At 36.3% G+C, this 138,302-nt stretch overlaps 2 protein-coding genes across 6 annotated transcripts; one reads left to right on the top strand and one right to left on the bottom strand.

Annotated features, from left to right (window-relative positions):
• Nucleotides 1-5,984: 5,984 nt before the first annotated feature.
• g3bp1 (GTPase activating protein (SH3 domain) binding protein 1) lies at nt 5,985-14,417 on the top strand. Of its 2 annotated transcripts, none has more exons than XM_088604571.1 (12): nt 5,985-6,102; nt 8,433-8,549; nt 9,765-9,846; nt 10,083-10,256; nt 10,500-10,590; nt 10,746-10,839; nt 11,200-11,395; nt 11,646-11,747; nt 12,399-12,513; nt 12,812-12,937; nt 13,165-13,274; nt 13,478-14,417. In XM_088604571.1, exons 2-12 carry the CDS (start codon nt 8,455-8,457, stop codon nt 13,709-13,711), a joined length of 1,419 nt encoding a protein of 472 aa, XP_088460697.1. In that variant the 5' UTR covers nt 5,985-6,102; nt 8,433-8,454; the 3' UTR covers nt 13,712-14,417. The 2 variants fall into 2 exon arrangements, with proteins under 2 accessions (XP_088460697.1, XP_088460696.1); XM_088604570.1 differs by having other exon boundaries at nt 6,019-6,175.
• Nucleotides 14,418-17,322: 2,905 nt separating this feature from the next.
• On the bottom strand, nt 17,323-75,642 carry glra1 (glycine receptor, alpha 1). 4 transcript variants are annotated; one of them, XM_088604565.1, is made up of 10 exons: nt 74,615-75,642; nt 68,000-68,124; nt 58,265-58,303; nt 44,359-44,426; nt 40,052-40,275; nt 37,775-37,857; nt 35,485-35,622; nt 31,891-32,105; nt 30,217-30,363; nt 17,323-21,052 (listed from the first exon to the last, which is right to left on the bottom strand). In XM_088604565.1, the coding sequence occupies exons 1-10, from the start codon at nt 74,668-74,670 to the stop codon at nt 20,741-20,743; spliced, it is 1,407 nt and encodes a 468-aa protein (XP_088460691.1). In that variant the 5' UTR covers nt 74,671-75,642; the 3' UTR covers nt 17,323-20,740. The 4 variants fall into 4 exon arrangements, with proteins under 4 accessions (XP_088460691.1, XP_088460692.1, XP_088460694.1 ...); XM_088604566.1 differs by having other exon boundaries at nt 17,323-21,028; nt 74,615-75,634; XM_088604568.1 differs by lacking the exon at nt 58,265-58,303.
• Between the last annotated feature and the right edge of the window lie 62,660 nt (nt 75,643-138,302).

The following is a 138,302-nucleotide window of genomic DNA, read 5'->3' as shown; positions in this document are numbered from 1 at the left end:
AACAGATATCCCCTGTGTAATTCTTGATTATCTTTCTAGAACTAGAATCTATGTTTTCATGATCCAGCTCACCCCAGCTCATATTTAATAAATGTTACTGTTACACCTTCCTAAGGCATCTCTTTCTAGGCTTTTAACGTAATAGTTTTCTACTTCTGTTGCCGAACAAAAACAATCACATTGCAAATAAACAAATGCTTTTTAAAAATTATTATTATAAGGTTCGTGCTTCCATCAACAGCATGTAAAGTAAACATTTCAGTTTTGTGCGTGACTGGGGCTACTTCTGAGTTGTGAGTACTTGAGAAATTCCATCTCCCACTAAAACTGCGTGACAGCTCATAAACACACGATCTTCAAGGGCATCCAGTAGAGAATCCACAGCTTCTGCACACTGACCCTCTGTGACATGTGGTACCTAGTTTTGATACTAAGAGATCTGTGACAAACAAGAGCTGCTCTGAAAGATGGTATTGAAGTGAATCGTAAACAGCAGGTTTGTTTCAGTGATGTTCCCATAGCAGTGCTTCCTGTTATTTTTGCCAAAATGGGTGTCTTTAAAAGTCACTTTTTTATCTAAGTGTGGAAACCATCAAAAAGTGTTCAAAACGAGTAAAGCAGTCTTGTTATTGAGATTAAACTAAATTTCCCAAGTCTTCCACTGATTTCCAGTTCAAATTTATTATTTTTTTTAAAGTTGATTTAAAAAGACTGTAAGAAGTAGATGCATAATTAAAAATAATTTTTGATATACGAGATGTACCAAAATCCAACAATCTTGTGAAATTAAAGAATTTCATTTTAATTTGCATTACTATAATTCTATCATTTATAATTCTTAATAATGCTAAGTAGACTTCATTTACATTTAAAATCGATTTGGTCGTGCTTCATGTGAAATTGAATAAATTAAGGTTTCACAGATATTCCATTAGTCATAAATTACAAATATGAACTGAGATTCTGTCGAACGTTAATAGATTTATTGGTGTTCTCGAAGCTTTTGCCCCTTGAGGAGAATTTTCTTCAGCTAAGGAGACACTGTAGCTGTTTTTCACCCACTCACAGGTGCTCATTATTGAACTCTGTGGATTTCAGCTGCTGTGGCAAACAGGCCCCTCCCGCGTGCTGCCGTTCCCCAGGACCTCCCTGTTACCAGCTGCGCCTTCGCAGCCTGGCGCTCGAGCCAGGAACGCGAAACACCCCGTGCGGTTGCCAGAGCGACGAGCAGCAGCAGCAGCCCCACCCAGAGAAACCAGGCCGCTTCCAGAAATGAACCAGGACGCCAAACCGGACCTGCACCACCCTCCGCACTTTAACAGCAATCGCTAGGAAGGATCAGGCGTATACAAAAAGTAAACAAAATCAGTACAGATTCAATTAGAAATGCGGGTTTTCTGAAGCTAAAGGGGTTAATTTCTCGTTTGGAAACCACTTTTTTTTGGGGGGGGGTATTTTCAATGTTTATATAATCCATCTGCTTTAGCCGCAGATAAGACAAATTCAACCTTCTTGAATCGGTAAGGAAATATTTCTTATTGTAAGTCAGGAAACGCGTTTAAAAAAAAAAACAAAAAAATCAGATATTTGCAGTCCTGCAGCTGTGCACTGACATTTCGTCATGGTCCCGAAAAAAAACCGATTACAGAGAATTCCAACGGCATTCCAGCTGTCTGCGCCGGCTGAAATGATGGGAAACGTTTTGTGTGTTCTGTTGGCAAAACCGAGCTATTCCAGCATTTTTCACATCTTGGGATATTGTTCTCAATGCAAAGACAACTAGCTTTTCCACAGAGAATAATGAATCTGTCCAAGACTTGCTGTGAACTGCCCTGCAAATTTAATTAATAGTTCTCGGGAATAGAATTAAGCAATTGTTTTCCTTCGACTCTTTCAGCATTTCTAGAAGAATGCCAAAATTTATCAAACAAATATACAAATATTAAACTAAGATCATACCTTTTCCACTAACGGGGGGATAGGAAGCCCTTAATATTATGATCTTTTCCACTTGACAACAAACACATCCACAGGAATGTCTGCCATGGACCGCTTCAAAATTTAATTTACATCACATTACCGTGGCACTAATTAACTTCAAGGGGAGAGAATGTTGCCAAGTGGAAGTGAAGAAGCAGAGTTATATGTTTAATTTTTCACAGTCGTATGGCCGGTCTTATACAGAACCAACTACTTTTGAATGAATTTATTGATCATTCTAAATCAGGGATCTGCAGTCCTGGTCCTGAACAGCCTTAGTCAAGCAAATTATACCGTCCTGTTAGCATGTTACCATCTCCCGTGTAAGCAACTGATTAATCCAATTAAGCCTTTCGCAGCTCAGATAGGAAAGAAAACACACTGATTTTCTGTCAACCAGGATATGAGACCCCTATTTCAAACAAACGTTGTTAATGACATTTAAAATACTGTACTAATACAGACATACGGAGGGAGTCATCGCCAGCAGCCATATCACCCTGCAACTCACAACTGGCAACCCACTGAAGCTAAGCAGGTGTGAGCCTGGTCAGTACCTGGATGGGAGACCTCCTGGGAAAAACTAAGGTTGCTGCTGGAAGAGGTGTTAGTGGGACCAGCAGGGGGTGCTCACCCTGTGGTCCATGTGGGTCCTAATTCCCCAGTATAGTGATGGGGACACTGTACTGTAAACAGGCGCTGTTCTTCGGATGAGTTGTAAAACCGAGGTCCTGACTCTCTTTGGTCATTAAAAATCCCAGGGTGCTTCTTGAGAGTAGGGGTGTAACGCCGGCGTCCTGGCCAAATTTCCCATTGGCCCTTCCCAATCCTGGCCTCCTGGCCCTCTATGAATTGTCTTCATTACTCTGCTCTCCTCCCCACTGATGGCTGATGTGTGGTGAGCATTCTGGTGCACTATGGCTGCCGTCGCATCATCCAGGTGGATGCTGCACATTGGTGGTGGTGGAGGGGAGTTTTTGAGTGGAGTGTCCAGAAAAGCGCTATATAAGTGTAAGCAATTATTATTATTTAAATTTATTATTTAAACTAGACCGCCCGGATTCTGAATACTGTACATTGAAGTGACAAAACTTCAATGTAAAAAGGTTTCAAAACTTTCGGATCAAAAAATGGTGTACCCTGCCCTCTGCTGGACAGTCTATGATACAATTACTGTAGTTACACTGATGCTCCTTGGATCTGCCCTGCACTTACATATTACTCTTTTGCTGTTTATTTCTTGCTGTTGATACAAGAGTCATCCTCAAATAAAACAGAATATCCATTTTCTGCCTGCTTCATCCAATTCAGGGTCAGCAGGGAAGCCAGAACATCATATAACCATGTATCATCTAATAATGTCCATGTCAGAAATGCCTCCTATAACATTAGAAGGATTAAATGCCCCCCTTTCAAAACTCAATATTAGAGGTATAACAGCTCTTGGATTCATAATGCATTCCTTCTCAAGGAAATATCCACAACACGCACAGGCTGAGGAAAAACTAAAACCTATATAAAAAGGTATCAGCATCAAAGAGGTGGGAGTGTTACTAGAAGTTAAGATGAAGAGATTTTAATGTCTTGTTGGAATTCCACCAATTGTACGATATTATTAAATGAGAGATATTATTTATAGACTTAACAAGCCTTTGAACGGCTGCTCAAGACATATCTACTGGATGGAAAATTGCTAATATAGCACATTTATCCAAAAAGGGAGAAAAAAACGGACTCAAGTAGTTGTAGGCCAATAGTGTCAGTTACTGTATGTAGACAGTATGTAACTCAAAAATGCCACTTTGACGACACTTTGTAGTCAACTATGCCGCCTTGCAATTTTAAGGGTGCTAGGGGGCCTTTTTCCAGATTCTTTATATCTCTCAGAACTATCAGTGTACCCATAATCCAGGTAGGTGTAATTATCAGACATAATTGCTCCTTTTATTTCTAACGTTCTAGCAGTTACAATACCTATCACTGCCCACCCGACACACAAAACACATGACACAGAGTCTCCACAAGGTACCCTAATACTCACAGAGACACATGAACTCCACAGACCCCAGTTACCCAAACCCAATGTCCCGAAAGAGAAGTCCAGAAACAGCTCTTTCCAGTACACTGGCATGCGGCATTCAGCCACAGAGGAGAAACTCTGTAGTCTTTCAGTGGTTTTAGGCTTCCTCTTCAGTCCAGTTGACCAGACCAATGTGGTGAAGATGATGCCTGAGTCTTCCTCTACTGCTCAACTCTGCAGTGTTTGAATCCTCCAAATTCTTCTCTATTTTCCCCATGAGTCTTCCTGACTGAAGCTTGCATTGTGATGATGTTATGATGTTACCTCAGTGTCCTGGCCTGGCCAAATTTCCCATTGGCCTTTACCAGTCTTGGTCTCCTAATAATCCCCATCTCTGAATTGGCTTCATCACTCTGTTCACTTCCCCACTGAGAGCTGGTGTGTGGTGAATGTACTGGTGCACTCTGGCTGCTGTCACATCATCCAGGTGGGGCTGCACTCTGGTGGAAGGGGAGGGGAGTCCCCATTACCTGTAAAGCACTTTCAGTGGAGTGTCAGAAAAGTGCTATATAAGTGTAAGGAATTATAATAATAATAATAATAATAATAATAATAATAATAATAATTATTATTATTATTATTATTATTATTAACACAGGATCCATTATGATGGAAGGAAGTGTTCTTGTGGGGCGGTGTGTTGGCTGTGTGTCTAAGGATCTGTACCTGTGGCTGGAAGGTTGCCAGTTTGTATCTCGTGGCCGGCAGAGGAATTCCTACTTTATTGGACCCCTGAGCAAGGCCCTTAACCCCAACTACTCCAGGGGCGCCGCAGAAATGGCTGACCCCGCACTCTGACCCCAAGCTTCTCCTTCTATGTGTCTGTGTGTCTCATGGAGAGCAAATTGGGGTATGCGAAAAGACAAATTCCTTTTCATTTTCTTGACAAAGTCAACATGGACTTAGAAAGGGTACAGTGGGTTACCTTTTTTGAGATCTTTGAGGAAGAAACAGCTGTACTGCATATGATTAGAGAATATGATATGGTGTATTTTGGGGACCAGAGAACAGAACTAGCTGTATATTTGGAAAAGAAAACTCAACACTCAAGTTGATCAATGTTGACTCAATGTGTTTAATCAAATGTTTTAAACATAGATGTGAGACAAAATCACAGGAAATGAAGTCAATCAACTAAAACTATTATCATTCTTTCAGTATTACGCATGCCATACTGTACTGTCAAAACGAAATATTCCAAAACTGGATAAGGGTGTGTAAAGACACAATTGTAGTAGTAGAACAAAGACTGTTGCAATTGCACTGAGTAAATGAAAATCACTGTCATTGTTTATAACTTTTATTGATTGTTGTATTGTAAAAGGCCTTCAATTGTATCAATTGGAAAGTATGCAAATGTAATTAAAGGTGAATGCAATTGATGATTAATCGGATTACATTTGAATTTCGATACGTAGACTAAACTGCAACGACCACAAACCCAGGCACACGCATTCTTCCATTTTCTCATTTGGTTTGTCAATCACATCTAGCGTGTTCAAGTTAGTGGTCACCTAAACAAAAAAACTCCCGCCTCTATCGGCACAGGGCTTCCCGGGGCTTTTCACAGGGGCCTCTTGTAATACAGCACTCCTTTTTTAGGCGAAAGCCCCAATCCTTGAACGGTTGGCCAGGAAAGGGACAAACCATTGCCCACAACACCCGCTTATCAAGCGAACAAGCCTACCCCTCTCGCCTGCTTGCTTCCTTACAACGCCAATCTACTGCAGACGTCCTGTACGTATGCGTTTCCGCCGACTCTGATAGGCTGGCGCAGCTGCGGGCGAAGGCGAACCCCCTTCCGCCTTCCGCGGGTCTTGGCCAATGGAGAAAGGCCATCGAACGCGAATTCCGACCGCAATTGGCTAGAAGTGTTCGTCTGTCGGATGTCTTGTCTTCGATTGGCTGCGCGAATCGCAAGGCTAAACTCTGATTGGTATGTAACATACTGGGACGGGAGTCAGGTTAGGGTGTCACCCGAAGGCATTTGAAGAAGCCGGTTGAGCACGCCGTGAGGCCGCCAGAATATTTCTAGCTACAGGGTGAGAGTCGTGGTGAATATATACATTTTCAAATAAACTACGGCTTAGCCTTTGTTATAAGATACCTGTTCAGGTATGTTGGATACATTTTATTCAAATGTAGATGTTTTTTTTTGTTTTAGTGGTGTCGTTTGGTCACCTTTTAAAATTTTGCTGTGGTGCAGGGCTGGTTAGTGCCGGGGAAGACCTTATTTCGATGGAAAAAAGCAGAGGTTGATAGGATATTGGCGGTGCCAGGTTCCATTCTGTTAATATTAGGTGTTTTATGTCGAGTATTAATGAGTCATGAGAAAGGCCGGTCGAGTAATGGCTACGTATCGTGGTGTATTTATAGCCACATGTGTGCTGCGTAACATTGTTAGCTTATATATAAAAACTTGTTGGCTTATTAATGTAATGGCATCAATGACACGATACGTCTTGTAAACGACGTTGTGAATTACAGTCGCCGGGAATGGTGTAATTCGTGTCTGAAATAAGCGGTGTGAAATGGTGTCGGTGTTTCTGGCTGTGAATGATCTCAGGAGCTCTGACGCAATCTGGGCCCTGTAGCATTAGACCGCATTAGTCAGTTTAAAAGTGATCGTTTTGTGTTTTCAGCTGAACATAAAGACTGCCTGCATTCTGTTTTTAGCATATTGCCCTTTGAGTGGGCATGTTTCAGTAAATTAAGACGGTCAGGGGGCAGCGAAAGTACCGTTTTTATGTTGCTGGCTGAGGATGGTGTGATTTAATATCGAAATGGCTTAAACATCGCCGAGATCTTATCATGTGGATTTGGGATGTCGGTGGTTGTTTTAATACAAGTTCGGGGGATTTGGGTGTGGATGTGCAGGTCTCAAATGATCACGGCTTGCCGGAATTGAGAAACCTAGAGTCAACATCATAAAATCGCACACCGGAATACGATCTCAATGCAGTAGTTCGGATTCATTATGAGTTGAGAATATTTTTGGAAGTCGAGGAAATGCTAGAAATGTGCCGATGAGGCGAAACGTTTTTTTTTTTATAGCCATGTGCCAGGTACTGGCCGGCGTTAGCTTCGTTTCCAGGCGCTTTGTTAGCAGCGAATGGCTTCTGAAGTGCGGAAATGTGAGCGACACAGCCTTCTGCGTACATCTGTTCGCTGTCTTATTTCCGATCAGCCTTTTCTTCGACTGTCGTTCGTCTCTCCCATCCTTTTTTTTCTCTCTCAACGCATTGCGAAACGGGCGAAGTCGCGCCCTCAGCTCGCCAGCTCCCCCAGGTTATTCCAGCAGAGCTTTTCGGTTGAGCTCGGCTTCGGTTTCCTCGCCGGCGTGAAACGTGCTCCGCCTGAAATGTCTGTCCGCAGGCTGGGCTTTGTCTGGCTCTGTGGAACTGCGCTGGTGTCTTAACTCCAATGCCGAGGCCTGGTTTGATTGAGGTTGGGCATTTACCTTGTGCGAAGCAGCTAGCTAGGGCTGTGGCGGTGCTAAGTTAGTTTAATGGTTGCTGAGCTAGTCTATATATGGGTGTAACTCTCAGCATTCCAGTAGATGTTGCTGAAAGACTACAGTGAACCTGTCCCCTCTTGGGTGAAGCCTCGAGGTGCCTGCTACAGCCTCATCTGGGGCAATGATCAGACAGGGGATTGATGTTTATTAATGTTGAGGCAGATGGTATGGGCCGACCCCAGCAGGTGGAGTGTGCAGCCAGCCTCCTCCAGTCTGTCTCTCTCTCTCAGGCCCCGGTTTTGTTTTAGACCACTGCTGTCCTCAAAGAGGCACCAGAGACGCAACGAGGTTGTAGGATTTCATGGGAGCCCGTTTGTCAGTAAGCACATGTAAAGTGCGGAGGCAGGCATCTAGTTTTAAAATGGAGTCTGATCTCAAAACACAGCTGAATGTTAGCTGTGGAAATTGGGTGTTCCTTTGCAAATGGGTGCAGTTTTGCATTTGTAGACAATCATTTGTTGTTAACACCTGCTAGAAATGTGATATAAATAAACGCTTTCGTTTATTGCCATCCAAGTGCTGCCTTTTTTATATGTGATTTTAAGTACTTTTCTTAGTCTTAATGTTTCTTAACATTAAGCCTGCAAGTAGTGGGTAAGCAGTTCAAAGAATAATCTTGAGAGATTGAGGCAGATGTAAGAGGTATATACTGCAAGAAATGTTCTTGATGGGAACACAAATTAAAGCCTCCATCAAATGGGTCTTTGACTCTTGGTTTATTCTGTTTCTGAGATTACTATACATTTGTGCAGTGTGAGATGCTCATCTCCCTTAGAAGAATTTGTAATAATTGGTGGTTATACATGTTTTGTTTCCACTCTCCAGAAAGTGTTAAGAGATTTTGTTATGTTGCAGTCTTAACCAGCTGACCAAAGAAATGGTGATGGAGAAGCCAAGTGCCCTGCTGGTCGGGCGTGAGTTTGTCCGACAGTACTACACCCTTCTGAACCAGGCGCCTGATTTCCTGCATAGGTATGTTTTTGCTACCTAACTTTAAGATACCTCATCACTTTCAAACTGAATGGGAAAACACGGTTGCAATGGATTGTTAAACGTAAGAACTGTCAAGCCTTAATGCTAATATAGCTTAAAATTAACATTTAAAGCCCAGTTAAGTTTGAAAGTGTTTTCTGAACCTCCTGTTAGGATTTAAAAAAAAATGTAAGATATTCTACCCGCTTAAGTGCTTTATATTATTGGGTGGGATTAATTGAATCAGTGCTGACTGCTCATTGACTGGAGCAGCCCTCAGCACATCGGTGATGGATCTGTCATTGCTAGTCAGGACAAGATTGCAGCATTTGTACAGCTGCTCACTTGTGATCAGTGGCCACAGGGATGCTCACTTCAGCTGTTTTCAGCGGTTGAGACAGACGCATGAGGAAAGCACATTTTGTATCCTTTCTCGCTGAACATGAAGTGCTGTCCTATTTGTAAGCCGCTTATGTAAAAGTTGAAAATAACACTCTTGAATGTTCGATGGTGAAATACATCAAATGGCAGCCACTGGCAAAATTAGCACACAAATACCTTGTTGCACCTACCACTCTAGTCTCAGACGACTGTCCTGCATCTGGGGACAGTGACAAAGATTGGAAGTTCACAGGTTTTCAATGTACACAAACCTTTTTTCTTACAAAAAAAATACCCGAGGAGTGGTATTTACATATAAATTGTTTGATACAGAGCAGAGCAAAATATTTCTGTAGAAAGCCTTCAGAAGTGCCAAACGGAAGGTTACCATCATAAGTGGTTTTAAGTGAGAGCCGCACTCGCCTTCTCCAATCTGGACTAACGTCTGTAGGCACTGTGGGAACTGCAGTATGTTCAATGCGATTGGGTGCGAAATGTGCACGTTTTAGAAGGAAACGCTGTTGCATGGCCACTTTATTTTAAAAGATCTTATTCTTTGCATGTTTGCCAGTGAACGGTTAAGAGTCGCCTGATTCATATTGGAAGGTTTGAAAAAAATTGATTTCAGATGAAAGCTACTGCCTGTAGTAGGCTTGGGGACACATAAAAATACCTTTTCAAACTGGTGGCATTTCAGAGAACATGTTAACAATGTTTTCCTATGCGTCCTGGTACTTCAAGCAAATGATCAATTGGCCAATTATCAGCAGGAAGCTGAAGACTTTAAAATTTTAAATGTACCGTCTGACATCTTTATATGTCTTTTGCCGGTAGGTTTTATGGAAAGAACTCATCTTATGTTCACGGAGGCTTGGATAGCAATGGAAAGCCTGCTGAGGCCGTCTACGGGCAGTCCGTAAGTAATGTTAATTCACTGTCTTTTTGGATTTTAGGCAAGGCCATGCTGCTTTAATCCCCCTTTTTTTTCTCAGCATCTGGCAAGTGATCTGAGTTCTGCAAAACAAAATGCACGTTTCCTTACGTGCATGTCTGATCCCTAAGTGTGAGGTGGGGACAGTGAGATACTGAAATAGTATTCTGTACATCTCCTTGGGTGGGGGGGGACATATTTTGATAGCTTCTCTCTTTCAGGAAATTCACAAGAAGGTGATGTCACTGAGCTTTCGCGATTGCCATACGAAGATCCGCCATGTGGACGCCCACGCCACTCTGAACGACGGGGTGGTGGTCCAGGTGATGGGGGAGCTTTCCAACAACATGCAGCCCATGAGACGGTTCATGCAGACGTTTGTGCTGGCACCTGAGGTGAGAGCGCCTCGGAATCCTCCCGGTCCTTTGCAACATGGAGGTTTATTTTTTTTACAAATCTGTGACGTGATTGTCTTGCAGTAGAGGTACGAGGAGTAAACAAAGGTCTTACATTTAACAGAAATTAGGTGGAAGTCGTATAAATGCGTTCTATTAGACACTTAGTCGGATTAGTCATGGACCGTTAGTCAGATGGAGGTCTGAACCGTTCTGTAAAGCTTTTACTTGTTTTTCTTTCAGGGCACAGTGGCCAACAAATTCTATGTACACAATGACATATTCCGCTACCAGGATGAAGTTTTTGGCGATTCAGACACTGAGCCCCCTGAGGGTAAGAAACATCCTTGTCAAAAGAAAATGTTCATGATTCTGGCACTTGATTGCGGCTTCAGTGTCTGGGATTGTCAGCTGAATGCTATTCCTGACTGACAGAAGGCAGCAGGTTTCACTTCTAATACTTGACCCTTGTAACCTTCCTTGTTTCAGAGTCTGAGGAGGAGGTGGAGGAGAACGAAGACAGAGCCCATTCTCCGGAGGTAGCCCAGGAGGACACCTCTCCCTATTATGACCAGGCTACAAGGTGTGGAGATTACTGGTGATTACTGTAGTTCAGGCAACAAAGCTTAGTTTTAAAATAAACCTTGATCATGACCTCTTTTTTTTGGACATGATCTGTTTAAGGAGGAAAAAAATCCCTTTTTTAAGCCAACCCAATTTAACTTCCATGATTTGTTGACATTAGATCCCGTTAGATTTGACATTTGGGATTTGGTGTTCCTCCAGCATGTCCTCCAACTAATTTTATACATTCAAATGCAAAACGGGTATCGAATTCTGAGGGTTCAATACGTCTTGAGTAACAAAGTGTTGCGTAACTGAGGAAAGCTTTAGTAAAGCAGGACACCACGCCGTTGCTAATATTAGAAATGTGATCGTACAGCACGGAGTTAGAAGAGCAATTGGAGGAACAGGCTGTAACCCCAGAACCTGAGCCAGAGCCAGAGCCTGAACCAGCTGCGGAAGAACAGAAGCAGGAAGTGGCACCAGAGCCCGAGCCTCACACAGAGGAGCAGGCGGAGAAGTGTCCCTCTCCGGCACCGGCTGACCCGGCACCGGCTGTGCAGGAGGACAACCGGGTACAGTTCTGAGGGGATCTTTTGGGATTGGGGCTGGAGATTGGCCTCGACGATAAAAGTGAAAGCAATGATTTAACACGATGAGCTACTTACAGTGACCTATGAGACAATTTTTTTTTAGGGAGATGAAATTATAGTACAGTGAGCAGGGGATTCATACGTGCTCCACAGTCACTTGATGCTGGATTATGTGGATTTACCGATAGATTGTGGCAGGTGAGATTTTTAATATTTGCTTTCTTCTCTGCAGCCATTCTCCTGGGCCTCTGTCACCAGCAAGAATCTTCCTCCTGGTGGAATTGTCCCAGCATCAGGAATTTCTCCCCATGTTGTAAAAGTTCCAACGGTACAGGTATGGTAAAAGTGCAAGTTAATTCGGTGAAACATTGTTTTCATACAGTAGTAAGATACACCAGTGGAAAGCAGTCGAAGATGTTTGGTGTCCTCATGCAGGACTCTTGACCTCGCCTGGGCTTATCTGACTGGCATGCAATTGTTAGCAAAGGGATATTTTTGTAAAACGGTTTCATGACCTCGAGGCTTAGTGCTTTGTCTAGTAGGCTGTTTATCTGTTGGATTTCTTGGCAATGCAGTTTCCCTCTGATAGATGACAGCCAAGTGCTGTATTTCTGCGAGACCACAAGAATAGCCACAGTTAGCTTGAAATTAATACTCATTTGTCTCTTCTCAGAGGGTATAAAAAGTTATGCTGGACTATTAACGGGCTCTGGTTATACTAGATATCAGTGTAGACATATTTGATACTACAGCTACAGTAATGCTGGCATTGTTCTGTCCTTGCCCACAAGGATAGGAAAACTGAAGTTCCGTATATACTGTGCTCATGTTTTTACATGTCTTAAATATTTTTGTCTTTTTGCTACCTCTCCTAAATGTGCTCAGTAAGTGTTAAAAGTAAACTCGGCATGGCATGAAATGAGCTTTAGGAAGTTTTTAGGTGTGTGTGATCTGTTACGTGTTTTTTACTGAATTAATATTCCAGCCCAGAGTGGAGGTGAAAACTGAAACGCAGACCGCAGTACAGAGACCTCAGAGAGACCAGCGACTGAGGGAGCAGAGGCCTGGACCTCCAGCACACAGGGGCCCGCGGCCAGGAGGTACTCTTCAGCTCTGATTGTTAAAGGGAGGCATTCCTAAACCTTGTCTGTTGGCCCTGTGCCCAATTTGTTTTTTCCTTCCAAGTCGGCTCCTGTTTCGTCAGGTTTTTGTAATTGCGAAATATATTGTGGCTGTAAAATATGGCTTGTATAAAATTGCTTAGTTAATTAAAAATCTGTTTGAGACCTCGTTTTAGATCAACGACGCGTAAATTATCGAATCGGTTGCCGTTTAATTCACTTACTGAGTGTTCGGCATGAAGGCTGTGTTCTGAAGAACAATTCCGCTTTTTCTCAGCTCGCGAGGGGGAGCAGGGCGACTCAGAGGTACGGCGCGTGGTCAGGTATCCAGACAGCCACCAGCTTTTCGTGGGCAATCTGCCTCATGATGTCGACAAAGCCGAGTTAAAGGAGTTCTTTGAACGTAAGTTGAGCTTCACCTCCGTTCTCTGTATCCATGTTCTCCAAGGTTAATTCAAATTATTTTGATCAACTTCAGCTTTTCCGCTAATGCAGAAGAAAATATGGAAAATAAGTACAGATGCATATATAGAGAGCAAATAAAAAGAATGAAATACTTAGCTTTGTCCTGAAAAGACTTGTGGGTAGTGGTTTGTCATTTGCTTAGCATCAGTTTGCTTTGTTTTTCAGAGTTTGGTGTTGTGGTAGAGCTGAGGATCAACAGTGGAGGGAAGCTGCCCAACTTTGGGTTCGTGGTTTTTGACGACTCCGAACCCGTGCAGAAAATACTGAACAACAGGGTAGGTTGTACAGGGGTGGTTTATTTTGCCGCTGAAATGGGGCCGTTTTTCACGGGGATCTGGGAAGTGTGCTGATTGACACGTATTAAATGTGGCCCGAACCACACAGTGGACGGGGGCGGAGCATGCGGTTACAGTTTGTGTGGACGTGCTGGAGCACTTTGTGGGGGATGATGACTCCGATGTCCTTGTGTTCGTTTTAGCCTATCAAGTTCAGGGGGGATGTGCGGCTCAACGTGGAAGAGAAGAAGACGCGCGCGGCCCGGGAAGGAGACCGGCGGGATGTCCGTCCCAGGGGGCCGGGGGGGCCTCGCGACAGGATAGGAGGAGGGCTGAGGGGACCCCCTTCCAGAGGTGCAATGTCCCAGAAGCCTAGTTTTGGCGCCGGACGGGGCACCGGACCCAGCGAAGGGCGCTACGTGGGGCAACGCCAGTGAAAGTCCGAGCTCTAACCACTACTGAGGCCCATTTAACCTAACAGCACAGCTGGCTTCTGGTTCATCCGTTCTTGTAACTTTAATTTTCAGCTTTGGGGCTTTGGAATGTGATCCCAGCTTGATCTGGACTCTTTTTAAAAATGGCTTCTTGTTTTGTTTTTTTCCTGTTTTCTTTTGAGTTTGTAAACTTGTATTCGTAACATTTAAACAAAAGTGCTACTTGAATTGAAAAACCCGGAGATTGGTTTTAGCGTTCTCTCCCTGTTTCTTAAAGGAACGTGTTTTTACTTCTTAGGCAATCCTGTGTATTGCTAAAGGCATTCTTGCAATTTTCTTTTCCTCAGGAGCTACTATTTAAATCCTAGCACTGTTGAATCATGGTCATGTTGGAGTGGTTTTGGAGTCCATTGCAGCTAAGGATCCTTTGGAAAGTTTCATCTGCACTTCACCAGAAAAGTGTTGTACTTTATTCTGAGTTAAAGCTAACTTTTAAACTAAGACATGCTGTTTTTAAGCCACTTTTTTATTTGTTTTATAGTCTGGATTAAAGAAAACGTTTCCTTCAAGATATGGAGTATTGCTGGGGAGATGTTCTCACTTTTGTTTTAAATTCTTATTTTGTATTGTAAAAACAAATTGTTGTGCCTTCTATTTATCTCATTCCAATCTTGGCAAAGTTGTACAAATAAAGTGTAGATTTGCTTTATCACTATTGCTTTATTCTTCTTTGTGAGATTTTTTTAAAGGTATCAACAGATTCAAGCACATCAGAATGCTGCCTTCATAAGTATCTTCCGGAGCTAAGTTTACCTTCAGTCCAGGAGGGCAAAATCATTTCATTTTATAATGGAATCTTCCATTAATGACTAAGACTTTTATAAAGTAGGTCATTTCATGTCTGACCCTAAGTAGGATCACAGAAAGTTGCAAGCTACCAAAGAACTGGAGTTGTCAACTCCTTTCTTATGCTCTAGGGACAGATCCAAATTTAGAGAGGGCTGCAACTGCAGGTTTTTTTTTGTTCTTTCAACCGTTTGCAGCTTAACAGCTCCAGGAGGACCTGTAACATTACTGTCCTTCTTGGACTGGAGCTGGATGAGTCCCACATCAGTAATGTGACCTGTTATGAGCCACATTTTTGTGAATTGATTTCCTTAAATGGAGATGGCATCTTGTCAGCTTTTCCCTCTGGGTTCTGCAAATGCTGCACTGTACCACTCCTATGTCCACGGTACTTTTTAAGAGGTATTTATTCCACATCTTGCAGGGCTGGTGTATCAGCAGATACAGATTGTGTTAATACTGTGTACCTGCAACTGGAGGGGTTGATGAAGTCAAATTGGTCAACTGAAGCCAATGTCTTTGACTAGGTTAAGAGATCTAAGCTAAGAGTGGTTGGAATTAAAACTTCTCTAGGATTAGGACACCCCTTACTTAGGCAGAAATGTCAAGATTATGAGGAGCAAAAACTAGGTTTTAGTTCATGTGGAGAATGACTTTTTGATGGATATTCCCTTTATAGAATGCACCGTAACCATCACTGTAGTTAAAGAATGGATTATGTATGTTGGTTTTGTTAGGAGAACCAGTGCTTTGATATCTCGGTACTTTCATCTCAATTTCCTAATCCAGTTTTCAGACGTAAATCCTCGTTTCCCTAATTGGTTGCTAACTGCAAAGCTCTATGATTATGGTCTTCAAGGACGGGAGGTGCACATTCCACTTGGGTTAATTTTGCTTCTCGCAGAAGTATGGGAAGGCTTGACAAGACCTTCATAGCCGAATGAAGCACATATGGGTAATTGCTGAAATGTTTTATCTGATGTTTTCTTGTGTATATGCATTTTTTCTCCTTCGGGGTTGAGATATTCCATTTCCATTTTACTGGATAGTGTGGCTTTTATAGGAATCTGCCGTGATTTAGTTTTGACTTGGAAGTGTTCTTTATATTAAAACCCAAGGAAATTACTTATTGCCTAATTGTGATGCATTCAAAACAGCAGCATTGTGAAGCATTACCATTTAAGACAAAGGTTGTGAAGATGTATTTCTAGACTTTGCAGAAGTCTGAAACTGTAGAATCCAGGTGCTTTGTAAAATTGCTGCACTTCCTTTCACCACCTAGCTTTCACCTAACTAGGTGGACCAGGCAGTTTTGATGAAGATCCATCTAAAAATGCAGTAAAACCGCACAGCAGCCTCATGAAAAGCAGTGACAGTCCAGCTGGGAACAGCAGTTTCCAGTTAATAAAATCCTATAATGGCTTGAAAACGTGCTATAAATCTCATGCTCTCTCTCCTTGGTATGATTAATTCCAGTATCTTGCTACCATGTTGGCTAAATGTGGGATTTTAATTTTTCAACCTCACCTTTTCATTAAAAACCCTCCAGGCTGGAAATAGCTTGTGATTTCCTACAGTATACACAACTGGGCACATCTCTCCATGCATAAAGAACTGAGAGGAGGAGCTTGCAGGTCTTCTGCTCGAGAGTCAGCTGCACAATCTAGGCCATTTGTCACGCAGGACATCACACAGGTGCGACCAGGACCTTGTTAGCCAGGCTCATCATTTTGATTTATTTCCGTCCACCTGCTTCTTTTTGGCTGGTGATTGAGAATTCTCAGTGGTTTTACCCCCCCCCCCAACCCGACCTTTTATGTTCACGTCGGACAGGTGCGTCGCTAGCGGAGGTTAAAGAAAAAATCAGATTTTCCTACACTGAGGAATGGGTTTCTGTCAAAGCATTCATGTTCCACTGGCTTCAGATGTCAGCTATAAAGCAATTCCCCTCCCAGTGACGTGACTGAGAGGGAATGGGTGGAAGATACCACCTCCACAGCTGAAGAGCCTTGTACAGTATGTTACTGACTTGGTTGGGTCATGGAAAAACGAACCTGATACAGCCCTTTGTGGTTCATAATCCACAAACATAACTGGCAGACTACACTTCTGAGAGCGTGCTGACTGGCAAATGAGACTCCGCTTTGCAGACAGAAAAGGGCCTGCTGCTTTCTGGCTAAGAAACGGGAATTATTTTAACAAGGGAAGAGTTTTCTCGCTCACTGCGCCTAATTCAATTGGTGTGAGCGTCACCACTGTGATCCTCTTAAACTATTAAAACGGGAACTTAAATTTAAACACTAAGGATGATAAGTGCCAGATCCCATTCACTCCAATTGTCACTGTGGATATGGGTGAGGAACCGGTAATTTAAGTGTAATTCACAACATATTCTTTCTTTTAAATTGCCATATTTCTGTATGTGTGTAAAAGACAGGATAAAATTGTCTCATGGCTGTGACATTAATTCATTCTGTGTTGTTTTGGTCCACAGAAATACAAACAAAATACAAGTTCATACAAATGTCATAAGAACCATAAAATTAGTTTAAGCCAGCAGTATTTTCTTAAAATTGTTTCAGCAAAATTATGGATATGCATGTGTATATTACACAGATACAGTAGCCACCAAATCCAACTATCAATACAGTTAATGAACTATAGCCAGAGATAGATTCAGCATGGAAATCCAGACATTTTGTCAATGTTTTGATAAAATGCATACCAAAAACCAAAATCTTGCAGATACTCAAAAACGGGTAAAAGAATTTTTCAGAAAACATTTAATTTTAATTAGAATTGGCATTATGACATATTTCAATAAATATTCAGTTATATACAGTTACAGCAGAAATTTTACATTCCTTTTTTTCTTCAGTTTGCTCACATATTGTACAAGCCAAAAATATCTGCCATTGTTTTAAATATTACATCCATGCAAAATACTCAATGTTTTCCAGGTTTATAATTAAAAAATAAAAAAAAATTGGCTTAACTTTGCCAGCACCCAAGGTAATTTACTTGCTTGGATTATGGCAATTAGCAAATTCTGCACTTTGTGCCAACACACTATATAAGCAAAGAAAAACAAACAAAACAAAACAAAAAAAGATTTAAGGCCATACCAATCTGTGCAAAAATAACATTGAATTAAATTCAAAATGATATTTTTTTGTCCTTCAGGCTTATTTTATTTTACGGTTTTCATGTGTTTTTATCAATGCTTTATTTCTATTATTATAACTGGAACTGGGAAATGATTATAAATTCAAATGTTTACCATTTCCTGGATGTTCCAATTAAAGTGTGCCGTCAAACTGAGTTTGTGAACCAGGAAAAGAAATGAAAAGCAGGGAAAACACACATTAAACCGAACAGTAATGCATGCTTATTTTAACTATTGTGCCTGAAGAACTGTTATCGAATTTTTGTAACATGAATTTCCTTCTGATTTTAAATGAAATTCTAAATCTCATTTATTGCACACATTCTTGTCCAAAGCCTTTATGAATCGCAGTTCGCTGATAGCAACACAAGACTTCCTGTTCTACAAAAAACGCATTTCAATTTCAGCCCTTCCCTTAAGATGGGTTCCAATTTATTGCCAACAGGTTCATTTTAACTGTTTATATGTCCTCAACACATATACAATTTATCTAAATATAAGGTCCTTTCTGTATATTTACTTTTTGAAAAACAGCTTTATTATTAGATTTGTAATACTTCCGGTAACACTGCATAGCATTTGGAAGAATCCTTTTTCCTGCAGTGAGAAACTGCAGTTTAGTGACTCTCTACCTAGATGTTCATAGAACTATGATAAAAATTGCAACCAAAGCCTTTTAGAAAATTAATTTTCAAGCATACTTGGTACACGGAAAACAAACTTTCAATTTGCTACGTATGAGGTGTATTATGGCATTTCCGACTCAGTGAATATTTAACAAAAATTGAGGCACATCATGAATTTTTCTCTGAAAATGAGGGAGATGAATAATGCATGCTTTTGTTAAAAGTGTAATGGAGTATTCCATGACATTGCATATCTTTAATTTTTGGGTGCATTTTGGTTTGGGTAATGCGAGAACTACCCAGCCTTCTTCTTTTATGACAGGGTTACTTTCCAATGTGGCAAAAAAACATTTAAGAAATGTTTTGATTGTGCAACCTTACAAACTTTTATGACAGCATTACCAATAATTAGACTTTAATTTTTTTCCGTCTTTAATTTAAAAATACCATGCTATGCAGGAATTCAATACACATAGAGACGTCTCTCAATTAGTACAAAACCAGTACATACTCAGGTAAAGTTAATTGTCAAATGTATGAAATTAATACTCGGTTAATTTAATTTATCAGAACAGGCTATGATCATGATTATTCATTTTATAAGCTAAAAAGATTAACATATACTAGGATAATGCATGTTTACTTTTTATAAGGGAGGACAATTCTGTACTTTCTTCCAAAGTAGAAAAACAACAAAATTCTAAACATGATCTTTTAAAACAAAAAGGTATAGATTCTCTTTTCATCTTTTTGCCATTTTTCACCTACAGTACATTTTCCCACCAGAGGAAGACAATGAGGGTAGCTAAACAAGATCTTTGGTTTGAAAAAAAACAAAGAAAATTAATAATTTGGCAATAGAAATTGCTTTACAGTCTAAGCTAATATTTAAGTGCTATAAACTTAGGCATTGCTCAGTTTTATTGTCCTAAATTAGACATCTATCTATAAAAAGAGATGAGTAAGATGTGATAATGCCTCCTATGTGAGTGACAGGTTTAAGTAAATCTTAAATCACTTAAGGACACTAAGAGTATGAATGAGGCATTCAGAAAAGTTTTGTTTGAGCCAGGATTTCAGCTTAATACCTGGCTTTTGATGAAAATGAAATATATACATAACATTTCAACAACATATTGCATATGATCCCATGCATAGCTAAAACATTAGTGCTTTTTTTAAAGTGACAATGTTAGAAAAGGAACACATTAAAAAGATGCAAATTTCAATTATTCACTTTTTTTTCAGTCCATTAATCAGAATCTTAACTTCTAACCTTTGAAAAGATATGTCTGATACAATAGAGAGATATCACTTTACAGTTGTGATTCAGAATCTTTCAAGGGATAAAATATATAGCAGATGTATACATGAGACATATGTGTTGTGTCAATCATGTACAAACACAAATATGTGAATACCTCTAATTTGAAATCATTGCTGCAGATGTGTTAGCTGGGTTTATTTTGTTAAGAAAACTATACAAATATAATTTCTGTATTATGTGAACTTAGATCTGTACAGCGTAATGCTTATGAAATAAGTATTAACTACAAGTAAATTGGTTTGTCCTGTATACAATTTATCCGATCCGGGATGTTTATACATCCTTTACTCTAAATTTGGTTTCGTCCTGGCATATTTCATCATGGCAAAGAACTGGCATAGGATTTAATGTAAAAAGAAAATGAAACAACAGTGAGAATGGAAAAAGAAGCAGCCAGTATCTCACAAATATGCCATATCTTTGATCCACCTTTGTCAAGCCTCCATTACTCTCCTTGGTGTTCATTAGAAGCCTCAGGCATTCTTCCTGGCTCCTACCCAGCAATTGAGGGACGCATTTATAAGTACCAATAATTTGAAACAACAAAGCAAATTTCCATATACTGTATGGGGTAACCAGTCTTTCATACTTTGTATCTTTTCATTGCTGGAAGCACCAAACCGCTCTTTAAAATGCCTAAATCCAGTAGCCTAGCGTCGAAGAAATAATAGTTTGGATTTTTCTGAATAGATATATAATATATTACAGAGCTGTAGTTTTTGCCCTTTAATTCTGGGTTTGCAGGTTTTTTTTCCTTGCGGTCGCAAGTGTCTTGGAAGAGCCTTCCCTTTGCAACATTTTGCTTCCTCCATATTGAAGTCCTCTGATTTGTCAGTTAGAAGTCTTATATTTGCAAGGTCTTTTTTTCATTTTTTCTTTTTTTTCTGTAAATATATTGCCACATTCATATTTCATGCATTTTACTGCATTGCTATTGCACAGGTCCGGATGTATCCAGGAGAAACAAACAAACAAAAAAAAAAGTTAAATTGATAAATATTTTGAACTTCCTCGCCAGCGCCGCCGCCGCCAAAAGCATTCTCTCCGTTGACCGCGGGAAGAGGTTTCTACTGCTTGTGGACGTCCTCGCTGCGAATGATCTTGTAGATGATCCAGTAGAAAATGTTAAAAATGAGGAATACCAGGGGGAAGGCTACGCGGGAAACCGTGTCAATTCGCTTGGCGCGACTGATGAAAAGCTTGCGCATTTCCTCGATCGTCTTCTCGGGGGGGTTGGCCGAAGCAGGGGCGTTGTTGTTGTTGCCTTTGATGGAGATGCCGTCCTTCGCTTGCAGGCACGCTGGGCCCATACCATAGGCAGCGAAACTGAAGCGGCCTTCCCCAGCTTCATCCTCCTGCAACACAGCCGAATATTCAATCTGTTAGGGATCAAAAATTCATTATCCGTTTTTAACCTCTGCGCACATCGGAAATTCACACAGCACACATTTTCCTAAACGACGGCGCCCCAAAGCATTTAAAAAAAGATTTTGTAAAAAATATACCTGATTCTTTTCTACTGAGCACGTATGACACATTTGGGAAATTTCAGTATAACCTGATTGAAACGGACGTGGGCGTCACCGAAAAAAAAAAAATGATACGCATTGTGGAATGCTGAAAACAAAATGCTTATTTCTACAGATAGATGTTTTTGGACATGCACTTAATCAGGTACTTATTGTGCCAAGATTCCAGTGTCCACTTTTGCATTTAATGTGAGATAATGATCAGAAGGTACTCAATTGTGCCAAAGAAAAATGGTCCCATTGAGACATCGCAATATGGAAGCTTGGCCAACCTTAGATCACCAGGACTACGCACAGCTGCTCATAAGGGCTTGGGGTAAATTAACATATTCAACCTATGTGCCAACTGCAAACTCCAAAGCCAAAATCTGATGTCAGCTATCCTTTGAGAAGATGTCGGAATCCTGAGGCAAATGAAAAAGGCTTCGTGAACTGACATGTTAGGAATGTTTAATTGGCAGGTGGATATCAGTTTTGTTTTAACTTGTACCTAGTTTAAGAAGGGTGAAATAGTTTGATTTCATCAATGGATGCTTATTAGTCAAGCTGGGCCTTTGATGCTTTAAAAAAGGCAAAAGAAAAGATTGGTTTTTCTTATTGGTCTCAACTGAATTACGGTTCTAGTCGTAATTGGAAAATGCATAAAACCTACAACACTCATAAAATGCCTTATTTGTAGCATTTCATAATTCATATTTAAATGAAAGGTATAATACTAAAGTGTTTCCCTCTGTAGTGACATATTTTGGTATTAAATTCCTATTCTTTTTTGCTTTTAATTTAAATTTTAGATTAAAAAACTTGAATGTTTGCTCAATCCAAAGCTAAGGATGTGAATGGCATTCCTAAATGCCATTTTATGTGTTTAAAATTCAGATCACACATGTGGTAATAGGTATGCAAAAAAAACCCAACACTATCTTTTTTACTAAATTAAGGATCTTCTCTTTCTGCAAGTCAGATCCATTTTTAGATACATTGTCCTCTCTGTCCTTGTCTTTATGCCTTCCCATTTATAACTGTTAAAGTACCAGCGACGATGCCTGCACACATACAAACAGAGAGGGCTTTACTTGTGTGCTGCTAGTGTTTGTGTGAGGAAATGGAAAGTTGGGAGTTTTGTCCCTTTTCTGTCCTTTATTCACACAAGCTCTCCATTTATAACTATTAAGGATGCTCTACTTTCTGCGCGCACACCGTGATGGGAAGTCATAAAGAGGAGTAAAACCTCCAGCTTTATGTTCTTGCTTTCATCATCTAAACTTGATACTTTGCTCCCCCCTCCACTAATTAAAAACCAGAATTAATGCTCTGTCAGTTTCAGATCCCAGCCTTTCAAAGGTGCAGAAACAAAACACCGCCTTTCACATTGCAGTGGAAAGTAATTCACATTTCGGCATTGCAGTATGGCTCCCTTTCCCCTTTGCAAGGAAGAGAGACAGAGTGAGGGAGCAGCTTGTGAAACACTCTCTCTCTCTGCTGCTTCATCCATCAGGGTTTTAAGTCACGACTAATGTGCTGGTATCTCTGACTGTGCGAGTTGATTAATGGCAAAGGTTAGAAGGAGTTTTAATGAGAATTATTTTATTTTTGCTTGGAAGCTATTGAAGCATGTTATCATTTAAGCAGTTAAATGCACACGACAGAGGGAACTGAACTTATTTCCTGGTTCACGCCTTGTTCTTTTTGATTCTCCTTCTGGTGTGCAATACTTTTACTATAAAAAATAATGTCAGAGTCTGATTTTCTGCAAAAGTTTGTACGAAACACGGTACAAAAGAAGTACATTTTTTATTCCTGTCAAAGCACTGCTCGAATGTATTCATATACATAGTTATTGTAATAACGTAATAATTTCCCTACATACATTCTCTTGCATCTTCTCTGTATTCATGTTTTAATAAATGGAGGGTTAAGTAGTAATTGGCATCATCAGTTACTGGCAATAAAACATGGGTGTTGCTGCATGTGAATATTGGTGTGTCTCCTTTTGGTCTCTTTGGATAATCACTGTAAGTTGTTGCAAAAAGTTGTAAAATCCTGTCAACGATTTTGTCAGAATGTCTACATCATGGAGCAACAGATGTGTGTTTTTTTCTTAGCATTTAAGTTATTGAACTTAGTGTGTATTTCTTTTTGACAAAGTAAGGTAACCCTATGTACGTTAGAAACTGAAGGCCGTCAAATATGAAACATTGAATACAAGCGATAGAAGGCATAGATATTGAGGATTTATGTGAGCTAAAACAACGGCTGATCTTGGATATAAACCGATGAAGGAATTTGGCTTGTGCTTCTGATTGTTTCAGGTATCTGATTTAAACTGATCTTAAGTAGTCATTACAATTCCGTTTGTTTCTATATTTGGTTCTATATCCTCTGTTTTGCAGGGTGTTACAAAACCTGCTCAGTTAATCTTTTTGGGTCCTTTTTGATGGTATTTCATAAAATGTCTCCAAAGATCATAATTATGAACTTAATTCATTTGTCTTCAGTTCAGTGGTAAAATATTTCAAACCGAATTTATTATATACATTTAAAGAAATGTGTCAATATGAAACCAAAATCATTAGTGATACTCATCACAGGATACAGCACGATATGATGAAACTGAAGCATTTTCAGTCTTAATCGGGGTGTTTGTAGCTAATGAAAACCAAAACAAAGAGGCCGGTAATGAAAATGGAAAGCTAAAAAACGAAACTCAAACAAAATAATAATCAAAAGTAAAACTGAAATGATAATAACATTAAAAAAGTAATTGCTTCACCAATTGAGTTAACAGGGAAATGAAGGTAAGCCAAATTAGGCAAACCCAAAGTACAATTAAGCCAGGGCACCAGGGTGTGCACCCATGTTCTTACTCAGAGAATGGGATTCAGACTATGGTAAACATGTGGGAATATCCCTGGGAGGGTTGTGTCATGGAGAGAATCCCAGAGCCCACAACTGAAATGTGAAGGAGACTCAACACCACAAGAATTCTTAATAGACTTCTGGTGTAGGGAGGAGTGGTCTTCTTTTGTGCACGATACATGTAGGTTAATTTTATTTTTTTTAATTAGGCATAATGTTTTTTTTACAACACTAGAAATCTTTGCTTTCTCAGCACTGTTGACCAAAGATATAATACTTTCTTACCTTCCACACTTTTTTAAGTGTCTGCGCTACAGCGATATGAGCTAAATATTAAAGATGACCATTTTAGTTTTCATTTACTCCTATTTAAATCTGTATTCTTTTTCCTCGTCTCGTCAGCATCCAAGGAGAGACACATTGGAAGACCGTATCAAAAAAAAAATATTTTGCAAGGTTCTATTTGCCCCTGAAGTAACATTCATCTCTAATGAGCTTATTATCCTATATCAATCAAGGGCTTTTCCCTAATGAGCTCTTGTCATTGCGTAGCAGGGTAACGGACAATGAAGTCAAAAGGTTTTAGTATTAAAATACCTCTGTGCTGTCACACTAAAATGCCTGGTTTGTTTTGAAGAAAAAGTAACATCTGATCTCCAAAGTCTTTTCAACATATAAGACTGTTGTGCTCATCCTTCCTTTGCATAGCACTGTCCTCTCTCTCTAATTAATTTGAATGCAAAATGTCTGTCTGTGTGATAGACTGTATACTGCATTTAATGCAATGCTTTCTTTTTAAGAAACTGATTTATTTTTATTTTTGGTGATAAAAGGTTAAGGAAAATACCCAACTAAAATTAGTTTTTGAAAACAATAACTGATTAGAAAGCAGGATAATATATGCATACATAAATACATTTATACATTATATTTAAACAAGAAAGTCTCTAAATCATGGATTTCCCTTTTTTGATTCATTGCAGCCCACACCACGCAGCTCCTCACTTTTACGATAAAATCTGTTTCAAATTCAGCCAGCTTCTTCTATCATTAAGTAGACTTAATTGCTGAGTTGAACTTCAAATGGTATATAAAATCAATATGCATTTCCAATTATAGAAATTTGTCTTAATAGTAAAAGAATGATCACTCTTCTTTGCATTAATAGACATTTGTCTTAGTACTCAGAGGATGATTCGTCTCCTTAGGAGAAATTTTGACAGGCACTTTTCTAAATGAGTGAGTAATAATTCACATATTGATGCATTTGTAATGGTATTGAAGTTCCAAAGGAGTAGGGTAAAACCTTATAGTTTAGTGCTTTTTAATGAATAGATTTATTGTGCTAAATTGTCTTCTTCAATGGAGAGTACTACACAGAATTTCCACCTGAGTGTGTCATTCTGCTGCTCTGCAATCCTTGATTATCTAGAGTAATGAACTAACATTTGGTATTTTTATTTCCATTTAAACTAGTGGTTGAGATTCCATCAACGAAAAGAGGATTTTTGCCTATTGTTGTTAGGGTGCAATGTGCACTGCACTCCAGCTGGGGGGGATATATTCACTACTTTGCAGCTAAAATCTTTTCCCCTCCAAACAAACCCAGCCAGTAAAATCCACATGATCTGTTTAAGAAATAACAGAATTATAGTTTTATTATTAAGGCAAAGATCGGACAGGAGCTGGGATTGTTGATTGACTGATATCTTACAAAACCTCTTATCAAGAGTTGCTCCCTAGTGAAGCCAAGGCTATCAATAAAGACCAAAGAGGTTAATTTAAAGATGGATTGTGCTGCTTCTACAAAGTTGGCTGTGGGAGGCGTTTTCTCTCTGTTCCATACATTCAATATCAGCTGTGGCTAAAGACTTTTTTTGTATTCCAGGATTAAGAATCCATGGGAATTGGTGAAGAATCCAATAGCGGATGTATGTGTAATGCAATACCACGCCTTAGAGACGCTTGATTAGATTTGTTCAAACAGTTAAATGGATTCCTCAAGAAGACATGAATAGCCAATATTTGCTGTGGATCTGGGTAATACCCCTATTTGGCAGTCCAAATTGAAACCATTTTTCTTATGAACACATTCATATTTTGGTACAAGGCCCTAAGCAAATAAGACCAAAAAACGTAGACTGCTCAATTCTAATGTCTATTTAAATATTTTCTGGTAATACAGTATATTTTATTTTCCTTAATTACTATTGCATAAAGAAACACAAAGTATCACTGCTCAATAAGAAAGATGCATCAATTATTGTTAAAACATATGAAACAATACCTTGTAAAAGTCTAATTAAAATCAAAAGGGATCAGGAGTCTGTATTAACAGCAATAACTAAGCTTGTGTTTCAAAGATTCCATTTGTTTGAACAAATGTCAGTGTTCATGGATTGTCCTGGAGTCCCCCAGGAACAGAAGACTAATCTGCCTTCACCTGTAACAAGCAACACTGGAGGATTTGGGATCTCTAAAATTGGATTGAGGATTCATTCCAAGCTTTTTACTATTTTAATCACCATAAAAAAGGAACGTGTGACTTTCGAATGCTCACAAAATAGGGATACAGAGCTCAGAAAATGCCAGCCCTTTTGTTGTCAGTACTACCAATCTTTTGAAATGAAGGCAAATTTGGACAACTGAATAGAAGCCATTTGAAGTAAGCAATGTCTACATTTAAATTCATATTCTGGGTCAACAAAGTCAAGAAACTGACCTGCAAATAATGGTGTGGACTTTGATTTTGATGTGTATCAGTGTTTAAGAGTCCTAAACCACTGTGACAGCCTCTCTGAGAAAAAGAACATTAGGGCCATTCAATACCATAATAATATGTCATAACAGTTATTTGTATGATTTTTCTGTATACACAAACCTGGGAGCTACTGTATGCAATGCCAGATTTCTTTATAAAGCAATATATTGCAATTTAGGCTAAACCATTTTTAAAGAAGACACAAACGTTAAATTGAACTTTGTAATAAAATAAAATTAATAAAACATCTGATATCCACATGTTTAGCCATATTTGGGGAATTAACAAACATTTTGAAAACAGTGTTAAGGAAAATTAGTCATTGGCTGGATAATGGATACTAGTTTGTTAAGATACACAGTTCAGGACGTTTATTTTCAGTCAGCTGACTCAACACTATAATAATGCTTTATGGGGCCCTGCTTTAATGTTGATTAGTTTTGTATAATGCTGATTGCTTATTTTGCTCCAAAATGGCACACTGTCAGGGAACACTTTGAAGGCATTTTGCAGCTCCATTCTATTTTTGATCTCCAGGAATATAGTTATTTAAGAAACCAAACGTTTGTGTAGGTGAAGAACAATTATTTTATTTTTTGAGCACCTATATTTTCAATCCCTTTATTGTCATCATATTTCTGAAAACTGGAAACAGAGTCTGCCCTGGTTAAAATTTGCAACAATCCCTGTATGTGTTCAGTGTTGAAGTTGAGCTTGATTCCTGTTTTAATGTGGAGTTCAAATAAACTGATAAAGGAAATGCAATGCAAGACTTTTTGTGCTGACAATATGTTAAAATGCAGCACCAAGAATCAATTATGCTTTTCCATGCTCCTATGTTGATCTGCATGATGGGAGAAAATCTCGACATTTTGCTCAATCTCAAGAAAAAATGTATACCTTCAATATTATACATAATCGTGGATCATAATTTCATATTGATTATACTAAACAGGGACTGACAGTAATCCATAATACATAAATGCTAAGAAAACTGTCCTGAGATAAAATCTGTTTTCTAAAAGTATGTAATGATAAGGAATTAAATACATCTGCAAAAAAATTAACATAATAATATTACAATTGTTGGATGGGAAGAATAGTAGATTAATTTTGAAATATGGATTCTCATTTCTCAAGTCACAAAGTAAAATCATAAATGTGCATTCTCCCAGCGCAAATTAATAAACTGTTTAGTTGTATGCAAGTGAAATATTTAATTGCATACCTTGCAGGCTCATTTATTCATTTAATTAAATTGGGAAACAACAGAAATGAGCACCGAAATTTTTATCAAGAACAATTCTATGATCTCTGCTTTTATGTACCTCATGTGGAGCATTGCACAGTCCTATTATAATAGAAAAATATGTTCATTTTGCCTAAGTCCATTTTTAAAAGTGCACTGATATTAAACATGTTCAGTTCCTGTCAAAGGATTTAAGGGAGGAAAAAAAGCTTGTGCAAGAAAGATAATGATCCTCAGCATTTAATATTTAGTTATATTATGTTTTTTAAAAAAAACACAATATGATGATGTAGAAATGGTCCCCCATTAAATTAAAAAGGACTGTAAATGTGATTTAACACAAACTTAAATTATTAATAAAGAATGAGTTGTGTGTGCTGTGAGTGCAGCAAACTGATTAAGGTTATAAATCAAGTATGTGAGAGGAATTTAGCAGTTCATGCATTAACAAACATCGACTATGGGTCTTTATTTCAGTGATCTATAACCTCTTTCAACTTACAAAGTCCCAGTGTTTCTTTATGTTTATTTCTCCTCATTGAACTCACACAAGATTGAGCTTGATTCTTTTTGCTTGTTGAAATCAAAGCCATTAGCAGAGCTGACTTTGACAATGTTAGAGGAGATGGGTTGCTGAAAAAATTCAAGTGTAAAAATCATTCAGGACACGTTTGTCTTTCGAGTGGGTGTTGTCTGAGCTGTGACAGATTTGTACCTCTGTTCTAAAATGTTATTTGCTGTACTGTTTAAAAAGTATTGACACTGAAATAGATGCAGGTTCATTGTGCGTGAGGGTTGCTGGATGCATTGATTTATTACCCCGCTGCTTCTGGTAATTGCAGTGCAGAAGACACAGAAATGATTAGCCCTTGAATTAATTCAGCAGTTTTAAAAACACTCAACAGTAGTTTAATTTCTGTTTTTTAACTTTCAACATTTTTTCACCCTGAAGAGAAAACACTTTAGGTATTAATATTTCAAAGTAAATAAGTCTGACATGTCTTTTTTGACTTGATTGGTTCCTCCTTTGTACTGCAGTAAGAAAACCACGAAAATATTATTTTTTTCCTTCAAATAAGCTGTAGGTGATTGCATTGCATTTTTTTGTTAGTGAGGGTGTTTCTCTAAATGACAAAATCTTAAACTAATTGTGTCTGATGCCTTTTTATAAAATGTTGTTTTTGTTTATTTATACAAGGCAAGTTTTCATGTAATGATAAGGAATTAAAAACACTGAAAAGCACTTTTTTTGGGTGCTTAGAAGCTAATTGATCTTAGGATCTCATCCAGCCCTATCTTGAAAGAAATCAGGGTATCAGCTCCAAGAACTCCCACACAACCCTTTGTATAAAAAGCGCCTCCTGTTTTCAATTTTAAATGCACAGTTCTGTGCTCTTGTTCATGTTTTGCTGTTGAGGCCTTTATTAATGCCTTTGAAGATTCTGAATGCCTTAATCAGGAACCTTCATAGTCTTCACTGTTCAGGACTTTCAGTTCTAATCGGCTGTCTGAGCAGGACATCCCTTTAAGACTGGATATGTGTCTGGTCACACTTCTTTAGTGTGAAAAATGATTTTCTTTTGTCTTACAAAACCATACATAGAAAACCAGTATTTTAAATGAATGACGAAGCCTACTTTGAATCTCTAAGAATTCTAAATAAAATGCATACCTGCCTGCGTAAAACATATGCCGTTTTATAGTCGGAACTCACTCAGGCATCTCAAATACTGTAAATCTGCCTGTTTCTCCTCTCCAGTGAGCATTACAACTGCACAGTGTCTGCACTGGTGCAGGACTAGTATTACTGCATGCTGGAAATCACAGTTCTGCCAGCTTCTGCGGCTGTCAAAAGCACCAGGTGGAATCCAGAGCAGCCATTCTTTTTCTGAAGATCTGCCCAATCGGATCGTGGAGGCCCCAAAAAAGAGGACATCTCAGAAAAAAAAAACAGATGTACAGTATATGGCTTACAAGGACACTCTATTGGCACTCAGTACTTCCTCATTTCTTCAGACTTCCCATTAATCTGTGGCAAATAACAATCAGAGCAACAATGACGGAAAACCAGATGCAGACAGTGTCACGGATAGGAGGCCTGTTTAAGCTCTCCGAGTGTGAAGGATGACTGAGTGAAGACAGAGTTACCTTGTGGTGCCTTCTCCTCCTTCGGAAACGCAGCAGCTCCTTGTGTTGCCGTGCAATAAAATTCACAGCAGCGTATTCCAGCAGGGCAGAGAACACAAAAAGCAGGCACACTGCCATCCAGATGTCGATGGCTTTCACATAAGACACCTAGGCCAGAAACACAGAAATTATTGAAAAGCAACCAACACTGGCCCAATGTAGGCCTCCTGCTACACTGGTTCAATGACATTAACCATCACAGGAGACCTCTGGAGTGGGATGGAGTCAGGATGTGACAAACTGGTATCTTCTTTGTTAGCATCATTCATTCCTCTCATGATCTACACGTAATGTGCGATTCAGCTGTGCCTTTTTGTGTGCTTTTGTCTATGTCAGTGACCTCACTAAATACTAAATGGAATCACACAAAGTACAACTCTCAAAATAATGCTCAACCTACAAGAAGAACGGTTGGACTGAATAGCCTTTTCATGATTTCCAAACTTTTAATTCTAACCCTAAATCTGAGCTGCTGCTATGGCATGTAAAATGGGATTTTGGAAACAGAATACATGCTGATTGAAGCCAGTAAATTGTGCAACATTAACTGCAGCTGTGGTACTGTATGTAAATTTTGCAAAAATAAATTTTGCATATCACGTTTGTTCGTCAGATAAGTAAGCCCACGAATAACTTTCAGCTGAAATCTTTAAAGCACGACTGGCCGCTTTTGAATTGTAATCTGTAAAATGGTATATGTCCATTGAAGTCGCAGCACTAAATATTTCATATGTGAGTTTAGCTCTCTCTCAGACCCCACTGCACAGTCATTCTGCTACAAAGAGCAGTGCATGCATCCGAGTTCAGCTGTGGAGCATAATCATTATTGTGACAGCTCAACTGCAGATGTACCATGGGTCACTTGCTCAATTTTCAGAGCACAAGAATCACTCAACACCGACAGAAATAAATGGAGGGAAACATCAGATCTCTCATAATCCCAGAAACGCAATACTTATATTCACTCTCTCTAGTATAGGTAGTGTCACTCCTCTTCAAATCTAGTCTGATCACCAATATTGACAATAAGGAAGAAAAGATCCTGTTTGATGCAGGTATGATGCACTCATCAGTTGTGGATAGACTCAAAGAATATTCAAAAAGTTGCTCACCAGTATTTGAATACCTTTTACTATTATGTGTATGATAAAAAACAACACTAACATTAAAGGAATCTAAAAATATTTTCTAAGATAGGGAAAATTTGTTTAGAATGTATTGTAGATATTATTTACAACTCATCCCCTTGGATTAGCTGAGGTGTGCAAATACTCTGTTCCCACGCTGTTCCCATAAAGGTGTACAGCATAACAGAGAAGCTGTACCAGCAAAACACACAAAAGGAAGACTGGCAATGATACTAAGATCTACATTAAAAATCTTGGAACTGGAGCTTTGATGATTAAGAAATAAAGAAGGCTTATCTTAGAGGATTTCCTAATCATCTTACCGAGACATGTGTCTGAATTTTCTACCAAAGTTTATCGCATTGCAACTTTTCTGTTATATTCTGTTAGAGGTAGCCTGCACTTCTTGTATTAATTTGGGCAAGCCCATCCTATCTACTCTGATCAAACCAAATCAGGTTCCATTTTGACATGGTAACACATATTATGCCAAGTAGTGTAGGCACACCTTAGGCAGAGAAGCCCTGGAGCCGGAGCTCTGAGTGGTCATAGTGAGGACAGTGGTGATACCAAGGCCGACGCGAGCTGGAGCAGCATCCATATTAATCCAGAAGGATACCCAGGACAGGATGACAATCAGGAGACTGGGGATGTACATCTGAATCAGGTAGTAGCCCATTTGCCTCTCTAGATGGAAACGCGCCTCAATGCAAGTGAACTTCCCTGTAAAAACAAAGATATGCTGTAATTGCAACATGAACCACCATCCACCCATTTTCTACCATCCACCTAACACCGGGTTGAAGTGGAGTCCCAGCCTATTGTGGCAAACAGGCGCCAGGCAGCGTACACATTGAATGGGACGCCAGTTCATTGGAGGGCACACACAGACACAAACATGCACGCCAATTTTACCATGCCCAATTTTACGGAAGCTCATTAACCTACCAGCATGTCTGTGGACTGTGAATGGAAACCAGATCTAAATACGAACCTTATCCAAGGAAATCCTTGGTCACCTACTGAGGGCCTCTTACTTAAAAGTGAAAAGAGAGGACTTTTCTCAAAAGTGTAACACTTTTTTTTTAGTTGTACTCTTCTTGTAAAAAATTCAGTTTCAAAACATATTAAAATAAAAGGAAAATATAGTGAGTCCTGCTGATGTATTGTAACCAAATATTTTTTATTATAATTCAGCTTTTACTGTAGTTTCCTCAATAAACACTCATACCCTAAATCAAAGGTAAATTCCTATTCCTATTCCAATTCATTTTCAATTTGGCAGCTTCGTGCTGGGCAGTTTCCCAGAATTTTCTACTTGCAGTGAAATAACAAAACATAAACCTTTTCCAAGTCTAACCCTTTTGCAAGAGAAGCAATCCTCACATCTAGACAGATCTTTAAACAAGCCATTCTCCTTCTGAAATGAGATTAAAAAAGGTCTTACTGAAAGCCCATTTTTAAACTTGCTTTCAACAATGGTTTCCATCAAAATATGTAATGAGGTCAGATAATTCACTTTTCCCTTTGTCCGTAGGATACACGTGAAAACACATAGTCTGGCATAAAGCTAGGATAATGTTATACATGTATCTAATTTTGTTTAATAAATGTGTAGCCCGTGTTAATTTAAGCATTAGTAGGTTAAATACATTCAGCTATTTTCTATACAGATATAAGCCAATGCTAGGATTATTTTCCATACCTTCATCAGAATTATTATTTTAATTATAATAATTATTTCATTATGTTTTAATATCTTTGTAACACAGATTTAGTTACAAGATCAATAAGAGTATATTATACTCAGTGTAGGAATAATGTAAAGTACACATTTTTGTGCGACACGATTGAGAGAAAGACGTCAGCATGTGTTTACACTTATTTTTCTTAGTCTCCGTTTCCTGCCGTTTTATGCCAAATGTTTGTCAACAACATTTTATACACAGTGAAGTAAAATAAAGGTACAAAAAAATCTGTTGCTTCATAAATTTAACATACTTTGTAATTGATGCTGTATTGATATATATAGCTTCTATTTTTTTAAGACACATTTAAGTCACTACTTTATTCTAGTCACTATCAACAAAAAAGGGTGGCAGAGAGAAACTAGTTTTCCAGATAATCAGATTTGTCTCTGGAAAACAAATTACTGTGCTAATCTACAGCACAGCCACAATACACCAGCATAGTAATTAATATTCCAACATCATATAATTACTCCAAGGGGGGGAAAACACAAAGCAATTTCCTGTACAAGAGGGAATGGTGACTCCATTTTGTGGCAACACAGCTGTAGGAAACATACCCAAGGAATTTTCACTTCATACCGCAAATAATTAAACTTAATAAAATTGCGAACAATGACATTTTAATGCTCTTCTGGTGCACAGTAGAGATTCAGCAGAGCATGTTACACAGAGAAGGAACTAATGGAATGGCGGCTGCTTCAGACCAAGGTGTAGGGAAAACACAATTCAATGAAATGGGGCTCCTTACCGCTGAGTACCAGCTAGAAAAAAATCAAATAACATGTCAACAAGCTGGGACAGCCAATTGTGCAGCTCACAGCTCATTCTTCAGGGTTCACCTTTGTGTTCCTGAGCAAGATGTTTCCCTTCAAGACAAGCAATGACAAGTTCTGTCATTTGCAACTACAGGTAACGTACTTCTGTAAAAGTACAGTAAGTATTTTGTGTGTCGAGGTCATTGCTTGTAATAGCTCCTTTGCGGTATTTACCTGCATTTTTACAGTTTTGGAATTACACGAATATGAAGGCATTTGCAATGCTTCCTGTCATTTCTTATGTTTGCTATTTATGCAATGTGCTGGAAATAATATTTCTGTGGGAAATCCAATTTTCAAGGACCTGATATTGTTTCAAAATGATTGCACTACATATTTCATATTTCTTATGGAAACAAAAATGTAAACTGAAGCAAGAGTGGCCCTAGGATGTTCTGAATTAGAAATGTATGCCTGCTAAGTAATGTTCATTGGTAACACAATAGAATGAGAATAACTTTTTTCATTAAAAAAATTGAGCCTTCAGTTATTAATGACAAACACACTGAGGAAAATCTTTAATTGTATATTTTGGGCTTTGATTTGCCTCTGGATTTGTTCTAAAGCTTTTTTCCAAGAAAAAAAAGAACCAATCTGTTTTTTTTCTGAATGCCTATTTTAGATATAAAATAAACTGGCCTTCAGCACTTTTAAGTTTTATTTGGAGTGTAACAATCCCAGATTGGTACAGTAGTTGGATGAACAGATGGTTTTCAGTTCAGTTGATCAGATGATGGAAGAACACAATATGGCCTGTGTCTTTCTCCCCCAAATTATTTAGTGACAATGTAGCAATCATTTGAGTGTTGATTTCTTTAAGACTCCATGTTGATTTTATTCTTTAGGAATTGATTCGCAAGTTACTCTTCAAAGTGTTGGGGGGTGGGGTGGGTTGTGTGACAAAGGATGGGAAATTTAAAAGTAGGCTTTACTTTCTCTTTTTTTAAATAGATATATCTGTACAATCTGTGTAACTTAATTTATTACTGATTGGAGTTATCGTTGTTCAACAGAATTAGTTATTTAAAGCTTATTTTAAAATCTAGCTGTTTTATTTGTCTGTATCACATTATTTATCCATCCATTTATTTTCTGATGTCTTCTTCCTATTCCGGGTCATGGGAGAGCCAAAGCCGATCCCAGCAAGCAATGGGCGCATGGCAGGGTACACTCTGGATGGGACACCAGTCCTCCGCAAGGCAGACAGACACAAACAGAGACACGGACACACTCACACCAGGGCCAGTTTTCACAGAAGCCAATTACCTTACCAGCATGTTTTTGGACTGTGGGAGGAAACCAGAGCTCCCGGAGGAAACCCACACAGACACGGGGCGAGCATGCAAACTCCACACACACAGCAACCAAGGTCTGAAATTTACCTAAGGGCCCGAGTGGTGCGAGGCAGAAATGCTAACCACTGTGTCACCGTACCACCCTCACACTACACATGATAGAACAGTAACTGACATTTTTAATTCATAATGTTAAGCCTCATTCCTAAAACGCACATTGAACGAAAGCAAAGAAGCAAACCTGTGTTGTAGTGCTTGGTGCAGTCTCGCAAGTCTTTTTCTTCTTTCAAAATAAACTGAGGTAAAGTCAGCCCGTCTGCAACCTGCACAGCTCCCTTCTCATCCCATTCAAAGATGAGATCATTCATAGTGTATCCAACTAGCACAGGGAGACAGACAAAGACACAATGTATAAAACAGCTGTGTGAAACAATCTTCACTCTTCTTCCCAGCTTTTGACATGAATAAAACTGAATATTAAGAATATTAAGTTTAACATTTCATTTTTAAACGTAATGGAATGTTAAACAAGTTGTTAAACTACTTACTACTTACTACGGTGTAACATTTACATATTTATTCATGTTTTACTGTGGAACATGTAGAACACATTCAGTGTACGATGTTGTCTGTGTCTTTCAAACAGAGAAGGACCAGACAGGGGAGACAAATATCATTTACAGTATGTGAACTACTGTGTTCTCTGTAAATGTATGAAAGTACGTTAATGTACTGTAGTTAAATTGTCTGAACGTCTTATTATGAGAAATAATAGGAATGTTTTAGTGCTTTGTTGACAATACTTTATTTTGAAAATATCTTAAATAGATATTAAGCAATTTTAAAATATTTTAAAAAGTAAGCATGATTGTTGCAGGGTACAAAATGCAAAAAATGGCATATGAGAATATTTTTATTAGTGTCTTTAATTTTTTATATTGCTTGACCTCTGCATGTACTTTTAAAATGAATTATGTCCATTTTATTGACACATTATCTGGTTACTTCATGTGTTGCATGGCTGAAATGATGCAGAGAATAAGGAAAATTTAGCCATTACTATATCTCAGGTTTTATATGTATATAGGAGGAATTATTATGAAAAAGGTATCATTAAGTTTTCAGAATGAGCTGCAAACTACAATACATGAAAACTTCAAGTTTAATTCTTGAATATTTTGTTACCCTATTAGGTAATAATGATTTTCTCCTTTTATATGAGTTGCTAAGTAAGTGTAAGTCATTTTCTTAGATATAAGATAGTTCGATAATTTTAGAAATAAAAATACCAATAAAACTAAGTTAAAAATATATTAAAGAAGGCATATATGTATAAATGAAAATTAAGCCATATTTATAGGTTCAACAGCCTAAAAGACACATGCTCATATTCTCTTTGAGATAAGGGGCAGAGCTGTTAGAAAATATTAGAAAACATTGCACACCAAAACAAGTAATGCCCCATGTCTATCCATGTACACTGTCTTGCTGGTTCTGGTTTCTGTATTTATAATGTCTGAAACTCTGTTTTTTCCTACAGAGCTGGCAGCCTAGAATGTTTTGAGGAATAAATCAACTCTCAGATCCCTAAAATACTAACAACTGTTTTCAGTCCTACTGCATGACTTTACATTGTTAGTTTGTTCCTTTCATTTTTTGAAAACGATTAAGATAATAAAAGAGGAAAGCAAATAATGTTAACAATGCTAAACGCTTTCCAGCAATATCAGCCTCGGAGTACAAATTACATATTTCAGATGTGAAAGCAATTTTCATTCACTGCATTATAGGCACAAAACAACTGAGAATATCAGCCTGATTTTCAAAAGACGCAAAACAAGACCAAGAATTCTTATTACTTTTATTAAGCCAGATTGAAGTAAATCATTTTATGTTGATACTTTAAACAGAATGAAGATGAATAAACAATGTTTGCATAAAAAGATTTGAAAATAAAATGAAATATGTGGTAACGAAAATTAGGCTTTTCAAATCATTTTCAGACTTGTTTTTTTTTCCTCAAGAAAATCAGGCTAGTGGCGAATCTCTTGACGGTCTAAAAATGAAAACCTGTGTTTGTGAGCTCTCATGAATAGAAGCTTAAATTTTTTCTACCTATGGAGTCGTTTAACAGTAAGAGATTATTTTCTTTCCAATAATTATATTTCTAGCAGATTCATATAAAAGTAAAAAACTGTTAGTCTAAAGGAAGATTTTTCTTTTTTCTAACAGATCTTTCATGTTCAGGAAATTGCCCTCAGAGCCACTGCTTTAACAATAAAACATGCTAAACAGTTTCAAGGAATTGGGATTAGAAGATCTTATAAAAACAAAGGCCTGAAAACAAGATGACAAAAGCTAAAAAAAAGCAAAGCTTTCTAAAGCAAATCTCAGTCTGATGGTGCATCTGTTTGAAACTGCTCTAACTTCATTGCACTCTACATCATCCTGTCTTTCAGATAAACTGCACATACATCTCATATAAAGAAATAAAGAACCCGCCCGTGCTTTAGGGATAATGGAATACTCACAGCTCTCCAGCTGCATGATACAGGTCTGCACATCCATGGGGAAATTCTTCAGGTCCATGGGGCAGGCAAGGATCAGTGTTATTCTGACAACAACAGGTTTTTCAGTCAGGTATCAAGAACTGACTAGGACCTTATCAAAATTCAGAGATCTTATCACTATACCAGAGATATTCAAAACCCAGCCACTACAGAATACAACTAAACACATTGTCTTTTTATTTACCAAGCACATTTAGGTATTCACACACTCACCCGCAGAGTTACGATATTTACTTTATAGATATTACTTTCAGAAATGAATGCGTGAATTGGGTTCTCATTATATGCTTGCACAGTTAATAATGAGCATAAAACAAACAACACAGATAATGTAAAAACAGACAACATTTTGAAACCTTTACCTGCTGTCATTTGATGGGTTTAAAAAATCCATTCTAAAAAATATATTTCAAATAAAGACAAAAGATACTGCTATACAAACTGGCATTTGTTATAACAGCACACTTAGAAAGGCAATGTCATTTTTACCTCTGACCTATGGTAATCTAAAAAATAATTTTAAAAAGTTATTTAGCTGTTTGTTTTTCACATTTCACTTCAGAGTAACGAAAATGGTGTCATTAAGCAAAATGATTATTGTCCTTAACTCCAGTTGTGATGAATAAAGAGCCAGTAATGAGGGTGAGGCATCTGTGTCAAAGACATTTCACAGCTGTCAGCAGCAAATTCACTCTCACACACTGCAGATTCAAATAATAGCCTTCACTCCATTGAGAGAGAGACACGTTTATTAGCAATTTCAGTTTTTACAAACAAATGATCCATGCCCATTACACTAGACCTGAAACAGACTTGTATAGTAAGTCAGTGGTGTTCATATTTAAAATTCTTGACAGAGATTCATCTCGATTTGGAGGCCGTGGCTGTAATGAGACAGCACCAATACTCCGTCTTTGTTAAGCTTCCTCATAATGACTGCTGTGAAATATATTTGCAATACCTCCGACCTAAAGGGTTTGAATTGTATAATATGAGCCTGTGCTTAACACACTATAATGGTAATGAAGGTTAATGATCATAATATGTACAGTATAGTATTTAGTGACACGTTATCTTTATTATTATTAATAGCAGAATGAGTAGCAGGATACAGGTTATTATTTTTTATAATATAAAATTAACTATATATATATTTAAAGGGAGTAAACATTAGGAAAAGCTCTAATTATGACAGGAACAAGAGAAGACATATTGCTCCTTTAGAGTGCATTAATGTCAAAATTACTATTGAATACACAAGCAACAATAATTGAAAAAGAGTACAAGGACTATCATTGGGTTTCTTACCATAAACTCCTACAGCGTAAATGTAATTATAAAATGACTGCATGCATTAATATTAAAGATTACATTCAGCTGCTGGTTAACACATCCTCTGTCTGGATTCTGAAACAAAGGAAAAGCTTTCTGGACTTGAACATTTTCACATACAGTACACACTCTGCACTGATAGCATCACTCTGCCAGGGCCAGATAAAGCTGTGATTTATGAGCATTTTTCGATCAAACTGTATACTGCAGCCAGCTCGATTTTAATGGCAGTCCATGGAAAAGAGAGAACTGATCTATGGGATCTGTGTGATAATATCAAGCAAAAGGGAATGAAAGTCTCATTTTTTCCTTATCGGTTACACTAGGTTGTCCAGAAGGAAATATTAAATACACCACAGCTGGTTTGAGTGTATTTATATCTTGGTAGAAGTGGGATATATTGTCAGCAGAATGTAAAAGTAAACATACCCTTGTAAACAGATTCCTTTCCCTTTCGTATTGTGTGTATTAGTGATGGTAACACTATGAAGGAATGGTTTCATGCTGTGAAATAAGCTAAACAAGGGCTTCATTCAACTGAAGTCAAATCACAGTTTGGTTAAATCTGGTTAAAGCTCAGCGGAAAAAGACCAAAAATATTTTAACCTTATATTTTATAATATAACCTTATAAAATTTTTTCCTTTTAAATTTACAGTATGTTCATGACCAAGGTAAATAGATAAATTAACATGCTTATTTTGTAAAACGAAGAATGATTTAAATTATAAGATGATTTGCATACCTTTTTTAATAAAAAGATATGCATTTTACAATTCACATCTAGAATCTCTTGAGGCCAATATAATTTCCCAGTTGTAAAGTTTCCATTTGTAAGAGCTCCTGTTTTACAGAATAATCCTAACAGACAGTGTTTTCTCCAAAGTGCAGAAAGACAGTGGCTTACCTGATACTATAAAGCACGTTTCCATTTTTTGAAATTCGGAGTAGCTTGTTGTCTGTTGTAACTTCATGGAAATTGGCTCCCTTTTCATTGGCGAAAAACAAATCTGGTTTCCAAATGGAATCCAACATAGACGGGTCCAGATCCAAGGAATCATCGGGATATTCGCTGTAAGCCAACCGGGGATCATTCCACTGCTGTCTCAGGAAAATATTGACTCTGTAATCCTGACATTGTGAACCAAAGCAATGGGAGAGTTACTACCAAAAACAGGTCCTGTAAGTAATAACTTTTGTTAACACAATTTCTTTTCTCGGGACAACAGATTCAAGGAATCAATCTTTTTGCTTTCCACGTTTTTGCTGCCCTTCTTCAACTTTTTTGACTTTGTTACCACTCCCCAGTAAATAGAGCAGCTTCATTTGAAGTGGTGCTTCAAGTCCTTAGAGGCTTTGGGACAATATATACCTTAGTGTTCCAGAAGCAATATTAACACCCACACCACGACAGTCAATAGCAAGGTCTCTACTGGAATGCTTGTCATTTAGAGAACATACCTTGAGGTTTCTAATATCACATCCTGAGAGTCTGGTCTTCTGCCCTGACTGCTTCTATGATCAGCAGCATTGGTTTTCCGTAGTCTTCTCAACCCAAGATGACACATGGATTCAGGCACCAATTTGTCACATGCAGTAGCCATCACTGGCTAAAACCTTGATTTCTGTTAAATATACCTCATTACGTGATAGATCCTTCTCACTAGCCATGGTTTTTATCACAAATTTATCACACAATAATCATAACACCATTTGCACTTTTAGAGTCCATGCCAGTGTGGCACTTTATGATTAATAGCAACCCTTCACTGTCCTATGGTGCACTTAAGTTTTACACAAGATTTGATTTTTATTACATACTAACATTTTATTTTATAGCAATTATTTTTCTCTCTTTCATCAATTCTTTCCAAAACTGGAGGCAAAAGGATATATAAATAGAGCCTTTTCTTCCATAGACTACATGTGATCATTAAAGTAAATCAGAGAATACATGCTGTATAATTCCCATAAAAGGGAAAAGCCATTCATAAAACTGGACTCCAATATGACATGCATGGTATGATTGTCCAGCAGCACTGAATAATGAATTCCTGTCAGACCGATGATTAATACTGTTCTCAGAAGCGTGCATATAAAACTATTTCATCATTTGATAAAGATCACATAGCCTTCTGGAAAATAATGTGTTACATAGTTTAAAAGATCTCCTTTTCAAGAAAATTGCAGAATTAAATGAAAACCTGAAACTGAAAGGCCAATCAGGGACATTATCATCTAAGCCTATTCAAGACAAGCTGTACTATGTTTATCTGATTCATCTCAAAATGTTAAAAGTCCCATGACATAAACAGAATCTGGATGACACATTAAGTAATTACCCATGTATAACTCATCAAGATCACAATTAATTCTATCAGGCACCCATTGGTAGACATCCATGTACTATAGTATTACATGATCGCTCTTCCTTTTTGCCAGTCTGATTTAAAACCACAATCATTTTCTTCAGGAAATGTGAGATTTCACTTTTTTGTTGAACATCGTTAGCAGCTAAGGCACTAATACAGTAACTCTCAGTAGTATTCTGATACATTTCCTAATAAATGTTGACAAAAGAAGACCCTGAGTTGACCACCATTTTAGTTTTTTTTTGACACATGTGGTTAAAGTGTGATTAGTCAAGACTTTGGTCGGCTATATACTGTACATTTTAGGCATTATACATTTTGTGAGCACAAAGATGCAACATTTCATTAAGTATACTGTATTATCGTGGAGTTACATCTACAATGGAATCCTCTACAGACAAGGAGGCTACTAATATATTTTTGCACTAAAAGAGTATTGGAACCAACCTCGCTCTATAAAATACATTTCTATACCTTAATAGTGTTCTGCAAGGTTGCAGTAGAAATATTTACCAAACAAACCATTCATTTACTTGCCAGGCTCTGTTGGAAATTATGGAAGAGTCAATATTTCATATTTATCAACATAAACATATATATTCATATTTTCCACCCAGTTTAATAGATGAAGAGACAGATGTGTGACAATGGCTCATAATGTGATTCAAGCCGAAGGCCAAAGCTGCTCCTGACTGCGATAGATTTAAAAAGTTTGCAGCTCTTGTGACTGGAGAGACTAACTCTGGTGACAAATGACAGGGCTGCTAATGTTCTCCCTCAGAGCTTGGGATTTATGCCTTAGCTCTCACCTGTCCTCGGGGAAATGAAAGACCAGCAAGCTAATTAAATAGCTGGTTTTGTCTCTCCTGGGCCTCATATCTTTAAAACAGAGTAAACAATTAGGACAGCAGGAGGCCAGGAGGATACTGTACCTCGGTCCTGGCAGGGCAGTGAGCCTGATAAACCTTTGGTTGCTGAAACACCATCCTCAGCAGTGCTCCTCAACAGCCCGATAAGTGCTAAAGATTTATTGAACTATTCCTCCCCTGCACAATCACTGCTGCCGTTTTGTTCCAGATTGAATGAAAGCGCTGGCAACTTGGATCAATTCCACCAGTTGTAGCGAGGAAAAAGGGTGGAAAATGTGGCATTTGTTCTGCATGAAGTAATTCTGCAGGCGGCAGCAGTTTTGAGACAGCTCTGCCGATGCGTAGCATGAATGCTGGGTTTGACTGGTGTCCCCCTTTCATCTTAATTTGTGTAGTTCTTCTAAACATGCTCTTGAGTCAGTCATTAGGATTATCAGATGGTTCCTGGTTCAGTTGAACAGTTCTGGGCCGTTCAGGATATTAACTTTTATTGTCGGGATCATGTCTGTTCGTGTTTGTGTGATTCTGCCAGTTTTTAGAGAAACATTGTGGATGTGAGCATGAAATGTTTACAGTAACGTTAAGCTGAATCCGATTAACTGCTAAATAAAATGATTACTGTGGTTTATGGTCAGTACGGTCGTGCACTACACTAACATCTTTTTCAACAGCAAACCTTGTTACTGAGATCTAAGATCTGTTTTGTTCATCAATCCATTAAATAAAGATATCAAGTACAGAGAATTAAAAATAACTAGGTTTTGAATATAGGCACTAAATTTGTTCTAGTCTAATACTAATATTTCACTACATTTATTTTTTTATTTGTTTAATGAGAACCAGGTCATAAGGAGAGATACAGTATGACTATCTAACATGTATCAGCTCAGGTGAATTGAGCAATCGCAGTCTAGAATATATATCCAAAAAAAGAATTGTGAAAATGAATTAAACATTTTACTCTTCATAAGATTATGTAATGCACTTTTTAAGTGGATTACTTTCTTTAGAAAAGCCTTAACTGCACTGGCTTCATTCCCTCCTGTTAAATTTTAATCACGTGCATGTTTACTGAAACTGTCCACTACCATTTCTTTCAGTAGCATTTATCCTTTGAGTGCCTACATTAAAGGCATGAGGAAAAAAAACCTTTCTGCCTTAGCCTAGTTAATTTTATCCAGTACTTCATGTAAAAAGGATAATGAAAATAAAACAAACTACGACTTTTCATGTTATCTATATTTCCCTTCCAGTCCTTTAATAGACACAGTGAATGTACCTTCAGTGATCCACATTATCTACGTTTTTTCATGTGAATTCCTTTTAAACTTTAGTTTGTGTTATCAAAACTCTCAAACTCTTCAAATAAGGATGCAAGGTGCTTCTCACTGAATGTTACAGGTGCTAAATGTTTTCCTTTATCAATATCTCAAGCAGTTTATAGGAGACACTGGTCACTAGAGCAGAGTTAGATGTCTGACAGAATACTGACATAAATGTACTGTATATTGTTGTGCATTTATTTTTGCTAGATGCTGACCGTACCTAACAGAACAGAGATGAACTAGAAGGACTGTACAATAATCACACCTATACCATTTTTAAAACTTTGGATAATATTGAAATAATCCTATTTTCAGAGGACAAAGAAGATGTTTTCAAGTTGGGATCCAGAGAACATTCAGCGACTGCTAATTGAATTTTAAAGGGAGTTTTGACAATGCAAAATAAAGACCAAAAATACAGAACAGGATGTATTCAAAGGACGGAGTCAAATACTGAAAAATTATGAAGGAATCAGAATTTTTAAAGTGACAATGCCACCTACTAACTAAAATGGGACAACAACAACTGAAGTGGGAATTGAAAAGTGTTAGGGTTCAAGTCTCCAACCCCACAGGCTAGCAACCCCTCTGAGAACTGGCTCTTCCACTACAAGATAAAAAAAACCTTTGGGATTAGAATGCACTCACCATGGTCGTTTCAGCGATGGAACCAAAACTGTTGATAAAGATGTTGCATGTAACATTTACAGGGGGACCTGTGAAAACACACAAAGTCACAAAACATTATAGATGTCTGAACATTCTACAGCACAAATGTATTGCTTGTATGGTTATATAATGTATACGGTATATAACCTTATATGTGATCTATTAGGACAGAGGTTGGCCACCTTTTTGTACTGCTTGCTACTTTTTCTGCCGTTCTGACGCATGCCACGTACTGTTATCAGCTGGTAATATCACAAACCAGCAGATCACAAACACACCTTTAATTAAGAACCAATATTAATTTTTTAACTACCTATCTACAGCACATCGCCAACAAAGTCACATACAGTATACGGCGCTGAACACGTCTATCTGAGAGAGGTACATCTCTAATTTAAGTCAAAATCATTTAAGCCATACTGTACATATCACACTTACAGATGAGTTTTTTTTTTAATAGCCCAGAGGCTATTAGTTTACGTCACAGCAAAGATGCTACCAGCCTAGCTTTTGACCATCTGGCTTACGTGTAGCGCACCAAGCAACCATGATGTAATTCTCATCTCTCAGTTCGCCGTCACGTCATACAGTAGGTACATTACCGCTTCCTCTTTTCCCAGGGTTATGTAGTGCAGTTCAGTATCGAGTATGCTGCAGATCAGCATCCACAAAAAAAAAATCCAAAGTTTCTGGTTGTATTACGCGTGCCATAGACAAATGTCACAGGTTAACCCCTGTACTAGCACATTCAGGAGCAACCACCCATATTTGTTTTGGATATATTGAACAAATAGTAAGGGCTCCATAATGGAGACACTTCTGTAGTAATGTTGTAATGTTACAGCTGTAAATAGGAGTAACTGTATACAAGGAAAAAATTAAAACTAAGTCTGAATCTATAGAGCTATGGTTCCACCCTAAGACTTTGCTCTTGATAAAAGGGGTAGGCCATACCAGCTGATGTCATACATGTCATTCTTGAGTGAAATGGAGTGGCTAGAATCTCAGTGCGAGTAGTGAGCAATCCACTCTAATGAAACTGATCTCAAAACATAATTAAGTACCAGAATCAAAAAAGCAGATTCTAGCTAATCATAATCAAAATATCCCAGATAATAATACGGGGGAACCTACAGTATGGGTGTTCAATTGCAGGAGCATTTAAAGATACGCATGACCGCCCAATACTGATATGTTGATCTCTTAATTACTTGATAATATAAATGCAAAAAAAAATTAAACAATAATAATAAAAAACAACCACACCCAAACCTTATTTTTTTTAATTCTTGAGATAGAAAGTTAGCTGATTCTGTTGAAAAAAATCTAAGCATAGTATGCAGCTTTACTTTATGTGTCAGGAGGATGCAAAGACGTGTTTAAATCATTAGGGTTTCCTATCTATCAAAGCTGGCGTAGGAGGGGAAATGAGCTGGAAGCTTGTGGGCCAGGTCCAGTGAACATTAGTTTCTAATATCTCAAAATCACCACATTATTCCTGAAGCTTACACACCTTAAAAGCTTGATTGCAGATGAGCTACCAGAGATTAATGAGCATGAAGAACAAACTACCTCCCGAATCCCAAAATGGCCAGTTTCTCAAAAGCAGCAGAAATGCATTTAGCTTGTGCTGTGGGTGGAAGGCTTGTATAGCCTCCACAGTTCCTCATTTGCTCAATAGATACACAGAGGAGTTCACTTTCTGGGGCTGCACCTTGCACCACCATTAAAAATACCTTAATCCTATTGGGTATTCTTGATTAAGTGCTGTACATACCATTTCGTTGTAACAGCAGAATGAAATTGTGTGAAGGTGCTGAATAGGTAAAACAGGACCCTTTACAGGAGTATAGAGCAGACAGCTCCTGGTTAGAGTCTCAGAAAACAAGGAGCTGTGGTGCTGGTTTCACTGAGATGGCATTAAAAAAAAACAAAATTCAGCCACATATACGCCAGCAAAGCATTCTAAAAAATAATGGCTTGAACTGTATATTTCAAGATGCAACATAAAGGAAAACGTCTGCTCCTTAACCTGTGCTTAAATAAAATAATAGATGTTTTTCTTTCATTTCTGTGACACCTTGCTTTAATATCCAAGCAATAATAATAGTTGATACTACTGTAGATATATATAGTTTTTAATGCAATTTTACTTTTCATATCTTAAAATTATGTAAAAAAAGTATCAGTATCCAAGTAGAGAAAAAGCACTAAATATGATCAGCTTTCCCTGAAAGGTTTCTTTTTAAAGCTGCCCATGAATAAAGACCATTTGCTTTTGCTGGGATTTCTACCAAAATTACCATTCCTCTTTTTAAAAGAGCAGACAGATTGCAAATGGGATTGAGATGATTAATTTGTTCAGGCAACCTACTCTGGTGAACGGATATCTATATGAAAAGGAATCATTGAATAATAGTTAAATAAAAGATTGCTCAGATACTGGTAGCGTACACTAGCAAAAGACATTTCTGCCAAGTGAAGCCAATTCTTAATGTAGAATTTATTTCTATGAACAGATGGGACATCCCACTATGCTTCTTTTGTTCTGTTTTTCTTGAGGACATTTTTTACAGAGGACGCAGGGTAAATTAATATAATAATTTATCTTTTCCTGACATCCATTTGTGTGTGACGTAAAACAAGGGAAATTGAATGTCCTCTCGCCCACTGTAACTCTCTTCACATTTTTGCAGTAAGGAGGAAAGAAAAAGAGCTCATTAGCCGCAGTCGCAGGGTGACTCATCACACCAAATCACTTCGCTTTTGCTTGTTATGCCACACAATATAGTGCCAGGAAGTAAAGCAGTCACAAGGGATGTAACGAGTTTCACAAGGAAGATTCTTCTATTATAGATATATAATTCTGTCTTTTCGAGCAATGTCTAAATTGTTTTGCTGTGTCACTTCCCTGACACTATATTGATCTATTATGTGTGGGTCACTGCTTGAACCATTCCAAACACATTCATCAGGTCAGCAGGTGCACAAGCACCAGTGCACTCTTATAAAACTTTACCAGAGTATATCATTGTAAAACAGAGTTAGACGTAGAAATGTGCAGATGTACTGTACAGTGGCAAACTGGTGGTGAAAGATACCACTGTAAAATATAATGTTTACAGTGTTCCTGAAATGACATGGGATTTGATTACTTAAAGTAACAATGATGTAAACAACAGGCCCACACTGCGTTTCAGCCATTAACTTTCAGAAGCTACAGAGACTTTCAGGCATTTGCTTCAAATTTTGACCCACCCAAAAATTTCAAATAATAAACCCTCCATAGACCAGAGGATGCTTCCTTCAGCTCAGCTGAAACCTGTTGTTGAATGTTTTAATTGGAAGGCTAAACATTCTGAAACCTTAAGCTTTAATGGAAACGCTTCAGAAAGATCAAAATTCCAGTGCTGAACCTATAAAGCTCTGAATTCCTCAGAACTATGACAGCATTGCTGTTATTTGCAGTAGACATGAACAACAAACGGTAATTGCATCAGGAATTTCAACCAAAGACCTGGGCTGCAGTTTAAAACAGCTATAGAAGTTATACCTTAGATGTAAGTTCAACACATGGACAAAGAGCAGAATAACAAGAGCCTCCAGCCCCTGAAAATCCTTTTCTTTATAGTTTTCATTCTGTTTGTTTACGATTTAATATGAAACTCCTTCAACTGCTGCATTTTAATGACTCCCCTTTTTAATGTGAAGTGGAAAGTGATTTATTGAAGCAGAGGGTCTTCGATAGGCCCCGAAGTAAGGGGGTGGGAGAAGAATTTCATGAAATAAATCAAAAAATTAAATTATATTGAATACATTTACAGTACAGCTGCCTTCAGCACAACTACAATGACTTTCAGGCATTAAATATTTATGCCATTCTGTCGGTATCTATAAGGCGATGCCAAAGTCGTTTCTCCTTTTATTGCACTGATATATATTCCACACATGCACAGGAAAGTGAAATTAATTTTGAACCTACAAGCATGGGGGCAAAGGCATGGCAGATGTTAACCCTTGGAATGCCTGCTCTACAATATTTAATCTTGAAAGTGGCACTGCTGTTCAGGTTTATCAGCAAAACCTGTTTCTTTAACCTTCCAATTTTCTGTGTGATGAGTTAAAAACTTGATAATTAAAAACTTGGGAATGGCAATGAATGGGCAGAATTAAACACTCTATATTTAACTGCTATATTTACTGAGTACACAGCAGAGTTCTGCAGCACTAATATACCTAAGCATAGCCACGATTGCTAAAAATCAGGAAAGTAATCTGAACACACACAAATTAAAAACACACTGAGGCTCAAAGATGTTTCTTTTTCAATGGTCAACTTTTTTTCATTTTCATTATGCAAAAGAACCACTGTTCTCAGTGTCAAAATGTTTAAAATGTCTTGCTACCCCTCAGCAAAAGATTTATTTTAAACTTCTTAGTACTTTTATATAAATAATAATAAAAAATCAAAGTCTGTCGATAGACTACGACTGAAAGAACTATAAATGCTCACTGCTTTCTGAGCTCAGCTGTTCAATAATTCCATCTGGTCTTGCAATCTTAGGAATATTATCCAGTTCCTTGTCGGGGATGCTTTTTCCAGATGGACATTGCTGTGAACACAGTGAAATACCTATGCAATGTTCTATTTTGTGTTAATTCCATTTTTAATGTAGACCTTGCCATAAGAAAAAAGTCAGATGCTCTACAGGGGTCAGTAATCATTATCATTCCTTTAGGGACTACCAGAAGTGGAAGAACAGCATGTTAAGACTTTCAAATTTTGCACTGTCCTACTGCAATGCTCATGTCAGCATGCAATGATGTAACAAATACTAACCTTCCAGTTCATTACCAAAGACGTAATGCTGTTGGGAACTATTGCCATCACTCAGAGCTCTCAATAATGAAAGAATGTGGCCTTCAGTAATGCACAGATCTATAAAATACACAAATCTAATACACAATATGAAGAATAAACAGGTACTTTATCTTCTGTGCTTGATTTTGGTCAAGAAACACAATTTTATCAACACAGCTAAGGGCATTCAGTGATAATATGACAACTAAAGATGGTATTTTTATCTCAAAACAAGTAATAAAAGCAATAATAATTGTTTCCATTTGAATAGCCCAATATCCCAAACCTGCTTCACATACAGAATGGACTTTGTCTGTTATTGAAAGTGGCTGCAAAAATGTATTAATAATGAAAACATATTTATACATTTATTTTAACCCACTTGGTCTGAGAGGCAACCTTGTGGACAAATATGTCTGGATCCACATTTTTGATGAACCAAGAGGTTGGTGTTTTGGCAGTGCCAGCGCTTTGGGGAAGATGTAGAACTGTCAGTGTGACAAATGCCTGGACATGGTAATTCAATATTTACACCCTAGGACCAGATAATGGGAAGGAATAGGGGTTTCTCAAACATTTCAACTTTCATTTAAAATGCCATTTAATAGAGGCAGTACCAAACAGGAGGGTGAGCAAACAAACCAAATTTAAGACTGGGCGAACACCTTGCAAGTGAAAGATAATTTGGACACAAAATCTTCAAAGGCACTAAAAAAATCAATCTAGTGTACTTCTTCACAGTCAGGAAAGAAACACAGACCAAAAGACACAAGTGGCATTTAATACTTTAAACAATTTAAAACACAGATAGTTGTGGGAGTATGGAAAAAAAACATTTTGTTGTAGCTGATATCTTGGTATCTGTCAAGTAATAGCTGGATGAAATCCTTGGATCTGAAAAGGTATATGAGGTAGTTGTGACAAATGGTTGCCTTTCATCTGTAAACCTATTTTCTAACTTTCTTTGGAGAACAAGACACAGATTTTGTGTCAATCGTTGAATTTGTAAACTCAGCCCTGAGGCTGACAAACAAAATGTGTGTATGCTGGAATATATCAAGATTTCAATACTGTGAAAATACATAAAACATTGTTTTATGCATTTTGAGAGTCCCGTTATTTCCACAGACAGAATAAAGCCAGAGTATTAAACATGCTCTTCCTTTGTATTTGTCAACTTGCTAGTCATTCTTAGAGATTGAACTATTTAAAGAACATTTACAACGGTGATTCTGCAACTTACCATGCTTAGAAGTTTCATCTGCTTTGCTCACAACACTGTGCTTTTCCATACTAGTAATGTGTCCAACTATAAGGCGAAATTGATTAAAATTCAAAGGGAGTAGGGAAGTGGATGCATGAGTACTGACAGTCTGAGACTCCAGGATGCAGTGTCACATGTCTGTATGTAGTGGCAGTCACCTAAATTACCCAGTTCTCTTCCTGTCCCTCAGGCTACAAGTGAGTGACAGGGGAACGCGTCAACCTTGGAAGACTATGACTTGAAAAAGACGTTGATCAATACAGGGGCCAGAGCAAATAAAAGATAACTGAAAAAAAGAAACATGAGCTTGGTCACAGGGAATTTAAGGAAACAAAAATCCAATATTTAATGAGTTACCTATATTACTATATAAAATGGTGGAGTATATAGTGTATATACCATAACTCACTGGACTCAATACTGTGAATTAAATTGTACTGTATTAAGTTAGTTCAGGTGGGTAGCTGAATCAAACACAACGTTTCGGCCATGGAGCCTTCTTCAGGTGTGAGCTTTTTTTCAGCATGGAATAAACCTATTCCTTGTTCCTGTATTAAGTTAATACATTAAACGATTTTAAAATTAAATTTGCCAAAGGTTCTTCTTCAAAGGAAGTTAAGTCACTCCAAATAGAACAAAATTGCAAATTTTAATTTATTTAAAAAATGAAAATCGTACTTTAGATAATTGGGAGAAACCAAGCTATGATTTTATCTTACAAGATTACTTTGGTAGATGGGTTAAAACAAACATAATTAATATTGCTTTCATGTATCTGAGGCTAAGGGGTGGCTGCACAGCTATGGGATAGTCCCGGCATGTCCTGGTTGTATCCAAATATTTAGGAATAATTTATCGAAGCAGAATCTCTCTGCCAATCCACCCAGGCACATTAACACAGGGTTTAAGCTCTGCTTTATAGTGCTCTTTTTTTGTGCACCTTTAAGTGCTTGGGGCTGCTTTCGCATTTGTAGAGGGAAGATATATTAAACCATGACAAAAAATACAAAGTAGCACAAAAGCTAGAAATTTGAAACTACTTCTGGCAATTCTCATGTTTTTTTTAAAAAAATAAACTTCCAAAAATATTTATACAATCCTGACTGTAACCTTAATTTAATTAAGAAAGCAATCATTCCAGAACTTGTTAGGGATTCTATTATGAAGGCAAGATCTGGAATGCATTAAAACTACTGAGACTATGCTGTTTCTATTTATCATTTCAGTACCAAACTGTAATAATATGTAGGAATTGTTGAGAATAGGAGTAGCTGTTAAGTGGGGAGAATTATTATGTGAAACTCCAGAGAACTATTTGTTAGTGTATTTGGGCTAAAGACCTTTGTTTGTACATTATATAAGCTTGTTGTCTAACGAAAATTCAGTGCCCCTTATAAAGTTGCATAACAAAGTAAGAAGGTAACTAACAAAACCACAAATTGAACTAATAACTGGATGACGCCTTTTTCGTGTTTCCACTTCCTAAATGCTGTATCATAACAAAAACTCAGAGTAGTCTAGGGTAGTACTAGACTAGTCGGGGACTGCTCTAACGTTGTCTTGGGCAATCTTCATGAGGACATGAAAATGGCACACAGTTGTTTTGATCCTGATATTAAGATCAGCTGCATTGTGACAGTCATTAGCATTGGGAAATGTCTACATAGGATCATAGGTACAAATATGTCCTGAATCTCACTTTCTCAGTGACCTTGCTTTATTTTATTATGTTATCCATGATTACTATGCTGTCGGAAGTACTAATTTCCATTTCATAAAGTATGATTTAGAGACAATGGGGATAGATTCAGCTCTTTCCAGTGGATACGTTGTTGTCCTTGGCTTGACAGCAAAGCAAGTGTAAGTGTATCGAGAATATACCGCAGTAGCGTCCCACAAGGACAGGGAGTCTCTGGAGGTCCACTGAAAGGAGGTCAATGGAAGCCAAACATATAAAAAACAAACTACAGTAGGTGTACCCCTAAGCATATAACACATTGAGCACATAACGTTTCTTCAAGCCTGTGATGTGTAACATGTGGAACATCCTGAAAGACCCCCTACCGCTACCTTGTAATGGGAAATGGAGCTGCAGGACCTGAGGGAACACTGTGACATGATAGAAATGGCAGACATCACATTCTTGGAGGGAGGGTCTGGGCTGAGAATTCCAGAGGGGTGCATCAGTATGTCTTGACACTACCCCTGAAAAGCCGACAACTCCCAGAACACCCCCATCACAGAATGAACACTAAAGTTCAGACACCAGTTACACTCCACTCAGTGACAGCGGCACCAAAAGCACAAGAAAAGGCAAAGTGGCTGTTGCCAGTGATTCTGTCCTCAGGATCTCCACAACTGACATGTTCAGCAGGGATCCAGAGGCTATAACTGCATGCTATCTCCTGGGAGCCATGGTGGCTAATACTATCAAAAGAGTAGACAAACTCCTAGCAAGGGCAGGTAAAACCCGCTGGGTATTGCTCATAGTGGGATAAATGGCACTGGAATAGGTAGCACACTTTCCCTGTGAAATGAATTCAAAGACCTTGAAAACAAGCTGAAGATTAAATCTGTGTTTTTATAGTATAAGGGATTTCGTCTGAACCATGCAAAGGTAAATGACTGCAAGCAGTAATCCGTTACTACAGCCCATGGTTGAGGGCATAGTGTGCTGAACAAATCTTAGCTTTTCTCACTCTTTTATAAACCTTGGCTAGAAAGGACTACCTGCACAGACATGATGAATTACATCTTAACAGGAAGGGTACCATCTGGCTTGGGGCAAAGGTCTACAGAGAAATTAAAAAACATTTAATGCATAAAAGGACTAAGGTTATACAAATAAAGCAGATTAAATTTCAGAAGATTAGATATTTAACTGTTTCTACCTAATTGCTGGAAGTGTCAGGTACAAAATTAAAGAATGCAAGCTACTGCTTTAGCATATCACTATGATGTAGCTGGATTCACAGAAATATGTCTGAAAGAAAATAACTGTGATGCATACATGTACAACATAAGTGGGTAACCAGTGTTTGAGTGAGATAGGAAAGATGGAAGATTTTTAACACTATGCATAGAAAGAACGTTTGAGTACAAGACCCAGAATAAACAAGGATCTCTTTATTGGTAAGGATGACTAATAAGTGGCCATTCAAAAGGCATAGTTTTAGGAGTAGGATACAGACAACAAATTCAGATATCCATTAGAATGCACTTCTGTAGTGAAATCAGGGATGTATGCATAAGGATGTATTTAATATCTCCTATACAGTTTGTAAAATAACAATCATATATGTCTGAAGCTGAAATTGAACTGTTAGACATACTGTAGCTGTCAATTTTTATTTTAGCAGAGGAGCCGACAGAGTAAATGTCTGTATTGAAAAGAGTGGTGAGAGAACCATTAAAAATGCCAGTATAATATATGCATATGTGGTGAAGTACACTTTGAAACTGTACAGATAATTCAGTTAGTACAGTAAATACAGACCAAAGGTCTCATGTCTTTTACATGTGAAGTTATGGATGAAATAATCAGTACAAAATCTGCAGAAGTCAATATGGTCTAGAAAATGGAGGGCTTGCTTAACTAAGATGTTAGATTTATTAGGATAAAAAAACAGTAAAGGATAGTATATTGTACAGTATATGTACATTTTCAGAAGGCTTCTGATAAATTTCCTCATTAAGATAATTCTCAAATTCCAATTATACACATTTGAGGTAATGTAATGTATATACTTGGGTTATAAATTGTTTATTAGACAAGGGTAAAAGGGTTCATGTAAGGGGTAAATGTTTAAATTGTGATGATGTAATTAGTGGAGTGCTTTATGAATCTGTATTAGGATAACTGTTCTTCCTAATTTATGTCACCAATCTAGATTCTGGTATATTTAGTAAAGTCCTGAAGTTTGCAAATGATAATAAACTAGGGGGATAGATAGCAAGCACTGAAAATCTTGCAAAAAATTCAGGACTAAGCACAAATCTGGCAGATGCCTAACGTAGACAAATACAGGTGTTGAAACAAAAATATAAAGCAGATATATAAAATGGGAAACCCCAAACTTGAAGAGGCTATTTATGAGAAAGTTTTAGGTGTGCGCTGACGCAACATTTTCATTTTCTACACACTGTCAGTAAGCAATAAAAAGGCAAACAGCATGTTAGGATATATAGTTAAATGTGTAAAATTCATATAATGGGATATGTTACAATTTTACAATGCGTAAGACCTCATTTTGATTACTGGAACAGTTGTGGTCAACAAGATACACCATAGCTATTGCTGCTCTGGAATACGTCCAGTGATAAGCAGGCTAAAAGAACTGAACCTCTGTATGTCTTGAACAGGGTAAAGTATGTGTGAACCTGATTTGAATATCCAAAACCCTCATAGCCATTGACTAAGTCAATCCTATAGTTTTCTTCCGAATCGACTAGAGAACACATGTAAACCTACTGGTAAGTGCCTTTAAAACGGAAATCAGGAGGCACGCTTTTACAAATGCTGCTGAGTCTATGGACTGAGCTACAGAGCCATGCTATCTCAGCTAATTGCCTGGCGTATTTCAAGACAAAGCTGAATGAATTGATCCCTGGATCAATTAGCTGCTAGAAACCAAACAACAAGATGAGCCAAATGGCCTCCTCTAGTATGTAATGATTCTAATGCTTGCTCACTCTGTGGGAAGGTTGTGTTCTTTTTGCAGGGTATATGGTAGTAAATGTCATGCAACTAAAAGCCACAGAGCTTCTTGATTAATTTTCTCTATGAGCAATTGTTTTTTTTTAACGTGAGAGCTAAGATATATCAAAAGATAACAAAAAAACACAACTCAGAGTCCCAAGGATTCATATTTGAGAGTACTAACCAGGCAGTAACTGACAGTTCTTATTTGAGCCTCGGACCCATTAACCTCTACTCATGGTCTGGAGGGCATCTAGCACATGTTCCTTAATGAAATGAAATACAGTAATACTGCACTAATCAAACTCTGTCAACAAGTGCTGAAACAAGCAACAGACCTTCTAAATCATGATGTTGAATCTGTAGGTTTTGCTGAAGGGCAGTTTTTTTTTCGAATTGTCCATTCAGCTTGCTACTGGCCAAAAGATAGACTTGCCGGTAATGATTTTGTGAGTAAACCTGCAGTGGAGATGGATCTTTCATCTAGATCAGGAAGGGTGGTAGGGCTGGTTCTGTCAATTCAGGAATTTTTTGCAAAACAATATTAAACTTCTATTTCCAGAAATTGGAAGACAAAATGCACTGTATTTTTAGTCTTATTTAAATAATGTTTTAAGGAATTCTTCTTGTCCAAAGCTTGCTCTAGGACAAGAACTTAAACATGACAAATTTCAAAACCATAACTACAGTTTCAAATTTTGCCCCTCAAAAATTAAATGGCATACTCTGTCATTACACCATTACAGAAAATTATGCCTGCTCATAGCCAATTAGCTTACTTCAACAATGAGACAAAAGCATTCTTATTTAAGAAGTACCTCTCCTAAGTCTGAAGATAAAGGATCTCCACATAAGAATGACCTCCAAAGCTATCTGTTTTGTCCGCTTGTACACAAATTCCATGTGATCATACATGGTCTGAATTAAGGTAACTCCTACCAGTTCTTCTGAAGACCTTCTGCAAGATTTAACAATTTCTGCTCCCTCAAGGCCACAAATTCTGGCTAGTCAAACAAAATCAAAATGAAAACTATATTTTACTGAAAGCTACACAAAGATGAATATTGTGTCTTGCCATCTGTTGGAGTTCAAGGGATAGAAATGCCTTGGAGGTAGAAAATAAATCATCTGTTCCATTCAGTGGCACACAGTCCCTCTCAGGTGAGAGTCACAGATGTACAATGAGAAGTAATGCTTTTAACATACACAATGTCACACTACTCATTGCAGAAAGAGCATTCTGTCAAGCAAAAAAACAACTTATAGCTAGTAAGGACTGGGAATCTAAAATTGTATTTATCCATGAAATTGTAAGACCAGCTGCTATGTGAGTACATTTTGAAGTGCAATTTACTCATGATAACATACAAATTGAACTGTATGAGCTTACATTCCCTAGATATATTACTCTAATCAATCCAAAATATGCAAAATCATCCCCATATTTTTTAAATGAAAGTTGCAATCCCTAGATATATCACTCTAATCTTAAATACAAAATGTGCTACATAATCCACATTTTAAAAAAAATAAAGTTTTTTTTTAATTAAATTATTTATCCTTGGTTTATTAAAGGTTTGAACTTCTTTATTCAGATATTCTAACACTGATATCTGAAAGGTGAAGCAATGCTTGGTAAAAAGAGACCAAATTATTAAATAAGAACTAAAACCATTTTATAGATTCATTTGGACCTAGAGAGCTACTGTAACTATCAGCCTCAGACTGCATACTAAAATGCTTTTCTGAAAGAAAACAAGGAAAACAAAACTGAGCTTTGCTGCACTTCGGAAAAAGAGATTAGTTTATGCATAATAACAATAAATATAACTTAATTTTTACTTCATACTGGTACCATGACAATATATATTCTAACAGATTGTTACATTTCACAGTTGGGAACTAATTTGTTTGAAATACTTTTCACCGTCCTACATCACCACAGAGGACAGAGTGATATAAAAATTAAAACAACTGATTAAAATACGCATTATATTAATAAAGCAACCACATCGTATTCTGCTATTAGAGGCTTTGACTTAGGATTCTTATCACTGGGAATCACCGATAGAAATATTAAAAATGGTAATGGAATTATTAATGACAAAAAAGTCCTGTCAGTCACTTTAATAGTGAAGGCCATTATTGTCCTTCAGGCAGGTTACAATTTTAAGTGTGCATTTTTTGACAGTTACAAATGTGGTAATAATAAACCAATTACTTTGAGTTATAAAATTGCTTTTTTAATGGGGGGAACCTTTTAATTTTTAAAACTCTATAATGAAATTTAGCCACTGAGATATAAGAAAAGCAGGAAACGATTCAAATTAAAAATCTTTTTCATTCACTCGAGCGATTCTTGAAACGCGTCCATTAGCTCATTCGGCACTTAAAGCGCCAGGCCACCAAGAGAGATCTAGAAGCAGGTGTCGAGACTAGATCATTACTGAATTACATTTAATTTTTGAGAGACGTTTTACGGGAAAATGCAGGAGTGCATTTCCATTCAACAGCATGAAAGGGAAGCATTACTGACTTCGACTCAAATCATACTGTGGCATATAACGAATTCATATTTTACATGAATATCCCGAGAGTATATATTTATATAGAGAGAGCTTTTTGCAGGTTATGTAATAAATATTTCTCCCTCTTTCCTCCGTGGTTCAGTAGAACAGGAATCCTAAAAAAAAAATACTGTCCTCAACAGCATGAACGAATATTCTTTTTGTTCTCTTTTAATTGATTTTGCCTGGAGAAAGCACACATCGCATACACCCAGACACATGTCTATGGGTTTGATGCCAAATCTGAATACTCAGTAATACACTGTACAAACATATAGACAATTTCTCTCTCACACTCATTACAGCTGTGCCCCTCCCTGGTTACTGCATGAGTGAAAAAAATAAAAACATAACTGAATCTCTCCTACGTGCTTACTAACCGCTAAAAGTTATCTTCCAAAGTGTTTATCTCTTGCTGTTATTTTTAATCAGGCTGTGCTCTCTGCTGCAACCAAATTACTATCACATTCCATTATAAATGAAAAAGAAAGTACCTTTCTTGTGAGAAGCTTCCGATTTGGAACTCTGTGGGTCTAATAAAGAAAAGATTAGGATTAAACACATCATATTCTAACAGCAAGAATTCATCTTGCGCGAATACATTCTTAAAGCGGAAACACAGCATCTAAAAAAAGCGCAGGGCTACGATTATCGTAATTTTGCATTACGCCTGCCAACACTTCGATACTTTTAAGTGTGTGACAGGGTCGATCCAGGCCTGTAACAGACGAAAGGCAATAGCGGGCGAGGGGGCAAGGGAGGGATTGCGTTTGAGGGATTTTTTTCCCCTCTTTTTTTTCAGTTACGCCAGAGCGGGCAGGAAAGGAGGCAATGCAAATTGGTCAAGGAAAAAAAAAAGAAGTGGGAGGGAGGAGGATTGGGTTTGCGATGCATACTTGTTCACAGGAGAGCAGAAAATGGGTAGAGGTGGGTGAGCCAAGTGCAGTAAGTAATGCAGTACTTCAATTCAGAATGCCAAGACTACATGTCAAACTGCCTTCACTTCAGCGCGACATCATTTCAACAATGCAGCAAGGATGCATGGAAAGGGGAAAAAAGTGTGATCTTTCACTGACGTTTTGACAGCTGGCAAAGGTCTGTGACATGCCCCTGAATTTGAAATTGCACGGGAACAACGAGAACTACACAATAATAATGGTCTACTGTACTTCTCCTATGCCGCATGAAATTTAAAGTACTGTAACGCAGTACTGTTTTTAACCATTTAGGTTGGAGAGCCGGAAAAGCTATGTTGATCAATGTACATGTATAGGAAATAAGTGCTCGAAGCCCCCTAAAGTCGCAGAGCCCAACGTGAAATAATTACACAGATACAGCCCGTGACTTCCAATATTATCTGCTTTTCAAAGGTAACTTCCGGGGAGTTTACTGTATGTGGAAATACATTGTGTAAATTAATCATTAGACTACTCACTTTTATTTTACATAGTTTAAAACAGAGCCAGATTTCAATTTATTGCAAATGCAAATCCTTTACATATACAGTGCAAACATCATTTGGATTGACCTCAAATTTGAATAATAAAGGATTTTTTATGTTTATCTTAAAGAAAATCCAGTTATTGTGTATTTTATGAATTTTTATTTTGCTGATCATGGTTTCTTTACCTGAATGGCTTTTTAATAGCAGTTGTCTATTGGATTTTACTTTGATTAAATACTATCTTTCATATTGTTAGAAACTGAAAATAAAATCTAATTCGTCTGAATTATGAGAATGTAAATGACATTTGTGAAAACACCACAAATATGAGGCATTAAATAATCTTCCTAGCATTCTAAAATCCCTCATTTTAGATTCAGGAATTAGTTAGGGATTTACACGGTTGCTAAATTAATTAAAAATTCCCTAATTGCTAATGCATTCTACTAATTGGAAGTTCTTAAGTGACACCAAACCACCTTTGTCCCAGCTAGTCTACATCATAATTATTCCGGACGTCTTTTCTCAAAGGTATGCTGCATAAGTATCATTCATTTCATGCTTCCTTCCTCCACCTCATCTCCACCTTTGGAGGTCCCAGCCTCCACACATCAGCTGTCAGTTGGTAGGAGAACAGAGTGATAAAGCCAGTTTATAGAGGGGGATTATTAGGAGGCCATGATTGGTAAAGGCCAATGGGAAATTTGGCCAGGATGCCGGGGTTACACCCCTACTCTTTTCGAGAGACGCTCTGGGATTTTTAATGACCACAGAGAGTCAGGACCTCAGATTTACATCTCATCCGAAGGACGGCGCCTTTTTGCAGACTATAGCTAAATGCTCCATAAATGTCCTGAAATGCACCCAGTTCTTGGGTGTAGTTATTCCTTGTGAACTGATGTACAGTAGAATGCTGGAACCACACGATGGCTGGTGTTTGGCGTTGCCGCCTCACAGCTCCAGGTCTGATTCCTCCCTAGTCCAAGTCAAGGGGGTTTTCCACTGGATGTTTGGAGCTCCCAGAAACATGCTAGCCAGGATTAAGCGGCTGTTCTAAATGATCCCTTTTACTCCAGTGTCCTGCAACAGACTAGCTACCCCACTCGTGTGCTCTCAGTCCCATCCTGTGCCTTAGGTTTCCAGGCTGTGGCTCGGGCTTGTCTAGGCTCTCCCTTGGACAAGCAGTTTACCGATGATGGATTTAAAATACCTTACTAAGGAAATTGCAACTAAACTGTCAGACATCTGCTTCATAATTTTCAATCTTAAACTTTAAATGGAACCATATTTCAAAAGGTCGCGTGCTACTGTAAACAAAGATATATGCCATGTAAGCACACAAGAAAGAAACAATTATCACAAAATGTCAAGGATATTTATCTCAGCAATGCGCTAATCTTTCAGGTACAGAGTCTAAATTGAAGGGTGATATGGAAGAATGTGGATCCAAAGAATTGCTTTCTCCTCATATTTGTCTCATGTTTTTATCATAACAGGGTTTATTAAAGTGAAACAAGCATGGAAATGAAGTAATTTTATGCATAGCACTTAAGTAAATAAATCGAAGAATGGTCCTTGAATAAGCCAGGCATTTTCTCAAGAGCCTTCTTGTCTTTTAAAACTTGTTGACTTTGTGACTCTGGATCTGTCAGAGAGATCTTAATATAACCTTAGATGCCCTGTATTGTTCAAAGATCATGTTCAGCAAACACAGAGCAATGCAATCTTCTGATTTCATGCATTTTAAAGTAGCAGATATACAAATATTCTATTACATAATAATATATATATTATCATTTAAACATATAACTTCAATTTATCTAAATACATTGTTTTAAAGTTTGTGTATGTGTTTATCATTATGACAGTAAGGCAATTATTAAAAAAGAAACATTCAATGTTATATATATATACAGTATATAAGAAAAAAAGACACTCGGCAAAAACAGATATGAAAAAAGTAGAAGAAGAATTACATGAAGCTTGCAGTTCACCTACCATCCATTTCTCATTTTATACTAGTACACAAATACAGAAATATAGACTTTAAAAGCTGCAGATCCAGCAATAAGTAAGTACTGTGCACAGACAAAAATACAGTTTCCCTCTATTGAAATACTTAACCTTCATTAAGCATTAATCTAGATATTAACCAGACACTGTCAGTATCTGCAACACACTCAAATCACCTGAGACACCCAGCATCACAACCCATTTACAATACAGTACATAACATTAACACTTAAGCAACTCTAGAAGGATAATATACAGTGTATAGAGTATATCTATAATGTGACTATACAGTAAGTCTACAGAATGTACTGCTCTGACATTCATTTACAGTACTTTATTTGCAAATGTGAACTCTCCAAGACAGGTGACTTCAACAAATAAGCCACATGAATCAAATTTTACTCCATTTTTATATTGTGGAATAAAATATATCCTTCACACAAACTAAGGTTTAGGTTTAATGAAACTAATATACTGTATAGAAAATCTTCTATCATAGTAAGATTCAGTCTCATTATTAACATGCATTTCTCCATTTTTTTCTGAGTCATTGTCTTGAGATTTCTAATTAAAGTGGTTAAAATCAATCCCATTACATCCAAGGAAGAGTAATGAAATTATCTCAATGGCCTACCTGGTTTCAGAACAGTAAAGTAAGGCATACAATTATATTTAAGCCATCAACAGCTTTTCAGTTTTTGAAGAATAGCTGCTGTGTGTCATTGCAAGGCTCAGAAGAAATACTATCAAGCACTCATATCACAAGGAACAACACAATTATGGTCTAAGTTTTATGTTTCTCTGGTATTAAAATGTAATTTACTGCCCACTTTGTGTCTTTTTGAGGAGACCTGATAAGGTTCAAAACTTCATCCATTTTGATGAGTACAGAAGCGTATCAGTAAGCCAGTTTAATGCAACTATTCTGATGAAAGATTACATTAAAGAGGAAAATGTGTTTAGGTGTATTTCGAATGGAAGGACCATGGTTATAGTTCCAAAGAATCAAAAGCACGAGGCTTCTTTTTGAAAACTTTCCCTATCTGTATGTAAGCTAAGTTGATATTTTCTCCAAAAAGAAGGAATGGATAATTAGAACAGTACTGGTTGGAGGCAGGGTCATTTTTTCATCCAAAGAAGGGGGGATATAATCATCTCTGTTCTTTTGAAAAGTCTGAAGAAGTCTCATATACAAACACATATACTGTATATATAAAGGTGTGAAAGGAAGTTTTATTGTTTCACATTTCTTTTGTGGGTTTTTCCCACTGGGATGTTGAGGCACTCTCAGATACAGCACGATCACTTTAGATAATGGAGTTTGTTTAGATATGGAACACAAAATTCACTAGAACGGTGTGCTTGAGGAGAGTGCCTCTTCATTTTAATTAGGTAAAATTTTGGTCTTTGTAGCATAAATGGGAAACAGCTCGCTCTTAATGTGCTCCGTGTTATTTTTACAGGGTGAGGAACGCCAAGCATGGGAAAGTACTCATACACTGATGAATGTGTCACATACACCGTTGACCAGAAAAGTAATTCTTTTTTTCAGACTTTTGTTCATAGACCTCATAATGAACCCAATTGTTTTTTTAGTGAAACATCTTCTGATATAACTGGTTTCTTGAACAAACAGAACCTCTTATTTACAATGTGAATATTCTGTAAAGATAAGAGGAGCCTTATCATTGTTTATCTCATCTAAAGTACTGGTCAGCATTCCCTCCTCAATCTTCTTTGCTCTTCAGAGCTGCTCTATGCTATATATATATATGTGACTGTTTTGATAGCCTTATAAATGTGTTTAATTGTCAGTAAAGGCCAGAATGATAATAAAATACAAAATTTTTAATTATATACAAAGTAGTACAGAAAGTAAATGTTGAACATTTTTAAAGGCAATTTTTATTTACCCAGTCGAGAGGTATCCAGGTGGAACGTAATCAACATGTACTCTATTTTCAAATACTTTATACTTCTTTCAAATGAGGACAATGAATGCTTTTCTGTTTTGATCAATTTTGCATTGAAGTCTGTTATCTGTTACAAAATTTGAAGTCGCCTAAACTGCTGGAATACTTTAAAGGGTGGAAAGAATATATAAAGTTGAACGACCTACTCTGCTATTTCATTAAAGTCATAACGTTTTTTAATGTTAGAGGTACAGTAGCAAGGATTTGTTTAGAGCTGCAACAGACCTCTAACTCAAAGCTTTAGTCATAAATGTCCTTCGGTGTAAATTATATGACAACGGCAGCTTTTGTTAAGTTACCTGGAGGGAATCATTTTTCGCATACTGATTCTCAAGAATAGTAGGACTACAGCCAGCATACTCCACAGCAGACTTGCTTAGAAGAGAGGCTAACAGGCTCTCATTGCACAGTGTATAACTGAATGGGTAAACAATTCTGATGGGGATAACTTATATAGGTTCTAGGTGTTTCACTGCCCTAAAACTCCACATCCAAATCACAAACAGTGTCCAGCTCATCTAATGCCCAGGAAGCTGATTTTTGTAGCTCAGACAAGCTCTTGATCTTGGTTTGGTTCCTTAGATTTGCTGCATTGTCTGGGGAATATCCCCAGGCTCAAGTACAGATTCATTTTTCACCCTGTGACTCAGCAAGTAGGTTGGCTAATGTCCCTCGTTTTAACTTCACTGGCTCCACAAAATCAGCATTTTGCACTTTTAGTGCAACATCTAAAAAGAGAACCTTGCTTGGAAAAGATGAATGCAAGTGCCTAGCTCTTTGAAATGTGTCCAATATTCATGGGTTTTCTAAGATAAAATAAGATTAAGTCTGTAGAAATGTCCATATTGTGTATACTCTCTTAGGTAAGGACGTTAATAATATTCAATACATAATTTGATTCTTACAGTATATACAAAAAGGAGGGGTGGCAAATTTCTTGGAAATTACAAGATATGCTTTGGCAGCCTTTTGCAATCCAAAACAGCAGTAACATTTTAATTCATAAGACATCAATTTAAAAATAAAATTGTATTTGATTGGTTAAATACTAACAACTGTATATCTGCATAAATTATTTGAGCTTTGGAATTCCTGTGGTATTTAGTTACATACACAGACTAAATTACAGAAATTTCCAAATGTACTGCATGTCAAAGCGACCTGAATCAAACCTACTGTATACACATCGAACTGAACATGGTCCATAAATTGCTTATGTTGTTCAGTTCATGAAGCCAAATTTCTTTCTCTCCTTGCAGCTCATTTCACTGATTCCTCATACTTACAACCAAGAAACACAATGTTCTTCCCAAGTATTAACAGCATTCACTGTGTAAAAATCTATACTTTGGGGCTGATAAAAACCAAATGATAAAAACAATATGAGGACAATTAAAAAAAATCTTTACCGTTTTTATCGTACTTGGGTATCCTGGTAACCGTATCTAAAAATATGCTAAGTGCTACAATACAACAATTACAAATACAACTTGGACTTTTTTATTTTTTCCAGAGCATTATTATTATTTTAATTAGAAAAAAGAGGAAAATTAGTGTAATCAAATTGTAAATACAAAAGACCTTTTAATTACATTGTGATGGTTTCATTTCTTTTTATTTTCATTTTCTATATTAATGTATTTTTCTCCTTTGAGAAGCAGTAGGTATAATTAACACTTTGAAATAGAACGTTGTTACTTTTTTCAGAATTTTAAAGTGCTACTGTATCTCTAATCATTTATTTTATTACTTTTAGTTTGCGTTTAAAAGAATAATCTGAACGTTGAGTACTTTCGGAATAATAAAATAAACATCTAAGTCTGCTTCAGAAACAAAATTTTGAGCAGTGTTTTTTGGGAGATTTTTACAAGTATCCAAAATTTAAGTTCTCAAACAAAAAGACATCCTACAGGTGTTCTATGGGTTTGTTCCATTATAATTTGTGTTGTAGACACCACACTGGGTGCACTGCAGTTTAATCACATGGTGGTAACAGTAAATTAACATTAAGTCGCATCAGCATATTATCTTCCAGTAGGTTAACACATGAATGAAGAAGAAAAGCAGAGGAATAGACATATACATAACATCCAAAAGCAATCAGTAAATATACTGCAGCACACTGTATATTTACAAATGAACTTGTCTTAAAATCCATTCAGAGCCAAGGTGACAAAATCATTCTTGTTTAAAGCCTTTCACTGATCATCACTGTAATGCACTGTGGCAGTTTTAACACAGCTCTGGGATGGCAACAAAAGAAGACTCCACTCCACTAATTTATTACTTTAGAACCCAGTTAAAAGGCACCTAGTGAACTTACACCCCCTATGCTTAACTTTGATGATCAAAAATCGAAAAAAACAATTCTTAAAAAAACGGAATCGCCTTGAATCATTGGTCAGAATGTCCCTATAGGCAAAACAAGGCATACATGTAAAAAAATACATTTCTAATAGTAATAGTAATAGTAATAGTAATAGTAAATCAATTTAGATATTTTTAAAAAGGCAGTCTTGTCTATGCAGACTCTAAAAAAATAATTCTATAGATATATAAGATACATACATTTACATATAGAGTTTTAGTGTGGCTGTGTTCACAGTTACCATGGGTAAAATAAACACACAAATAACAAATAGATACATAAATAATTGTTGCTCTTAAATTGAAATTGTTACCTGAGTAAACCTGATTGTAATGTTCATCTGGGTTAACTCAGTTATAACAAATCACTGCATGGGATTGTCTAGGTTATGCCAATCTAGGATTTACAGTATATAATATGAAATAGAGAAAAATACATTTATGACAGTTTCCCACATCTTGCTTCAGTGATGATCAGTGTAATTTCTTTCCATGCTGGCACATTCTTAGCTTCAGGCATTTTTTTATTTCTTTGGCTGTTGCTCCACTACCAAATTAGCAGAACTGGTGCTAATTTGACAAGGTGTGCTCCTTCACTGTAGGAGTTGTGAGAATCCTCAAGTCATATTAAATGGTGTTTATTAACAGCAACCCTCCGTAATTTCAAAGCTCAGACTGAGGCCATTGAAAGTGTGCTGGCTTACTTGAGTGCTGACAGGGTGTCTGTGTCCCACTGGAAAGTGCAAAAGCTTTGTCTGCCTGGATTTTTTAAATAGGATTCTTGTTTGTTTCTTACTTGAAAAACGTTTCTGTGAAACATGTTCGAAAATAACTCGGCACTGAAGTGTCAGCCTGCAGAGGCATTCTTACCCTGACAAGAATAAATAACCTTTGCAGTTCTGACTGTTCTGTCTGTGTGTAGGAAATTTCCAGCTAGTAAACACTCATTATGTAAGAGAACTAGCAGACATTCATTCCATGCTGCAAAGTATAAAATAAAAACTACCCAAAATATCATAAGGCAGCAATGGAACAGGAAGTGTACCGATTGAATTTGTAGCATTACTAAGTTGTAGTTAAACAACTTTACTAAAGTGTGGGTAAATACCACTTCATTTAATATTAAATATACATTTGTATATTATATTGTTTGGCTAAAAATAATTCAAATGCTTCAGTTTTGTTTTAGTTTGCAATTCAGAAAAAAATGTTTTTGAACTGTTTTACCTGGTGTCTATCATGTACAGTATTATGTCCTGTATTTGAGATACTTCATGAACACCGAAGGGAATCTTAAATTAAATATCCTGGTTAGTGTCAAACACTTGTTCAGCCATGAGTCAAAAGACACATATTATAAAAGTCCAGTGGATTTTCTTTAACTTTGTAAAACAATGGTTTCCTGTTTATATCTTTCTGTCTCTCTGCATATTGGAGGGTTGCCACTCTTAAAAGACACTGCTTGTATTACAAACTCATACAAACCTCTGAGACATCAAGGTAAATGAACTTACATTAAGATTTTGTTTCAACAATTGTTCCTTTTAATGATGGCCTTTTTCTTGTAAACATGGAAATTGTGCCCAACACTTGCAGTGACCTCAAAAAAGTCAACACTTACAGTTAACTCAAAGAACTGAAAATGTCATCTTAATTACCCACAAGACATACATTTAGGATATTGAGATCTTGCTTAGGTTGATTACAGGAATGTAGCCATCATACAGACACTGTGAAACTATTGTAAATGGCAGTAAAACCCTCTAAAGCCAAACAGTTAATATGTCTAGGATTTTTGAGGGACGAGGTAAATTTGCAACTACAAGTTCAGTAATCCCGATTCAACAGAAAAATACAAGATCTATATTTTTCATCTATCCCTGGATTTTAAAGAACTCAGCTGAATTTTGTTGCAGCTTTAAGGGACTCAATGGGAAATTTCTGAGTTACAGTATATAACACTTGCTTGAAAGTAGTTTTAGAATAATCACAGGGAGAATCTTTGATGTAATTCAGAAGTAATGCCTAGGCTCATGTGAATTTAGCAGTGGCTTATGTCAAAATTCATCTTATCAATTCTTTGAAGCTTCAGTTAAAAATATTCCTTACTGCAAACTCACAACTATGGATAACAATTGGTGTTCAGATTCAATGTATAAATACTTTTTATTCAACACCAAATTCAGGAAACTTACAGTATATTTTGTTTGCTGTCCGTTTTTTATTTTAAATGTATTTTAAATATTTTATTAGCTTTCCTTCAGTTAGAGGTTATGGCTTTAGCTACTGATAAAATCCACAATGTGCATCTTTAAAAGTGAGAGAAAGACAATAATTTTTTTTCCAACTATGAAACATCCCCTGCTGTATTTAGGCGAGGTTTGGCTACATTCCTGTTTGGTATCCAATGGTGTCTTTGTGGTCTGTCCTACCTTTAAAATTGGGCCTGATTCTTGCATCGTACCCTGACACTTTCCCCATGAGTTTATCCAAGAATTCAGAAGGAGGCATTGGTGTGGAAGCTTTTCTTGCAGCAGCTTCTTTGGAGGCTGCTAAACTGAAAAAGAAAGGAATAACACATATTTACTTACATGAGCCTTAACACTAACAAGTAGGAGTAAATAGAATCCATTCGTAATAAATGATTTACAGATTTTTCACACATCTAATAACAGCACTTGTGCAGTAACATGTGGGGATACCATCGTGAATGGTTTCAGCTACTGTACTTAAGACAATGAGGCTTTGTTTTAAGAGCAGGAAGGTTAAATCCCTTTTAACAACATTAACAGTGATTTAAGTGAAGAGCTGGACTTTGTACCATGTGATGTGCATCTGAAGTGGTTTGTAGCAGTGTTCCACTATGAGGGAAATCCCTTTGTTGGTATTTGAAGCACATTGTCAAAAGCGACCTTTTATTTGAAGGATTTTTTTATAGAGTCTCATTAGTCAATTGACTGGAAAATCTCACTTTCTCTACAAGATAAAAAAAAACATTCTATAATGGGAATTAATACTTTCAAGCTCTCATCTTTTCACAGTGCTGAAATGCCGAGCTGTCTAAAGAGACTTCTAACACTGCTTTGCAGTGACTCTGCAGTCACAGGCAGTTGTTTTGTCCTTATGGCTCTTCAGTGTGACTTATCTTAGACCAACAAAATGGGCATACAGTATATCTGTGCCTCACAAGAACACCTTTCAGGGTGATGGTGTGTTTTAAGAGCTTTTTAGATGGTTCTGTTTTTCAGTATTGTGAAAAGGTGAGAGCTAATTTATATCCTATCCCATATTTTATAGCAACTGCCTCCTCTTAAAGTACACCTTAACACTACAAGGTGTTGTAGTGTTATGGTTATGTCCTTGTTCAATTATGTGGATGGGTACTTTCTAGCATTAATATGAAGTTAGCAGTTTGGTGGCACAATTGTGAAAGTTATTGAATGGTATTTATTTTTTTATTTTGTAAAACTGAGCTCTAAAAATGTGGATTGTGAAATCAGGTTACATAACTGTTCAACACAATTGAAAAATAAAGGTTATTTTAACATCTAAGCCTATCTATGCTTTTCTATCGACTAAAATATGAGAACCATGAAGTACAGTGGACCTCTGAAACTTCATCTTAACCACGTAAAATAAGTTTGACAATTTTATAATGTTCTTTACTCAAGTCTTGACAGCCAATGAACTGTAACAGTGGGAACATACAGTATCACCTGTATAACTGCTGTAGTAATGCTTATAGGATTATTGTAGGATGTGTTGTACTGTAGGATGTTTTATATTGAAGCTGCAATATAATCTTTTGGTGTGCTATTACAATTCCGAGTCAGTTCTATAGCCACTACTGAGCTGATTGAGGACTGTGTAAAAGGAATACAACTCAAAACATCTGTAATGATGTTGAACATAGATTGGGTCAGTATGCTGACAGAAGATGTTCTGTAAATGTTTAACCTTTATGGGGATTAAAAATTGAAACACTTCCTTATTTGTGATAATATTTTTCAAATATAATCTAAAGAGTTGTCACTGTAAAAGGTCATTATTTTTCATGACCTCATGCATGTGGTCACAATTTCTCCTGGGTCACAGTCCCTGAAGGTTCCTACTCTGGTCTGAGGGGCTGCACATGTGAACAAACCCCCAGAGGCTCATGGACCTGGATTTTGCGTCTGTCTCTGATGTAGAGAACCATGGGACAGGTGGGTTGCAGGGTGTACTGTAGATATTCTTAAGTTGTTGTGCATGACATACTGTATGCGACTGGTATTTGTTTGTGTACAGTATGTTGATTCATGAACAACGTCTTTAACTGACTGTGTCCACTGTGGTTGAGTTAGTTCTCTCAGGTCACTGTAAAAAATAATCACCCTCTCTGTCACTATAAGGTGTTTACAGTAAGTAGGATATTTATCAACGTTCAACTTTAGGAATCACTTTGCTAGTTTCTGCTGATGGATTTAAATTTTGTTTCATTTTTAATCTGGGTTAAAGATTATCTTAATAATGAATAATTATTAATAATAGTAATAATAATAAAAAATTTTGATAGGTGAAATCGCATTGTTGAAATGATAGTGAGACAAAATGCTCAGATGATTAATTTCATTGAATTGGTACATTACAGGTGTGTTTCCTTTGAGATGTGGCTAGTTTTATTATGTACAATGACCACATTCTCTAATTTGTAAATCTTGAACAAATTATTTCTGAGTTTTATTATAAATTATCACATAGAAATGCTTATAAATTGGGAATAACTTCTAACTTCCTCATGTATACACTTGAGGAATTGAACTTTACCATTTTTTGTCCCAGTGAAACTCACTTTCTAAGGAGCTTAAAATGTCAGTGATAGGAAAGGCGGTATGTAAATTAAAAATGTAGTGACCTACAAATGGTGCTGAACCAGCCTTAAAACCACCATAAAAACAGTTATTTATCATTTTATTCCAGATGTTAAAGCAAACTGCTTTTTGTTGTAATTGCTGGACTGTTTTCCAAAGTCAAATCTTTAAAAACATCCTCAGTCTTTTCCCACTTACATCAGAAAGGATTGTGGTTTTTACTCCCCTGCACAAAATGAAATACAACAATAATGACAATGGCAAAAACAACAACCTTGCTGACAACATAAAAGCAGAGTACTGTAAATCTATCACACGTTTACTGTATTCTGGCTTTTGTAAAATTTACAACTACTTTGGAAACAATGCTTACATTTACAAACTCTGCTCACATCAAAGCTACATGCATTTACTGTATAATCACTGAACAATCATGTTTAGTAAATGAAGCCCCAATGTCACTGGTAATGAAATGTGAAATATATAGATGAGTAACCAGCCAGTAAACAATCAAACGACCTACATGTGTTAGGCTAAAAGTTACAGATATTATAATTACTTTTATGCTATATCAAATCTCTAATGAATAAAGCTGTCATTTTTATGATCAACAGTTTTATGGTAACGTGATATACATGTTTTATTTCTTGTGAAACTCTGAATAAAATTGTCATTTAATCCTACACACTTTGAATAAGCCCATAAGATGCCTACCATGTATTATTGATGATAATAGCCACATTTCAATCTAAAAAAAAATAGTAAATCAAATTGTGATTCAACTACATCATAGTGTGAAGGAGAATGAAAGATAGCACTAGTAATAAACTGATTTATTTGTTCCTTAATCCATCTTGTTCTACCCTGATCAATAATGTATTATCATTCATCAGCTCTTGGAAATGAACCTGCCAGCAAGTGATCAGAGCAGGGGAGATATACAGTACAGTAAGACTCTTCTTCTATTTTCATTTATTTTTTAAAAGTCTTGTTCTGGTATGGTAAAAAAAAAAGTGTTAGTATTCCTATTCTATTCCTAACCTATTATGCTCTAATTAACTTTTTAAACACATTTTAGTGAAATAAGGAAGGTCTATTAAGTTTCTGAAATCTTGGCCTGGAATGCATAATCTGTCTTCAATAAGAAGTCATGAGATTAACATTTTTCAGTCAAGATGACAATTTGAATATGATTCGTTTGAGAATAAAGATGGATGGGCCTATTTTTTTTCTGGAACAATAGTTGAAGGATTTATAACACTTGAGGTCAACAGCATCTTCAAGGAATGGACTATTAGGACTGGTCACAAAAATGGTCACACTTTTACCAATTAATCACCACTTAGTCAAAAGCAGAGAGACTCAAACCTGAATAGGATACACCTGATCAAGGATGGATTTAAAGGCCTCATTCCTCTTCTTAGTTAAAGAAAAACATTAATTTGCTTTGGACACAGAAAGAAAGAAACAAAACAAAACAAAAAGAAATACACATTTGAGCGCAGAACAAAATGCCCTTAGCATTTTAAGGAACACTTGGCTATAGATGAATTAGATCCTCTAACATAGGAGGACTGCTTGATGTAGCACATTTACAGCAGTGCTGGACATGCATCTCAACGACCGGACAGAGACACCATCATGAAAGCAGTGAAATGGCCTCTGTTTGGCAGTATCTCCCACCGTCTTTTAGTATGGGCAATCTCTTCGCAGCTAGCACTTTTCCTACAGCTTATAATAATTATACAGCAGATATTAAGCATACAAATAATTATTTTAAATGTTTAAAACAGACATTGAAGCAATTGTGTTTATCCTGAGTGCCACCTAGGTTTTAATTACAAAATAAATATTTAAATAAAAGGGCAGAAAATATAAACAGCTTAGCCATAAATATTATCATAAAAAGCATTGATGAGCAATGTAAATTATCAGGATAGGTTAATTCCACATGTCATTTTCCCCTTAAAAAACAGAGAGGGAAAAAGTGAGAAAAACAGATGCAGTTCTCATATTATTGTTACCTTATCTAGGGAATGGCAGCATATCTTAAATCTTTAAATATGAAACAGAACTACCCTGAAAGAAATTCTGGAAATTTCCAGTAATACATAGTATTTTGTTTATTGTAGGCTGCTATTCTTTACTGCCTCAGAAGCGGCTAAGGAAATGTCGGACACTATTGGGATACTCCTTCATGCGTGAAGAAATAATAAAAGAACAATATGTTGAACATTAGTTGTACGTCAGAGCTGTCCACCTATGATCCTGTAGGACCAGTGTTTCTGTAGGCTTTCTAGGTCACATCAAAGCACCAGCTGAGGAGATAGAAAAACTTGCTAAATTGGTATAATGAAGTCAAAAATGAGCTGATTTATGTTGTAAAGAGTTACAGTATGGTGAAAAGAAAACCTGCAGGCACACCAGCCCTCCAGTGTCAGGACTGGATGCCTCTGTCCTATGTTGTATCATTAATGGCGCCTTTAAGAATTACAGTATATTGCTCATCCTGAAATTTAATATTTGTCAAATATAAAAAATAACCATCCACATCTCCAAAAAGAAAAATGAAAAACAGAAGGATAACTGCAAAGACAAGAAAGGTTAAATGGGTGTAGTCTGTTTATTTGCATTGTTACAAAATTTCATGGTGATTAAACCTGTAAAAAGATCTCGGCCTGTTATTTTCTTAAGTTCGGTTTTGGCTTAACAACATATTCGAGACACAACAGATGTTTGTATACAATCTGTATTCACCAGCCGCATTCACTTTGACAAAGTGATCAATGGCTTGTTATAAATCTGCATTTAAAATGAGGTCCAGGTCTGGAAAGAGATTGGAGGAGAGATATCAATTAAGGCAAATTGTGCAGAGTTCAGCACTGAGTACCGAGACGATGCAATGTGCAATATTCTGATCCATGTTCATTACTAAGCGACGCGCTCAGAATGCGAAATAATTACTATTTAGATTTTTTAAAATAATCACATCATTTTTAACGTCCTTCTTATTTCACCACTTTTTAAAATATGATTGTTTTATAAAACAGCTTTATTTAATTACGTCAACTTTCACTTGCTTCTTCAATCGAATTTGTAAAGTAGAAAACTCCTAGAGCTAAAAAACAGTCCTCTTCTCAATCTCCGACTTGATGACGTTTGAGTTTATCTCATTTTCCTAGTCACTGATTTAATTATCACTACAAAAGAGTGTAGGCACTAGAAACGGAATAATTTAAAAACAACAAATGATGCCGATAATTCCACACGAATGAAGCACTTCTTATCCCAGGCATATAGTCATATAATAAAGTAATAGCACTATTCCATTTAGCATGTTCATTTTATTTTCCCACTCCAAGTATATACTGTAGTGTTTACAATTTATATAGAAAGTTGCTAAGCACATTTGAAATGCAAATGCAATCCACTTTATTCAATAGTAAGCTCTTTTTAAGTATGCATTTCCACGGAAACTTAGAAAAAAACATAAATCGGTTTCACATATCACACAAAATAGCATAAAACGAAATAATAACTTGACTTTTCTAACAGCACTGAATATTAGCTCGAAAAACTGAGTTGTCATTTAAGTACTGTAATGAATCCATTGTACCTAGGTTTTAGCGTAGCAATGCTGTTTGCGGTGAAAACCTTTTACTGATTTTTTTCACACGAAATTCCTAATGTTGGCTACTTTGCAGAAGTCTGTATGTTAAACTATATAATGTATTAACTGGGAAGGAGATTCTGATTTTTAAAGCGTAGTACTGCTACAAAGTAAAAAAAAAATAGAGATTTTTTCATCAGACAAGGCCTGTTGATTTGAGTGCCTTTTTTCTGCAGCTAAGGTGATCTTATCCCACAATAACCACTAGTCCTCGCTGTTTGCTTAGTCTCAATAAGGCTTCTGAATTCAGCAATGCAGTTGGTGACTTAATGTAACTAATTACATTCCATGTGCAAAAAACATTAATGACCACAATTCATTATTACAAATGAGATGCTAGCTAACAATTCATCATCACCGAAAGGTGTGTAACAATTATACGGCTGCACAAATATTTTATTTAAATTATTGTTAAAAATAGATGCACATTTCTTTACTGCTGAAGACAATTCGGATATATTCACGGCATTTAGAAGCGAATAATACTCTTAGCATTTCACAACATTTACTATAACATAGAAGCTTACCTGAAAAATACTATAGTTTCCCACAGATAGATCCCAAGTGCGTTTAGTCGGTACATTTTTGCCGGTTTGGGAAGAATAAAAGGAGTTACTGTCGCACTGTCTGGAGAATTTCCGTGTAGACTCCGTACTTCTAATATTTTGTGTTATATATTTTTTGCAGATTCCCAAAGGTTATCCCAGGTTTTCAGAATCAAAACTGAGTAGATTACAAAGTCCCGGGACCACCTACTCAGAACTCTGTACATTGATTTGAATAACCTTATTCAAAAGAGCTCCTTTCAGAACCATGGATAGAGACAATAGTCGTTTTAATGTACCCTCTTCGTGCTGTAATGGCTTCAATACTTTCGGCAAAGCACACGTTAAAACCTCTTATTTTCCGAGTTTTATTCTGTGCATTCCGCTGTTCTGATTCTTCAGGATTACTTGCGAAGGGGTGCTGTGAATTCTCCTTCATTGATTTTTTTTTTACTGCCAACTATGCTGCGTTGCAATGTCAATGTTAACGGCTGCGCTGCATATGCTTAACATTACCCGAATCCTTGATGTACAGAACTTGCTCGTTTGAGCGCTCGTACATAAATTCTTCGATGTTGTCTTTCATTTAAATCCCAAAGAAAGTGCTATTGCTGTCAAGCCACACATAGTTATAGGGACCAAGCTGCAGCTGGCTGGTGTTGTACTGCAGGTAATTGTATTTTCTAGGTGGTTATTTCCCCAGAGAAGATTGTTATTGCTGGAGGAAGAAAGTCCCATTGTATGGGAGAGTTTGGGAATCGCAGCTCGTTTCAGATTTCATGGCTTTTGGATCCTCATGATGAAGCCGGGTTTTTTTGTCGGGGTGTCGACGCTTCGAGCTTCTTCCATAGCTCATGTAACCCCAGCGAAAAGGAGACAGTCCCTGTGTATTTTCCCACTGCAGTCATTTACTAAACTCAAAAAGCACTTCACCTTTCGACGCACGCCCACCTATCGCTTTCATTGGCCTATACGCTCCATAGACAGGTTATGTACAGTCCGATTGGATAACGCTATTGTCAGTCATTAAAGCCTTGTTGTGGAATGCACATAGGTGTCAAAAATGCAGTATTTTAATCGTTTTCTGAAGTACTGGATTAAAGCAGGTATTCTCTTGTTGTCTTAAGATGAAAAGAATGTTAATACCGTTGTTTCTTATCTACCAAACAAACGCAGGTTATGCTGCAAGATTAGTTTTTTTTTTCAATAGCGCCAATCTTTCGAATTGCTTGGTTAAAACAGAAGTTTGACCTCTAGTTGTGATGCATTTAAGAGAATGTATTGCAACGCAGAGCGATGTGTTGGAAATAAAACGGTTATCCCAGTTCACATTAGCATCCCGTATGAGAAGAAATAACTGCTAAAGCGGTTTAGAGAGCATGTCTTCACTGCACGCTAAATTTCTTTTCTACTGTAGATAGCAATGATTAATGTGGTTCACAGGCAGTGTGGTCCTGCAAAGATGATCTCGCTGCACTGCAGTTTCATTAGGACTGTTGTCCAAATTGTCCATTGGAACGTGCTGTTGTTAAGAACATTTTGCCTTAAGCGGTATGTAGAACTGGATAAAGGCTGGAAAAGGCCGTTTATTGTGATGTTAGATGTTAGAAGATCCTGCATATACTGTATAACGTGTGAACATTTGTAAAAGAAAAAAAAAAGCTTACGGTTATACTTGCTAATTTGAACATATGTACAAATATTCCTTACAAACAAAATATTTTAAATTGTATGTAATTGAATTATATACATAGAAGATGAGAGATTTATTTATTATTGCAGTTCTGCACTAAGGGACCTCGTGTATCACGTGTACTTAAATTAGACACAGTAAACCCCGTTTGGCTTTAGTTTATCCAGTTTCGATGTCTGCTACTCAACATAGGCTTTACAAAAAAAAGGCTTTATATTGGCTGCATTTGATTATGATGATAATGAGTTTGTATACAGAAAATGAATGGGGGTCAGAATGATACATCCTTCACATACTGTAGTTCCTCATCACAACAACAAACACCTTACATCAACTTCTGTGGGTGAGTTTTAAAAATTAATCTGATGAAGAAGATGAAAGAAAAATGTAAAACCCGACTTTACTCTGCCCCAAACCTGCATCTCCATGTTTCTTGCATTATTTCTCACCTATAGTAAGTATCTATCATTTTCTTTAAAGAAATGCAAAACCAATATGCTGGAGGAAATCTTCAAAATAATTAACTTTCAAAATAAATTGAAAGCTACCCAGAGAGAACCTTCGATTACATCTTTGAAAAAGAAAATATTGCCCCAATAAATGCCCCATTACATGAATTTAAAAAGTCTGTTTGGTCTAATACTCTCTTATTATTTAAAAAAAACAGATATGGACTGCACTGTGATCTGAGACTTGCCTTGACTCATATTTACTTACTGGATTGCAAATTAAAAGAGACATATTAGACTTTAGAGTCTGTAAGTTTATTTTAGCAAGAGCATACTAGAGCCATCATTCATTAAAATGCTTCCCACCACACTATAAATATAAAGCTCTTGTAACTGCCTTACATAGCTTCTTAAAATGGTAATTGTACTACTAAGGATGATGCATGTATTTCAGTTGGTCAAATGATATCTAGTGTGCAGATATACTTTACTGGAATATGGAAATGGAAGACATAGTGGGTATATGATGCAATTGTTACTAAATGTAATAATGAATAAACACAATTCATTATTACAGTAAATATGAAAAGACAAGTGAATACATTGTTCAGAACATTCATGTTTGGTATGTGAGTCCTTCTTATTGTACAGACCTTCAGCTCCTATTCTTGTTCTCATTCATTTTATCAAAGAAATGCAATGTTTTTCCCAGTTTGTTCCTATGATGTTCTGGGCAGAAGTGTGGACCAGTGGTCAGGGTTCTGGACATCCATCTGAAAGGCTGGAGGTTTTAATGCTAGTTGAGACATTGCTGCTCTGACCTTGAGCAAGGTACAGTAATTCCCCTGAATTGTTCCAGTTGGAAACCCAGCTGTACAATTGGATGCAAATGTAAGTTTGAATGAAAAAAAATAAAACATCATCCAACCAAACAAATATGTATACCACCAAACATTTCAGAACTGGCCTTACCTGTGAAGAATACTCTTTACAGGTTTGATGTTCTTTCATTTCTGTTATCTATTTTATTTTATTTTTCTGTTTCCTTTTCTCAGAAAAAGATTACCAACCAGTTACAGGCCAAACACCCCTTGAACTAATATGTATCTTACTGTTTTTGAAGAAATATTAACATCTAAATTTACAGCAAGCTCATTCTCTACTGGATTGTTGCCAATGAACTAAAACTTGATATCACGTTTGGATAGATTGGGCTTTCTCCTCTTGACCAATTCTGTTGTCAATGGTAACTGTTTCACAGGCTTTTGAGGGTCTTACAAATGGCACAGGGTGGAATTTGAGGCCAGGCTGGGAGGTGTTATAGGAGTAGTATTCTTTAGCTTAATCTTTAATTGCTGTATACAGTTACTTGGCATGTGTGATTACCTTCCTAGTAGCTATTGCATTCACTATAATGAATATACTGTATAACGCCCTATAAGTTTCAAACTCTAAAACCATATTACTGCCTAAGTACGCAAGTTGTCAGGTAACAATCACATTGTACCATGTCAACACAGTACTTTATTAGGCAACATTTCATTTTTACACAGTATATATCATTATATCACATACAATATGCATTGCATTCTATATACTCACTTTGTTTTTCATTTCCAAAATGTCCAACATTTTACATCACATTAATTATACAGTATATTGAGTTATGCTTCTCTGAGCACAAGGACATTTTCATGTCTTCTCATATGGATCACAGTGTCTCCTCTCTGTAGAATGCACAGAACTTTAGAATACTGTTGATCTGAGGAGACAAACTGGTTTGGTCCAAGTCTGAACATGTTAAATGTCTCCATGTGTGTATTATTTAGTAAAAACTGTAACATACAGTATATGATCAGAAAACATTACTTTCACAAGATAATTTATCTCTCTTAAAACTTAATGGTATCATTAATTGACTATTAATTAATTAATTAATTAATTAATTAATTAAGATCAACTTGGATGTCAGATGCTCCTGCAGAATCTACTGTTGTATGGTTTTATCATTATACAATTGAAAAAATCTTTATTTTCATTTCTTTTTTTTTTAAATACAGTACAGCTCTCAGACCTGTGCACATTGTATAGTAATATGAAAATACTACTAATAATAACAACAATAATAATATACTATGTAGTATGAAACATTTCTCAGTTACAAGAATTTGGAGGCAACATTTATCCAAATAAGATTATGTGTAAGAATAGACAGATACAAAGTGTCATTATTTTACATTCCACTGTGTTCATATACTACACACATTTGTTTCACAGTGTTTGCTTGCAGCTTTCCCAAATATTGAGGAAGCATCAGAGGCACCTTGCCCAGAAATGTGTGTACATTTCTCCATGTAGATACCCCTGCCTCTCTGTTTTGTCAAAGTTTTGAACTATGGAAAGGCATGTAATAGGGATGTGTGGGTATCCCTGTTATTTGGATAACAAGCCATCCAAGTGGCCATGCAAATAAATGATAGAAACTCAAGAGTAAAAGTATGTAGTATACTCTACATAATATTTATAACCTAAAATAAATCTAATATCGAATAATCATATCTATAATCTAAAATTATAATCTATACAATAAACTCTTTCGAATAAAACAATAACAATTTAATAAAAAATACTGTTAATAAAAACACTGATATTTTCAGTAAAGAATTAAATGATAAAGGGAAAGATTATTTAAATAAGCTGAGTCACTGTGTTTCTTGATGTAACCATGTCAAAGAACGCTTATGTTCCCCCCAAAAATGTATACCAGATTTACACCATGCTGTACATTAATCTGGTCCATATTTCTTAAATCAATCTATATTTTTAGTTCTGGAATTATGAGAGGGAAAGGATTACAAGGCTTTCTAAGGAACTTAGCCCACCTGCACATAGAAATCGTTAGGCATTCAAAGAGCAATCCTCAGCTTTACTTCTGCTTATAGGTTGCCATCCATCTGCTTTAGCATTAATCCGGGACTCTGTATGATCCTAAAAACGCGAAAGACATCACACTGTCATCAGTTTAGGCCAGGGGAGTAGCTGAGCATGATGATTCAGGCTGAATATAGACACCTGTGACAGAGTCTATATCCATTTACAATGCAAAAAAACACTTGAGGCATCTAGTCCAAGAAGAACACATGTTCACATGGAACAGAAGGTAATGAAGATAACAGCCCCATGCAGTGAAATGTTTATTCATGGAATCCCTTGACAGTAAGGTTTGACTTCTGTAAAGGTCAGCTAAACACATAGTATTTTTTTAACCTACAGTAATATGAGGATGCTCTACCTTAGAGATTACATACTCCATGGTAAATGAACAGAGAAACCAACCAAAAATGCTCAATTCTGTCTGTGCACAAAAAAAGGTTTGTCGTTCTTTCAAAGGCGGCTTCAAAGCTTTAAAAACATTGAAATTGCAGGAAGCAGTTTTAAGTGAAAATGATAAATTTAGTCATACTTTAAGAATATTGGCTTTCTGTGTTTGTTATTTTTGTGATGCTCTGATTAGAGTGTACTCAGTTTAGCACAGATTTCTGTTTCTTCAAGTTCTCTTAAAATAGAGCAACAAAACACCCTGCTGTCTCAATGGTATACTTGCCATTGCAGTAAACAATCCAAAATATGATGTTCAGAATAATTACAATTGTTTTGATATTTTAATTGAAATGCCCTGGGCCACAAATCAGCTCAAGAACTATGAGAAAAATCAAAATTACCAGTAATTTCCACAGAGACCTAGGAACTATAATTACAATCCAGAGGGTTATTTTGTATTTTTGAATGGTGCATTAGAAATATACACTCAAGCTATTTCAAAATGCTTATTGCAGGTTGTCAGTTCCATTCAGTTCCCAATATGTTACATCAAGGACACCATCAGAAGATGTTTTTATAAAATAGATTACAAAGGTGAAGCATAATTCCCAGGTGTGTGACCATTCTTAAGCCTCAGAAAGGATACAAATCTTAAGGGAAATCTTGTGGAAAAGAAATATTAAACATGAAATATTAAACTATAACAAACTGATGTTCAGATCATATTGGGTCATTGTATAGTAACTGCTTAATTAAAAGCATCTCTATAGTGCCACTGTACCATCTTGAAAATCAATGTTTTCAGTGTTGCCATTCACACAATCTTAAACTAGATCACACATACAGTACTAATAGAAAACCTATTTGGCTGCTGTGGTGAATTGCCTCCTACTTCCTGTAGGGGACAAAAATTGTGCTCACACAATAAACAAACAGAAGATATCCTAGATGATACGGAATTACTATTTAATAGTGCCCATATATATTGCTTTCAAACAAATCCAGACTTAAAATTAGGATACAATACAATTAGGATACTTAATACTAAATTTGTATTTATTCTGATGCTTACAGATCAGATCAGATTATCCTAAATCACAAAAGGTGTTCGCAAGAGTAAACAGCTGGGCTGTTTAAGGACATTATATATTATATAAACACATACACAATTGGTTAATGCACACAATAGTCTATTCAGCATCTTATCTGCATCTTTAAATACACAGTGATTGATGATTCGGACATTGAGGATGAACTATGTTTCCATAAATCACAGTGGTACATAAAACAAAACTGCAATAAAACATCTACACATCTGAATACTAATCATAGTATATATTGGCTAGTTCACAATATTCTTGCTTTATTTGCAATCATTTACTGTACAGCTAATACAAAAAAAACAATGAATGATGCATAGGAACAACCTCAGATTTCCATCTTTATTCTCACTGCTTTCAGATAAAGCAAACAAAAAAGTATTTTTCATCATTGTTATTTGTTGGTAAGTGTGGTGATTTTATGCACATTTTTTACTTTCAATTTCTGTTGACAGCAGTATCATTACATGCAATTTATTACTGAAAGGTTGTCCAGAGTAATTTTTGCTACAATTAGTTCTACTAATTAAAATAAATCTAAATTTGACTAAGTCTAAACTGCAAATTTAAAGCATTCTGGGCCTCATTCTTCCCCACTAAGTTGTCAGCTAATAAAACACATATATGGTACCGTATCTGTGTTTTGTTACCAGACATGTTCTGATAAACTATTACATATGATAAATGCATTTTGTGATTGTATACGATACAGAGGAAATTTTATTCAATTTATCATCTATGTCCAATGAGCACAATTAATGCCACAACAGGATTTAACCATAAATCTTTTTAAAAAGAAGATCAGAAGTACATAAATATTTTGTCTAGTTATAGATTCTATAGATTCTTTCCTACAGGGAGTCAGAAGCTATTAACCACTACAGACAGGCTTGTACGAAAACCAGTGATATATTCTGTTTTCTGATCCATGTCAAAATATAGTACCTTCACTTGTTGTGCCATCACTGTTGTATGGAGTGTCCGTGTAGAGTCAGCACAAACAGACAAACATCTTTACATGGTTGCACCGAGAAGACTAATTATTGAGATATTATACAGTTACCCAATACCTTCTGTAGTTTATGTTTGATTTTTGTTTTGCTTTGGATTTCCTTTAATGACATGCATTCAAAATGAGCTTAATGTGTATCATTTCCTATATCTCCGTTCCCTTATTTGTTTTCAGATGCTGTAATGCCTGTGCATTTTTTAACATTCTGGAGCTAAGTTTTGAATCATTTATGAATATGAAAATATGTCTGTCTCATGTCACGTCTGACTTTGCATGAACACACATAGATAATTTGATCCCAGAGCAATACACAGAATTTAATAAATCAAGTACTCAGCAGTTCCTGGAGAGAACCGAAGATTCATTTTACTGATTTCTCTCAGAACTTAAGGGTTTTAAAAATGCATGGTGTTGTATTTCTATTTAATGATAATATTGTAATGATTGTTAAGTGAATCTTTTAAACAAAAATGAATACTTCAATTTTTAATGTGTGATTTATGATAAATAATGCATTTTCCAACTTCGTTTTGTCTGCCATGAAAGGAAAAAACATCAGAAATGCTAATTCCATTTTAAATAAGATACTAAAATAGTCTAATTATTACACTTTAAATAACATGGTGATTATTACTATATATTAACTGCATAATTAATAACTATTTATCTGCAGTATATAAGATAAAACAAAAAAACATATTTGTACAATATTTAGATTTGCCAAAATAACAAGTCAGAACTGTTTGATCGATAAAAAGTGAATAATATTCTTCAAAATTCCTTTAAACAACATTTAAGATGCATTTGTAGAAAACAGCCCCTAACGCATGGCGAATGAAAACTTGAATCCAGAAATGTATGGCAAATTCTGGACTGTCTCAGAGGGTAGACTGAGAAACACCAGCAGATTTCTCAAAAAGAAATCCTAACGGGGTTGTGTAAAAAGTACTCAGCACTCACTAATTACAGCTAAGCATTTGATTGAACCAGGCAGTGGGAGAGGGGGACACCGACATGCTGAAAAATACGCTGCAGAGTAATAATTAGAGGAATGCAAACGGTGTCAGAGGGGAAATGATTCAATTTGTCAGTGCTCCCATATTCAGGCAGTACGTTAAATGTGTAAATCAAACCGTCTGTGAAGGACAGATTTAACAGCTGAAAAAAAACACAGGAAAGCCCTGCATGTGTGTTTAGAAAAGTGGTGGATGGGTTTCTACGAGCCAAAGAGAGTTGCAGGGATTGAAAAGCCACTTGTCTTTTACGTTTAGACTCTACAGTAGGTAAAGTTAAAAAAAACCTTGTCTCTCTAGTTCACAGCTAAAGGCAAAACTTAGCCGTTAAATCTCTTAAATCGTGTGATGAATTATTGATTATCACTGGGACTGAAAACAATGTTGTGCCTGCATCCCAGAGAGCGTGGCACTCATTTCTAACATTTCTCTGGAGGTATAGGAGCAAGAGGAGCTTAGCAAGGTTACTGATGCTTGAAACAGTCAAAGGGAGGGAAAGGAAGAAAAACAGAGGTAGGGAAGGGCTTTAAATTATTGGGGAAAACAACAGGCTGCATGACATTCTTGGAGGAACTGAAATTATCCCATGGAGCCTGAGGCAGTGCAGATTGTTTTAAGATTTCCTCAGAAGATGAGCATTCTAAAGGCTTTAATCAGAAAACAAACAGAGAATTGTACAGGATGTCTGTAAGCATTCATAACAAAGTAATTTATCTGTAATGTATTTAGAAAATTTCCTATTTGGGATCATCAGAGCTGAACTTATTCAAAAATCAAGGCCCTCAGAATAATTATTTCTTGCTGCATTTTAGACATTTCTTAATCGAAAATAAAATATTTTCATTTTTCACAGTCGATAAACCTTAAGGACAAACTCTCTTTTGCCGAAACTAAAATAAACATGAATTTTCTTGTGAATGGAAATCTGCCTTTAAACAAGTGTAATGTGATATATAATTGCCAATATATAGAAAATGACACATACAAGAAGTTTGTTCTGTTTAATGTCAGAATTTATTGATATTGTGTACCATTGTATCAGGATTATCCATCAGTAGCCAAAATAGATTTAAATAAATGTATTGCTGCAAAACAAATGAACTGAAAGCTTTCTTTAGTTATGCATTGATTTCATAATTGTTGTGCTTGATGAGTTTTCATCTGCCTTTGTGTCTTCAAGAGTTTTTAGCAGGCATCCTGTGCTAAATTGAGACAATGACAATTGAACTGGAGAGTAGCACTCCTACTGCAGGAGTACTGCAAACAATGCCAAACAGTTTAAGAGTAAGGAAATGCTGAGGAAAGCATTTGATTGACTTTGGATTAAGTCTAAGAATCTGTCTTTTAGGCTAAAATAGAAAAAAATAAATCAAGTATAATAAGGATCTTCTTCAGGTGTGAACCTGAAGAAGGCTCTATGGCCGAAACGTTGTGCTTTCTTTCTTCTCTTTTTAGCATGGAATAAACCTATTACTTGTTCCATTGCAGCCTTCGCATGCTGACGCAGCTACCCACCTGAACTAATAAGGATCTTGTTGACTTCTTGTTCTGCAAAAAACATAAGAGCACCCTGCCTCTTTTGCTGTAATTACCAGGAAATAAGTTCTAAAACACAGCTATCCATGTTCTCTGGCAGGACAGCATGTGTGTTCATAGCATCTGAGAGAAGGGCACTCCATCTTTTGCTACATGACTGGTTGTCTGTGAGCTCTAATAGAATATTCCAAGGAAATGCTACCCAACACGAATGTCAGTTATCACTTTCCTCCATGCCCTGCTTTAATCTTATATATGTATCTTGGCCTGCTCAGTTTCCGTTTTGTTCTTACCTATGGTAATAGTACATTTTGCTAGAAGTCTATTGCGTTTTGTACCACAACTGATTGATAGGAAAATTTACCCATGCTTATGTTTCTAAAAATACTGTTTTCAAATTGGAAACTAACTGCAGAACATGGTTACAAAATAGGTATATTTGTACTCCCACGGGCTGTGAAATGAAGGAAGAAACTGGAAGTGAGATACTCTAAACTATATCAGTGCTACCGAAGGCCAAATCTTATTATTGGATTTTCCACTCTGAGCCACGTTAAAAAAAATGTTCCTCGTCACTCTGGAGGGCAGTTGCCATATGTGGGAGCCTCTCAAAGTGGTTTCCTTTTGGATCAATACACCTAATGGCATAATCTTACGATCCCTGACCCAGTAGAGGGCTAACTCAGTTGCTCAGTGCTTGCTACAGTGATAAGTGGGGGTATGTGAAAAGAACATTAGTTTTCGACGGATTCCACAGAATGCCATGTCATCCACTTTTGACATTATATACTGTATTGGTTTAGGGTATCTCTTCAACTGTTTCAGTTTGACCTCATATTGTTCTATGTGATTTCTATCCACAGAGGGATAATGAGCACACAGTTGACCTACAGTGCAAGTAAACTGAAAAATGCAATTTCCTTTTCTCCACAGTAATTCATGTGTTGTGTAAGATAAGGATAATTATAGTCTATAGTAATGAAGACCTGTCCACCTATGTGCTGCAATACTACTTTATTGTTGGCTGAGCCAGAGCAGCAGGCCTTCAGTCTCCGTGGAATGAGTTCGCACGAAGGAGCTAAACACCTCCCAGGGCCATGTGGATTTGTCCCAGCCACCTGTCCCAACTTAACAGGTAATTGTTCCATATAGCCCAGGATATTTAAACCCTGATCTGCCTATGGTCTGCTGCTCTGTCATTGAGCTTCTTTCTGCCTAGGGAAGTGTCCACATGTCCACTTCAGAGAAGGATAACCTGTCTGAACTCAGATACTCAGGCCGAGTATCTGTTTGGTTCCCAAACCACACTGCAAGCCAATTCCCCGTCTGTCATCCACCGTCTCTTCAGCTCATTTTAGCACCGGACCACTGGCTTGTAAACAGGTGAAGCTTCCCTGCCCTGCTCTGCACTGTTACTTAGGTGCCTAGTCTCCAGTCTGCTTCATCCAGTCTGCTTAGTGCCTGTCCTGCTTGGCAATCTACATCTGCCCTCATGGTGCAAATCTCCGCCAGCTTCACTGGGATCATGCAGTTGGATTCCTCAAGCTTTCCAGCAGACGCAGCTTTTTCTATCTACCTGCTGTATCATAACATTTACAGTTTGAATACAACAAACTAATAAATGATTGATTGAAGAAATCTTTGCAACTGGAGTTCCCCTTTTTGGTAGTCATGTTTCATTTTTGAACTTTTGAAGATGTTCATGAATTTCTAAAGTGATGTGTATTGGTATTCATCTTTTATTAGCTTATACTAAATACAGAGAATCTAAACATACTGTAAGTACTGACTTTGCCTTGAAAAGAAGTTTAAATAACATTATTTTACAGACAGTCCTTTTTAATTTTTAAATTCAGGAATGACAAAAACAGACAGATATGAATAGCTTTAAATCAGAAATATTTCTAACTTAAGACTTCTGGCTGAAAGTTCTCCATAATTCTGTGTATCATTATTACAACATAAACTGCTATAGTTACTATAATTACTACTAATTTTGGTCAAAGTCTAATAATAATACATTGACAAATATAAAAAAATAGTGTATTTAATAATGTTAGCTTGCTTGGTTGAAGAAATGACTGTGGTGGTTGAAGGTCATTGCTGTCGCAACCCCCTGAACTTTCAAGGAATGAATCAGGGAGCCAGCTGCAAAGGTATAGTTGGAGTGGAGGGAGGCTAGAAATGGTGCTCGCAAAGTTAGGGACAACTAGAAAGTATTTAAACTATATGAAGGAGAGTTGTATACATACTGTATATTCACTTTTTTATCTAGGTGAGAGAAGGATTATAGTTTTATATGATTTTAAAATAGTTTTAATTTTGAAAAAAATACCCATTTCAAAATGGGTACCCAATTCTTACAAAATGACTTTTTACATTGTTGCAAAACACACCTCACAACATTTTTTCTGTCACGTCTGTATTACAATTGTATTGTATTGCTCGATTTTGTAACAAGGTATTTTTTTTATTTGCAGATAATAAAACGTACTGTATCACCTACATTTTATTGTAGCACTCAACATCCGGACATCGGACAATCTTCCTGAAAAAGGATTATCAAGCTATCTTTATTGTTGCTTTCAGTAGTGGATCTGAGAGCATCACATTGTGCTTTATCTGAATATAGAATCTCATGTAAAGGCCAGCAGCAGATGATGTACTGTATGTGCATGTAACCTACTTCTTCTGAATTCCCCTCACGGACACAGCTGAGACTACATAATGAGCTTATTCAGTTGTAATTACATTAGTTACATGTTTGTTACAACTCACATTTCTGAGGGTTTGTAGACAATTTTGGTTACATTATTTGGTTTTCAAATGTTACAGTTGACGCGGTCTGGTGAAAATGATGTAATTTAAATCACAAAATATATATATTATAAATATATATTATATATAATAAAAATATTATAAATATATATTTATTTATTATATTATAGAAAAACAATACGTATAATTTGTATAATTCTAACAGTATCTATCACTTCCATAACAACATGCCAATAACTTTCAGGCATGTAAAATCTTATGTTTGTCCATGAAGGGTAGAAATAATTTTTTAAGGCACAGGCAATTTAACAATTGCGTATACTCTCATTAAAACATAACAGGGAATTAGCAAAGGTAGGATGAGGATTCTTCTTTAAAGGAGGTAAAAGCTCAGCTGCTGGTGGCTGGAGTCTTGTCATCAGGCTCTTTCAGACAGCACAGACTATACCACCATATACCACTCTTCCAAGTGTGGTCAATAAATAAAGGTGCCTTAGAGCCAGATCAAAAAGTACACAGGGAGGATTTCTATGATGACCATCGCAACTGTTTTACCTTTGTTACTGTATGCTCAAGATTTCTATCTTCCTTAAGTTCTGTGTTTAAAGATGTGGAGATTACTGGGCAGCCTTAGTTTCCTTAAATCTTCTTCAGAATATACTGAAACTCCTAGTTACCTTACAATAATTATGAAAGGTCAAATGATATCCCAGAGAATTAGGTCTCTTAGGGTTTGTTAAATACTTCTGAATGTTGGCCTCAGCACTGTGTTAGACAATTGCTTTGCTATAGGGAAATACTAAAAACAGACACTGTATATCCACCCCTCCTCTATGAGGTGCCGTTTAGGCCATTATTCAAGCTTTACCCCTCATACACACACAAATTTCTCTCACATACGCACAAAAAGTTTCACATTCACTAGTTTTACCTCTTACATACACACAAAAAGCTTTCACACTCACTAGTTTTACCTCTCACATACACACTAAACGTTCTCACATTTACTTGTTCGTCGCACATATACATAAAACACTCCTTCACAATGTGAACGTGAGAGGCAAAACTAGCGAATGTTAACGCATTTTATGTGAATGTGAGAGGTCAAACTAATGAATGTGAGAGCGTTTTGTGTGCGTATGTGAGAGGTAAAATGGAGAGCGTGAGAGCATTTTATGTGTATGTGAGAGGGGAATTATAGCCCAATGTAGGTGGTCCGTCTAAATGGCACAATGTGATTGGCTGAGAAAATCTGTCAACAAGCTTTCTCATTTTCTGCTGCCTTCCAAGATGGAGGAAAGGAATCAACCTCAACCGCAACAAGCACTAAGCCAAGCCATAGCTTTAATTAATAACATCTTAGCCACGCCAGAAGCAATGGCTTCAATATCATCGGCTATGACGCCTGCGATGAGTGTTCTTTGTGTGTATGCGAGGGGTAAAACGGAGAGTGTGAGAGCATTTTGTGTGTATGTGAGAGCAATTTGTGTGTGTATGAGAGGTAAAGTTTGAATAATGGCCTAAACGTCACCTCATACTCCTCTACTCTCAGTTTGTCAGTCAAGTACTGCGATCACTGCTGTTAATAGATTTATTATTCATAATTATATACTCTTTTTCGGTGATGTTTTCCTATAATGGTAAGCTGATCTACCTTGCAAGGTCCTTATTTTTTATAGACACATAAATGTGTGTAGTCTGGGATGTTCTTACTCCATTTTCATTCACAGCCTGCTACTGTGCTCTACAAAGATTTCAAATGATTATAGCACAGCTGAAAATAGAAGATAATTCTTAAACCTTGGTGAGTAAGGGTAGACATCAGAAAAAGGCCAGATTTGAAAGCTTAGGTTCCCTGCTCCAGCCTGTGTGGTACTCTCAATCTTCCTTTCCACAGAGGCAATTTAATTACTTTGCCTTCAGCTCCACAATGTTTTAACATGAATTAACCTCTAACACCTGTAACATCAAAACCTCAGGCCATTACAGTGGTCAAAACTATTGTTTGGTAAACAGTATTCTTGTACGACACTTATATAACCTGATAATGGAAACAAAGCTGAATATATTTTTGCATACAAGATACAGGTACACTTTTTAATTTAATTCAGGTTTGAATTTTTAATTTTGTTACCTGATAAAACAGTTCAGAAAAGGCTGTAGGCAAGGCAGGCACAGTACTTGTATGTAAATATGTTAGTTTGTACAATTGTATGCTTAATGCCAGCAGTCATTACTTACATTAAAATTAATACATTTTGCACCTTCTGTTCACTGTTGGCTAGTTCTGAACATTAAAATACGTTGAGAGATATGTGTAAATGATTGTTAAAAATTTATTTTTAACGTGAAATGTGTAAAATGTGTAGTGTCTTAGCGTACAATAGCACAGGGAAGGGATTAAGGGTTCACTGCAAAAAGAAAAAAAATGTTATCCATACATACTGTAGATATTTCACCCTTATAGAGGCTCGAGAATAGATATATATTAAAGGGTTAAGATGGGGATTGGAATAGCAAGCAAAGGAATAAATAAAGATCAATTCCATGCTGAAAAGCAAAAAGAACCTTCTTTAGATGTGACATTTGTATTTTATCTTTCATCTCCAAAGCTTTGCTGTTAGATGTGTCATTTTTCACTATATATATATTTTTGGGGGAGTGGGAAATGGAAAGACACATCGAATTCAGTGAAAATTGACATACCAGTGTAATAGATAAAAATTGGAGCTGGAATTTAAAATGAGCTGAAGGTTTCACCCTAAGAAAGGGAATTTCCTTATTCCCAGGAGTCCTGCTAATACCTGTTAGTTGTCACTCAGACATATTATATGACCCCTAATCTGAACTTTGATATGGAGAAAAACGTTGAATTATACATGCAGGGAGCCAGGCTGAATTATTGATTTAAAATGACACAATTAAACTTGCTTTTAGCAGCAGAAAAAAACATGAAGGAATTTCACATTCCGGCTCAATTGAAAGTTTTACTAAGGAAAATGTTACTAGTAAAGTTATGTTTGTGGAATTAATTATTTTAAACACATTTTTTCCAAGAATTCCTAGCCACTAATGACCTCCTCAAAACAATTGTGTGTTTTGGTGGTATAAATGGAAACAAATTAAATGCAAAAACTATGGTAGGAACAACAACAGAAAGATAATATTCTTTATTCTAAAAGTTTTGGACCTTGTACTTGCAAAACAATATTTCTGGATTGCTTATTGTACAATGAATACACTGCTATTTTGGGAATAAAGTAAAAAAAGTTTACTGAGTCATTATTTTCTGATTAAAGTTATAAAACAAACATGTTTTTTTTCCCCTTTGGTTTGGCCAACAAAACATTTTGTTGTTTTCTTGTTTATTGCCTCCAGGAGATATACAGAAATAAATTATTTCTTGAAAAGTGATTGTGCCTCTAGTGAGGCTCAGATTTTGTGTAAGAATAGATCTTTTAATGGACAGCAGCATCGTATAATGTATGCAAGAACTGTATTTACATTTCCAATGTTGTTTCTGTTTATTACATTTTCAATTTTGTCCTAGTAACAATTAGAGATGTAGTGTTGCACACATTATTACTAGTTCCAGCTACATGAAAGCTATAGCTTCATATAGCTATAGCCAGGATTAATAAAATAGTTTAAATAATTATTTACTTTTCCAGAGGCATGTTCCTGAAATGGTGCACTGAATTAATCATTAGTTTTCACACTGAACACATATTAGAATGACTTTTCCTGTATACATGATTATAATATACAGTACCTTGTTTAAAAATGTATGTGAAATGCAATCACTTCCCATTCATAAGCAATTAAACAGCTCCATTTAATTCTAGATTTTAAATCACAGACTATGGTGCACCTACACTATGTAAAACATCAGGGAACATAGTCTAAAAACATACTTTGGAGAAGAAGAATGTTGCAATAAGACAGGGAAAACTAAATTGAGTATTGCCGTATTTTGATAGCCTTGTTTTCTTTTTAAATCCTCATGGGTGAACAGTTTTATTTTTAAGGCAGATACAGTATACTGTATATTGTGTCCATTCTAAGATACTGTAGATAAATACTGTAACGCTACGGAGTTCATGCGGGCGCTCTCGCCGCTGCCGCCTCAGGTCACCCCCCCAACCGTCGGGGACTCAAACCCGGGCCTCCGGCGTCACTCAACGGAGACCCAGCCTCTTGAGCTAAAGAGAGATCTCCCTTCAGCCCAGCGGCTGCGGGCCCTGCTATTCACAGGGAAGGGCGGTGATGTCACCGCTCTGGTAAGCCAGCTCTCGCAAGGAATGGAGGCATTACAATATGTTTATGCCATTAGTGAAATTATCAACATCAAACTGATTCACTAATAACAGCACAGTTGTTGACATTTTGAACAATGTTAACAAAAGAACGAAAAGTCACAAAACCATTCCACCTGCTACACTGCTGTGATTGGATGAAGAGCTAATTCATATTTCTATCCATAATTCTTTTAGATAGATAGCTGAGCATATGAACAGACATGCACCATCATTAGAGGTAATAACCAAATATCTGAAATATTGGTAGAGAACAAAATAAATGCAGTACGATCTGCCATGACTCTAACCAGTAAGGATAATCTTTCTGGTAATGGAGAGATTGGACTATTGCGAAATTCTGGGCCAAATAAGTTGGTTGGGATGTGAATTCCCTTGGCTCCTCATATACTGTACCTTTCTTTGATCTAAATGTCTTTATCACAAGGTTAGATGAAATCAGAGAGCTGCTTGTGGTTTATATATTTCTTTGAAATTGTACTGACTTATCTGGGAATCATTACTGAAACACAAAGCATTTTATTTTATTGTCCAGACCACAGTAGTGTTTTTTGTTATGTCGTTCCTTGCTTGAGGATAAGAAGTGTCTGATTGAATTAGCTTGTACCTTCAGTTTTCTTTACGTTCAATGAGGCAATGTTTATTTCAGAATGGATAAAATGAACAACTCAGTAATGTATGAAAGTTGCTGGGATTTTGGGGAGTTGGATCTTAATGATCTTTTTTATTGTTTGTCCTGAAATATTTACCATTTCTTTATCCAAAGAAACAATACAACAACAACGCCTGAGTAAATGGGTTACTTTCGGCAAACGTCCAGCAGGAAATATCAGCAATAACCGCGCTTATAATACATTTTTAAGATTCACTTTTTTATTATTTTTAGGGAATGACATTGTGATAAAAAATGTAACAATTAATGGAATTAATAATAGTAAAGGAAAAAAAAGTATTTCAGTGTGTTCATACTGAGTTCTGTTATAAGTCAGAATATTGGCTTTAGAGGCTAATAAATAGCAGGACAGTTGTGTGAATAATGTAAATATCATATTGTACATACTGTAGGTGGTATGTTAGTGATTTCTGAGACTTGAATGGAAAATATGTGAACAGGTACTTCAAAAGTGGGAAAGTGCTTATTCTTCCAGAAATATTTGGTGTATGGCATGTGATGCATACAGTATATGTAGAAGCCAATATTTATTCCTGAGCAGTGCACCATAATATTGTTAAGTAAGATTTTGTTTGGTTGGTGTGTCCACACAAGTTAGAGCACAGGCCAAGTCTTGTAGTTCTTGACATTTATGTGCTTGGGGAGTTCAAGGATCTTTTCACACTTTTTAGATTGGTACAAAAGAGGAAATCAATAAATTCTTACTGAAAGGCTCAGCGTGATCATCACTATTCCTTTAAAGTTACAATCAGTGGTCAATTCTTTGTACTGAATGCAAATTGAATGCCACTAATTTTGTCTATATTTATTAGTGCTGACCAGCTTAGGCCTCTTGAATAATTAAGTCCATGAAAATTGCTGTATAAACTCAAAAGCTATAATTACTTGGCCATTATTTCATTTTAGTCATTTCTGCTTTGTTTTTCTTAAGTTTTACTTATAAAATGTCTTATAGAAAGGTGCTTTCTCTCCTAACCAGTAAAGAAAATATTAAGTTTGTCTTGAAGTGTACTATTTCATGGGACTTGATTCTGATGAATAAAGGGATGTCTGAAACGAAATTCAGTTTGTAACCCTTTGTGTAAAAAATGTCTCCTGTTCTCGGTTTCAATTAAAGTTCTCCATACATTAATGTGAAATGGTTAACCATCAAACCTTGAATGTTTTTAAAGGTGACCGTTTTACATCAAAAGTCATTAAATGCAGACATGAACCAAACCTCTTGTTCACTTGGGAATAAAAGAGAAACTGGATTCTAATCATTTCCTGATCTGACAATTACAGATTATTTGAACATAACATTTGTCCAAAGTATTTAATTGGTAAACCAAGGGAAACCTCAGCAGCCTGCTGGAATGTTAATTCAAGCTACTGTACACACAAATAATCAAAGTATGGTATTACTAATTGACAAAACACAATATTTCACAAGAAGTAAAAGAAATATGCTTTTTCGTCACTCAATGAGTGTTGACTTTTTTGTATCTGATATCAATGGAGTGATATCTTATACACAATGTGTTGCATTTGAGCTGTCAGTCACATTAATTTGAAAACAATTTTATAAGATAAAAGGGGGAAAAAAGAACAGGACAATCAATGAGTCACATCTTGTTGGCTTTTTCAGCTTTCAGTTTTTCCATTTAGCATGAAAAAGATGGATATGTTCATTTGTAACTGAAAAAAGGAAAACAGGAATATACTGTACAGTAGCTATCAGGTTTTCCTGTCTAAGTGGATAGTGATCCTGTCATTACCTCTCTGTCAGGTTGATAATTGCAAAGGTCAGCTTTAGCTGACATCTGCTTGTCCTTCTAAACGCTATCAAACAGATCTGAAGGGCCCCAGAGAATCATGTGTGATGAAAGGAGGCAGCCAAATTGCATGGTGGTAATGGGTGCTAAATCAATCACAGGGAACCAAACTTTTCTTCTAGGGATAACACTCCACTTCTTGACAAAGAGTGCAAAATGTAATGAAACAAGTGGACTCATTTAATTTGTTTGTTACCTGTGTGTTTAAATCCACAGGTGTGCAGAATAGGGTAATGAAAATATTTAAGCTAAAAGGTAACTGTATATAATAGAATAATGTATTTCAAGAAATAAGCCTCTTTTTGGGGTTGGTTTGTTCAAGTTCATGTTTATTTGTCATTCCAGCCTTACACAAGTATACTGTGGAACGGAATATCGTTCCTCCTGGTCCACAGTGCAAATACAGACAGGACAGACAGGACACTGACATAGACATTGTAGACAGGATACACATAGTGCAAAGTGCAGATAGTGCAAATTACAAGTCAATACATAGTACAATATATGCAACACACCGGGGGATTTAAATTGGCTTTAATCGTTACATACTGTACGGGATCACAATATTGTTATCATTGTATGACATGACAGACATGATAGTCATTTCTTTCAAAGAAAATAAGAGCTGTTTTTTACAGTATGTTTGTTGTTCGTCAATACTATTTGTGAAAGAAAGCTGTGTTACAGAAACCTCCACAGGGTACAACATTTGAAAACAAAGACTAAACGTTTATTGCTAAGTACTCCACAGGAAATGCTGCAATGTACAGAATTACTTTGACATCAGTAATAGCATCTAGGCACAGATAAGGATACTGACTGGACTTAGTGAACAGTGACTTTGCCATTGCTATTGCCATCTCATATAAGTGTTAAACAAATGTGCGAAAGTGTCATTCTTGTTGTTCTGCGCAGAGCAAAGTGAGAAACTATCACACCTATTTAGATTTTTTTGAGTGTAAATAAATGCATGGTTAATTCTAAAACAAATCAGAAGACAAAGCACTGCCACAAGGATTTACAGAGGGCATCTAAGGAAACTTGTCTGCTGTGGTTATTAAACTGATATATTTTTTTGTTCTTTATATAAATTTTCAAGTATTTACTGTTGTCTGTTGATTAAAACTTACAGCAGTCCAGAATAATTCAAACTCAATCTCAGTTTCCATTAATCTTGTAATCCTTCATTATAAACCTGTTCACAGGAATAGATTAGCGGGCATCCCCAGGGTACAGTTTTCAGTGCCATGTCCTTTGTGTAGCCTTCGTGCGGATGTTTAAATCTAGAAGGAGAACTGATTTTAACGTTTATTACCATACAAAGTTTCTCTCTCTGAACTTGGCAATGCAATTTTAAAATTATTTTCTCTTTTCCCTGTGACGAATATAGTCATCCACTGACTATTCCTTTAGCTAATTGCTGAAACTACAGAATTATCCAGCAATGTGTATATATATATAAATATATATATATAATTAATATGAATGTGTTTATACTATATATACACATAAATTGTGATTTTAAAAATCGAACTTGTAATATCCGATAGTACAGCATAATAGTACATAATAGTACAGCATTAATATTAAGATAATATTAAATTGGTTAATTAAAATAATTAAAGAGAAGAGTGTTAGAATCATAGAAATTAAGAAGTTAAATATGAGATATTTCACTTCAAATTAGATGCAGGGATATACCCCGACTAATAAAGGAACAATACATCCAACCCTGGGGAACATTATACAGTACTATACTGTTTTTTTCTCTTTTAGATATATATATTTACTAGAAAGTACACAAACAGTACAATATTTGCCAGCACCATCTTCTTCGTCCAACTTGTTTGTATGACTACTCTCTTAGCTTCGCTGCTCTGGCTTCCCTGTTACATATAGAACTGATTTTAAGATTTAATTAAGGACATACAAGAGACTGACTGAAAAAGTCCCTATTTGTTGTGCTTAAATGAATTTTGATTCGTTCCCCTCACTCCTCTATACCTTCTGTTGATTCTCACTGACTGTGCGAGGAGACCCAGAATATTATTTGTTGATAGACCTGTGTGTGTTACCTTTTTCCCTTGATCCTGACCCTGACAGTTTTTAAAAATGCTTTTCCTGAACTTACTAACTTTACTGAACTTTCCTTTTTTTCTCTCCAGCACTGCATGACATTCTGAAACGCTTCTGACACTTATTTCTTCTTTTCAGTTTCATCAGAACGCTCTGATAAAAATCTAAAACCGAGACACACCTATAGCACTGACAGGGAGCAGCTATGGGACCAGATCAATCCAGATCTTCTTTATCTTCTGCTTTTGTCTTTTTTTTCTTTAGAAATTAAGTATAGTATAAGGATAAGTGTGTATGTGATTTTGCATGACTTTGTTGGCATTTTTAGAAAATGAATAAAATCCTCAGAGTATCACAGATGTTCAATGGTAATTATAGTGAGTGCTTTGTTCTACATCCCTCCTTTTACTCTATAAGATGATAGTGGCTCAGTGCTCCTGACGTTCACATCAATAGCAGTTTGAGGATGATGGATTCCTCTGCACTCTCCATACAAACCACCTTGTGATTATTAATTATACGCTTCTTGTGGTGCCAGTGGTGCTTGAGAAAGGTCAAAGATATTCCCTGGAAATGAAAACTAAATCCAAATCTGAAGTTCAGAGAAAAAATCCCCACTATATCTTCTAACAGATTAAAACACCCAAAAATATAATCATAAATATTATTTGGAATTGGGAACTGTAGTTGTTAAGAAACATATTAGCCTAGTTAGTTTCATTTGTGATAAAAAACAAATCACAAAAAAACCTTAATTAACAGCTTTGGCCAATGTTCGTGTGACACTATAACTGAAAAGTGTTTAACATAATGTCAACCCCAAAGTCCATATTTTTTAATCTCGGTAGGATAACTCCTCTATAGTGTACCTGTGTGAAGCCTATCACTCTTTTATTCTCAATGTTTTGGACATTTGCACAAGCCATTGCTATTGGCAAGAGAAGCCTTGGTTCTTTTTGTAATTTAGGGGTTATTTAAACAAAAAACAGTTCTGTACTCCAGGCTCATTGGGTTTATAAATGATATAGTAAATTTGCAATTTACAGTATTTACTACCGCTGCCTACTATAATACTGCTATTTGCTCAGTTTGACAGATGAACCAGAAGATCAGTATTATTATTCTCATTGTTCAGCAACCACAAACCAATATATCGTTTTACAAATGTGTAGAATAGAATTTATTCTGTTTATACTATATTGTTTTGAAATGTCCTGAAGGTTGTGGAGTTATATGGCCAATTTATTCATTAACCTGTAAACACACTCTCTCAATAGACCTTTGTACATGTACCAGTGTGAAATGGACAAGTGTTAACTAAGGAGACTTGATTGATGTGTGACTACAATATGTGTTGTAGACAACCTTCTTTGTCAATTATGAAGTTTGGATATGTCTTTAGCAGTCACTGTATGTGTCCTTCCCAAGATTATATAATTCAACTGGTGGTCTGGTGTTTTCATGAAAATAGGAGTAGGTGAATTAGGGATTGAGCTGTTCAATATTTGACCCAGTACCTCAACATTACTTTCTGTTCTGCAGTGCTAGCCTGTTATTTGATTTTACTTTTTACTTTATAGACAAAAGATTAAATTTTAAGTTTTAAATGATATCTATTCATGTCACCTGGCATATTTTGCAGAAAATGAACCTGGCCTAAAACTGTTTTAAGACCTGTCAAAATGTGTTATGGAGAACTAAGAAAAAAGCCATTTTGGGCACTAAAAATGTTTTGAAAATCATTTTAAAATAAAAAATAACAGAAAGTCAGACGTCAGTGAGGAAGTTAAATAAATAATAAATAATATTCAGTTATTACAATATGCATAGATTGGCCCATTTCTCAGTTTTAGCATGTGCCCAATGTTGAATTTTCAATTGAGTGATTACAACCAAACTTATACTTCTTATGAACTTTTTTAATTATCATGGATTCTGGACAGTGTACTGTACATTCTTGATAATATGTTCTGGAATTTTTCCACTCCTTATCTCTCAAAGGCATTGGGTACTTTATCTTTGGTTCTTGTAAAATCTTTATGCTGATATCTGAATTCCCGTGTATGATGATACCAATGTACTGTACATACTGTAGAAAGTAGTGTCATCTTCACTTAATATGTAAAATTGCATTTTCATTAAAATGACAGAGAGGGAAGGGAAGGTATACAGATAAGCAGGAATATTATTTCAGTTACTGTTGTAACCTTTAAATTGTATTTACATTTTTTTATTTTGACCCTTATGTTTCCTCGAATCACCTCTGAGTTCAGGACGTGTGTTTGTTCCAGAAAATGATAAAATGTTGTTGACGAAGCACTATGTTATTGCCCTTCTTACATGGCCTATGTGGCCTAACTTTGCGCATTTTAATTGTTTATTTGTTGTACTGTAAACATTTAGATAGCTATGTTCTGTGTTAAATGTTACCTGTTATGGATCCATAGTCTTTTCTGTTCTGCCATCCTGGGTCAGGTTACAGAGCCTTTACTAAATACGGTTAATCTGTTTTTGTTTGTTGTATAATTAGTGTTGACCTTGTTTAACTTTGTTATGTTATGTTTAAAAATGCAGGAGTCTCACATTTTTCTAGAATCTGACTGGTCACCCTTATTGGTGACCAAGTCACAAATGTGAAAACTTGACTTCTGATGAAAGTGATTATTCTCTTGTTCTGAATTTGGACTCACTACAAAAAGTTATCCTGTCTCACATCATGATCCATAGTGGTATATAGCACCTAAGATTAATTCAATTTACTGAAACGCTTTGCTGAGACCCTCTTATTGGTATCTAGGGCCCTGCACATCACTACATTATCCCTTAATCATCTCAGGCATCTATACCATTATTTTTTGCAGCTGCAAGTGGTGGAGAATTGCACAAGCAACTGTCCATATGAAAACTGAAAAAAGCCAATAGTTGCTGACTCCAGGGAAACACTGCAAAGATTAGATCCTGTATCTGGTGGAATAAAATTGAATTTAGTCGTACTAAACCAAATAAACGGGTCCTGAAATAAAGAATAGCTTATATTAATATTGCAGTGATGTTTTATTACTTGAAATCTAAATATGTCTTGAGTACAGGTATTTGCTTTCTGCTTATTTAAAGGTATGAGAAAATTTTAAATCCTTGATGGGTATAAAGCCATACAGAAAAACCATACTTAGTTCTTTTGACTCCACTTGAAGGATACACGGTACATTCAAAGATGAATTTTTCACTTCAAAAACCTTAAATTTCTTCCCCTGCGAGGGAGTGAAACTCCCTTTTTTCAGGAAGTGAAAAAACAGTCAGCTAAGGTTTTGGAAGCTTCAGACTACAAAGGTTGGTAATACAGTTGTGGCCGTACTTGTAATTGGCTTTATTGGTCACGTTAAAATGTGGGCTTGCTATTCTAAAGACAAAAAGAAGGAAGAGCTGTACAGTATGTTGAGTCCCGAGGTACTTATACTCGATTACGTTGTCCTGCAGAAGCATCTGAAATGAATTTCTTATATGACCTTCCAGGGGTTTTTCCCATTTTTATTTTTTCTGTTTTCAAGGTCAAAGGAAACATTTTGGATTTTTTTATTGCCACGGGCAACCCCAGTAGTTTCTTACGAACAATATATATTAGAGAGAAGCTTTAATAAAAAAAATAGCCACATACTATGAACTGCTAGCATTCATATATAAAATGTAAAATATGTGAAGTATGCTGAAGAACATTGATAAAAATAACATGTTAATATGATTAATCATCATGACCCATGTATTTACTGATAAGTCTTTATTACAGATATTTCACATTTGAACCTACAACTAGGATTTTTTGGCATTTTAATAAATTATATCTAGTAGGAACATTTTATCTTCTTTTACACAGGCAAAAGTTTACCACCTGCCTTATTTTGGGTTTTAAAATGAAGCAGTGTGTATACAATACATTAGAGCATATTGTTCTGAAAGATTTTAAAACACTGGATAGAGACACCAACCGAATCTCCACAAAAATGAATCCTCACAGAAAACAAATTTTATATCTGATATTTCCTTCTGACAAATCCTTTTTCCATGCAAACTAACCATACTAGACCTTCAGCAAATCTCTTGAGTTTAAATTACAGCCTTCTCATTTTTCTCTGACTCAGGCAATATTAGACAGTTCAGAAATTAGATTTTTTAAAAAACATTTCTTTTTGCTCTGCACAGATTGCAGGCTAAAGAGTTTTTTTTGTACTGGTATCAGAAAAAGATATGAAGTACAAAATGATGTTATCGCTTTCCTTATTGAATGCAGTAGGGTAAGATTTCCTACAAAAAGCCAGCCCCAAACTTCTTTTTTTACCATTCTAGTAGGAAATGGTGGATAAAGTTATGGTACATGCTGTGCACTAAGAAATAACTGAGGAGATTAGTTGCCATAAATCCCATTAAAAAGAATATACTTTCAACATTGACCACTATATTGTGTATTGAACGCAGAGGTTACACAAACCTGACACTTCTTGAGCTGAAAAATGAAAGTGTTTCTGCAATGAAACAGTGTCAAGGAGAGGTGAAAAAACCAGGGAGGATACCTTTGAGAACAGGGTGGTTCTAATCCTGGGTATCCCGGGTTGTTCATGCAACACTGACTCCAGTGGTTTGCCCATTGACTGTGAGCTTGGAGTGCTACCAATCAGAGCAGCACTAGCCTACCCTTGTGATGTTAACTCGGCCATAGGGCTTGCATAGTTGCAAAATATATAGAAACAAGGACTCTTGGTACATACTGTTTCTGCTAAAAGCAATTAAGATCCATATTCATTAGTGCCATCATTTTTATGATATGCACTTATACACTTTTTTCTAAAGAAGCAGGTGTGGAGAGAGATGCCACAGGGGCAGAAGAAAAACAAAGTAATTTTCAGATTTGATTACATGACTGAAATAATAAATGCAGTACGCAACTGCTACACAGATAATTGTTTCCAGAAACAGACAATCAGGATTAATAGTCTGCTACTAATTTACAGACTTCAGGTATGGATGCCCTTTTCATTATGTTGTCTCAATGAAGTTATGAAGCAACAGTGTTTTGCATTGCATATACAAAATGAAAATGCTGTGAAACACCATGCAGTAATTGATGTGACTAGGCACTGAAATCAGACCATTAAATCAAATGAGTGATGTTTATGTTCAACAAAATCATATAAGAAAATAATAAAAAAGGCTGGAGGTTTGAGAATTAAATAAAAATGATACAACACAATTTGTTTAGAGTTTTGTAGTGGGTTTATTAATTTTGTCAGCTTATTTGGTAACTCATATTATTACCAAAGTAAAATACTAAAGGGAACAGGAGTTGAAATGATAAAGATAGTGGGTGGCAAAATCATTCTTTCATCTCTTTTCTCTAATAACAAAACAAAAACGCCCTGCAGATGTTATTAATGTGGTGTGTTGCACTGTACGTAGTAGTGGTAGGAAGAGTGTTCAACTTGTGGGTTGTCCATATTCTTTGAAAACCACACATTCCTTTTTGTCTACCTTATGTTTAAGATTGTCCTCTGCTGAAGATGAGGCAGGAGCCCAGAGAAATGTAGAGGTCATGTCCTCGTGTGCAGGCTCTGACAAAGCGCCTGCAGTGAGAGGCTAATTCAGTCACTCTGCTTCTAGCTCATGAGTCTTCAAGGCAGTGATGGCAAATTCTGTTTAATTGTACAATGTGTAAACAGCCACAAAAGACTGAGCTAAGACCAGAAATACAGAAAGTGCAGTACGATGGTGTCTCCGTTTTATGTACGCCCTCTGTGTCATTATTAGAGTGCAAGTCTAGGTTGGACAGCAAAAAACGGATATGCATGAGCAATTCTTTTCACAGCATATTGGAATCTTACATTATTTAGTTTCAATCTCAATAAAGAATGAGGTTTGCAGAATTTTGGTTTTCTCTTATAAAAAAAGAGAAAAGTGTGCTTACACCCTCTGTTGAGAATCTCAAGAGAAGTCAGGAATGATCCGTGAGCTTATGCATTTCTGGCTACTAAATGAAGAAAAGTGGGCATTGGCATCCTTAGAAAAACATTATGCAAACAATGATAATTGTGATCTAATGCCAATAATGACAAATTATCGAAGATAAACGTCACTGCCTTTGTCAAGTGAACCTACAGTAAGCAAAGCTCTGACAACATGTTATTAAGTGCTATGATAATGATAAACCAAACACAACATCAGTTGCAGTTACAGATAGAACAGTTGCAATTTTGTACATCAGGAAGATTGCTTTTTTCAGGCTTGTTAGCAGGTATTAATGGCTTGTAAATCAAAGAGGATCCCGAGAGCCTGTGTGGACAAGCAGAAATGCCAAGCCCAAGAGGATCATCTAGTGTTCTGAAGTTTGACCTCTTAAAATGGGTTATGGAACCTTCCCCCCTCCAAATAATGACCAGAAAACTAACACTAGCACCACCAGTGGCAAATTAGGGTTAATTTTGTAAAGTGTAAAATTTAACTACCTTTTATTTTAATTATTACTTTATTTTTTTTGTGGCAATTTTGTATTCAGAGGTCAAGGTTTCAAATTTTTGTGTTTATTTACTGTATATATTAAATGACTTCACATCCTCCCTTCTACAAATTAAACATTCAGTTTGCTGACTTTAGTTTTGATCTCAGATATAGTGGTAAACAAGAGTTTCTTCCTTTTGATTGAACATATAATATAGGTATAATTTTTAATGTATCACTATGGTGACATAATATTCTACAACATATAACTCTCTCACTGAGTTGAGGCTGTAGGGATACAGAGGTAGTTATTTTAAGTACTCATGGTAAATACATAAGGATTTAGGGTTTTAAATTATCCATTACATCAGTGGAGTACTCTGATGACTCTTTTGTCCCCTGATCTGGAAGATAGTCTAATTTGTTAGACTTTTTTGGTTAGAATATAACACAGGTGACACTGATTCAAAGCAACATGAAATGTCCAGAGAGGAGATTCTTAAGGAGATTTTTGAGGTTAATATTCAAGCCTTCTACCAGATATTCATCTTAAAACTTTAGAATGAAATGCATGTATTTTAGTTTTGATTGTTTTTGACAGGGAAATTGTAGATTTTTTTCCCCCATGAGAATGTGGAATTTACTCTCATAAATTCAAATATTCTCCTAGCAACATCTCAATGTTTCTCCTAGCAACATCCCAAGGCAAGGCAAAAGATAATTAACAGAACTTCTAGTCAGCTCTTAAGATAATTTTGCAATGCTAAGCATGAACCTAGAAAAACAAATGTGTGTGCAGCTGGATCCCAAAGTCCTTCTTCTCATTAAGGCTCAGCCTACCTAATCTTTGGGGACTACTTTTATCACAACATCCAAAATATTAGTCAAAGCTACGGTCAGTGGAACTCTTTCATTCTGATGCTCATTTTGTAATTTAAAAACAACAGCTCTGTAAATGTGACCAGTTTTTACATGTGCTGACAAGCAGAGCTGAAAACAAAACATTTCAGACAGTTCATCTGAACAAGTAATTTTTCTGTGGTATCACCTGAGACTAGTTAAGGGATTCAGGATAAGGTATAATGTTTTTATCCATCACCAACTTTCTTACTTGTTAAAAAGTATTGCAGTTAACTATCAGAAAAATCAGAGGTATATACTCTCCTTGGTGACTCTTCCATTAGTCTGTGAAAAGTGAAAACTAGACACTGAAAGGTAGATTTATAGTGATAGCAATGATGCACTCAATAGCACTGGGAATCTCATGGAATCTCCTTGTTTTAAGCCAAAGCAAGCAATTATCAACTTTGAGAACAGTGTAACAGTTTACTTTGAGTGTAGCATTAAAAATTGATTAAATATACAGTATACTGATTTCAGAACAAAGGAAACAATACATTTTTCATCACAATACTGAGAGAACGGAAGTTGTATTCATGATTACTTAAGTCATTATTGCATACAGTATATCTCTATTTCTAACTAATAATGAGAAAACACATTCTAATTAAGAATTACCCCTTAATGTGTGCTCACCATTGCTTTTCCCCACAGTTACTCATTATTGGTTTAGCAGCTCATTAACTGATTGTTCCTTTGGCTAAACCCTAAGTTTTCTTCATTTAGTCATTGAAAAGTAGTTTATTCAAACATTTTTGCCATTTGTGCTGTATGATGGATCTTAATATTTGCATTTTATATCACAAATGAAAAACACCTTTGGTCACTTAGGAAAAGATGAAGCATGAAGAAACATTTTCATCTTCTGAAGACGCAACACATTACTGAATTTTAGTACATATAGTTTAAAGTGTTTTTTAAAGTGCGCTAAAATTGTAGAATGCAGTAAAGCAGAATATTGCAGAAAATTTTAGTCACCACATTACAAATATATTGCTGCTCTAAAATAATAATAAGAGAAGAGAACGCAGGTGCAATAAGAGCTGAATCATTTTAGACTTGAACAGATACTGTATAATAACACCTGATTTAAATATTTAAAACCCTAAATGATATTGACAAAGTCAACCCATTGGACTTCTTTTTCATTAACTGATAAATAGAAACCAAAGAACACAAGTAAAAACTTTAGAGCGGTGCATTTAAAACTGTGGTCAGGATCCTCTTTTGTACACAAACGTTTGTGGAAATCTGGAACACGATACTAACCCTTCAACCCTTGAACTCATGTTATTGAAGCTGCTATCCTGGCTTCTCTGAACGAGAATTTTGGATCACTTAGTGTAATATTCATGAGTTGTTCAATAATGCAACATATTATAATGAGCAGTGAACTTCTGATAGTCATTTAGTGACATGTGCTCACCAATAATTCTCTATCATAATAGTATCATAAAACAATCTGGGATACTGCACTATATTTACATCTGCAATGGTATTTAACTTGCATTGTTGTAAATCATTTTGCAAACTAGCAAAATAAGCTATATAACTAATACACGCATGAAGAAAGCTGAAACATTTGCTTCTTATAAGAAACAGATGAGAGTCTTGTATCTATTGGTTAATAAAAACCAAACACGCTGAATGGACTTTTTGAGTTATCAAATTCTTACAGGAAATGGATATGAAACTGTCTTTACCATAATTCACTGATTTACATTTGTCCACCTTTTTCAATCAGAAGGAATGTATTTGCCTTCCAAAGCTGTAGAGTCTATAAGAGCTCTTGGTAGTATTAGACATCAGTGTTCTCTCTATTGCTCAGGTGCATGAGCAGGAGAGATTAATTTTACTGCTACAGTCCAACTTCCTTTTACAGCCACTATCAGTGGAAGGTCACAACCAGATTAGATATGTCATATTAGTATTGGGTCCCAGTAAATTCATTTTATGTAGTACTAATAAACACCCAGCATAGGATGTGGCTACTATATGCTAGTAGAAGTGTACTTTCTGAAAGTATTAGTTAAAGGTCAAACAACTTTAATTTTATATTACTCATTACTTTTGTGTCAGTCTTATATTAAATCAACAGTTACTAGCAGCACTGTTTTATAATGGGTATGGTGATATGGTTAATATAGTCTGTTTTAGTTTCCTCATTTCATAGAGTAGTGTGTGCATTTTTAAAAGAGTAATAAATGAGAAATTATATAAATGTTATGCAAATTAATCTCACTCCAGATGTCCACATTCACAACCCTGTCAATCCCTATTGATTAATGTAATGATTAAAGAGAAAAACAATGTTTTCTCTTGTACAAGGATTGAATACATTCATTGTTTTTGTAGGGGTCCATGAAGCAGAAAAAGAAGAAAATGAGTCTTGATCCTGGAATTTATACCTAAATTACAGCATTTTTCATGTCTTTACCAGCCATCTGTGTTTTTCAATCCTAAAGTTTTAGGCATTTCAAATGTAAATAAAAGTCATTGTGAGAAAGTCTCCAAAATATCACATTTTATGTGATTTGGAAAGATTGATGATACTGTGTGGAATGCATAGGAAAATATAATTTTTTCAGATTTTGGAGCAAGCTAAAAGGCAAACTTAATGAAGTTTGGTGTATGTGGAACCGATGGAATGTTGAAAATTAAGCCATGTCATTACAAGCAAAAAGGAATGACATTGAATGACATTGACTCTGAAAAAACAGCAACATTTAAGGGAACAAATCAAAGGTTAAATCTGAAGATGTGAATAATCCTTAAATCTGATTTTTGGAGGTGGGTGACTGTATGTGTGTCTGAAGATATACAGTTTGATTGGAATGTTTGAGAATGTCATCTTCCATTTCTCTTCAAAACTTAACTGTTTAAGTTAAATATTCCCATAATTGATCAGAGGACCTTTTTAGAATGTGATAGATGCTTGTGAAATGTGGAATAATACCCTGAGGACTGTAGGTACTCATCCTCGGCCCAGATTCTTGTCCTCAGGTAGTTCTGAGACTATGTCAATAGTGGTTGTTGCTTTTGTTTTTCTAGAGACTTACTGTGTGTGAATCCACAAAAGTTTTGACTATGGCCAAAAATCCTCAATGGAGTCAGCAAAGGCTTATGCATAGCGTATTGATTAAAGCTGTTCCATGAGGATGGGGCAGGAGATTTAATAGAGAGAAGGTGAGTGTCCCGTTGGGAGTTTTCAGAAATCATTACTCTGTGTCTTTGTGTGTCTGTCTGAGCTGCTATGTTGTGAATAAACTCTGAGGATTACAGCCAGGCATTTTGTGTTTTGTGTTCCTGTAGCACTCTGAATGAAAAGTTTGATAGCTAAGGCCACAGATTATTGTTAAATACGTTGTGTTGTACTGTGATCCTCTCTGTGGGTTAGTGTTTACTTGCAATAGCAACAATGCAGTAAATAAAGCTTTACAAAACCCCCTTTGTTGTCAGGACATCCATTATGATCACTTTCATGTAAGGTAATGTACGATGCAGTTTCTAAGTTACTGTTCATTTTAACCCAGATTTATATATCCCTAGTACTTACTAAAAATAATTACATAACTGGGGCAAAGAGAGCTATATTGTGACAAAATGCAAAACTACCTATAAGTGCCTTCACTGAAAATGAGTGTACAGTATGCCATTTCCATGAGAGAGTCCTAAACATTAAAACCTAATTAAATCATATTGTTACATATTGTGATCTCCCCAAAACATTTTAATCAAAAGAAAATCTTTAGAGCTCATGAATAAATCTGCACACATAAACACTAAATGCACAGTGTTTGGCATATTTACCTGCCTGTAATTTATGTTTACTTCAAAACTACCTAGAAGAAATGGAGATCCCTTAGGACAGACCAAGACTGTTGGTAAATCCCCTTCAGTGCTGGAATTAAAAGTAAAAAGCTTATTAATAAAGAAAAGTTATAAAAAAGGATTTTGTATACTTATTTTTACTGTAGGATAAACCAAAAGCAAAACAGCATTTGAAAATAATATGAGTCCTTTTTTTTGTGGAATAACTAAGTATTTATAATAATAAACTAATTGTTTTGATAAGAAGAACAAAATGTTTCAAGTCCTCAAAATATACACCATCCATGTTGTGGATAACTAGAAGGAGAACTAGATATTTTAATAAATTATTCCTGAAGAACATTAAGAGCGTAATTTTTCAGTTCCTTGGACGACATCATCGTGGATCCTGATTGCATCTTGCTATATACAGTAGCTTTGACAATAACAGGTTAATTCTACTTACATATAATCTGTATTGGTCCTAAAAAAGGAGCTTTTGTGGAACCTGCAAAAACCTGCTTTCCTATAACGAATACAATTTATTCAGGAGTAGATTAACAACAATAATTTATTCCTTATTGTATGACTAAATGTGGCATAGCAGCTAGTTTGGTCGATACACAAGTGACACAACTATTTAATTCACAAATAAGTTATATTTCTAAGATATTATAAAATGAATGATTAATTTAAGCCTTTTCCCTGACTGTAATGCTTTTTTTATTCACTTTAACAAATTCCAGTACATTTTAGATGCTATGACACACACCAGGCCCCTAGAGAAATTGAATTTTATCTCTTAAGAAAGAGCTGGCTTTTAGTTTCACATTTTCACATTTTGCTGCCCAAATTAATTAATCGGATTGTTAGAAATAAAGCAAACTGGACCAATAGACTAGCAGTACACAGTGGAAACGAGATAAGAGTTTGTCAATGTAAACTGGAGGACTGATTAAATGTGACCTTATTATCACAAAGCTGTCCTTGTTCATTCTGATACAGTTAGAGACATCACACTCAGAAATATAATATACAGTCAAATTGTTCGTACTGAATATTTTGTCTTTCCAATGCAGTGTTCTAAGCATTGCATTTAAAACTAACTCCATTGGACAGTGAATCTGCATTTTCTGTTAAATGCTTATTCACTTTGAACAGTATTCTACTGGACTATGTACAGCTGCTCACAGTCCACCTGTGTGCTACTTGACAGTTATAGCCTATTCTTTTCAGCTGAGGAGAAGGTCAATTGCCTTTTAAGGTGGTACTCACGAGGGGAGAAAAACCCTCATCATTTTATTACCATTAATTTATGAATCGCCTCCCTCATTGGTCACTTACTGTGTTCATCAAAATAGATGGAGGGCCATACAGTGTACTGTATGTGGATCATTGTGAAATATTGGATTGTACAGCAGTAAATGACTATAGTATACTGTATATGGGCTTGTAAAATTTTAATTGGTACATCCTTATAAAAGGGCAATGGTGACCACACAGCATAGTGCAGTCACTGCTAAACCCAACATACAGCACAGAACAAGAAAAAAATACTTTATATTTCACGGCAGCTTTAATAATCCTCACACTGTGTGTTGCCTATGTATGCTGAGAATAGTAATATTGATCCATTTTACAGGAAATAAAACTATATTATTACTAGTATTATTATGTACTAGGAACAAGTAATAGGTTTATTCCAGAAAACACGTTTCGGCTGTGGAGCCTTCTTTGGGTGAGCCCACGCATGCTGACACAGCTACCCATACCTGAACTATTTATTATGTACTAGCTAGATAGAGGTATTCATGTACAACAAGATTTATCACATTAATATTTTAAGAAAATGACTCTTTATGTATTCATAGACTCTGGGGGATTTTATTTCAGTTTTAATACTGATACATATTCTTTAAATGCATTACGTCCACAGCAACACAGTGTCGCCAAATTTTCATGTGTAAAAGGTGTACTCTAGTGGTCTGACTTCTGAATACTGAGAAAGATCCATTCTGTGACTTTTTTAACAATATCTGCTTTGATACAATAATCTAGTTATGGTCCTTTCATCAACCGACACAATAAAGGGCTTGTCTGTCTTACTACACTACTGTAAATCTTTGATGTGGTGGACAACCGCATTGGAGAAGACCTGTTTTACAGCCCAAAGAAACCAAATAAATCACAACTGGAGTGCTCTGGAAGGAAAGTAGAGCAAGTAGACTGGGAAGAATAAAACCACAAAATAAAATACATCACAAACAATGCAACAATGACACTAGTTTTAAAGAAAACAAAACCTTGGTCAGAATGTATTAATATTATTGGTTTAATTCTCTAGTTTTCAGGTGCTCTGTTGTTGAAAGAAAAATCCTTGAGCTTTACCAGTGATACCTGTAACTTTCCTGTTGGAATTGTGCACTGCTCAGTTCAATTAATAAAGAAACTGGAGTAAAGATAAGATTGATAACAATAAAACGTTCCAAGTGTTTTTAAAGCTCTATTGTACAGCTTCTGTTGAAAATCCAGGAGATCGGCCTTAAGCAGTCACAGCATGAGAGAGACTGTTATCAATGGTTTGCTCTTTTTCAATAGGAACCCATCTGGTAGTATCAGTGCATGTTTAATGGCCCCATTATGGAAGGGGGCAGCTTGTATTCTACCTGCTGTGATGGGAGAGAAACATCACTGCCCATAAAACGAGCCGCAGGGTTTCCTCCCATATTTCAGACAGATTTGCGATGGTAATGACAGAGGGCAGGTTTATTGCGAGAGGCAATCTTCCAATAGTCCTCCAAACCAGTTTAGCCATCTTGAATTGAGCAAAACACACAATTTGATATTGGAATTACTGCAATATTTCCCTTTCCTTCCATGAGCCTGACTTTGAAATGCCACGGACCACTCTGATGGAAGTAAAATGGCCTGGTGAATGGACCTATGAGATTTTAATGTAATTTAGAAAACAAAATCACGTCATCCTGGAAGTTTTGTTTAACAAATCGAAATAATCAAGAACAAGTTACACTTTTTAATTCCTAATTTGTTCATTTTTAATATTTTCATAGTATGATACATGGTTTGCACACATACTGTATACTCACACATATGCACAATGAAAACACAACAATTTTATATTTATAGCATCTTGGCCACATCTTTGAGAGACGTTGTGTGAAGAATGATAATGTTCCGATTCAACAATCAGCAGAATGTTCTAGTGAGCCCAGTCAATTGGAGTAAAGCAGATTTGGGAGGAACAGCCAGATCCTGGAAGGCAGGAGCCAAGAACCATCGTGTCCATCTGAACCATCAGTGTCATTTCTTTAAAACTGCAGTAGCTACAGCAATTGCAGCTCCAGGAAGACATAGAGTAATCACTGCTTCGTCAGAATTCAACTGCAGCTCACTGGGAAGAACCTGTATGCTAGGGGGCTGTTCAGGGGGGACAACTAAGAGATGGCTTTGTCGACTGCTGTGAGCCAGGCCACGGCTGAGATGGTGTCAGACGGCGCGATGGAGCTTTTTATTCACTGATCAATGCTGTTTTGTCCTTGACCAATTTGATGGAAGGTAACCTGTGTGGAGATGTCTTGACAAGCATTAAGCTGACAGCTTAATGTGGACATTAATTTTAACACAGGAATGCCTTTGTTGCACACTGAGATTACTGTTCATTGGGATGCTCATAAAAAATGTTGAGCTAGCATATTCTCCTTTCCTGCAAACCAATCCAGAAGTGTTGATTTTACAGCAGTACAATGCATGGCAATCCAGTTCCAGCATTACAATGGCATAATTTTAAGATAGCAATGCTGAGGTCATCACAAGGCTAGCTTTTCTTCTGACCTGGGTCCTATGGGACATCAGTGGGACCAGCTTGGTATTGCCGTCAACAGGAGAACACTGCCATAAAATAATTTCAGTATCTGGCTGCAGTGGCAGAAAGAGAGTCTATTTAGAAGGTAATTGGGCTTCTATATCACCTCTTCCAGGACTGTGTGGAAGTTGAAGGATGTTATTAATACATTTATATTTGTGTCAAAAGTAAAATATAAAAATAAAACATTGTGTGTACAGTATATCTATAAAGGAAATGTGTGAATATTGAGAACACATAAATCAATCATTTTCACTTCACTTTCACATGAGTCTCTTTTCAGTTCATTGTCTCTTTTCAGAAATGTACCATTGGTGACCTTTTTCTGAAGGTTCTGAATTCCTTGATGTGTGTTCATTAAAATTGGCTGTATATTAACATAGCAAGTACATAATCTGTAATACAATGTTTAATACAAATTGGGATAGATTTAATCACTTTTATTTCCATCAACTTCTAAAATGACTAATGAAGAAAAAGATCTTGTCCTTGCTATGCCTTTAAAAATTATATTTTAAATCATCAAGCTTTGTGAAACAATTCTTTAAAAATTGAGTATGAAAAGTGGTGCGTTGCATTTCATCCGTCTTGAGGGCTCTAATTATTATTTGTGTTGATGGACAGCTGTGAACTGAAGACTATCAGACATATCTCACATGCGAGTGACAGATGTTTGTCCAAATAACTACACGTAAGCTAAGAATGTTGACATTGTACGTCATTTTAATAACCTCATATGGAAGTATGGCAGAATGGTCCTTAGATTCAAAGACTAACTGGCAATGTATATGCAATGACCATGCATAAGGTCTTTTGGAACTGCAGTAAAGCTTTGCTTCTTTACAATATGGAGTTATGTAACACTGCACATTCAATTAGGTAGGCCACTGAATGACTCAATGTTTAGTATTACACTGCCACTAGACTCGACTGTATATTTTTATTTGATACAACATGATCAGATGTGTCAACGATTTTAGATTTGAGATCAAATTAAAAACATTTAACACTTAGGAATATATTTACCTTGCTAAAAGATTATATACATACAGTACATATGTCTACATTACTGGAACATGTATTTATTAATTCCCATAAATAGGTTATTTTTACAAAGCATGGTCAATGTGATATTTATTGCTGCATGTTTTTGCAACTGCATTTAGCTTATTTTTGGAACACCTGCCCTCTTCCTCTTTAGATGTCTTGTCTGCTGTGTGCAGTGAATACCTACAGTATTTTCATAGCTCCAAGGACTTCAATTTATTTTTAGTGCCAAAATAATTACAGGGGGAGCTGTCAGATTTTTTTCATCTATGGTTTTTCAAACTTTACATTTTTCTCCAATGACTTGTTATATTCATTTTTTGTTACTTAATGCAATCAACACACACGTATAGTGAGTCAAGCTGGCCAAGAACTGACCAGAGCAGAAACAAAAGAGGAATAAGCTAAGAAATTTGAATTAAATGAACTGTGAACAAATAATCGGTCAAGGTTAGGCTAACGTGAATCACTCTTTCACGCTCATAAAGTCTATTTCTGTTGTGGAACTCTGCTCATTAACTGGCCACTAACTTTAATGATGTCTAATAGCATTATTATTTGTATGTGTAGTAGCATGTCCAAGGTCTATGGTGACTGAGCTTCAGCAAAGGAAGAGGAGTAACGAGAGGTCTAGAATGAACTATGAAGAGAGAAACGATAAAGGCTAACTGACAGGGACCTGGAAAATAATTGAACTAATGCATGCCACCTCCCTCTCCATGACTGCTTAACACCTGCAGCCATCTTTTCTCCATCACAGGGAGAGACCAGCAGCAGGGGATGTTCCATAGCTGTGCTAGTGTAAAAAAGTGCACTTACTATGGCATCATTCAAGAAAGAATTATAAGAATTCTTTGAGTTATTTTATTTTTTTGATTTTACTTCTTAATTGAAGGTTGTCTTATTTTACTCAGTCAGATCACCAACAACATGCTGCCTGTAATAGGTAACATGCGGGCATATACAAAGTAGAAATAAATGTGATGGAAAACATCAAATTGCTTGAAAGTGTATTTATCACACCTGCATCTGTGCCTAGTGTACAGCCATGGCGTAACAGTATTCTAACGTTTTTTGGGACTAGGTTTTGGGTTATCTGGAGAAAAAAATCTTTATGAATTAGAATGCAAACTGTGGAGTTTATTTCACTTCGCAATAAAGATTTAAAGAAGAAATCTTCCTTTATATTTAGGCATTTTGAAGAAGAAAGAAAGCAAACAAATAGATAGTACTTCTGTTTATTTACTGGTGTTAAATTCTTTATGATCCTTCCCTCTCCCCTTATAACATCACCACCCACCTTATCTCAAGCTCTAGCTGTGTAGTGCTAAGAACTGACCAATTCTGGAACCATTTTAAGCATTTGTTTTGAAGATTTAACATGCTTTATTACTTGCTAATTGCAACCACAGGGTCCATGATAAGCATGTTTTTGTTTGATTCATTAAGCATTTCTTATATTATATGCTGTTTTTAATTAGTTAAAGTGAATTAGTCACCTGAGCCAGCAATGAATACTTGATATTTAATAATTTACGTTTTTCACTGAAGGAAGTGATATTCACCAGACTTGCAAATTCTTACACATAGTTAGAGAAATTAGGGAGATGAATACATAGCATATGTCTGTTTCATTGATACACCTTTTCATGCTTTGAATTCCACTGCTCTGCATATAATCACAATGGCCCGGGATTGTATAAGTGCTTGATCCATAAATTCTTATCTCTAGTTTTCTTCCAATTAACCTGTGTTGTTTTTCAGTGCTGAAGAAGTCTAAACTGGCTTACATGGCAATTACAAATACTAAATGTTTTGCTTGAAGGGCAGCTTTCGTTGTTAGTTGCTTTCTGAATTTACCAAAAGAAAAATGATTTCCATATGCTGGATTTGCAATCTATTACTGGTGGGGAGATTTCAACTATGATTTAAAGTGGGAACTTCCATTCAGTTGACCACTCCCACAGGTAGAAAATCCCACTATCATTGTCTCATCTACTCTCCATGACCTTGTCAAAAGTAAAGAAAAATGTGAAAATGACTACGGATATCATTTTAGTTGGCAACACCATTTTTACATACCGTATATTTACTGTTCATTCTTCTACAAAAAATATTCATCCTTTGTTTAATCATACAAGTCAGTTGAGAACAAATCGACTTCAATAAGAACCAAGATTAACAGGAACACTTCCAAAGGTGTGTACAGTATGTCTGTCAGTGCTGCAGAATAACCATCCAAATCATACAAATGGCTGACTTCAGAGAAACAATCTTTTTTGTTGGGACAAATTATTTTTTTTGCATCATTAATTGCCCTGACCAGCTGTGTGTTTCCCTGTTGCATATAGCTGTGCTGGTGTATAAAGTGACTTTATTGTTGTCAGTGTTAAATGTCATATATCTTTTTCACCAGCAGAGAAACTGATGTGCCCATTCAGCATCTGTTGCTGCTGTATTAAACTGCCAACATGTATCCAGCTGTCAGCTGCTTGTTTGAGCAAAGTACAGGATATTAAGGATGAGGTCAAATTTGGTGTAATGACAATGATGAGTGTCTACAAATAATAAGAAAAAAGAATTTTAAACTCAAGTAGCAGAAATGATTGCATAGCGTGCTCGCTGTTATGCTGCTAAGGCTTCTAAAATAAAAAAAAATAACTCATGTTACATTGATATAAAAATGTCCCCTGAAACCTGAAGCATTAATGTGGAGCATGAGAAACAAATAGGTTTTTCCAAACTGAGCACCATGCTTCACTGGGAGTTTCATGTAACTTCTGTAGGCTACACAGGTTGTTAAATTATCCTGTCAAATCTTAAAACCTATAAAAGGCTGAGCCTGATCAGTATTGGGATGTGAAAACTATAAAGAAATACAGGTTACTGGATGATCATTCTCTTCTTTACAGTACAGGATCTGAACCCTTTAACTCTGAGTCTGGATGGATAGGCTACCTAAACAATCATCCTGACATTTAGACCAATGAAGGGAACATTCTGATGCTTGCATGTATTTTGATAGAACAATCAACACCGTCTTGAGACTCAAGAGTTATGTCTTGAGAGCCTTGGCACAGATTGCAATGGTGCATTACTGTCACCTGTGCTGCGTCACTTAAAGTAGTACAGCTCCAGAGTGAGACGTGTATGATAGCCCATTACTGCAGAAAATTCTTTGACACATAAATAACAAGGTAATTCCGAACATTGCATGGCTTTCTCTCCCTAGCTTTCAAGGCTGTTAATTATGTCTTTGAAGTTGATACAAAACCTAACATTCTTTATGTGACTTGTTCATCTCGGTTCAGGTGAGGGTCTCTATGGATTCAGAGGGACTGAACAAATTTTGTGGGGTGTGACAGAATATCAAATGCCTTGAGTTCAAATGTGAAACGGTGCAATATGAAACTCTTGTTTCATAATGTTCTTTGGAGAAAATGTTTCTTTTGTTTATTTGTTCTTGTTTTGGGTTGCCACTGTATTGACGTTGCACTAGTTTGGTGTCTTACCCAAATGTAGGTTAAACAGAAAGCAATTTAAATGTTTAGGTTTGTTGTTTTCTGCTTTCATTTCTGTTGTACAACCTTTGCTCTACTACTGTACAAGTCATTTTGTAGAGTGACTGCAGCTTATCATTAATTTAATTTGAATTTCCAGAAACTGACAGAGTACTGTAACTGGAGGTGTAATTTGAATTTGAACAACAACTGTGATATTTAATTTTCTTGACTTTTGATTTGAATGAATACTGTCTACCAAAGCTTTTTTAAGATACATTAAAATGTCTGCTGTACCTATCTGTCTCCTATCTCTGTCCTAACCTTATCCCTGTCTCTGTCTCTTTTTGAGATATAACATAATAGTAAAGGCTCTTAGGAATTTATTAAAAAAGGACTTAAAATAGTCATACAGTGGGAAAAGTAAACAATTTTTCACAATATGAAAAATAATTCTTTACTCTTCAAAAAAATATATTTTATGCTTCTGTTGTTATGTTTTATGCTTCTCTAATATTTGAAGTCTTTAATAATTGCAACACAATTTTGATCTAATAGTAGAAGCAAACTTGTTTCATAAGTCATCTTATTGAAACCTGGTATTATGTCTATACATACTGTAGCAAACTTGTTCCTGTTACTTGAATAATTATTTTTGTGGCTTATAGATTTTATATTTTCTACTAGATCTACAAATAAAACCTATAGCTACAGTACAGAAGATTAATGCAAAACACAACATGTTCTTTGCTTAAAAGCACCTGGGAAAGCTAAATAAAAAAATAATGCTCATCGTCCCATTCTTCTATTGCTTTTTTATTGGCATCCCTGTCCAAAGAAAAAAAGCACATCAGCTGCCTCTTCTGATTCTCCAGTCTTGGATTACCCTGCAAGGCAAATCTAAAGGAAATGAATGAATCAAAGCAGGTAGGCTCCAATCAAAAAATAACAGATCGCTACCTAGGGGGGGAAATTGATTTTTTTTAACTGATTGCAAATGGATTCAAAGCAAAACCTCAACACGATATCCTTTTCATGATGAAGAAAGTCTGCCTTCATTTAATTCTAACAGAGGATGCAAACAATGCATTCACAGACTAAGTAGATAATAGCACTGTGCAAAAAAAAAATTCCAACCCTAACAATATTTTAATGAATGAACGAGTCATAAACTGGATACTAGACTATGACATTTTAAATTATTATGTTTGAGCTGTTTGAGTCACATACCACATGGGCATGTTTAGACAGGTTGTTTTCCGTTTTTATACACATGCTCTGACAGAGCTGCAAAAGCAATCTACAGTACGACTCTCAATAATTTGGTCAAATGGGATGCAGGGTGACAGCCTAGCTTTAATACTGGGATGTGTTTTTTTTTGTGTGGAATTTACATGATATCTCTGTGTTTGCATGGGTTTTAGCAGGATGCTCTGGTTTCCTCCTACCTTCCAAGTACATGGTGGTTAGGCCTGTGTGTGAGGCAAGGGGCTGCCATCGCACCATGTGTCTCCCAAGTTAGGCTCCAGGTTGCCAGACACCTCTTAGGTTGAAGCTGTTAATGGATAATGAATGAATGACTGAACCCAAGGGAAACCCCAAAAGAAATATTTTCAAGGCATATGAATCAAACTGGCTTTTTTGAGGACGATAGAAAATATATTAACAACTTTAGTATTTCTCTTTTTAATGCATGAAAAAGCTTGTTTACACAAACACCACTTTCTACACTTTTTATAGTAATATAAAAATTAATACTAGAATTAATTATTTTGGAATTGGAATTTCAATTTTTATGCTCAGTGCCGGATTTTGGAGCCCAAGACAGCTTTAGAACGAGTGGTTTTTGCTCCTATCTGAATTTTTTTTTTTAGACTTTTGACTGCTTGGATTGCGCGGTGCACCATTCATTTAATATGTCCCAAAATGGTCTTGCTGGGATCAAAATTAGGAACATAATATTAACTTATCTAATAAATGTGGAATTATTTTTACAATGGTTTTGAGTATTTTACACTCATTCATTTTCATTTTGGGAATTTTGGTCAAAATCTGATGACTGGAGGGCTTCATGGACAGATCGCGAAACTGCTCAGTTGAAGCCCCAGCTAGGGTTAGGGTTAGCTTTCACACACTCCTTAGACAATGTTTATGCTGAGCGCCGGATTTTGGGGCCCAAGACAGCTTTAGGACGAGTGGATTTTTACTCCTATCTGAGTTTTTTTTTCTCAGACTTTTTGCTGCTTGGATGGCACGGTGCACCATTTGGTGAGTAAGAACAAAATATTATCGAATCTAATACATTTGGAACAGCTTTTCTCAATGATTTTGAGTGTTTTACACTCATTTCATTTGGGGAACTTCAATAGATGTCAATGCATTACTTGTGAGTATGAATCCAGCAGCACGCATGTACAGTATATGGTTAACCACTCCAGGATCCCACAGGGAGCATTATGGTTATTCATAGGCTATTACTTGGAGAATATTCACAGAGATTCAAAGACATCTATGAAAAGAATGCATTAAACATCCTCAGAATGGATTCACAGATTCCTCAAGTGTTCAGCGAAAGATTCATCTCTTTTCAATATTTTATTTTTATTTGCAAATTGCTGTTTCTCGCTTCTTACCATTATTTGGCAGTCATTTGTTTCATCTATGTATCCTGAGGAGCTGTAAAAAACACAACAAATGCTATTGGTTTCAATACTCGTTCGTTGTCTTTGTTCCACCTGTCAATATATATGAGCTCCTACTGAATAGAACTGTTAACACTATATTAGCTAGAATAAGTAAACAACCAGGTATTCTCACTACATGCTGCATCTTACAAACACTATCCAATAAAAACATTAAACCAAACACATGGAGACTTTAGTCCTCTCAAGTCTGTGAAAAGACTTAAAGTTCATTTATCTTTTGACCTCTGAAGGTTCTGTAAATAGGGCACTATACATCAACTGTGGTTCAAGATTTAAACATTCTTGATGCATTCAGTTGCTTTTTCAGTATTTTCTAATTAAAGAAATAAGTCTGCTTTGGCAGAATGCAGCAATAAATCAGGCAGCTCTCAGGTGCATTCCCTGTGCAGCAGTATTTTGCTGTCAGGAAACCTGATTGAGTTTCACTAGAAATTTCTGTTTGGTAATGCAATCTCAGAACTTCAGGCTTTGTGAAATGAACTGTGATGAAGTGATGTGCAGTCAGTTAGTCATTTGGTAATTTTGCTCTTTGAATGGCAAAACAACTGACTGCTTTGTTCACCAAATGTATAAAAATATGATACTATCCTTTTTTTCAAGACAAAATGCTGCTCAATGATGAGATTTAATTTAATGTGGTTGAACTAAGGCAGAGAATGATGTTTCTTATTACCTATTTAAAGCTGAGTCGAAATATTGCAATCCATCTTAGAGGATCTAATGAAATATTTATTTTTTACTTAATATCAGTATTTAAATCAATATTATTTAATAGTATATATATATATCAACATTTATACCCATCAATTGATACTTGATACTTTGAATATTTAATGTCTTAGTACAAATTCAAAATTTTAAGATGTACTGTATGTTTTAATTTATCATAAACCAGTGCAAATTATATTAAATCAACAACATATTGGTGGAAATTACTGTTAGGATGTGGCATACAGTAATGCCCATACACAGATCAGTGTCACTGATAATACATTATATTCTTTTATCTTGTTAATTTGAAAAAGTAGTCACTATCATGAGTAACCTTTAATTGTTGCCAATTGTTTTTTAAGTTATGCTCCCTAAAACTGCAAGATACTCATTATACCATTATCTCAAGTGTTCCAAGAGAGATTTTGTCCTGATGTCTCTTACACAAGTGGTTTTTGGGATTTACAGTACACACATTTACCTATTTTGACATTGTCATATTTTTCTAGGGTATGCCATAGTAGTCAGACATATTGTCCAAACTCATGTTCCAACATAAGTTACTTGGTAGCCACTACTGGTTAAAAGATAGTTATCTGTGGACTCTATTGAAACCAAATGTGTTTATTTGCTTAATATAATCAATTTATGCAGAGGAATGAAAAACACAACAAATTCTATTGGTCATAATACATATTTATTACATTTTTAATACCTCTTTGAGCAAACTAACTTGCTGGTATTATACATTGGAAAATTCATAGAAATCTTTTGGAAGTACTGTTGATGCAAGTATATTTTATATAATGACAAAGGAAATGTATCCACTTTATGTACATTAAGTGTTTTATTTGTGTGATATCTGAGATTACCGAATGTAATTTTCTTCTCAAATGGATCTTTACTCTCTGCCCGATCTGAATTTCTCCATGAAAATGAGTGTTTGCACCATTCCATTTGCTGAAGTCAAACAGCCTGAGTGGCTGCTGTCACAGCAGCAGTGTAAAGCCTAAATTGTTGATTACTGTTTTGGTGTTGTTATTACTGCTGTTGTTGTTACACCATTCTGGTTTATTAAAGTAAATGATAAAGCACAGCTTCTTGCTATCTTCTCGCAGTGGGGCATTGGTTCCTGCTGATATGACTATCATTAAGAATTGTTAAAGCGTATCAATCTATTTATTTTCACTAGTCAGCTCCCTCCTGGCAACCCTGTCTACACTGATAGCTACAGTGCCCTATAGATTGTTCTTTATAGATCAATGGCATTGAACACTGCAGGGTCCATGATATGATATACTGGAGCGTCAGGCGTTTTTACAGGTGATATTCTGCTTTAAAAGTGGAGATGTAGTGTATTTCTAACTTCCTTGAGAAAAAGAAAAGTACTATGGGATATCAGTGAGCAGTCTTGGAGAAAGTTACATTTAAAAAGTATGCATTACGGTTACAAGTTGCTTGTGTGACTGTACTTATTAATTTAAATGACTAGGAAGTTTTAAATTTTTAAAGAATTTAGATGAGAGAAAAATTGCTTCTTAGAGGTTATGCACTGTGGATGCTGCAAATTGGTGGTGGTGGAGGGGAGTCCCCATTACCTGTAAAGCGCTTTGAGTGGAGTGTCCAGAAAAGCGCTATATAAGTGTAAGCAATTATTATTATTATTATTATTACCTGAAATAATAACTCTACACACATTACACAAATCACTGTAACCGATGACTTTTAAAAATTATTTTTCTCTGAAGTTTTGTCAATTTCAAAACAGAATCCCTTCTGTAAGTAACTTTTAATTGTAACAGAATATTTTAACCTTGGTGTGTCACTCACACAACCAGCACCAGCTCTCCTATAAGGCAAAATGTTAAAATACAAAGGCACAATGAACAGGAAGATTGTAGCAGCAGGTCTGTTCTTCCACATTCTCCCTGTGCTGGACAAGAGCCACTGCTGTGAGCCAAAAATACAGTAGAATAACTGGTAATGAGTGAGTATAAATTTAAAAGTGCATTGTTTAACAAATGTTGGACATCATCCTTATGTTAGGTATACTTTTAAACTGTTAGGTGAACTGTTAAGCTGTCATAGCATTACAAACATTCTCTGTGCAATGAGGGATAAAATGTAGTTACGAATGTGGGTCTTTTATAAGTAGTAAAGTTTCAAATTGTTAGCTTGAAGTAAATTACTGTAACAATAATTAAGTGTAATTTTTTGTTTTTCCCCTTAAGTAAAATCTATTTATTTCAAGAACATATAGAATATGTTGACTCTCTCTGGGGATCAAATTGAAGTGTAATTTATTTCTGGCAACAGAATGACAATGACAATAACTCTCTGTTCATAACACTGTCCAATATGGAATCTAATGTAGAGCTATAAACAAGTTATTGATATGGAAACAGAAATAATCATTAACCTCCTTTAACAAAGATACTAGAAGCTGAAATGGTACAGCAGAAACTAATTTCAACTACTGTGTTTTGCTGGACTAGAAAAACTGAGAAAAAAGTGCTTGCCTCGTTTTATCTAATGGCAGATGTTGTAATGCTTCTACCTGCAGATTTCTTCTTTATCTTTTGATTCATAGTTATCACATTTACCATAGCTTAATGTGTGAAATATGTATTCCCTCTAACCTAGGTATTAAGGGTTTTTAATGAATGACATAACTAGAAATAAGAGCATATAGAAGGTTTACTTTTCTTATCAGAATGGCTCCATTTTGTACCACAGTCTCTATGGATATTGTAATGCAATATGAAAGGAAGAAGACAAAGTTGGGAATCTGTTTGGTATCCACTGAGACAGTATTCCTTCAATGCACCAGGTAACAATTACCTCCAGCACTACTTGTCTCACAGCAGCAGGTTCTGGGAAACACGTTTTCTTTGAAGAAAGTGTAACTTAGGGAAGTGTGCTGTATTTTTCTGTGCTTCCACTGAAAATAATAATACTCTTTTTGCAATACAAATGCAGCACAGTGACATGTAGTTGTAATGCTACTGTATTAAAAAGCAAAATAAAAACTGCTATAGAGTATCTGTGCTCAAAGTAATAAACAAAGCTGGTTATTTTGAGTGTTAACATTGCTCAGAACTAAGCTCAACCAAACTGTAAAAGGATACAGTTTAGGCAGCGGAATCTCATGTTCACAAGAAAAACAATGGTTGTGTTATACATACCATACAGTACGTAACCTACAAGTCTGTATAGTCATGACGTGAAACATATTACATCTTCACTCTTTCCAAGACACTAATACACTCATTATATTTCCCCTCAGAGTTCATTTGGTTCTCTTTTCATTCTGATTCCATGCACGACCAGAAGGCGTTTTAGGGCTAATGACTGGGTTCATTTGTAACCTGTATTCAGCAGGGGAGGCATATCGATGATTTATGGAAAATCTGTAATTACTTCAATCCAAGCAGAATAATAAATCATATCAAAACATTAACAGATAAGAGATTTACATAATTTATTCTAAAAGCTTTACAATGTATTAAACCTTCGCAATGACCCTGTGTAGAAAACTATTGATTCTATTTTTTTCCCTATCATTTGCTGAGTAACACAAGGAAAATGCATCCATAGACACAGAAATTGATCAAATGTTTTCAATGTCAGGGTAAAGTTTGGCACAATAGGTCATTGCTTCATAAGTTCCTTAGGGGGGTCATACTCATTTAAATACAATTTCAGCAAAGAATACCTTGCGTAAAATGATACTGTAAATTCAGCTTCTGGTTTATTGCATTGGTACTAGTACTGCTATCACTCCGACCACTAACATGATTCATAACATATAGCGAATAACAAGGATTGTTATCATTTATACTGCAACAAATGGACACATTTTAGAACAGGAAAATGATTAAATCTATTTTGTAGCAGATACACTAACATTTTATTAAACACACACAAGTTAATGTGTGATTATTATTAACTGTTGTCAAAAGGGATGCTCAACACAGGATCTGCTATAAAAGTCATAGGTTAGTAGCATGCGTGGTCATCATTGCAAGCAATACAAGCTGTGGAAGCTGTACAATCCTGGACAAGCTTGTGTATGTTCCCAGGTTTCTGAGCCCTCAATGTCACATCATCACAAGCCCATTCATCAAATGTTCAGTAGTGCTCAGATCCAGCACTTAAACATCCATGGTCTAAGTGTCACATTCTCATCTCGTGGTTATAAGAGCAGCACGAGGAAGTGCAGTGTCCTGCAGGTATACTCTCATGGATATGAGACAGGATGGGCCGGCCGAAACAGACAGCAAGAGAGGTCCCAGGACTTCATCAGTGTAGTGCCTTGCAGTCAGGCTGCCTCCAACCACACAAGACATTCCTTTCAAGACCATCACACTTGAATCTTCCCATTGATTGTTAACATGACTAATCAGGAAAGACAATAACATGACTACAAAAACATTTTAGCAACATTCAAAATTTGTATACCATATTTTTCTAAAAACATTCATGCTTGAAGAGAAACTTTCTTATAATACTTAGTATGTATTGCTATTAGGCTATAAATGTACATGTTTAGTCGAGTAAATTATGCGTTGAAATAAAGGAATGGTACCGTTCATTTTCTGTATTTGTATCCTATTTGGGGAAACTAAAACCACACATACACCCTGCTTTTGTTAGGACAGTTCAAGTCCTTGAATAATTCCCCCTAATAATATATGATTTGTACCTACAGTATATAAGTGAATATATACAAGCACATACTGTATGCATGGAAATTATTAAAATTTACAGTAATATTTATGTTTTCCCCATCACAACATCCACACATGTGTTGGGAGAGTACAGTAAAAATGAAGACAAAGAAACTAATATGTAATCATCTTGGCTGCAGCATGCTAAACTATGTTATTTTATCTTGTGCTAAAGAGAAGGTAGAGTTAAAAATATCGTGGCAATAAAACATTTAACTTTGATATGCATGGAAACCTATCAAACAATTTGCTTTCCATTTCTTGTTCACAACACTGGAAAGAATGAGACCTTAAAGTGATAAATAAATAAACAAAAAATAAATAATGAAGATCTTGTCTAGTCCAAGCATAAATTGAATCAAAACCTACCTGCAAATCACAGTTTCCATTTGCAACACCTGATGATCACTTTCTTGTTGCCATTAAATAGAAGTAAGAATCATTTTTCAATAAAGGATTTTTTCTGTGTAACGACAAGTCACCATTTGAATATTATTTGTATATTAGGGTGTTTTAGGTACGTTAGAGTTCTAGTTAAATTTCAAGCCTAATTTCATTTACTTCCTGAACCATAATTAGATACACTTAAGCAAAATTCTACAAATAATAAAATGCTTGATTAAAAACAACTGCACAAACCTTTAAAAAATAACAAATCCCTTTCGAAAAAAATCAATACTAGATTTCACACTTCAAAGCACTGATATAGCAAAGTTTGTACACTAGGACAATCATCACCATCCACTGGACAGTGAGCCCAGTGAATAACAGTCTAAACATTTATACCCAATAACGGTCTTTTTTCACTTTCTATATCTTGCTTATTTATAATGACATGAAATAGAAATTCCAGAGTGACGTAAAGGAGGAATAACAACAAACAAACTAATTTCATCCAGCTGCTCTACAGTAAATCATAATCATTAAAGACCAAGTTCTCTATTGGACTGAAATGAAAGATCTCTGGCAATAGAGAAACACCATTATTCAACACATTTGGAATTATCATGTATAATGCAAAATTGACACTCTTGGGCACTTACACATTACGTTTTGTTAATTTGTAGCTGAAATTTATTATGCATAGATAGTTTTCTTTTTTTACAAAAAAAAGTTTTTGAACCTTAGAAAATCTACAGGGTGGTTTGTCCTTAGCAATCTAGAGCTCAGTTGAAATCGAAGCCAACAAATCTTTAAAAACAAGTGGAAACGTTTTAATCTTCACAAAAATATTAAATAATTCTTAATCTCAGTGTAAATGTTCCCCTTAATCACCAACAGTAAGGAAAGGATACCAACAGTAGGGGAATATTCTCAAAAGGAAGTAAAGGTAGAGGATTAGGATTTATAGAATCATGTTCAGTGAACCTTTGAGTAGAGCTCAGGGATTCTTAAAGGACCACTTTTTTCATACTGTAGGTTTCCATAATCCTTAGTTCTTTTGCAGCATCATTATAAATTATACTAGAAGGGTTTTGATCTTTGCATATTCTCTGCTTGCAGCACCACAGGTTATGTATACAGTAATGTAATGAAAAAATTGTAACAACAAAGGTTCATAAAAAAAGGCTGAGAAACATAAAATCCCACTGGAAACTCTAAACATAAACGGCTTTTAGAAAATTCATGCCTCTCTGTCCCTGCAGCGGAGAAGTGCCTAATGGATGTGCTTGATCCAGAGCAATGTGTTTTGTTTCATTGCTGCATACAAGCACCTGGGAATCACCATGGGGAAACATTTTATTTAAAAATTCATAGTTATTTCCACATTGCAGGTATCGTTACCGCTTGCCTCAAACTTAGCATTAGATGAAACCGCAATGTGGTAGAGAGCTGAAAGATCCCATCTGTCTCAGAAAATGTAGAGACCACGAGGAACTCATTTGAGACAAATGTGTAGCTGGGTCTAATGACATTTGATAGTGATTGTGGTGGTAAGTGCCAAAGATGTCACTTTGTATGGAGGGAAACATCAGAGCTGATATAGCTATAAAACTGTTTTAAATGCAAAACAAATAGCTCCATAAATTTAAATAGCACTGAGGCTTTCATGACAAATGACATCAATGCAGAGGAACTATTGTAGCATGCCCATAGTGCACCTCTAAATTGAGCTAAACTCCCAGTTAAAAGAACGTTTGCTTAAATGACTTGTATAACTCGTTGCACAGCATTATTTCGACAACCTACATTTTCCTGAGGATTTGTACCAGCAAAAATATCTCATTTCTTTCAAGGTAGCATGGAATTAATCCATTTATATACAAAGGTGTTTTTATGTCATATTTTATTTGACAACCCATTATTTATATAGACTCTTGCTTATTTTGCTACCCTTGGTATTAAAACTTTGCAGATCCAGGAATATGGTAGGTGGAACATAATCTGTTTTCATTGGAATTGGATCTACATCAGGTCAAAATTTGTCAATAAAAGAAGTTTAGGCAAAAAACATCTAATGAATAACCCACACATAAGTGTGTTTATTTTGCCTTTTTTATTTTGCTAAGAAAGAAGAATTGGGTGTCAAATAATAATAACGACTTGAGCAGAATTACAATGAAGACAACTGATATACTGTAATATGTATATGAGCAACTCATATTTTTCTTTTATCCTTGACTTAGTAGAATAAAAAGACTTCTGCCAGAACCAAACATGGTAAATATTCAAGACAATGAGTGCTGTAAAAATCATTAAATGCTGCACTTCAAAGGCATGGGATACAGCGTAATAATACTGAGTCTGCATTGGTGGGATTATAAAATAGGAACAAATTGGAAATGTGGTAATATGCTAATAAAATCTTGATAATATTTTGGAATTAACTCCATGGTTTCCCTGCAACAAAGAAACTAGCACCTTTTAGTTGCAGATGATGAGACATTTTTTCTATCACACATTTTAACTACTGCAACATTGTTTAAGATTAAAAGCCCTGTGTCAGTTCTCCATTCATTTGAAGGAGTTGTTCAGATAAAGTGTGGATTAGGTAAGAAGAATAAAAGAGGTTTATATAATACCATTGTCTTTTATACTTCATGATGTGGGAAATGAAGAACAGCATATTAACACCGAGTAAGAAGAATGGGTGTGTTGGCACCAGGAGTCAAGAGCTGAATTGATGTTAATTGCATTGATGGGCCAGCCTAGTGCTGGCAAAGTTTCATGCCATATCCTTTACGTTTCCTGCCCTGATCAACGGCCCTTTTTACACAAACGCTGGGCAAATACCACAGTATTCAGGGGTAATATGCGGGGTAGCAAACAGGTTTGACTGATCAAGAGGAGGTTCTAAGGAAGGATAGAGTGTGATTGAGCAATGCATCATTACACATGGCCATCCGTGTACAGCCATTTCCTGACCCAGCCCTGGGCAGTTACCCCTGCCCACAACTATAAACATCACAGGGGCACTTTCAACCCACCGGCGAAGGCAAGAGCCCTTGTTAAGCAGTCTTAAAAAGTTCCAGGCAAGACAGAACAAGGAACCCCTTGGAAGAAGGAAGGTTTGAGGGACAGACTGCATTGGACCCAGGAGAGGACGCTAACACCAAGGGTTCTACTGGGAGCAGCTGAGGAAGGCTCATCATCTTCCTCCCCCACAACCTGATATTGGAGTCAGAAAAAGCAAGGTGGAGGAGGGGGCATGAGGGAACCACATTGTTCAGGATGACCAGGATTGGAAAAGATGCCTAAGGACCACTGAAGGACTACAGGGAGATTCATTCCTTTCCTTTGACATGATGGAAGGAGGCACACCAGGTCAGTGACACAAGCTGGTTTTGGAGAATAATGCTGCTGGACTTTTCCTCTGGGACAGTGGTTTTGGTGGCTGGGGTCCATGGGGTTTCTTTGCACTGTTGGGTCAATACGTGCCTCTGGTGGATGAGTTGTGTTAAGTGTTCTGTGTGTTGGGTAGGCAGTTCTGTTTTGGGATACTTTTGGGTGATGGGTAGAATGATAGATTGCAATAAATGAGATATTACATATGATAACTGTCTTGTCTGATCTGTGGATGTGCTGGTGAGGTGACATATGCTACTGTATATGTCTATCTACAGTATCTGTAAATAGACAGCCAAGTTAATAAAGACCGTGAATTTTGTGACATTTTGTAAAACTATATCTTCAATTCAGTTACAAGAATTTCAAGAACCTTTTATCGGATGACAAATAAAATGTATGTGTAGTTTTTGACAAGTATGAGAAAAGGTTAAGACCTGAATGTCTCGATGTTAAATTTATAAAAAACATTACCAATTAAATGAAACATACTGCATGTAACTCTGTAAAGAAATACCATTCAGTGCATTTTTCATATCAGTAAAATGCTATATCTAATATTGCTTTTGGAATCGCAGGAAGCATCTGTCCTTCATGTGTGTTATTTAAAAGCCATTTCCAACAAATCTGCATGACAACACCAATGGATAATGTTAAATATACCCATAAAAAGATATAAAATACTCTGAATGAATGTGTTGTGCTGTATTGTATTGTGTTATGAAACAATAAAAACAGGGTACAGAACTGGTGTCCGGTTTTCATGTATTGCTATTTGTTTTCCTTTTTCAGTTGTCTTATTTGGGGATTTATTCCCTTTATTTTATTTCATATCAATTTTTAAAAGACTTTGCATGCTAGGAAAATACAACAGCAATCTGTCAATTCAGTATTATTTTTTTTTCTACATAGCTGGATGAGGATTCTATCTTCTCCAAGGTGAGAATAATTGTGTAATCAATCTGAGGTGGAATGCAGACCACAGACAACAGCCAGGGAGAATCTTTACAATGTCAATGTGCCACCAATAATGTTTTTGTCTTATGGTTAGGGCTTCTCATTTAAAAATGTGTGGTCTAGCTAAGGTGTTTTTACACATCCTGTCTAATCGTGCTAGTTAAAGGCTGCTGATCTGAGAATCTATGAAACTATGATGTGCAAATCGTCCCATTTTCCATGTATTTTTTTTAATATAGGGAAAGGAAAAACTGAAATCCCTCCTTGTAACCTTTAGTTACTCCCTCCAGCTGTAATGGAGGGTATACCCTTAGTCAGTATTCTTAATCTTGACAGATGCTGATTTGACAGCTGAGGCTACAGGCTGTACACATCCCCTTTCAACTGCAGTATTGCCAGACACTATTTATAGGGGCAATCTTATATGATTCTTCTGGGGGTCTTGATAGTACCAATATACATAATCAGAGCAAATGTCATATTTTTTAAAAACAAACAAACAGGTTTGCTGTCATCACTCACAAAACAAGGCTTTTACAAACTCCTTTTAGAGTGAATAAGGACCACTGGAAACTTGTGTGACCTTAACCTTGCTTGCTGTTGGAGATTTGCCTCTGAGCTCAGAATGCAAACAGTAGATATGGAAAAGGCAACATCCCGTTTTATAAAATTGATATGGACATCCCGTTTTGTTTTGTTTCCTAGTGTTCAGAATAATTATTTTAACTCTCTTTGAAATCATATTATGGGATAAATATTTAGAATACTAATCCTAACATGGATAGAGCGTACTAATCTCCTAAACAAATTTAGACTTCAGAATAGTTTATCATACAGATTGACTGTTCATTAACGTTTGAGGATTTTGACAGAATTCATCCAGTCAATGTAATTGACTTCTAATATTAAAAGCCTGAGTCATGTTATAGCCCATATATCTCTGTTCTTGAATTCCACACCAATGTTAAAATTAAAGCATTGCTTTCTCTCGGAAACCAAATTTTTTCTTTCCCTGTCATGTTACATTACCATTGCACTGGACTGGCATGAACAGTGTGCTGTGCAATCCATCATCATGCTCAAAACACACTTTTGTTTGACTGATCTTTTTACTCATTTATCACAGTGGGGCTGGTTTGACTGCTGGCCACCACACCTCAGCCCTGCCTTCCAGAAGTAATTCTTCCAAGTGTTGAACTTTACTCCACTTAAAGTTAAAGTTAACAACAAACATCTGCTATTGGGTTAGATGTATGGATGTACTGTATATCTAATTAAATTTCACATAGAAGCATTTGGTAACTGTCTGAGTTTTGGAGCAAATGTGTTCACATGTTCATTGTTTCCAGGAACAAAAAGGCTGTATAATATACATCATTTATGGCACATGCTGTTCTGAAACTGTGATGGATGGATAATTTAAATACGGCATTTCAGTAAATGTATTACATTCTGTTCTCATTTTGGCGGCTCCAGAACAGCATACTTAACAAAAGAGCAAGTGAGAATTACAGTAATTACCAAAATTTAAAAGTACAAAAAGTTTTTTGCTTCCTTTTATCCTGCAGCAAACTTGACAAGATTGCACATATAATATACAGTATAATAGTTTTTAACCTGATGTGTATGACAAACTTGAAACAAAGTACTCAGCATTATGCATAATGTATCCGGCTGAAAAAAACATTAAATGTTGCAAAGAGAAATATCTGTTTTCAAAAGGGAAAAAAAAACTTTAAATGTTTCTCTATGTGCGTTCACAGGAAGCAATATTATTAGGCAACCACTCCTGTTGTTCAAAATGAGAAATGCGGCAGGAATTTCTGAACAGCAGGACAAAAAACAAAAAGGTTACTATGAATGTTATTTATCTTTACCATCAATGGAGGTTGGAGATCAGTGAAACTTAGCAAAGCAAATTTTGTGGCAGAGAATCTCTCTGCAGGTTAATGCTGGTTATATTTGTAGGGCTGGCAGAAAAGCACAGCAAAGACAATGGATCAATTGCACACCACAGCACACTACAGCAATATGAAGTTAATCATCATTGTCACATTTACCATTTTTCACAAGGAAACAATGGCCCTAAATTTAAGATGAACGGGAATAATATATGTGGCTTGAGACCATTTAAAGCTAGAAGAAAGATTAAATGCTCTTCTGCATTGCACAGCCCTGAAACAGATGGTTATCCCCAAAATCCGGGTATTCTGACTGCAGTTCAATTACAGCTCTTTAGAGTGACAGTGTAAAGTGCTGTCAGAGGCTTTAAAAAAATAAAGCAATTCTCATCGTAGTACAGAAAATACAGATTTTTGCCCCACAACATTTTTGGTAAGAAAAGTTTGTATTGTCTTTATGCTGTATAAGTTGTACTGTAAGTGAAATAATTTCTTAGCTCCTTTGAATAGTTGTAATTTAATGCACTGATAACCTATTTATTCATGAAAATACCATCTACTTTTTCATCTTAGTGTGACAGAAAAAAAACTCTACCAAAGTTTTTTTTGTTGGATTCTTCCATTGTTCATAAATGGCAAATCCTTTAATACCCTTTTCTATAAGCCAATTTGCCTTTAATTTCTTGGCAAACGTGATACTTGATGTCACAGCATTAGGTGAAAACACGAACTCAAGACAGAAAATTTTAGGAAGCTAACCTACCCCTCTTATGTGGTGCGCAAGACAGAAGAACAAAACAGATGAATAACAGAGGACCCTTTAAAACCTCATGGAGCATTATAGTAACTAGCATGAAACAAAGGATATTCTACAAATACAGGCTGATCCTGTTGTCTAGGTGTTACCTTTCTTTAGCTGGTAGGTCTCACGTAAGTAATGGGGGGAAAAATGATCAACCATTACAGTATTATATATTTAGACATACATACTAAAGGCAGCTGGACTGAACACAATGAACATATTCATTATAGCATAAAAGCTGGTACACCAATGCAGAGTATTAATGCAATACAAAATACAGACAAATGAATGAAGCTTCTGTCCACTTACAGTACTGGACAAAATCAATGTTTTCCTCAGAAAGATTAGAAGTTCCTTGCACACAAGGCAGCTGCAGACTCTCTCTAATTTCTTGACATGCTTTCAAAACAGTAATGATGTATGATAGTTAACTCTTGTTGTTCTCAAAGATTATTTTATTTTTACAGGAATAATGTATTCATGTTAAATTAAACATTTTACTTTTAGCAATGTGTAAATGGAAAAATATGATGTATGGTCATTTTTGCTTACTAATGACCACAGCAAAAAAAACATATTCCTTTTGATATATTGATACCATAATCAAACACTGATGGATGTGTTTAATATGTTTACTTTGCTTTATATTCAGTGGCTAATTAAGCCATTCAGTGCCCACACAAAACAAACAGTTGGTCATACAGTCTGGCCACAGCCTAATGAAGTTAATAATAAAATGCAAATAACTTATGAAGGGTCCAACTGAGAGATAATTCTAGAATTATCTTAACTAATTATCATATTTATGTATCCCACAGCTGTAAGTTCATATAAAATAACCTATTCAGACTTTGTTTAGTGTACGCCATATTGCTTCTCGATACAGTATTTCTCCAATTCTTTAATGTCACTGCAATTTATCATGTGAATTGATAACATTAGGGACAGATGCCAAATAAGTATTTAGTGGATCCTCACCAAAATAACTTTTCTTGAATTAAGTTATTTTAAAAATTGTGAAGTCACAATTATTTTAGTTATGCCAAATGTTAGTTTAAGAATCAGTAAAATAATGAGACATGTGGACTTGCACAGTGAAGAAACATAACATGGTTTTGGCAAGCTCCGCAGTGACTTCTGAGTTGGTGTCTATCGGAGAAGCTGTGTGCCTCATACTGACATCACTGAAAGCCTGCAGGCACCCAGCAAGTCACAGGGGTCACCATGTGCCATAATTCCAGGAGAGGTCTGAATTACAAATCCCAGCCCTAACCCTGTGGTCTGCAGCCAATTGTACCACCATATGAGGAATTAGCTGTCTAGTTACAAGACCCAGGAATAAACTCATGACATCTGGAACATGGATGTCATTCTGATCGAGTGCCTTTACTGGTTGGGCCACATACTGTAGAAGCTGACAATTTAAGTATTTCAAAGCTCCTTTTTTCACTGGGAAACAAAACAAGCTGTCTTGACATATTATAAAAGCAAGATAAGATTCTTATATAACTAATATTTCTCTTATCAGATTGCTTGCATGCATCTCTGTTAATAGTAATCTATTATCATGTAGTCATTTTCCCCTGATAACAGTTGAGGTAATCTTGAGTCTATCTGGGTGGAGATAGCCTGCATGAGTACAAGGCAGGACTACACCTTTGACAGCATGGAAGTCCATCATAGGGCACACTTAAGAATAAGAATGCGAACATGGAGAACACATTAAAACTCCACACAGAAAGCACCTCAGTCCAGAACTGAACCCAGACCTCACACCCAGGAGGTGTGAAGCAGAAATGCCCACCCACACTATGGCAAAGTCACCAAAAGTAATTGCCGTGTAAAAATTCATTTGATTGGTGCTGGTACACGTGTTGCATTAGCAAATCCAATCATAACTGCTCTCTGCAAACTGGTGTTGTGCTTGTTGCTTATTTGTGAGAATCAGACATAAATCACAGTCCAGCATGCAATGCTTCATGACATTTAGATAAGTCAGTGGGGACAGTTTTATAAATATCCCCACAAGAGAGCGGTAAATGACATACAGTAGACGGGCTATAAAATAATTGTTTTCCTACCATGGGGTTTGTTTTACTCTGAAGCCCACATGGGCATAAATGAGGCCAGTCTGTTCATGCAAGGTGCCACCCTCCTGCACGCAGACAATTCACAAACAGGATTTGTGCTCAGCTGTTCCAGGTGTTGGCAGGAATCTACAGTTCATTAAATGGACAATACCAAGCTCTCATTCTTCATTTGTTCCCTTGCAGGTAGAAAAGCTCCTCTAGGGTTTCTGATGTTATGTTCTACCCAAGTGACAGGAAGATTCCATTGAATGGTCATTTTTCTTATCTTAATGTTCCTGTCACCTGAAATGAAGCACTGTTAGGCTCTAGTTCAATGGTGAAAAGCTTCAATGACATACCAATGCAATGCCTTGTACATGTACAGTATATTCTCCTATTGAATTAGCTTTTTTGTGTCCTAACCCTAATAATCTATCTGGTAATATCCTTTTGTTTTTATTCAAAATCATCTGTTCAAATACTTGGAAGCAATACATGATAGACTGAGGGTCCAGAGCTGTAGAAGATATTGTTTAATCCCTCCTTGTCTCAATATTTTAAAATAAGACTACATTCTCGATAGACTGAAGATGTTGAATTGTAAGGAAAATTTGCTTAATTTAATTAATCATCCTTCATCTTAGATATACAGTGCCTTGCGAAAGTATTCGGCCCCCTTGAACTTTTCAACCTTTTGCCACATTTCAGGCTTCAAACATAAAGATATAAATTTTTTATTTTATGTGAAGAATCACCAACAAGTGGGACACAATTGTGAAGTGGAACGAAATCTATTGGATTTTTGAAACTTTTTTAACTAATAAAAAAATGAAAAGTGGGGCGTGCAAAATTATTCGGCCCCCTTGCGTAAATACTTTGTAGAGCCACCTTTTGCTGCGATTACAGCTGCAAGTCGCTTGGGGTATGTCTCTATCAGTTTTGCACATCGAGAGACTGAAATTCTTGCCCATTCTTCCTTGCAAAACAGCTCGAGCTCAGTGAGGTTGGATGGAGAGCGTTTGTGAACAGCAGTTTTCAGCTCTTTCCACAGATTCTCGATTGGATTCAGGTCTGGACTTTGACTTGGCCATTCAAACACCTGGATACGTTTATTTGTGAACCATTCCTTTGTAGATTTTGCTGTATGTTTGGGATCATTGTCTTGTTGGAAGATAAATCTCCGTCCCAGTTTCAGGTCTTTTGCAGACTCCAACAGGTTTTCATCCAGAATGGTCCTGTATTTGGCTGCATCCATCTTCCCCTCAATTTTAACCATCTTCCCTGTCCCTGCTGAAGAAAAGCAGGCCCAAACCATGATGCTGCCACCACCATGTTTGACAGTGGGGATGGTGTGTTGAGGGTGATGAGCTGTGTTGCTTTTACGCCAAACATATCGTTTTGCATTGTGGCCAAAAAGTTCGATTTTGGTTTCATCTGACCAGAGCACCTTCTTCCACATGTTTGGGGTGTCACCCAGGTGGCTTGTGGCAAACTTTAGACGAGACTTTTTATGGATATCTTTGAGAAATGGCTTTCTTCTTGCCACTCTTCCATAAAGGCCAGATTTGTGCAGTGTAAGACTGATTGTTGTCCTATGGACAGACTCTCCCACCTCAGCTGTAGTTCTCTGCAGTTCATCCAGAGTGATCATGGGCCTCTTGGCTGCATCTCTGATCAGTCTTCTCCTTGTCTGAGCTGAAAGTTTAGAGGGACGGTTAGGTCTTGGTAGATTTGCAGTGGTCTGATACTCCTTCCATTTCAAGATGATCGCTTGCACAGTGCTCCTTGGGATGTTTGAAGCTTGGGAAATCTTTTTGTATCCAAATCCGGCTTTAAACTTCTCCACAACAGTATTACGGACCTGCCTGGTGTGTTCCTTGGTCTTCATGATGCTCTCTGCGCTTTCAACAGAACCTTGAGACTATCACAGAGCAGGTGCATTTATACAGAGACTTGATTACACACAGGTGGATTCTATTTATCACCATCAGTCATTTAGGACAACATTGGATCATTCAGAGATCCTCGCTGAACTTCTGGAGTGAGTTTGCTGCACTGAAAGTAAAGGGGCCGAATAATTTTGCACGCCCCACTTTTCATTTTTTTATTAGTTAAAAAAGTTTCAAAAATCCAATAGATTTCGTTCCACTTCACAATTGTGTCCCACTTGTTGGTGATTCTTCACATAAAATAAAAAATTTATATCTTTATGTTTGAAGCCTGAAATGTGGCAAAAGGTTGAAAAGTTCAAGGGGGCCGAATACTTTCGCAAGACACTGTACATCTAAGTGCTATACATGCTCAGTTGACACCCCAGGTAGGGTTAGGGTAAGCATTCACAAACTACTTAGACAATATCTCAGCTCAGCATTGGATTATGAGACCCAAGTCAAGTTTAGGACGAGTGATGTTTTGCTCCTATCTGAATTTTTTTTTTAGAAACCCCAAAAATAGGTCAGTCGGATCAAAAGTTGTAACCAAACATTATTGGATCTTGTTCAGTTGTGAGAGCTTCAGTTAATGGTCTTTATTGTTTCCAACTTGTACAGTGCTTTTAGTTTTGGTGAACGTGTCAAAAACCAGTGCCCAGAGAGGTTAACATATACAGTACTGTATATCCATAATGGTGTATAATGTATACTAGAATTTGTGTTGTTGTATAAAATCATGTATTTCAATTTAACTTGTATGACAATGTAAATTAAAGCAAGAGGTAACAAAAAACAGGAAAACAAAAGTATTTATAATGTTTTTTTATTTTTAAATACTATTTTTGAGAGACACAAAAGAGTACTACTCCAGTCTTCTATACTATAGAACTACAATACTGTTGTATAGGATATATCTTTTTTTTCTGAAAGTGTATAATATGCGCACCAACAAGACATCTTGCAAAATCTTTGACCAGAGGACACCATTGTACTGAGCAACACATATATCAGCATTATTAATACTCATCATCATCATTCAGATTGTCAGCATGAAAGGTTATCACAGAAAGCAATCAATGAACCAGCAGATAACACATAACACAACAAAAAATCAAAATACCTTATATTATTCAATCCCCTGGGAAATCTTTCGCTCATCTCCCATGTTTTATCCAGGCAAATTAATTTTTTAGCAGTCCACATTCTCTTTTTTTGAATTCATTCTCAATTTGTTGTTGCGACATTTAATCTTTAATGCTATTTTATGAAAAACATTGGTTGTTTGTGGGTCGGCCCATACAATGTCATGCTATGCTGTCAAGGACGTCTTGATCTTGCATATAGAAGTCTAATTTATGTATTGGCTGCGTCACAGACTCTTCTCCACAGCATGGAAAAAGTACATCAGGTGATAACGATTCATTTGACTGAAGATGGATGGGAGGTGATTTAACTTCCTCTTTTGATGAAAGACACTTTATAAATGCAAATGCATGCATTCAAGACTGCTTTGTGAAGACTGACAGTATGCCCAGGTTAAATAACAGAGGAATTTTAAATAATAACCTTAGTTTTTCACAGGGCCATTAAAGATTCGACATTTCAAGACTCTGTACAATAAAATAATCAAACAAGAAAGACAGACATAAGGCAGAATTGCAGAATTTGCTAATGCTGACTGAATGGCAAGATCAGATATATTCAGATCATTCCACAGTCTTGGGGAACCACAACAGATGGCATGGTTGCTCAATGTTCAGAGCCTTGAACTGGGAACTGAAATGTACCGTAGACCAGGGTGCTTCTTTTGAAGAATGCAAACAACATTTCAATTTACAGGGAATCAGTAGGTCACTAACGTAATCAGCATCCAAATTGTTCAAGCCTTAAAAGGTGAGCACCAATATTTTACATACAGTGAAAAGTGTTTTGTGACTACAGAATTTCAGTTGTCTAGCACATGAAAGTAGACAAATGCACAGAGGAGCACTCGCATAGAACGTGAAATGATTAAACTAAAAGAAGATCAAAATATACAAACCAGATAACATTGCAAGCTTCTTCAGACTGCAATGGCTCCTGGGTTATTGTTCAGTGATGCTTTCCTTCAGCATGTCATATCTAAAGCAGAACTAGTTGACATTGGGAATGATTTTGCACAGAAAGTTGCTGTGTAAATATTATAACCTCTGCCCAGTTGAGACCAGTTCCATTACCATTACCAGTACCACAGGGCAGGGTATGCTTAGTCAACTCCATGTTCAATTTGCATTCACTGTCATAGTGAATTTGCATGATTTACCTCAGGCCTGGGGATTGTTTTGTGTGTCCCAGAATGAATTGTGTTTGACATTTCAATTTTTTCATCATTTCCACCAGAATTGTTTAAATAATATTCTTTTACACAACAGCTTTGTGGGCCATAAATTAAATATCATTAAACGTCTCCCTTTTTACACATTATGTGTATTTAGATGGGTTTCAATGACCATATTAATGACTTGAAGGAATATCATATGCAGACAAGTTAAATCAGAGCTACGCAATCTGTGGTCCTTCTAATCGGCTTAATGCAGATTTTATTTCTATTAGCAACTCCCTAGTTATTTCATCAACAGGATCAATAAAGCAATTATGGAGCCAGTGGTACCAACATTCTGGAGCACGATGGATT

Source organism: Lepisosteus platostomus, chromosome 13 (genome assembly GCF_059453375.1).
Source record: "Lepisosteus platostomus isolate fLepPlt1 chromosome 13, fLepPlt1.hap1, whole genome shotgun sequence".
Taxonomy (NCBI): Eukaryota; Metazoa; Chordata; class Actinopteri; order Semionotiformes; family Lepisosteidae; genus Lepisosteus; species Lepisosteus platostomus.
The sequence above is the reverse complement of the archived record's forward strand: the minus strand, read 5'-3'. Positions and strand labels throughout refer to the sequence as shown.

Bases quoted from the DNA above. Each gene is read 5' to 3' on its own strand.
- g3bp1 (XM_088604571.1), top strand. From the start codon at position 8,455: ATGGTGATGGAGAAGCCAAGTGCCCTGCTGGTCGGGCGTGAGTTTGTC. The intron at 10,840-11,199 runs GTGTGGAGATTA...GTGATCGTACAG, and splicing joins TATTATGACCAGGCTACAAG to CACGGAGTTAGAAGAGCAAT. The intron at 11,396-11,645 runs GTACAGTTCTGA...TCTTCTCTGCAG, and splicing joins CTGTGCAGGAGGACAACCGG to CCATTCTCCTGGGCCTCTGT.
- glra1 (XM_088604565.1), bottom strand. From the start codon at position 74,670: ATGTACCGACTAAACGCACTTGGGATCTATCTGTGGGAAACTATAGTA. The intron at 30,364-31,890 runs GTGTGCCTACAC...TTTCTGGCCTAG, and splicing joins CCAGGGCTTCTCTGCCTAAG to GTGTCTTATGTGAAAGCCAT. The intron at 21,053-30,216 runs GTAACTCTGTCT...GATCCCTAACAG, and splicing joins GGAGGAGAAGGCACCACAAG to ATTGAATATTCGGCTGTGTT.